We start from the raw sequence: 144,179 nt of genomic DNA, 5'->3' as shown, positions 1-144,179 counted from the left end.
AAACAACCAGAGAAAATTTAGTTGTTTTAGAAGTTACTATATTAAAATTCTTAGAAAAATCAGGCAAGAGATATTAATTTTTAGTTATATTCTTCACTCATGTATTAAATACCTTGCATGATGCAGTGCTATCAGCTAAGGTTAATATTGATAATGTTTTGTGGAAAAATTAAGGTCCTCTACAGGACATTCTTTCACTTCCTCCACCCTTATACCTTTACTCAGATTGCATGTAGGAAGGTAGGTATAAATGATTCCCCAAATTCCTATAATAATTTTCCATGGCAATGAAAAATTAATTTTAAAGCTTATAAAACAAAATACTTTAACACTATAAAGCACCCCATCTTTTTAAGTAGTCAATATTTATTTCAAAATATCAATGATAAATAATAAATAGAATGTCTTTAAGAAGATTGCTTTTTAGTTATCCCAAAAAGAAACCCTATCACTTGGTTCTAATTATTATTAAGAAATAATAGGTTTGAAATACACTGAAATAGAGAACAGGGGGACAGGGACCAGAGGGGAGAGGGGAAGGAATTTAAGGGGAAAATGGGAGGGATTTAGAGGAACAAGTATAAAGAACACAGGGACAATAACTAAGAGGGGTGGATATGGGAGGGAGGTGGGGTGCATGGGGAGGGGTGGGCTGGGATGGGAGAAATAAACAGAAAACTGTACTTGAAAAATAACTAAATAAAAATTTTAAAAAATGAAGAATCTAAAAAACAAAGCAAAACAAAAAAAGAAATAATAGGTTTGAGCTCTGAAAGCAATTTTAGTCCTTTAATTCTCATCATAGAACATGAGAATTAAAATGGATCTTAAATATCTTTTAATCAAACTCCTTCACTTTCACCTGTGAAAAGTGAATTCCAAATAAATTAATTATGTTATCATTATTTTAAAAGGTATTCATAACAATCTTCTTATCCTGAATTTACCTTATATCTTATTGACTTTCCCTTCAGCCTTTGTTGTCAATATTCATTATTCTTCTATTCTTCAATATTTAAGTTAGCATAATAACCAATAAAACATCACTTATAGCAGATCAAAGAACATTACAATAACCCTAATTAACTTATTATATTTTCAAATCATAGGCTGCAAACTGATTTTGTTCCACAAGTGAGATTTAAATAAAATTTTGAAGTGTAAATAAAAATTCAAATTTGCTAATTGCCTCGAGTTATTCACAGACATAAGTGCAGAGCAGCAGTGACAATGTAACTGTTCCTCTTTGTCACGGTCCTCACCACTTTGTGTCTTCTCCCAGCCAGGGGTTCACTCACAAAGCTGGCCTGCTTTTGGAGGGGTGTTAGTTTCTGACCTAAAAGTATTTGTTTTAATAGTCAGGAACACAATTGTGGTCTCCAGAAAAAAAAGTCTTTATCTGTCTGTTTGCAATTTATATTAATAATGATAGAGTGTTCTGCAATACCTACAGTCAAGTTTAGAATTGTTTGTTTTTTCTTGTTTTTTAAATAATTGTGAAGTCCTTTACATTGTCTACACATTTAGTGAACATTCCAAATGTTTGCACCTTTCCCCTTTAAAAATAATTTTGGTGAAGTGGGAAATGAATAGTGACTATAACTCTTATTCCTAAATTCAACAAAAATCTGAGTACGACTTTCTCAAAAATGTGAAATTCACACTACTGCAATCAAATAAACCATGTACTCCTTGCAAAGTTCTGTAACAACTTACTGTTCCAAAATTGAGACAGCCTTTTGCTTACTATTACTGCCGCGGAAGGTAGAGGGCCTTGTTCAACTCACCTAAGAAGAGTTCTTGGAGTTACTGGCGTCTCTGCCAGTAACTCCTGCTCTGAATAAAAGGAAGTTTATATTCCCTCTCCAGTTTGAAACAGTTGATTGCTTGTGGGCAAAATTCTTCATGCTTTTATTCTTTAGTCAGTGTAATGACCATACCTACTTCACTATATGAAACAATAATTAATCCCAGAAACACAGAAGCTAAACCAGGGTGTCAACATCAGAACGCCACTTAAGTTGTTTTAAATCGTATTTAAGATGGGATATTGTATAAGAATGTCAGATCTGTTTGGCATCCTTGGAGGAGAAACTGATTTACAACACAACCACAGCCAAACAGGCAACCTAGAAACTGGGCCAGAATAGAGATCACTTTATGTAAGCCTCCTCAAAGACTATCTGCTCATAATTGATCCTTTTGTACTGACATGATGCCAGTACCTTTCTCCTGCATTCCACAGTGGTCAGACTGTTGTTCTGACCAGGTCAAGCATGTAAAGCATTTTCCCACACCTGTGACAGCTCACAGCCAGTAGCGCTATCCACACTGCCCTGTTCTATTAATTCTTGGCACCTGCCAAGAGGTGCAAAGTTTATCTACTTTGTCTCGCAGCCACCCACGCCGTGTTTTGTGTATAAGCTGTCCTTTATAAACTCTGTTAATTAGCAGGCTGGAATGGCCTGCCTTCCTTTGGTTTTTCCCTGTCATCGATTTTCCCGGTCATAGATCTCAAGACTTTCCCTGGGCCTGTGTTTTCTTAAAGGTGTGCATCTTTGTTTTATTCAAAAGAGAAAAAAATCAAGCCTATTTTAGAGAAGGGAGCCTCCTCTGATTTTTGACATGGTTGCACTCTTTATATTTTTAAATCACCTAAAATACTTGCCTTTTCTCATAATTCATCTTCCGGATTGCTTACATATGTATTAAAGACCACATGAAAACAGCAAATATATCACATTTATTTATTTTAACTTAGTTGTATACTTAATCTAACAAAATAGTAATCTTCAGTCTATGGTTTTTTTTTTGTATAACCAAATAATCTCTTGTATTTCTTTCAGGTTTTAAATTCGATATGATTTCCCCCCTTCTTTATCCATAAAAATGTGTTTTAGGACAAAATATAAACAGCTGCAGAAGGCATATATATATACCAAATATATTATGGAATATAAGAAGGAAAATTAAGAAATTTTATACCCTGTTTTATAGAAGCTTTACAGTCTATCTTCTTTAATTGCTACATGTTTATTCATTTTTTATTTGTCTTTCTTATTAGTGTGTGATATACATAATAACAGCTAGGGAATTCTCCCAGACACTGGAACAAATGCGGACTACTCTGTCGTTCTTCTCGCTGAGCACACTACTTCGGTCAACGCTCCTCCCTCACTGACTGCAGATTGCAGAGCTAGAATAATTACCTTTAGCTGACATGTTTGCATGTCTCCAATAAGAAACTGGTTCAGTCATTTTTCATGGAGCATACGGAGATCATTTTTATAAATATTCATACTCTGAATTTAGGTCAGGCACTAATGCTTCATTTAACCAGCTATGGCAAATGTAAGAGTAGCACGCATAAACCTCACTTACATATAATAAATTCCACATGAGAAAACAGAAAATACATAAGTAATTAGCAATATATGTATGATAGTGTGTTTAATGTCATATTTTTGTCTCAGAGAAATAGATGTTTGAAGTGGAGTGTATACATTACCAATATAACAAAGTGCTTTACTCTATTTATGTCAATCATGTGTTCACTTTATAAAGCACTAGTGCTACACCTGATTTTTAAGAACTTTGTTATATATTTTTTAAATTTTAAAAAATTTCTTCATGAGCTATTTGTTTATGACTCTTGAAAAATAGTATATAATATATATCTAGGTTTTTATTTTTATTTTTATTTTGACATTTTATATGTATCATAGTCAAATTAGTGATTTGGGCAACCAAAAAAGAACTTGGACAGTTATTGATGGCATTGTGCATTTTTTGTTATTAGAGTATAACTCTTATTTTAAAGCAAATTTTCAGAAGTAATGGGGTGCTGCTGGTCATAATGGACATGTGAATAAATAGCTAGTGTAAGTTTGTATTATAAAAATGTGAAGTAATATATAACTTATTTTTGGTAATCTATACTATTATAATTAATTTTATAAATTTTTGTACTCACAGACAAGGTGGATGGGATTTTTTCTTTTTTATGTGAAATAAGAGTATTTAACCTAGTTTGAGAGAATTAAGTAATGAAATAAGGAATTTACTCATTGAAGAAAAAATGATGCTACATTGTATAAATTTAGTAGAAAGTGTATTTCACATTTTTCTACTCAGAAAATCAAAAGGATATACAGAATTTAGGATAGCTTTAATATTTTACTTAAATTCATAATAAGTAATATAATTTAATGGAATAAATTTATGTTTTGGAATTTCAAAGCAGGATAAAAATTTCCTTAAAATGTATACATCAAACCTTGATTTAGAAAATATTTTATGCAAAAATATATGTTCTATTTGTTTGCATATTGTGTTTTGTACTTTCTTGCTTGATTATCACCATCATGTAATCATTATATTTATTATTAGTAGTAATAATAACAATAAAATTAGTAGTAATTATGATAGTGTGATTTTTTAAAAAATTGTGCCCCTGAGTAAGAATATCATATTATATTCTAAAAACTATTTTTTTTATTCACTATTGTTTATGGAGCTCATTCTTTTATTTTTTCAATGAACATTTATTGAGCACCTACAGTGAAGGGAAGAGGTACAATTTTAAAATGTGGGTAACAAACATCTATGCACTCAGGGAGCTGACATTCCAGTTTAGGAAATGGACACTACATAAGGTATGTGAAAAATAATATGTGTTATTTAGAAATTTGGTTCAATTTTTTGTCTCTGTTTTGTACATTACTATATAGACAATGACATTGAAATGCTACAGCACAAAAATTAAGACACTCTTGATCTAATCTGCCATTAATTATTGAAAGTTAGTATAAATATACTTGCATAAGATACATTGACAAAATAAAATTTGAGTTAAAATCAAAATCAAATACCTAGTTTAACATTACACAAAAGTATATATCTTTGTCAGTACTCAATAGGTAATATTTTTACCGTGAATCAAATGTTGTTCATGGTGTGATACTTTGTAAATTTAACATCACTGGATATTGTTAAGTCAATCTAGCATCTTCATATTATTACAAGTATAAATACAAAATTGCACTTGGTTTTCAGATATGTCAATATCTACCTAAATATGTCCCTTATCTATTTGTCTCTATCATCTGCTGATATCTATCAATATCTATCTATATCTGTATCTCTCTCTCTATCTATTTATCTATCTATTATTTCTCTTTGTTCTTATCCTCATCCTATTTAAGGGCTAAGTGTTCTGAGAATATTATTATTCCTCAGTACTAATTTCTGATTTAAGCATTTCAAAAACAGTGAAAACTAAAAGAAATATTCATCAATAATTTGCACTTGATAATGCTGCTTAATAGACCAGGATGTTTGCTGTCCACATCTTGTCTGAGTCAAAACAAACATCTAAATTATAGTTTTGTAACATCTGCTTCCTCTAGAGGGCTATTTGTGTGGACTTTGACAGATGTGAGAACTGCAAAGAATGACTGTAACAAATGAGACAACTAATAGTGCTGTCTTAAAAAATTCAGCCCATCTAAGCTTACTGAGATAAGCTCCAGACTGAGACTGAGATGACATGCACCTGTTCCTCCAAACTATTGTTCTGGAAAGAGGTAATGACTTTTTAATTATTATTTTCCATCATGTGAAATGTGAAAAAAATGGAAACACCACAGGATATTGTAATACCACAATAGCGTTTTGCTGAAGGTATCTCGATTTGTGCAAAATCATGGTGAAGTTTATTGTCTGGTGAATGTATATTGCAAGAATGAAAGTGGAAGCAACAGATTCGGTTTGTTATCTACTTATGTACACATGATTGCTTACAAATGGCAGAACCAATTCTATAAACTAAGATTCTATAATCACACACTAGAATATAACTGGCAGTCTTGATGCAACTTTAACGCCTCAGGGATTGAAAACCTGTGGAAGTTTTCTGTAAAGAGGACAATCAAATATACTGGAGAATTGAAAGGGCAGCAGTCTTTATGGGGAATTCATGAGGCCAATATTAAAATAAATATTTTATTAAAGATAAATAAATTTGTAAAATTATATTTTGGGTAAAGAAAAGTGTAGTCTATCATGTGTTCTGGGGGGTTTAAATCTATGCTGAACAATAACCTCTGAGGCTGAAGCTCCTTCTCAAAGAAAGGTTTTGTTGAGCCATGCGCTAGCCAGAAAAAAGACCCAGTCCTAAGTCTAGTCTAAACCAAGGACTAGATCAAGAAGACAGCTCTTTTGCAGTTGATGGGGCTCTTTTATAAAATAAATTGGAGAAGGTATACATTTTTGAAAAAAGTTATGTTAACTTTAGATACGGGGCAGTGAAAAGGTCTAGGGGGCCAGTCCATAAAGAAGAAATGTTTGCTGCTCTTGGATCAGTTATGGACAACAGTATGGAAAGTTGACGTGTAAAGCAAGATACATGGTGTTTGGTGGACAGCAGTTCTCTTCTGGTAAGAACAGAAACAGCTCCCCGGAAGTTGATGCAAAATCTCAACATGTTTTATAGTGTGATCAGTCTTTTGTTGGTTTCTGTCAGTAGCTCTATTTACTGAGTCCTGTTAATTAAGTCTGTCTCTGCTTCCCACCCTCTGACCTGCGGTAAACTAATTTAGGACATCTCAGAATTTTTTATGGACGTGCCTTTATGAGTGCCTCACTAATTAAAATGTGGTGAGACTGAAGTTGCATGATTCCTCAGGCTAGGTTTAAAAAGGCATGTAGCCCCTGCTGTTTTCTCTTGGAACACATCTCTGGGACCCTCCACCTGTCAGGGGGCAAGACACCCTGTGGAGTAAAATGCCCTAAGAGTTTCAGCTATTTCCAACTGTTTGAGCTTTGCTAATCCAGGCATCACTCATTTGAGTAAGGAATTTTCTACACGTCTCCAGTCCCAGACACTGTCTGACTGAGAAACTATGACCAATGACAGATTAGTTGAGCCCAGTCAATCCTCAGAACTGTGATAGATGGTAGAAGGGATTTTTTATGTATGTAAGAATGGGGTTGATTTGTTGCTCATCAATCAATATTTAGAACATCCACATTAAGGTTTATGCAGTAGCACATTTATGGTGTTTAAATAAAGAGAAACCTAGTCCATCTCATAATTTATAAAAGATATTTTAATCTGGAAATTTGTAGGATGCTTTATTTAAATGTCAAATGCAAAGTCAATTGCATCAAACAGCTGGTGCACAAACCATTGCAAATGATATGCTTATTCACAAATTCGTCTGTGTTATTGCTTTTGAATGAGAACATCTTGAATCTAGCCCTTTTGGTTAAGTACATATTTCAAGACTTCTTTTTCCCCTGATTTTTCTCAGCTTCGGTTTGAGCTATCTGGGTTGAACAGTGGATCAAATGAGATTGTGTGTTGGGATCTATATTATGGAATTCTCAAAGATAGAAAAAGGATCTTAATAACTGATATCGTTCTGATAATGGAGAAAGTAAAAAGCATTGCTAAGAGTCACAATAGAGTCAGAAGGCTATAGGGGAAGTGGGGTCTACACACTTCGTAGGTCTCAGTTCTCAGGGCTGCTATTAAGTTGCTGAATGTGTTGCTAAACTCATCTCAAGGTTGAACCCTAAACAACCTAACAACAGCTGCATAAACATATACACGGACTTCCTTCCTTGTATTTTTCACCTCCCTCATTTGCATATTAGTATTGATCAACCCCTGTTAACTTTCTTTTGCATGAAAGAATTACGCTTTGTGGTTTTAGCCTTTATAAACCCTGCCTTTCTTTGTTCCTTCCTGACCACACCTGACCAATTTGTTACCTGACTCTGTGTTTAGAGTATTACAACTCTTTTTGTTCAAATAAATGCCTTCTGTTCTTTAGTAAAAAGCCTGCAACTCTTTAGTTAACAGTTCCGAGAAACCATATCTATTTGACTCTCTTCATTCCTTCACTTGTGTTTTACCCAGGTTGCCTATGGTGGTCATCTGTTGTTTATGATTGAAGTCTTTAAAGGGAATTGGTCAGTTTGGGTCAGAACGGTTCAGGTAACCATACTGTGAGTGTAATGAGGAGCTGAGTCCTGGGCAGGTAGTCACATATAGTGGGGGAGGCTAGCGGTGCTGCAAAGTATTTTACAGTGCACAGGATGTTATTCAGCCCCGAATGTCAACAGAACTGCTCTTAAAACATCTCTCATCTATAGTACAGAAAAAGCAAATCAATGGTTGCTCAGGAATAGAACAGGTTTATAAAGAGAAAAAACGTAGGGGATGATTTATGTGCTCATTATGTGGATTCTGTTGATGGGTCTATTGATGTCTAAATTGATCTGAGTGTTTTTACTGTGTACACATCATTGTATGTTAGCTGCCTCTTAACTAAGATGTTAAAAAAGTTAATATATAAATTGGAATTGGTGTAGCAAAAGCACTAAATAATGAAAAGGAATTTAGAAAGATAGAAGTAGAGGAACAATATATGTTAGAGACCATCAGAACTGATCAGAAAATAAGACGCAACTATAGGAGATGAACTTATATAAAGATCGTAGAAGCAGAGTGACCACATATGAAACCTGACAAGCTCAGGAGAGATCTGCATGGCAGCCTTACAAACGAAGAGGCCTCAACAACTACATAGGATGGTCTAAAATTAAAACTTTGTGATTAAAAGCAGTTCATGGCAGGCAGTCATGTTGTTCACTGGTATTTTTCCTTAACAACGGTCAGTCTTAACCTTAGCTGAGTCTGCCTGTTGTCTTTTTGCATCTAAAATAATGTACCTGATAAACATGCTTTTACAATAACAAAGTAATTTCCCTCAAAACAGGGGTATTTCAGACCCCTCAAAACAGAGGCATCACACCAGAGGAGAGACCACAAATCCCCTTACTGTTGTTATTGTGTTAATTATGTACTTTAACTATCCTGTACACACCTGTGTAAAAGTATGTGTCTATCATTTTACTTTTTATTCAATCCCAGAGGTCTCACCCTGCTTTTCTTTCTCCCACCTCCCTAATCTATCACCAATAGATTTTATGCCTTATATCTCCTCTTTTGACTGTAATGTATAAAATGAGATGCAAAACTGCCATTATTTGGAGCATTTTCTCAACTCATTGAGGTTTTGCTTCCTAACAATTGCCATCAGTTTGGCTCAAATGAGCCCACAAAAATTATCTACAGGTTTGGATGTTTCATACATTGAAAAGATTTAGGTAAGTTGAAAGTGAATGAACAGAAAAAAAAACATTTCCCATAGAAACAGTGGACACCATATATAATAGTTAATTAAATATGACCATAAATATAAAAAGTAAAATTAAAACCACAAGATATAGTTACAATGGGGAGATAGACATACATTCTAAAACCAAGCCCAGAATGCAATGCATATACAATTTAAATAGATATATTAGAGTTCATCAAATTAAATATTTCATGAAAATAAAATTAAAATGTGTCCCATCTTTTGCCATGAAGAAAATTAATCAGAATATCAGTCTGGGAGAACAAATTACAAAACATTTATCTGACAAAAAATTTGTATTCTGAATATATAAAATATGCCAACAACATAATACTCAGACAATAAACAACACTATAAAAGGATGGGCAAAAACCGATGAAAATGGAAGGATGGTATAACCAAGAACACAAAGCATATGAAAATCCACCCATTAAAAGGAGCAGAGAATTGTGATTCTAATACATTGCTGTGGAAGAAAAAATAGTGTAGTCACTATAGAAAATGTCTGTTAGTTTTTCATTAAATTTACAATACACGGACCAGATTACTCAAAAATTCCACAATTACAAACTTATTCAAGAGAAAGTAAAGCATGTATTCAAAATAATTACATACAAATAGTCTCAAATGTATTTACTAGAGCCAAAACTTAGAAATGGCTCAAATTTGTATTCATAAGAGACTGAATTTCTTATTTAAAAACGTGCCAACAACCTATCAAAGGAACATTACTCAGAAATAAAAGAATATAAAATTACATGGATGAATTTTTAAAATATGGTGCTGAGTAAAAGAGACACATAAAGAGTGCACATTTTATAATCACACTTATTAAACTGTCTATAACAGGTAGAACTAATCTATGTAACTAAAGAAAAAGACTGAAGAATTTCGCTTTTGTGGGTAGATGTAAAGATTGATTAGGATAGTGTATAATAATGTATATTGAAACCTATATATCTAATTGATCAATGTCACCCCAATAAACTTAATTAAAAATAAGACTGACCAGGAAAGTCATAAGAAAACTTTGTGTGGTGGCAATAATTCAATAGCTTAATAAGAATCTGGGCTCCATGAATGTATGCAATTTTAAAGACACACTGAATACATTGAAGAATAATGTGTGAATTTTGCCTAAAAAAAATCTATAAATACTGAACTCTACATGAAAATATGTAACTCTACTTAATAGTCCTTCATATCCAGTTCATCATAATCTTGACATGTTTAGAAGTGTACTAATATCTACAAGTGTGAAATACATAAATATATAAAATATTTTGTGGGTTAGAAAAAAAGATTCATATAGATAGGTATAATTATGGATAAACATAGATATTCAATGAAGTAACTATAAGCATAATCACTATGAGAATCTTAAGTGAAAATATGGGTTTTTTTCTGTGTAATTCTTTGGACTTTCCTGTTTATAAAATTTTTCTTAAAAACTGTTTGAAAAAAATCAATAAAGAAGACTTTGTATTTACTGATGAAAATGTTCAACAAGATTTTCTACACATTATAATAAACTTCTCTTATTTTTGAAGATATTATAACTCTTGTAGTCACTACATACCTTAACTTTTTAAATATTTTTCTTATTTTCTCTCCTTAATTATAATTTCATTGTTAACTACTTATTAGGAACATGCTTGTCTCATTCACAGGGCCATTTTGAGTGTTCAGTAAAACTAACTAATTTATGATCTATTGTTATCTTGCATTTACTGTTTTTAAATGCAACTTTTAAAACAACTACCCAAAATTTCCTGAATAAATTTATGCATATTATCTTGCTTGGCACAATAAAACTATGAGATAAAAATATTAGCCTCAATTTAGATATGAAATATAAAATATATGTAATATGTATGTAATGTTTATATATGTGTGTATAAAATGTGTATTTTGAGTTCATTATGCATTTTATATATAATATAATATATTAAGCTGTATAGTGAACCATATGCACTTCTACTTGATATGTTTAGATGTGTGTGCATGTGTGTGCATGTATACAGTTGCCCAGCTATTCAGATCAGATCTGAGCTTCAAACTCAGTTATTAAATTACACCTATTAAATAAGATACTATAATGAAATATAAGTATTACTCTTACCAAAAGTAAAAATAAACAATTGCTGTGTGAAGTACAGCAGAAGTAATATCCAAGAAAATATAAGATATGGAAGAGCATTGAGAGACCAATGAAACAGAAATCTAGGGTAGTTTTGGAGGTCAAGTTGTGCCAAATAAGCAAGCAGAATGTAAAGGAAAAAATGCAATTTTTATAAGTGAGGACAAGATTGTAAATGTGTTTCCCTTGGAGTGGAGGATAATGCAGTTTAAGTCATAATCAAGCAATTTAAAATATTGAAGAAGATCACCTTTAACTGTCTCACTGGAAAGACTTTCCTGGGAGATGATTTAATAGATCGCCATCGTCTATGCTTGGTTATATCATTGTAGCTCAAGACTCCCGAACAGGGAGGGAGCTGCTTGAAAGTTCGTGATATAAAAAACAGAAAACCCAGCTGGTGGACTAGCAGATGTGTACACGCCACTATCATCGCGTTATTGGAGAGTGAACCAGTGGTGGTGGCTCAGAGTGAGAGACCGCACCTCTTCCTGTCTGAGACTCCTTCTGAGGGGTCCCAGGCAAAGGAAGCAGGTGTCCTATGAATGACCCTGAACTGTATTACCTCAGTGCGCACATGCAGAGAGAAAGGTCAAGAAGCAGTCAGAGGACCAGAAGTTGCACCCAAAAGGAAATAAAGAGAGAGTTACAGTCCATTCCCCAAACAGTACATTCCCTCTGGCCGGGGGTGCCCTGGCCAGGCCTCATCATGGGTGGTTAGGGGGTCCATGTCTTCAGCTTCCCCACAACCACTCGGTTTTTAAAAATAATTATTGAAGAGTTTTTCCAGTTAATGAATAAAATAAAGTTAGCATATGGTCACTTTTATTATTAATTAAATACATATTGGTCAATGTTCACTAAATGTACCCACCACATTACTATGTCTAATTTATTCAATTACTATAAATGAGGTGTTGCCCAATCTTTTCATTTTTACTTTTTTAAAATTTGATTTATCTGTAACCTAATTTCCTTATGACTAAAATAAGAATATGTTTCTAACTAGTATGGCCTGCAATTTTAGAAAGAAGAATCCTTAGCAGATTTCCTGGCACATACTATGTTATTTTCATCAACATCTGCAGCATTAGTGTCATATTACAATTTGCATTTGTTGCTCTCTCTTGACGCTTCCTGAAATCAGGGATTGTAGATAATTTAACTGTGTACCCTTAGTACTTAAAATAATCTCCTTAATAGTGGTAGGTAGGTGGTTTACAAAATAACAGCCAATAAGAATTATTTCATACTCGACAGTAACAGATCTTATAAAAGAAGTTATTTGATTTTCCTATATAAATATCAAGTTGACCACATCACACATATTTTTAGAAGGCAATTTGTAGCTTTTTTTGGAATTCCAACACCTGAAATATAGTTTATGAACCTATGTTACTACACCCACATCTTGTTTAGTTTCCATGGAGACTGTCATGTTATTAAATGACTGTTACATTAGGAACTCTTAAGCATTTGATGAGATTCTCAAAAAAAAGCCAGGTTCAAGAAAATAAAATGTAAGACATATATCCTAAAAAATTGTTTAGCTTCAAACCACGAGGCATTATATTTCCTAAAATATATTTCCAATTAGCAAATAATGAATCTTTCACTATTTTTTAGTTACAACATGTATTATAGACTTTAAAACTAAATGCTTAAAATAAGTACCTACTTTTCCTTGATAGAGAAATAAAAATAGTTCATTTTCTTTTCATTTTAATGTGCATCAAAAACATCTATTATAAACATCAGTCAATGTTATTAAATTTGTTTCATATAGCATTAAAATGCTGTATGACAAAATTCACAGAAATAATGTGATGAAATGCCCCTCGTGTATTATTTTATATTATATAAATCAAAATATTATTCTAATTTTTGAAAATATTGACATTTATGCCTATGTAGTATGTGTACCTTTTTTTGCTCAGTAAGCTATATTAAAAAAGTTATCATTTATTTTCATATGGACTTCTTATGACACCCCACAGTTTCTAAATTATTACAAAAGTTAATATGATTACTTTGTGTGTTTTTAATTTAGAGAGATAAAAATGAATCACAAACAGACTTAGAATGTAAACAGTGAGAAGAATAAAGACCAAGGGCAAAATCTTGGTGAAAGTGATAAGTGACTGAGGGTTACCTGTGGGCAAGCGTTAAGTAAGGGTGTCAGTGAACACATTGAGAATAATAGGTTTGATTCTCAGAACTTTTAGTTACTGGTCTTGTCATGGAGAGAGACCTGAGTCAGGAGTTCCCCCACCGCCTCCTCAGTTCTTGTCCTGCTTGCAAGAGACAAACTCAAACAAGAAATAACACATGCAGTGGAAATCAGGTAGCAAGTTTATTTATGAAACACATATGAGCACAAAGCTGCAAGCAGGTACCTGGTTAGTCTAAATGCCCCAGATATAGAGGAAATAAAATTATTAGTAAGTTTGCTCTATACACTTGAGCCAAGGCTACAAGTTGGTACTTAGCTAATCTAAGTATGCCAGCTATTGGGGTTCAGGGGTTATATACCTTAACTTCTAAAGGTACTTCTCCTTCTCCCCTTCTAGACCCTTGGATTAATACAAAGGCTTTCTTTTTGGCCAGTAAAGGCTTTCTGTTTAATTAATGAGGTTGTTACAAAGGCTCCCCTTCCCAGCACAGAAACTCAAGGTATTCCCATCTTTCTGTGCTATTCCTGCTTGTGATATTGAGGACACCGGGTAATCCTAGTGAGATTGTTATAGAAGCTTACAGAAGCTCCCCTTTCTCAGCATAGTCTCGAGGACTCCCCTTCTCCTACACTCTTTTCCTTGTGACGCTTGGGATCCCCTTGTCAAACTGGGCTCAGGACTGCTGAGTTAATTGGTAAGACATTTCCCTTTTGCTTCTAGCCTTCTGTATTAAGTTCTTTGTCAGACTGTAGTGTGAGGGCTCTGTTTATTTTCCCTCCAGTTGTTCATTCTTAGCTGCTACTTAACATTTCTCCACTCCAGTAATAGGAACCCAAATCTTTGGGGATTTGGGGCGATGACAGTTTTGACCGCTTCTTGCTGAAAGGGGACATCATGGTTTGGTTTCTTATACTTGTTGGCTTTTGGCCAGAGGAAGGGTTCATAAGTGATGTTCTTCTAAGGGTCCATGATGAGGGGTCTAAGGTTGTAGGCTGTTTTCCTTTAAGTGGGGATGGGCTGGAATTCCTGACATGGAATTGCTGTATCCTAGAGGCAACAACATTTGACAAGAAGGTTAAAGAGGCATGGTCTAGAGATGAGTAGAATTACAGCTCTCAGGGGACTAAGAAATTGTAAAAACCAGGTAATGGGGGGGGAACACAGATATTATAGCATCCCAGACTAAACTGGCAATAGGGTTTCCTTTTCCAAAATTATGAAGCTGGTAGCTTTGTCATAGATCTTTTTGATATCCTTCTCTTCTTGGCTCGAAGAATTGATGAAAGTGCAACAGGTTTTGTTTATGCATACCTCTCCTTCTGTTGCCAATAAATACTTAAAAGCTAATCTGTTATCTAGCACAACATTAGCAAGAGGATTTAGGGACTGTTGTAAGTCTTTGAGGAACACAACCAGTAATTTTTTTCTAGAGTAGCTATGATGTCTGTTAAATTGCTAAGGTTAACCTCATGGTAGGCAAATCTTTCCTGTGGAGCTGCTAGACCAACAGCTATCCCTATACCGACTACAATGAAACCAATTGCCCTTTTATTCTGAGGGTGAATGACATTGTTAATGGTGACAGAAATCTCTCTGGGGCTAAGGGAACCTAAAGTGCCTTGGTCTTGAAATTGAGTGTTGTCCATACTCAAGTAGGCTAGAGTAGACAAAGGATGGTGGAATTTAGTATAAGATTTACCATTATAAGGCAGGCTATTTGGGGTGTGTCTATAGAGAAAGAGGTATCTATGAGGAGTGCATGCATGTCTAGAATGTGTTTTCAAAAACAAGGCTCACAGGGTTGAACCCCAATAAGGGTCTCCCTTACAGTCAGTGGGAGGGGTCCCCCTTTCAGGAGGGGGTCCCTTGGCTCTGTGCAGGCTCTATGTGCTGTGGGAACTCGGTAGACAAGCTTATAGTTAACATTAGTTTCTCCTTGCCAATAGCTGCTGGTATTCTAGGGACTGTTTTGAGGAATTAATTTCCCAAATACATGATTGCCCTTGGAACTTGGTGGCTACCAGTGAGCTAGACTAGAGGTGCGAGAAATATCACTAGAAAATTATTGGATGTATTAGGGATGGGGAGAATTGTCTAGTGTTGACTTATCAACACATTCATTTCACAGGTGGCAACACAAGGCCGGAGGGCCAGATCCAGTCCTCTGACTTCTTTTATCCAGCCCAGCACCTGGTTTCTACCCAGCGGCAGGCCTGAGCTCCTTGCCCCTAGTTAAGGAGTAGTTACATTTGTACAATGCTAAAATTACATTCGGTCCTTTGAAGACAACCATGAGGCCTCATATAAGAGGCAACCGTATAAATGAGGCCTCATATATGAGACAACCATATAAATGCATTTATATTACTTGAAAAGTGTTTAATTAATGAAAAATATGAATATGAACATTAGGTCAATTTATATGTAAATTTTAACACATTTTTATTGTTGTTCAAGTACAGTTTTCTACCTTCCCCCACCACCACCATCCCAACCCTTCCAATTTTTTTTTCTATATCAGAGACAGATTAAGAATTAAAAAATACTAGTTAAGGATTTTAAGGATTAAGCCCATTAAGGATTAAAAAATACTAGTTACATTTCCTTAATGTAGATTTATTGTCAAATAGCAAAAACCACATTTGTTCTGTTTCCTTTGCAGTTGGGGATCACATGTGATTAGATCTCAGCAATGGGATGTTGGCAAAAGTGATGTGTCATTCATTAGGTATTATAAATAGTTAAAATGTGGGTACACTTCTCCCCTGTATTTTCCTCTTTCATAGCAACCTTAGAAGCCACATGTCAAAAAGGTGGAGCTACAGAATGGAAAGTGTTTTGTTTCAGAAAAGTGGAAGCTTGCTCACTATACAGCACATGTAAGTCATACATACTTTCAGTGTGTCCTGCCAGTAACTATCTAGGTGTTTTTTTTTTCATGCTGATACCATAACTAATACTAGAATTAGTACCAGTGATTCAGTACTGCCCTATAAGAACTGAAAAAAATTGATACTAGTTTAGCAGTTGGATTGAGAGCAGCAGGGTCACATATTCAAAGCTGGAAAACTAGATAATTATGTCATAATGTGGAAAAAATCATTGATATTTGATTCTGGGTGTAACTGCTACCACAAACACACTGAGTTTATACTGCTAGGGGGAAGGATTTGTATAAGAATTTTCATTGTAGTTTTGCTAACTACTAGCTATATTTAACAGTGCATTAGAAAAATAAGGGAGGTATACATACGTTTTTATTAAACACTTATATTTTGGTGACCTAGCACAGTATTACTTGGTCTAAGATGGTCAGTATAAAATCAGTTCTAAAAAGGAGGAACTTGGGGGGAGGAAATGGGAGGGAGGTGGGGAGCACAGGGCAGGGGGGCTGGGATGGGAGAAATAGACAAAAAACTGTACTTGAAAAATAACTAAATAAAAAAAGATTCTGTATGAATAAAAATTACATCTTTAAAAAAAAGGAGGAACTCATTTGACAAAACACCTAAAGGTTGGGTTGTCCCAGGAAGTTAGTGTCATGGAACCATGTTGGAGGTTGAACAATCAAATCACACTTTAAAGAATAGTCAAATAAGTGCTAAAACTGTCTCCTGTGTCACTGTTATGTCAGCTAATGTGACCATTGATCTTAGCCTAAGTTGACTGATGAACTTTTTTTTATGCCTTGGTGGCCACAAGACAGCGAGTATTAAGTTAGGAGAGAGGTACTGAGCTAAGTAAGGAAAAAAAGGTGTCAGTCCTGAATGTTATGATAGAAAAGAGATTTTATTTTTTACTGATATAAGTAACTGAATAGAAGAAAACTGACCAAAAGACTATTGAATTTTTGAAGTAATTTTACTAACACAGAAATTATGGATGTTTTATAATATGAGCCTTTAAAAATTTCTATAGCCCTCCAAACATATAGCAATAGGAAGAGGTCCCTAAATACTTAATATACCTCAGCACCTGCTTAAGATTGTCATGCAGAATGAGAGATAAAGAAGAGCCTCTTGAATAGTGGAATCAAGATCCAAAAAAAGTGAACAAGAGAATTCCTCCCTGACAGCATAACCAGTTCAGTGACCCAGTATTTACTCTCTAGTTGAAATACAGAGTGAGGCCATGGATAATTCACTAGTCTGAAGAATCACAATAAGGTAGCGAAGAAGTGGGCTTTCCAAGAATGAAAATTTATAAGAACATCTCGCTCATACCTTTCTGGGATATTTTCTCACCATAAATACGAGGCAGCCTGTGGTCCAAAAGGAGCAGAAGACATTCAAAAACAGCTTAGTTTCTGTTTTAGATTTTGCTGACAGAAACAAAATAATGAAGAGGAAATATAAATTAAAAATTTATCAATTTGTGTGAGACATAAAGGTGACTCAGTAAAACACAGAGATTAGTGTATGTCATCACCTCAAATAATTGTATCATTTCATCAGATTAAAAGAAGTTCTCAAATGTCACTCTTTGAAGGAGGCTATGATTCCTAAAGTGGAATTTGTAGAGACAGAAAGCAAACCTCATAGGTATCTCATAAGGGGATGCCCTAAAAATCTCCCAACCACTGTATGTCGTTCTCTGAGACCTAGAATATATGTCTGTCTGTCTGTCTGTATATATATATAGATATATAGATATAGATGATATAGATGATATAGATATAGATATAGATATGGATATGGATATAGATATAGATATAGATATAGATATAGATATAGATATAGATATAGATATAGATATAGATAGATCCTGGTGGGCTCAAAATATACATATTCTCTTGATTTCCATCCATTCCAACTCTTCCAAACAACACAAAGCTTCAGCAGGAATGTGTGTTTAGATTGTATCATGTGCTACACTCCAGAAATTATGTTTTCATCACATAATGGTATACACTCTGAGAATTCTTTCATTTTAAATGTGTTTAATATGAGGTTGATTTCGTGAAATTCAAATTTGACTGAAACTTCAAATAGTGGCATATAAGGGACGTACTGTTGGATTAATTAAAATTTAGAAGACACTGAAGAGAGAACCCCACTCCCTGGGTGCTTCTGCCGGAGACCCAGGTTCTCTCCCACTCCCTTCTTGTTAAAACTGAGTAATGTGCTGAGTGGGGTGGCCCGGGATCATGGTAAAGGGCAGAAAACTGTACTTGAACAACAAGTAAAGTAAAAGTTTTTAAAACCTGAGTAATGTGTACAAGAAAACATTTTGGACTTTAATATTTGGGGTAATTTTAGAAGACTTTGTGTTGGGTCTTAAATTCAAATTTTTGCCTTTAATAAGAAATAGAAGTTTATATTTCAAATTGATTCATGTTTATACATCAGTGTTTTGTTATCTGAGATATTTAATACTTTATTTTCTGTCATAATATAACAATCTTTTGTTAGTTATATTAGACAGGGTACTTGGAAATGAGTTAGATAATATGCTAAAAATTGAATGTTCAACCAAAAGTATAGTGTGATTTTGGAGTTATTTTCATTGGAAGGTATAGGGAAGAATAGATATAAGTTAAGAAGTTAAATAAATAAATAAATAAATAAGACATATATTTGAGAAAAATAATGTGTAATTGTTTCGATACAAAAGGCAAGTTTCAGAGGTTATGTGTCTTTGGATATCTTTTTATAAAGGCATGTACAACAATGTTTGATATTACTTAATAGTACAATATGTATAGTAAAAGCAGAAAAATTGGAGTTTAAATTACATATATACACAACTCAAATACTGCTTACATCTGAAAACAAGGCAATTGGATGAAATGAGGAAGATATGTGAATTCAAGGGAGACTTCAACTCTGTATGCGAAGGTTACCTTTTCCTTTAGTCTATTGTGTATTTTAAAGTCCATGGACAGCGGAGTTTCAGGTATATATTGTAGGTAACTTATTTGTCAGCTTGGGCATTTGAAATGTCTTTGATTTTAAATTTAGCTATGTATGTCTAAATATTATTTTATATTGATTTTTGGGACATCATGGCAAAATCAGATTTCAAGAAAAATCTGCAAATGAAGCATTTGTACCTTAGAATATGTCCTTCCCTTATGTATCTGAACAATTTTCTTTTCCTCTTCTTTTCATCTTTTAATCAGGGACACATTACTGCAGTATTGTTTCTGCTTCTTATTCTCTTACTTTTATCTCATTATTTTTATTTTTGTTCTTTTTCATTTGGGTTTCATTTTTAGCTTTTTCTTCAGAGTAGACTTAACTTTCTGATATGTTAATTTTATTGTTAATGCTTAAAGAAAGGTTTACATTCTTTTATTTGTTTTAGTGTCCTCATCAACTTTCCTTTTATCATCTGGGTTTTATTCCCTCTGCCTCAAAAGCATAGTTTCCTTTAAATAAAAAACTGGTGCTTCATAAGTTTTCTTAACTTATTTTACTGTACTTGTATAACTACCATACCATTTGTTTCATTTTGTTCATGCTTGGGAAGTGCTACAGTTTCTGTCATGTACCCTAAAATTAATATGTTCAGTTCCTAACTTATGTACCTTAGAATGTGATCTTCCTTGGAAACAGGGTCTGTGAAGATGATCAGATTAAGCTAAAGTCATTAGGGTGGGTCTTATTCCAGTATGACTGTATGTCCTTATGAAAAGGGGAAATGTAGCTACACAGATACACACACAGGGTGGAAGCTCTGTGAAGATACACAGCCATGAGCCAAGGAACTACCAGCAGCTTGAGAAAGGTCTAGAAAAAATCTTTTTCTAGCATTGACCCGCTGACAATGGAATTTTGGACGTCTAGCCTCCAAAATGGTGAGACAATAAATATTTCAGATTGTGGTACGTACTTTGTTGTGGCAGGTCTACCAAAAATTTTCAGACTTTGTTTTTCTAGGAATGTACTTTATTCTGATTGAGTGTATAAAGTTTTGTTTCTCTTTGTTTGTTTTTATCTTTGAGTTATACAGTGAGGACTGGGAATTTTATATTGAAAGTAAAGGAGCCACAGTGGGCATCTGGTCTTGATTGAGGTGGTCCATGCACTTAAAAAAAAAGATAGTTAAACACCTGGACTCTGCTCTCTACCCAGAGATTTTGGTGACTGTTCAATTCCAAACGAGGCACCATTTACTTGGAAGTGTGTCCACACTCTACTTCTATTGAGGGACAGCCTCTGAGAATTGGAAAAGTTTCTTCCGGTTATAGTTGATCCCTGATACTTTATTTCTGTCACATAGAAAGTCAGTCTCCCTGTTCATTTAATCTATGTACTCCCTGAAAAAAATCCCATGATCTGATAGGAACAAATTAAGGATCTGTACTTGCTTTCTTTTCTCTATATATAATTTAAAAGATTACTGGGAATTTTGAAAATCTCATTTCCTTATTAGTTAGGTGCTTGCAAAACAGATATCTGAATAGGTGCTATCTTTGTGCTAAACTCGAGGATCTTACCTTTTTTGTTGCTGTTCTTGATTGATATTGTCTTATATTTTTCTGTTGTTGTTGTTGTTGTACTTTTTTCAAGTGGGGGAAGTGGGGATAAAAAATACAAGTATCTAAGGGCAAAACAAAAATCTGAAGAAATTTTATTTACCACCCTGACTCAGTGATATGTCTTTATTTAAACTTTTTCAGGCTTGAGTGAGGTCCATTTAAATAAATTGACCTTACATTAACATTACACATTTATTGATTTGGCAGCCCCTTGTGAAAAGGGAGACAACCAGGTCTATGAGCAGTAACAAGAGTCACTTTTTTCTCTCTATTTTTTCATTCTTTCTTTAGAGCTAGGATGCAAGGTTCATTACAAACTGCATTTAGTCTGGCTTCTAATTACTGTCTGTGCCTGCTTCTTGTCTATATTTAGAGGATATTGCTAGCTGTATTATGTTCTGAACAAGTTATCCTCACTCCACCCTTGTTCTCCCAACACACACACACACACACACACAATAGCACCATGTGCAGTATGGAAACTGGGACCTAAAACACAAAGAACTTGCTGCCAAAAAGCTCATAACCCACGAAAACGGACGAACAAATTATAGAATATGATGCACTCTAACAAAAATAAGAAAAATGAACATATTAATGAAGCAGACAAGGTAGGCCCTGGCTTTCTACTGAGGATGTTAAAGCATGTTCTGGACTGTTCAGAGAAAGATATTAAAATGCTGAATGTCAAACGAGACTTCATTGGAACATTATTCCAACCATGTTTAAAAAATCACTATCAAAAATTCCAAATCATTGAGCACAATTTTGGGATAAAATAAGTAGAACAGTAGTTGTCTATAGAACTATTGTATTTTTTCCATTTTATTATTGTTAAAGTATTTCTTTGCACTTTGAGGTTGAGTGAAATTGCTTAAGGAAGCAATAGCTTCTGTGTCAATTTGGTGTCATCAGCACCTAATTGAGTCTAGAAATATATTTTCTTATAATATGCTAATTATAATGAAATTGCAGTATAAGTAAAGCATTTTAATATCTTATTAAGATAGATAACAACTTAAACTATGCATACTTATTTTAACTTTTACATTTTAGAGAGAGACAAGATTTCTGAGTATCATTGCACATATTACATTAAAGAAAAACATCATTGAGCTTTGTATTTTGTCTCTTTTATTTTCATTATTTTACCTGAAAAGTAGATAATTATGCCCAGTATATCTGTAAAGGAAGAACAAAACCCCTGAAATTATAGTAATATAGTGAATGGTTATTGATTGCTTATAAAGTGCTCGGAATTTTTCTAAGTGATTTACAGGTGATTATCTCACTAATTCCTATGAACCTCAGTTCACGGTCTTAGGTAAAATAAGTGTATAATCCTATTTTATAGATTAAAAGACTTGGGCACTGAAAAATAAGATAATATGCTTAAAGTCACATATGCGCATAAGTTCTTAAAAAGCCCATTGGACTAAAAAAACTATGTTCTCAATAAAGACATTACACACACTCAATATGGGATTGAGGTAATTATGCTAAAAGCTCTTATTACAATTTCATACATTAATATTTTTTAAAGATGGTCCAACCCAAAACATAAAATATAAAAACTTAAATATGTATTTAAAAGTATAGTACTTCTAGAAATGGAGAATTACTGTTTCAGAAAATTGATTTCAGTATCTAAATATGTGTCCTCCTAAAAAACAGACCATATCTTCAGCATTTTTCTTTCAAACTTGTGAAGACTGTAGAACTTAAGGACGACATTAACTTATAAACTTAACTGACAAAATGCTTTCTCTCAAAACAATACTTTGACAAATAGAGGTATTTTAATTATTCATTTTAATACAAATACAGAGTTTTGTTTGCTTGTTTGTTTTTTAATCTTCAGATAAATGTGAGCTTTACTCTTGTTTGGAAAATGTTGCCACACTGCAATACTGTGGAAAGATCAACATGTTAGCACTTAAAATTAAGGTGGAAAATACTTTAATAAAAATATGAGATAATGTAGAGAAGGCAACCATTATATATACATTAATAATAGAGGGGTAGTTTAACAACAAAGGAAAAAAATAAAGAGGATTAGACTCTATATTTGTTAATCTGAAGCTTCTAAAATATTCCTTAAAGCAAAAGCTCTAATATTTCAAATAGCTGTTCTAGTAATACTGTAATTTTATTATTAATATATATCAATTGGTAATTTACTAATTAGACTAACACCATTAATAGTCCCTATTGCTCAGATGTACATTTTACTCTTTGAGAACATTTAATTTTAAAATAACTTAAAAATATTACAATGGTAATACAACTTTAAAAAATTCATTGTATCAAAACACAATGTCAGTAACACAGACACATCTGGGAGTAGCTCCTGAGAAGTGTAAGGATTTTTCATTTTCAACAACTATCTTGCCTTTACTCACCTACAGGTTTATATACTGATGTAATATATTTTTTCTCTAAGATTATGCCTATAATGAAGAACACCATATGTGTAATTCAGCAAAATTCAAGAATGAGCTGTGGTCTATTTTAAACTTAAATAACAATTTAGTTTCCATAAGGTAGAGGTCAGATCTTTTTGTAAATATTTTTATATACTGCCTGCAGTCTATTAATTTACATCCTTAGCAAATTGTAATCAAAGATGTATAGTCACAGAAAAAATACAAAATATATGTACTTATATTTTGTACATTTCAATTTCTATTTGGGGTCACAAAATTTTAATATAGTTAATATATGTTAAATATTTGTGACATCATTGGAAATTATAAGTAAAAAATCCAAAGTTTTAAATCTGAAAGAGGCAAATATAGGATAGTTTTCATTTTTTTCTTCTTAAGTATCTTAAATTTTAGTCTAAATTTTCTCAATTGTTTTTCTTATTTCCCTATTCAGCTCAATATAAGGGGGTTTCATCACTTTAAATGTTTCTACTAAAATCACATGTTAATTGTACTAACTGGGACTGAAAAACAAAATGCATACATCATACCTCCTTATACAAATTGAAAAATAATAGGTGATTTTAATGACACAGTAAAGAAGCTGGACACAATTCATACCTGCAGACTATAGTACCTGAAAGGCCCACTTTTTCAAATTAAACACAAAAGGGATATTTAGAAAAAGGGATCTAAATGCGATAAAGTAAGTTTCATGGAAGTTCATAAAAACCCACCATTCTAAATATCTGAATTCTATGTATCTAAAGATTCAAAGATTACAATAATTACAAGATGTCCAAACTTAAATGAGAATGGTAGGCTCACGTATATTATAAATTCCTAATACATAGTAAAATCATACCTATAGAAAAGTTTTTCCTTACCTATTTATAGAAGAAGCACATTCTTAATATATATGGAAGAATTGATTATTTTAGATTACATAAAAAGGAGGTAGTTCTATATATTTCGTCAAGCTCAAAGAGAGTACTAAATATATTTTCATGTATATACATAGTATTTATGTTGTTTATATATTTAAAAATTGTGTCTATGATTATCCCGTATTTGTGAAAATAAATGTAAAGCAATATTGTCTTTATTGTTATTATAAAATACATTTTTCAGTCCTACCATTTCATCTACTTTATGGTCTGGTAAAATTCACCATTTTCTCAGGCAATAAAAGAACGGGCACTAGCATAGCATTAGATATGAAACAAAGCAAATGTTTTAGGTAAATAACTGTAGTGTTATAACTATAATTATAAAAGTACAGGTGCCCAAGTCTTAGTGATCTCAACTTCGGTCAAAAGTGTTTGTCGCAGTGCTATTTAGGTAGATTTTTATGAAACTTGTAAGTTTAAAGCTACTAGTGCTTGTGAGGAAACCAAGAAAGAGAGCAGAGGAACATGTGAAGGACACAGAAGAGAAGCAGACAGATTGCTAGTGAAAATAGATGACGGAATACTTTGATCGTGGTTTGGGACAGCCGGGGATTAGGATACACAGTGTTGCTACTTGAAAATGAAATATGGTCGGACTCCCCTGTGGTAGTACGTTCCATGAAATATCACTCTGACATTAACTCTCTTTGATTTATAAGTATTGAAAAGGTCTCTGTCTTGTGTAAGTATAATAACGTACTCCATTGCCAATATGCATGGAAATTAAGATGATTTTACATAATGATTATAAGCAAAAAAGTTTTGCTTGTTTTTAACCTACAATATCACCTACTATATGTATGCATTGAATATATGTTATCTTAAAATGATCTGTAATTTATGCAAGTTGCGTTTTTCAGCTAAAAAGAATATTCTAGCAACATTAACCATTCCTATTAGTCATATGAAATAATTACAGGCTATAAAAATGTACACTCTAAGGAGACAGACTCCTACTTTTCAACAGACATTTTATGTGGTCCAGTGTAAAATTCTTTATGGCTCTGGCCATTAACCCCTCTGACATTTTGTTTGTTTACATGGCCTACAACTGTGGAGATAACATGCATACTCAATATACTTCAGAACACAGAGTATTTGAATACTAAATATTATATTGTTATAGGAATTATTGATTATCATACAGAATGTCATATAAGTATAATTTTATTTTACTGTCTTATTTTAAATCTTACAGTACAACATAATAAATAGTTATTAATTTTCCAAATATTTTGACTAAATTATGTTAGCTATATGAGTCACTTTGTTACTCCTTTCTGCAGGTCATAGATTAAAGTGAGAACTCCTACTTTTGAATTGGGAAGCCTAAATGCATTGGGTATGTTTGGATCCCAGGGTTTCAGGATCCAAGTGGCTGCACTTAATTGCTAAAGGCAAGGTGGGCATGGTTTCCTTAATGGATGACATAGTCAAATCAGTAATCCAAATATTCTGACTTGCAGTGACCTGTGGTATTGGCTAGTTGATCATGATGTCACAAATGAGATAGTCTACTAAGTTTTTATGTAATTCATATAAGCATAAGTGAAAGGTTTTTAGGTCAAGTGAACAGAACTCCAACTAGAATCATAAGAAAAGTCAGTGGCTTCTCATTTAATTTTCAATATTGAGTTAATTCACAGATCCAGAACCTTTTGAATTCTTATAGGAAGATGAATTCTTATAAGAAGGACCCTGCTACTCTGTTAATCTTGCCTCCAGCCTTCCCCAAAAGGAACTGTGGACTTTCACAGAATGTGCTTTGGGGAAAAAATTATAAAACTTTCAGAACTACTAGACTCTGGTCCTGACTGACACTGATTACAGAGATCTCTAAACATCACTGTGGTCCAACCATTAGAATAGGGGCTTATGGAGGCCAGGTAGTCATTAGTTTTAACACAGATGGAATCATGTTGTGTCATTATTTGCACAGCTCTGGAGTGTATAATTGGAAGAGACCGTGCCAATTTTTCTAGCTGGGATGGTTGACCTTTACTGGTAAGAGGAAATTGTACTCCTACTATAAAACAAATAGATGAATATGTTTGGGATAAAGGAGAAGAGTTGGGCTCTGGCTGGTGTGGCTCAGTAGAATGAGTGTCAGAGTGTGAATCAAAGAATCTCTGATCCTCAGTAAGGGCACAGGCTTGGGTTGCGGGCCAGGTCCCTAGTAGGGGGGGATCGAAAGCCAACCACACATTAGTGTTTCTCTCCTCTTTCTACCTTCCTTCCCCTCTCTAAAAATAAAAAAATAAAAAGTTTTAAGAAGGTATTTAAAAAATTAAAGTTTTGGGGCATCTCTTAATATTACCATATCCTAGGATTAAAGTTAATGGAGAACTACAATGACCCAATTAAGTCAGGAAAATTAATAATCTAGATCTATTAGAAATAAAAGTTTGAATCACACCACCAGGTAAGTGCTATGACCATTTGGTATTTCTAAATTTTTTGAGACTCCCATACTGTTAATAGTAGCTGCACCTTTTTATATTTCTACCAACTGTACACAAGTATTCTGATTTCTCTTCTTTCTCATCAGCACTTATCTTTTCTTTTTAAATAGCCATCCTAACAGGTATGAAGTCCCATTTTATTGTGTTTTTGATATGCACTTTCCTGATGATTAGGATGTTGAGCACATTTTCATATACCCATTGGCCATTGGTATTTCCTCTTTGAGTAAATGTCTATTCAAGCCCTTTGCTCATATATGTGTTTGCTTTTTAATTTTTTAATATGTTAGTTATCGAATACTTTAAAGATTTTGGATATTAGTTACTATTAGATGTATGGTTTGCCTTTTTTTCTCATGCTATAGGCTGCTCTTTTATTTTGTTCATTGTTTCCTTTGCTCTGAAGAAAGTTTTTACTTTGATGTAGTCCTGCCGGTTTAATTTTGCTTTGGCTGCTTGTTCCTTTGGTATCATGTCCAATAAACCATTGCCAAAACAAATGTTAAGAATCTTTTGTCCTATATTTTTCTAATAGTTTTAAGATTAAGGTCTCTTGTCATTAAATTTATTGGGGTGACATTGCTTAATAAATTATATAGGTATAATATATCATCTGTATATTGCATTGTGTGTCCACCACCCAAAGTCAAATCTTCCATCTCCATATATTTGACCCGCTTTACCCTTTACTATTTCCTACCTCCATTTCCTCTAATAACCACCATATTGTCATCTATGTCCATGAATTTTTATCTTTTTGTTCATTTTTTGCTTTCAGTTGTATTGCCCACATGAGTGAAATTATGTGGTTCTTAGCTTTTCTGTCTAATTCATTTTCTTTAGCATGACATTCTCAATTTTTATCCATGTTGTTGCAAATGGCAGTATTTCATTTTTTATGGCTGAACAGTATTCCATTGTATATGCATACCACATCTTCTTTATCCACTCATCTATTGAAGGACACATCTGTTCTTTCCATGTCTTGGCCACTGTGACAAATGCTGCAATGATCATAAGAGTGCATATATCCTTGTGAATGAATGTTTTCAAATTTTTCAGGTTAGATATTGGTACTCAGGAGATGATTTCCTGGGTCCTATGGTAATTTTATTCTTAAATTTTTGAGGAGCTTCCATTCTGTTTTCCATAGTGGCTGTACCAGTTTATGCATTTAAGTCTTTAATTGATTTTGTGTTAATTTTTGTGGATGGCGTAAGAGAAAAAATAATTATTTTCCATGCAATTTCTAGTTTTGTCACCATTAATTTAAAAGACAGTCCTTTCCCCTGTATATTCTTAGCGCCCTCACCGAAGACCAGTTGACTATGTCTGTGTGAGTTTGTTACAGGCTCTTTATTCTCTTCCTTTTGCCAGCTCTTATTCCATACGGTCTAGCATTTCCATCTGGCTTTATATCCATAAGAATTAAAATCAGGATCTTGGAGAGATATCTGCACTCCCATGTTTATTGCAACATCGTTCATAATAGCTAAGATATGGAATCAACCTAAGTGTCCATTGATAGATGACTACTAAATAAAATATGGTATATATGGATTTATTTATGTGGTATATACAGTGGAATACTATTCAACCTTTAAAAAATAGGATATCTGGTCACATACAATAACATGTATGAACTTGGAGGACATTTTGTAAAGTGAAATAAGCCAGTAACATAAGGAAAAAACTATCCCATTTATATGAAGCATCCAAATTAGTCAAAGTCTTAGGAGCAGAGAACATAATGGTGCTGCCAGTGCCCAGGGAAAGGATGATGGGGAGTTGTTCAATGAGAAAAATATTCAGTTGTCTATGATGAATAACTTCCAGAGATATTCTGTACATCGTAACACCTCCTATAGTTAACATTACTATATTATGCATTTAAAAGTTTGTTAAGAGGATGGGTTTAATTTCAACATATTTGCCACAGTAAAAGAAATACAGTAGCAAAAACATTAAAAAAAAATTTGACCATCTAGCTGAGTACAAAGGGAATACAGAATGTGTGAATTGGAGTGGAAGAAGGTAATTTTAAACACCAGCTACAGAGAGTGGCTAGTCACAGAAACAAAGCCAGTAATTGTTATTAGCATTTTTCCCATTTTGTGTGAGTGCTATTTTTCATGTGTTAAGTCATTATTGTTTTCTTCCCTTTCTTATTTTCTTATCATATATAACACACATTTACTTTACATCATAGTATTTAAGGTACAGGGCATCAAGGAGAAGCAAAAACATCATCTAAGCATCAACATCATCTAAGGAGTTGGCATCTTCTTCTGAGGAAGAGATTAATGAGTTTAAAGTAGTGAGCAAGATAGTTGCATCATGCTAGGCAGAAGTATGGCTTTGTTATTGTTTTCATTTGGAGATTGAGTATGGTTTGAGGGAAAGTGTGTGGATGTTAAATTGATAACGGTTGGCATTTGATGGTTAATTTTATGTGTCAACTTGGCTAAGATATGGTGTACAGTTGTTGAAACACCAGCTTCGATGACATTGTGGAGGTATGTTTTTGGTGAGATTAATATTTAAAATAGTAAAATTTGAATAAAATAGATTGTCCTCTACAATGCATATGGACTTCATTTAATCAGTTGAAGGCAAAATAATCAGTTAAAGAGCAAAGACTTAGATTCCCTGAAGAGAATTTCTTCTCAGAACTACAACATAGAACTCATGCTTCAGCTTCCAATGTGCTTCCTTATGCACATCATTGGGACTCAAGCTCCCAACACAGACTCGTCGGAATTTCCTGCCTGCTGGTCTGCTCTCCAGATTTCAAACTTGCCTGCCCCCACAATCATCATTTGAGCTAATTTCTAAAAATAAGTCAATCTCTCTCCAACTCCCTCTCTGATACATATACACACACTATATATGTAAAGTACAAAGAATTATCTATGGATACAAGCATAAAGGGATATAAAAAAGAATTTTTTAAATATAAAGCAAATGGTTGCATGTCAGTATGGATTACATTGAGGAAGTATCTTCAAAGAAGATGGCAATGTTCTTTTTCATTAAGTTTGTGGTGCATAAATGTCACTTTTTGTGATATTGAATGAAAATAATGCCACCATGCTCACAGTCCATAGGTCTGTATTAGAAACATTATTCTGCCTGACTAAAGTTAAACTGGGAATTTTAGTCCTCCATGAGTCCAAGAGGAAAGAAAGGCATAGATTTTTTGTTCTGTATAAGATTTTATATTTGTAAGAGTGACACATTTGACACTTAAACCTATAGTTCCAAATTAGAATCATTAACATATTTAATAGGACATATAATAGGATGGTAATGATATATGCTAGTACTTTAATTATAAATTTTCAGCAACTTTGACAGAAACTAGATTTTCACTCACTCTTGTTTTTTTTTTTTTTAAGATTTTATTTATTGATCTTTAAGGGGAAGGGAAGGAGAAAGGGAGAGAAACATCAATGTATGGTTGCCTCTCGTGCGTCCCCTGCTGGGAACTGGCCTGCAACCCAGGTATGCACCCTGACTGGAAATCAAACTGCAATTCTCTGGTTCGCAGGCCCATGCTCAATCCACTGAGCTACGCTAGCTAGGGCTTCATTCACTGTTTTTATATCATCTTCAAAATTCAAATGAGACCACTGGTATGACTTCAGTTAAACAATTTGACAATTGAGCACAATTGCATCTTTGGTTTACCTCACACCCAATCAAATAAGTTTGAGTGTCTACTAAACACAAAGTCCTTTTTTTTACTGTTGGAGGATATGGCACTGAGTGAATCAAAAACTTTGGGGATTGCATTGTAGTAGAAGGAGATAACTAACAAACATTAAATAAACCATTGGAAGTATTGCTGGTAGATATAGGATTCTTCCATGGAGTTTCAGGACTCACACATAGGTCTTGAGGCATAGTGACAAGAGTAAGTGAAGTGAAAACAAAGGACTGTCCTAGGTGCCCAGTGCCTCATGCACAACCAGGTGGCTCAACTTCATCTCTCTTTGGAAGAAGCCCAGTCTCTGAAGCCACATACTCACACCTCTGCCCAGAACGGCCAAGACCTAGAGACCCATAATTCCACTGTCTCACTTCCCCATCTGCACACCTGCCACCAAGACTTGATGGTGCCAGGACTGTGAATGGTCTGTGCTTTGGACCAAGCTTCTGCCCACACAGCAGCCAGGACTTCATGCTACTATGAAAAGAATACATGCAAATGAACAAACCTCAGGCCTTTGCTAAACTTAGATTATGTTTCTTTGGGATTAGGAAGGGTTAAGCTTTCTTCAAACTAATCAATCTTCTAACTAATTCTTTGTGGGTTTGTGCTGAGCCCTCCCTCCAAACAATCCCTCTCTCAGATCTTCCAGGATTCGGTCCCCTTATCCTATTTGATTCTTTTCTCAAGCTAGACTTCCTCCCTTGTATGCTGTTATTTTGGCTCCTGCTGCAGCATGCCTCAACAGAGGACTTTCCCTTTACTGTTTTCTCCCCACCTCCCTCAGTAATCCCAGCTAACAGGCTCCGTGTTCCCCAAGGGAGAATGAGATGAGAAAACCTGTCCTTCTGCCCACTTGCCTGCTTGAGGATTAGTGTCTGTTTGGGGATTTGCGTCTGTATGGAGAAGAATGCAGCTATCCACGGAGAAGTCTGTGAAGCCACCTCTTGCTTCCTAGTCAGACTTAATGTCTGATGCATCCCCCTACTTAATGAGGCTTCATATGTGATTCCCTTTGCTGCCTACCTTTGTTAAAAACTAATTGCCTACTGTAAAAGAAGGAGATAAGTAATAAATAACTGATAAAACTATTACACAGTTAACTATTTTATTATTTTTTGCCTCAGGATATTTTGTTTTAGATAATATATGAAAGGAGTTTAAATAAAAGGGGCAGGTGTTATAGCAGTTGCAAGAAAGAGTAGATGGCTATCCCCTTACCTTTTGGTCTATTCCTTCCTTAGTCTTTAAGATGTTCACATTACTCTTACTGCCTTCTCTCGTCACTTGTATAAACCAGCTGTCATACATCACCCTGTGCTAGTCACTCAGATTCAAAGTGATTTCTATCAAGAGCTGTAGGTATTGTCAGTGTGTCAGGAAGGCCACTGCCTTGTGCTTTGCAACTCTGCAGTGTCTGTTTGATTGACACTTTTAAAATTCTCTCAGCTTTCCTTCCTGTTGTTTGTTTCATATCAACTAGAAAGGAAGGTGCAGTTCCTATCTATTAGCTTGACAAAATCACAGCCTCTGGGAGAAATTCCGATTCCATAAATCATGTGTTAATAAATAAAAAAATAAAGCTGACTGAATAGAAACTGCAAATTCACTTGCCAAGAGGATTTCTAGTCTAGAAATTAACAAGTTTAGTTCTCTAATCTCCAATTTATATATTAAAATCTCATAATAAGAACATATAAAAATTAAAACCTATTGCCCTGGCTAGTGTGGCTCAGTGGATTGTGCTGACCTGAAAATCAAAGGGTCGCTGGTTAGATTCCCATTCAGGGCACATGCCTGGGTTGTGGACTAGGTCTCCAGTTGAGAGCTCATGAGAGGCAACCACACATCGATGTTTCTCTCCCCCTCTTTCTCTCTCCTATTCCCTCTCTCTAAAAATAAATAAATAAAATCTTCCAAAAATTAAAACATATTGATTTTTCTCAGTGTACAATAATAATATTTCTTTCAAAGAAAGAAGTTTCATTAAATAAGTGAAAAATTAATAATTAATTATAGTTTCCAAAATCTGTGATCTCAAATGAAACACAAACCAAGTATATTTGACATTTTTAAAATTTTTATTCATTATAGTATTATGGAAACTACTAACTGTTTCAAAGATTATCATTATTCTTTTAAATGTCTCACTATAAATTAAACAAGCTAATGTCAATTGTTACTTTAAGACTTAAGAAGTCTGTCCAACTAAGAAAATGGGAATCACCTACTTACTATTATTCTAAATAAAGGTGAGAAAGATGTAAACATAAGTAATTATAATAAACTATACATGTTCAAAATGAAAACCTATTATGAAATTTTAAGTAATAAATAATAGATAATATGAAAATATTTTCATAGTATAATTTGTCAGAGCTTTTTATTTTTCAGACAGGCTTTCTAGGTTAAAAATTATACTGAATAATTGTGAGTATATCTTAACTAATTACAGGAGATGACTTGGTTTTGAAATATTGCTTCAATTCTATTGCTTGAGAAGTAGACGTGTTAGTCACTGACACACAAACACTGTATCAAAATGGAAGTTAGATCATAGTTCAGCAATGGGTAAGCTATTGGTCAAAGAACAAAAAAGTAAGCCTATTGGGAATGAGAGTATTTAAAATGAATGCAAACATTTCACGTTCCTTAATATAATTCTAATTTTATTTTTATTGATTGTTAAATTATATCATACAAGATACTATCATATAAAGTATGATATTATGTTAGATAATATCATATGATATATTAAATTATTTCAAATAAAATAACATACTATATTATCATATTTTTCATGATAGATAATTATGTTTAGCTAATATAGTATAATTGAATCTGATTCTAAGGAATCAGTTTTCTCATCAGGAATGGTATATATATTTTTTTCTCATCAGAAAGGAGACATATATAATCATCTCAAAGATGGTAAAATGGGTAAAAATTAAACATAGAAAAACAGAGCGAACAGAAATGATACATGAAAAATTGTATTGCATTGACCTCAACCTGAGGTTAGTAAAGCTACTGAGCGAAAAAGCCTGTAGGATACTCACCTGGGCCCTGGTAAGCTTCCCAACAGACATCTCCCCTTTCTAAACCATGTTACAAATGGACCAGCCCTTGTGGTTATTATGTGATTATAAGATGTGCTGCAGCAATAACCATCAGGAAACTCTGAAGAAAAAAGAGTTTATTACTTGCAGGCCTTGGAGCATACCAAGCAAGCCAGAGAGGAACACTACAGGTGAGGGGGATTCGAGGGGGAGAGAGGGAGCATTCTACTCTGAGATCAAGGTCGGGGGTTCCTCTATTGTGGTCAAGTCTGGGTGTCTTGGGTTTCCTAGGTTCACTCTTTATAGTGAATTTAAAACATGTGACTGATCATTGAAAGTCAAGAAGAGAAAAAACGAACAGCTTACAAGTCAGTTACTGAAACCCACCAAAGGAGCGTTGGTTTGGGAAGCTGTCCTGGCTATTCAGTCCTGTGGCTGGCTGTCCATGTGTTCATTGGAGAAGGCACTCTTTGAAATGGATGCCTCTTTGTCGTGGGTCCCTTGGCAATCAAAGCTTAACTTGCCTTACAAAAGCGGGAAAAAACTATCAGGGTTTACAATACAACTATAATGAGGCTGCTTTTGGTTGGTTAATATTTTCAGCAAACAACTGTAATTGAACAGCAATAAAGTAATTTAAAAAATTAAGAACAAAAATATTTTCAAAAATCCTAAAATACCCATGAATTACAACAACAAACACTATTATTATCTCACTGGCCTGCATGCTAACTGGTGAAACTCTACCCTAGAGGTTATACTACATTCATATCTGTTCTACAGACCTGTTTTCTGGTGTACATTGAAGAACTGTCTTCTCTATGACACCTTTTCTCAAGGTAGAGAGAATCTTCCTACAGAAATGCCATTCAGCTCAGCTCTAGGTAGCCACCTGCTACTCAATTTCCTTCCCCTACCTTTGAAACTTCTGGGAATGAGTTTCATGGGCTGCCCCAGCACCACAGAAAGGAAAAAAGAAGAAACTCGCTGGAATCCAGGTGAAAAGCTCTTGTCCTTAAGTGTATCTCCAGTTCCCCCTAATGGCAAATCTTATTATCACGCCACTGACAAGATGATGAAGGAACATGCTTATTTATCTACTTAATGTGCATCTACTTATTTTTCAATATTAATTTCCATCTTTACCTATTTACACCTGCACATATTCTAAATAATCACAGGGAATTCTACTGGACAACACTGGTATAAATAGACAAATATGAATATGTGTGTATGCACACCATCCAAAAGTTTCTCTGGCTTTGTCCCCTGAGGGGACCTGGGAGCTGTGACAACCTGAGAGCAATGGACATCCATTGCTGAATATAGATACTGGTTTTCAAATATCAGTTTCAATGTAACCTAAGTTTTCTGTTCATTTGAAAACTGAGCTAGAGAAAGATGTTTCCCAGAATATCCTTTATGCAAGAAATCAAGACAATTCTCAAAGAAAGATGAGGGCATAACAAAGACACAAAAGCCAATTATGAGAGACTTGTGCTGGAAAAATCAGAACACTTTCATTCTGAAAATAAATAATGATACTAATGGATTATAACACATCACAAATAATAAGACTCGTAAAGTCTATCAATACTAAACTTTTGATGACAATCATGATATATTACATGACTTCAAACTTACTTGTTAATAATAAAGGGTAAAAGAACAATTTTACGATGGAGAAGACTGGCATACATACCTTAATCAAACAATCAAAGTTAACATCCCTAGTAATGTGACTAATAAAAAATACATGCCAACTAATTAGATGCAATGAATAAAAATATCCTCATCTCTGTGATTTCCCTGCCAAATATGCCTAACCTGAAAGTAGTCATAAAAAAATAGCAAACCAAATAGAAAGACTTTCTAAAAGTAGATTGCATATAGTCTTCAACATTTTATGACTTTAAGGTCATATAATTTAAATAAAGGTAGAGAATTTTTTTTAGATTGAAGACCAAATAGAAATGATAAATAAAAGCAACATTTGATTCTAGTCAGGGGTATTCTTCTTTAAAAGGCATCATTACAAAAGTTGACAACATATGAGTTGTGTCTGAGTATTAGATGAATGTAATATGTAATAATTTATTGATTTTTGTACACTTACAGTTATGTAGAGAAATAACCTTATTTGTAGGAAATACATTCTAAAATATTTGGGGATGGCAGCATATCATGTTGACATTTCAGATATATATAAGCAATTTATTATATTTTTGTGGTTTAAATGTTTGGTATAAGTATATATTATGCTACCACAGTTTTTGTCTGTCAGAAATGCTCATGAACATCTGTTGTGAGATAATCTTTCTGAATAAGATCATGACAGCACCAACAGATGCAGCCTTCCCAAGTCAGCAAAAGACTTCCGAATGCATAGTTTGCCAATTTACCCTACTCTTAGAAAGGATACAATTTTTAATAAATCAGGACAAAATTTACATTAATAGTTTGAAGATATATTTAATAAAGGAAACATTTGTTTCTGTTAATGAACCATCTGTTCTCTTGACTAAGTATCTTGATGTTTATCATCAAAAGAACCATCTACTCCTTATTAACCAGGACTTTTTTTATAATAAAATTCATTTCAAAAATTTTTATAAATTAATGAAAAATCACTAAATGTTTGGAATACACTTTTTTTATAAACAACTATGCAATAAACTGGTTTGAATCAATAAACATTTCATTGTACTAATCTGATTACACAGTTTAAAATTTGAGTCATTTTTTTAACTTCATAAAAGGTGTTAAAATAACCTCTCCCAGGTTATTCCCAAGCTTGTACTGTAGAGGCATGAAGAACAATTCCTGTGGTAGAAATGGAGACTATGCATGGCTCCAAAAGTATAGGGATGTTCCTTGTTGTCTATGAGACCACGCTGCCTTGGGGTTACTCCTACCTAATTAACTGGACTCCATGGGGCACCAGTGCAGATCCATTTCTGGGAGATGCATGACTCCTCTGAAGAATAACATGAGGACTCCCGCTTCCGTGCTGCAACTTTTGTAGAAATGTGCTGTAGTCTGAGAAGCTTCTGAGCCAACCCTTCCATGTCCTTCTTATCTTTCACAGATGTCGGACTAGAATCATGGCCCAAAAACTCTCCTCACCTTTTTCCTCACTGGTGTTTTACTAATAACTCTCTCACATGTACATCCTAACTTAACTTCTGCTTCTTTGGAGACCCAAACTCACTCAGTTTTTCATAATTCTACTGAGGACGAGAGAGCAACAGAGGTGAGAAGCGAGTGGATGAATTGAAGGCTTCATACACTATTGTGGAGAGAGTAAAGATAGAGGGAAAATAATGTATTTGAAATGTATTTGAGGCTAAAGTCAACTTGTAATGCTAATTATTTTAGTGGTCACATATTTAAATAAACTTATTTTGAAGTAGCTATAGATTTACAGAAAAGCTGAGAAGAGATTATTGAAGTAGTTTAGATACCCCCACCTGGTTATTTCTGTTAGTCTTGGCTTACCTACTCTAATCATCTCATTATATATACAAAATGCAATCTTTTTGAAATTGGGATATAACTATTTTATTTCCTTAGGATCTCTCAATTATATCCCTTACTGCAATATTTAAAAATTAACATTGTTTAAGAATCTATGTAGCATGACCATTCACTATTTTTTTCTAATTTCAATCATATTTACAGTTCTTATTCTATACTTATACTAACCATCCTTCCATTCTTCAATCATGATTTATCATTTTGATATTCCAGAGTTGTATTAGGCAGGATTCTCCAGAGAAACAGAATCAATAGATTACACACACACACACACACACACACACACACACACACAGGAGGTTTATTATAAAAACTGGACCACATGGTTATGGAGCTTGAGATGTCCCTTAGTCTGCCATATTCAAGCTGCAGAATCAAAAAGACTGTGGTACAATTCAGTGTACTCCCTGGAAACAGGAGCTTCAACATCTAAAGGCAGAGAAGAATTGACAACCTAGCTTAACCAAAAAGAGAGAGAGCAAATGTCCCCTTTCTTTTTGTTGCATGAGGACCTTCAACAGATTGGATGATATAAACTCTCACTAGGAAAAGCAGATCTCTTTATTTAATCCACTTGAGTCAAATGCTAACCTCTTTCAGAACACCCTCATCGATATTCCCAGAAATAATATTTTAACAGCTATCTGGCTGTTGAACCCAGTCAGGTTGACACAATTAACCATCACAAATATCTTGTTTTAAGTTTTTTCTTTGTATCATCTTTTAAAAAAAATATTTATTTTAACTGTTGTTCGAGTATAGTTTTCTGTCTTTTACTCCCATCCCAGCCCACCCCCGCAGTACTCCCCACCTCTCTCTCATTTCTACCCCCCTTAGTTGTTGGCCACGTGTCCTTTATATTTGTTCCTGTAAGCCCTTCTCCTTTTCCCCTGAAATTCCCTCCCCTCTCTCCTCTGGTCACTGTCCGCTTGTTCTTTATTTCAGTGTCTTTGGTTATATTTTGCTTGCTCTTTTGTTTTGTGGTTCAGGTTCTTGTTAAAGGTGAGATCATATGATATTTGTCTTTCACCTCCTGGTTTATTTCACTCAGCGTAATGCTTTCCAGTTCCATCCATGCTGTTGCAAAGGGTAGGAGCTCCTTCTTTCTCTCTGTCGCATAGAATTCCATCGTATAAATGTACCATAGTTTTTTGATCCATTCATTTACTGATCGACATCTAAGTTGCTTCCAGCTCTTGGCTATTGTAAATTGTGCTGCCACAAACATTGTGGTGCATAGGTTCTTTTGGACTGGTGTTTCTGCCTGGACATTCCCTGCATTGTCCTCCCTCAGTTTTGCTCCCTGCTTCATTCAGTTAATTTCCATTGTAATCTCAAGTGGCAAATACACACTACATATTCAAGGAATACCTTTTGTTGTTGTTGTTGTTGAGGAAAGAGAAAGAGAAAGAGACAAAGGAGGGTAGAGAGAGGGAGAGAAACATCTATGTAAGTAAGAGAGAAACATTGATCAGCTGCCTGTTGCATGAACCCTCAACCTAGTCATGTGCCCTGACTGGGAATCAAACTGACAATCTTTTGCTTTGTGGGGCAACACCCAACCAACTCACATACACTGGTCAGTGTCAGGGGAGTGTTACCTGTTCTACCAATTTTATCCTAATATCGTATATTCTTTCAGTTTTCTAATAGTCCCATTAAATGTCTGTATCCAACACTAAACCCTAAGACAGTGATAACATGCTTATTTTGCTTCATTTACACAATGGCTAGTACATAGTGGATATTTGTTTAAAGATGTAGAAGTTAGGAAAAAAGGAGAAAAGAAAGATGAAAAAGAAGAAAAGAAAAAATATTTCAAGAAAAATATATGTACACATAACTGTATTAATGTCACATCCCTTTTTTTCCAATTAAGTATAAGGGATAACAAAATCTTGACTCTTGTTTTGATTTCAGGAACAGTTCTTTTACCATATATAGTACTTCAAAAATGTACAGTATATTTGGGTCAGAAACTTGGATATAATATGTTCTTTTCCAGGGTGCTCAATAAAAGTAATTAAGTTTCTGAGAACTCAACCATATTTCTTCATAAAAATGGAGTAATAAATTTATTTGACTCCAAGGACTAATCATTTTCCAAAGTGTCTCCAGACTCCTATATCAACATAATCTGTGAAAAAGCTCATTGAAAATGTAGAAATATTTAGCAATCATATCAACTTTTAAAGTTAAATAGTTAAGTGTGTATGGATATAATAACACTTCAAAATATCAATGAGTTAAACATAGTTTGTAAGAAGTAATAATATAGTTTACATTATTTAAATATAATAATTTAACATGTTTATATTGAGTTTCCTTATGTTCTTATTTTGGTTGCCTTTGCGTTTCAGAAATGTGTGCATATCCACAGTCAAGTGGCCTGTTTATAACTGTCGAAACAGCTCTTTGTCTTCCCACTTCTCACCTATCTACCTGACTCATGTCAAGAACTGCATCATAACACATCATTTCAGAGAACTTAATGGTAGATTATATTTACTAGGAAGCCCAGGAATACCAAATTGTTCTTATTATATTACTAAACTATGAGCTATGCCAGTAGTTTTCACATTTCTTTCTCTCAGGAATTTATTATGCTTTTAAAAGTTGTGGGGCCTGAACCAGTGGTCAGGTGGCTCAGTTGCTTGGGTGCTGTTCCACAGACTGAAAGGTGGCCAGTTCAACTCCCAGCTGGGGTACACACCAGGGTTGCAGGGTCAGTCCCCAGTTGGGGCACGTGTGGGAGGATAGAGATTGGTGTTTCTCGCTCATATCCACGTTTCACTCTCTATCTTTCTCCCTCCCTTCCCCTTGCTCACAAATAAATAAATAAAATCTTAAAAAATAATTATTGGTCTTTCAGTGAAGCTTCCTGAGTAAAATCTGGGATAATATTGTAATGCATAGTAAAAAAAGAATCTGAGTCAAACAAAATAATTGATTTATAAATATGTTATGTTTATATTATATACTGAAGACTCACCGGTATTGATCACTGGAAATGTGAGTGATTGAACGAGGATCCCTGGGTCTGGGATCAAGGCTTTTGTTGTTATTTGATTGTCATATTTTTGTTTTGTTTGAGGTTTCCAGATGAGTCTGCTTCACAATTATGGTTGAGAATCACTGCTTTTTTAATGAGATAACATACATTACTTATTATAATGTCTCATTCTAATTCAATTTATATTTTTGAATCGCAAGTAAAAAAGTTAATCTAGTTATGGTTTATTCATCAACATGTTTATTGTTCTATTATAATAAGTGAAATTAAAGCTAACAAAAAATGTTTAAAGATAGAAAACCATGCAAATTATATGAAATACTTTCCATAAATTCATCACTGAGTCATATCTGCTATTGCTATTTTGTAATAGTCCTTTTCAGAATATGTATTTGCATATTTTCTTTGCATGCATGTATATCAGTTAATTAGGCCAGAATAATGTCTTTGGGAGTTCAAAATTTAAAAGATACACAATATTCCATAATAAAAATTGACCCTATTTATTTTATTTATAATATTGCTATTATTTTGAAAAGTCATGCTATGAAATGTATTGTGTATGAGTTCATCTGAATGTATGACTATTTCATGAAACTAGAACCCTCAAAGTATTCAGGTGTAAATTGAATATTTTATAGCTATAACAAAAAATGAAATAAGCATTTTTCATAATCTATGGATAGTTAATTCACAGCATGATGCATTCTGTTGTCCAAGTCACTCCTTTTTGTAAGCCTTAAATTGCATTCCAATTTTCAAAAAAACTCTATTCTATATTTTACATGTGTCTTCAGCAATTCATAATTGTTATATTTATAACAACTACTTATATTTATATAAATTTGTATTTCTATTTTTGCAATAAATAATTATTGATTTCAGTTATTAATAAAATCATATGAACTTATTGATTGATTACTATTTGGCAGATTTTCTTATAAGTGCTTTTCTATGTGTTCTTTCCCCCACATTTAATCTTCTTATATATGTTACCAGGTAATACCTAACATTCCAGTTTTCACAAACTAGGAAACTGCGAGGCACAGAGAGATTAGGTAATGTTCCAGAACTAGAAAAAAGCAAAAATTTAGGCACAGAGTGTGTGGGTAATTTTCATGAGATCCTGAAACTAGAAAATAACTGAGAAATTTAATTTAACCAGGGAACATTGACCACAAAGGCCGTGTTTTTTTATTAACTTTATGCTCCATAGTAAGTCTCCCAACTGCAGTAGAAGCCCTCTGTTGCTACACACAAACTCTTCCAGGGAAATTAGTTTTTAAGTACTCAAGTTCTGTATATGGTGTTTCTTAGAACTCATCACCTCAGAGTCAGTGGTTCACAATAGTCCATTTTCCATTTTGCCAAAATAAGTGCATTAATTTCCTATGGATGCTATAACAAACTACCACAAATGTCAAGTCTTTTAAAAGATTGTTTCCTTTTAGTTCTGGAGGTCAGAAATCTGAAATGCATTGGAAGGGATGCATATATTCTTTGAAGATTTAGGGAAGATTTTGTTCCATGGCTTTTTCCAGCTGGCAGAGGATGTTCTCATTCCTTGGCTCATGACCCCTTTCTGTCCTCAGTTTTTGGTTGTATCTCCCAACCTCTGCTTCCATCATCACATCTTTCTCCCTCTTCACCTCCTTCTTCCAACATTTAAGAGCTATAGTGTACTAACTGGATAATTTAGGATAATCTTCCTAATGTACAATTCTTAATTTAATCACAGTTGCCAATCTCTTTTGTCTGGCCATAAAATAATATATTTACTGGTTCTGGAGATTAGAACTTGGGCATCTTTAGGAAGTTCTTACTGGGGTCACCATAGCACGACACACTTCTCTTTACCCACATACTCTTCCTCCTCCATTTCAAGTCTTAAAGATGTGCATATTTTGACATAAAAACTTATGGTGTACCAAGTGAAGAAAATAATTAAAAGTTAGTTTTGCTGAGTCTTGTTATAATAACCAATTAAGAGCCATAAACTCATAAATTTTTTGTCATTATATCATTTAAAAGTGCTTATCTAAAGAGTGAGACTTAGCATTAACATCAGAGTACGGCACTGTGGTACTGAAATGAGTGCTCTGATTTCAGAAAAACAGAGCAACTACCTGATGTCTTTCTTTTAAACCTAGTACTTGGAATGTTTTGTGGGACTAACCGAGTCTTCAAGACACACCGAATAAAGCCCATGTATAATGTGTACACACAAATCACTTTTAATTCTTTATTCTCAATGAAATAAATCAGTTAAAGCTTATTCAACAAATTTCACCATGAAATATTTGTTTTATATATTAATTATCTTATTGCTACTATATCTTTAATTATTTTTATTTTTCAATTACAGTTTACATTCAATATTATTTTGTATTGGTTTCAGATGTACAGCGGAGTGTTGAGAAAGTTGAGTATTTTGCAGATGTAAAGCACTGCTTCAAGCATCCCTGCTCCTTTTCAAGTACCCACTTGTGCTCATACATAGTTATTGTGATATAATTGACTCTATTTCCTATGCTGCAATTGACATCTCTGTGGCTGTTCTGCAACTACCAATTTGTACTGCTTCAACCCTTTACCTTTTCCACCCAGCGCCCAGTCCTCCTCTGCTTTGACAGCTATCAGTCTGTTCTCTATATCTATGTAGCCTTCATATTTTGTTTATTTTGTTAGATTCCATATATGAGTAAAACCATATGACACTTGTATTTTTCTGCCTAACTTAATTCCCTGAGCATAATACTCTCTATGACAATCCATGCTGTCACAAAAGGTAAGATTTCCTTCTTTGTTATAGCCTAATAGTACTCCATTGTGTATCTCTGTACCACAGCCCTTCTATCCTCTCATCTACTGTGGCCACTTGAGTTGCTTCCATGTCTTGGCTATTGTGAATAATGCTGTAATTAACATAGGATTTCCACTAAATTTTACAAAATAATTTATATATCTCATTAGCAAGTATTAAGCTTATTTTAATGTATAAGAAATATCCAGAGAGTAAACTCAAATGGGTCAGCTAGATGCATAATTTTAAAAAATTATAGTGGCAATGAAAGCAAAGATTTTGAAGACCATACCAACTGTATACTGAGGTTAAATATTTTAAGTTACAATATACTCATCACTTTATAGTTTTATTTTAAATTGTATTAGTTTTTCATTTTTCTTTTGATAAACTTACAATTTAAATATAATTTACATATTAGTTTGTAAATTAATATCATTAATTATAATTTAAATAATGAACATAACTATTTGCATTTTAAGTATCTATTCTACCATTTTGTCTTTGAGTTTTGGCTTAAATAGATTTATTGTGTTTGCTGATATATACATTTTCCTCATGTGATTTCTTCCCTTCTTCATTTTATTTACCAGATTATCTTGCTATTATTTTTTCATTTGATTAAACATTTTATCTATACTATAACATAACATATGTGTATACATTTAGTAAAAAATATTGAATGATTGTTTTATCTTGAGTAGTTTGTACTCCTAAATTTAAATTAAATAAGGTACATGTCAGGGCCTTCTATCAGCAAAATCTTCATGGCTCACCAGAGATCTCAGGAAGCTATCCAAATGTATTGCCTCATAAAAATTAGAAAAAAGCGTATTGCTATATGTTGTTAATTTTTTCACATAGTGAACAAACCCAGTGAATGTAAATATATATATTTACACATACACAATACTACGTATATGGGATCTAAAAGAGAACCAAAAATCAGTTTTCAATTTTTTTCATTCTAAAGCTAAAAGGAATTGTTAGCATTAGATTTAACACTATGGAGTCTTGCTTTCTTGTAGAAGTAGGCCTAGTAATTCCTCATTATCTTATTAGTTCTTCAACACTTACTTTTTTTTAGACATGGCTATTTTAGTGGTCCTCAGCCAGAAGGTTGTTTTAAATTATTGAGCCCACCATTGATACTCAATTTATATTTTTCACCACACTTGATTCAATTCAATAGGGACATCCAGCCATAAAGGTTTTACTTTTACCACCTTTAGAACACTAATAAGTACTCTTTTTTGTCCTTGAATAGAAATATTTAATAAGAAGCAGATATAATATCCAGTCAAAGAGGTTGTGAGCAAGGGCTTCTGTCCATGTTATGCTTTACTTTGCCAGTGAAGTTTATCTTCTGGAAGAAAACACATACAAACAGTTTATTAATCCCAATTTGTATTTAAATTTACTTTGTGGTTTAATTAATTATTACTCTGTGGTTTTGTAACAGTGTTTACTATCTTTTTATGCTTTTGTCATAATTTATAGAAGAGATCCCAGAATGTATGGTTGAATATTTGATATAGAAATAATCACTCAACCTCTGTGGCATAGCCAGTATGTGCTAAGCAATATTCTTTGTGCCCTAGAGAGTTGCCCACCTGACCCCGACTCCCCTAGAATTGTGAAACAAGTCATTTCCTTTTATCACTTTCTTTTTTCACTAGATGGCTAAAAAAATACACAGACTTTATTTAGAGAACAAAGATCTACGAGAGAAGTTCCCTACTCTTATTACACAATGTAAGATTGTAGTACATACAGGAGGAGGATAAAGTTTTTTAGCAGAAAAAGAGAATTCATGATGGGTGTCTCAATTCACCGTCCATACTAGAAGCAATGTGCCATAGTTATGGAGAGCTTGCTTTGCTGTCAAAGTGGTAACCCTCTATTTAAGCTTGTTCTAGTTTTAAAATCTATTGACAATGATACAATATCTGTTACCTAATAATAAATTAAAAACATTCCTAATCTGTCCCTGTAATATTGAGTAATCCCTCATATGGGTCAGATTGAATTCATCAAATGCATTATTTTTACTTCTAAATCATACTCCTGAAAGAATAATCATACCTTCACCCTACAAGGCAATCTAGAGAAACTATGAGATCTAACTTCATCAGAGACTGGCTCTGCACCTGTATCCCCTGTCTCAGAAAAGGGTTTGGTCATTGACACAGTCCTCTGACGTAGAAACTGAGAAATTATTCAAGGCAACTCCCAGCTTTTACCATTCATTGGATTCCATTTAAGCACCATAGCTTGTCAATTTCACCTCGCAAATATTTCTCAAATAAATCGTATCCTCCTCTCCAACTTCATTCTTTTCACCTCTTCCAGCCTCTCTGATTTGACTTTACACTTAAAAGTTCTTCCAACTTTCTCCATCTCACCTTCCTCCCTTTTACCAAAATGATCCCTCTAATACCATTCCTTTTTTGGGTTTAATGCTTTGTAATCAACTGCATACAAATCCCTTTGTCCTGCTGAACTTTGAACAGATCAGTGCAGCAACTCCATCTCACTCAATGCAATATCCCCCAAATCTTGTACATTGTTTAGCAGGTTGTGAGCATTCACCATCACCTTCTTAATGAATTCTACAGAATGCTATCTGGCATAAAGAGGCAGGTTGTATGCACAAATAAGAAATAGAACTTTTTAGACCTCTACCAATGAAAGAGATGGAAGTTAAGTTGCTTAGTGAAGAATGAGGTCAATGAAATGGAACTTTTTGCATAAGAAGGGCAATCACACATGAAATTACTTATTTTTCTAAGGGAATCTTATTAATTTTTAAAAGATTATAAGATTAATGATGTGCCTTGAAAATACTCCAATTGTTCAAATATTTAAAAGCAAAATGTTTTTATTGCTACCCCAATTATACTCTATGGAGTGACATACTATTAAAAACTCATGGCTTCCAGAAATTTTCTATGCATTTGTAAATGTAAGGTTTCTGAGTTTGTGTATGGTGTAAACCCTGAGGGGGTTGGGGAACAACAACTACTAAGAAAGGCAAGAAGGGCTCCTGGTGGCTAACTGGGCTCAAATAAAAAAGAACAGAGTCTAGCAGCCATTTCTGCGTAGGGCCCTGTCATGCAAACTGCACTTCTTGGAAAAGCTTTTGTGCTAAACTGCCTACTTTTATCCTAAACTTCCTGCACTGTGTTTCTGCCACCTAACCCAGCTCTTATGGAGGAGTTCCTTGGAGTACTATTTCAAACAGAAGGACTGGGACTTTCTCCATCTAATCAGAGCTATGCACCTTCCACCAATAAGAGTGGCTCTATTCTGACCAATCAAATAATACTGTTTGAACCAATCAAATTGATAGGATTTAGAGTTTCCATTGGCATGAGGACAACCTAATCAGGAACAGAGGTGGAGACTTCTATCCATGTAAGCTAGCTTTCCCCTGGCTGGGAGAATGCACATTCCCTTTCCACCAAGAAAAAAGCTGTGTCTCCCTGGCTTTAGGACTTTCCCCAAGCAGAGTAAAGCAGACCAGTCAGGAAAGTAACAGGCTGATGGCCAAAGCAGACCAACACATTGCAAAGCAGGCTGGCACACTGTAGAGCAGAGCTGCCTAGCAGGAGAGAAGCCTAGCCCCAGGGCTGCCTGGACCTAGGGCTGACTCACTGCCCAGCCCTGCTGTTTTCACAGCTGTGCTGTATCACAATTGAGCTTTTTGCACTGGACAAAATCTCCATCTTTACCCCAAATTGGGGATTCCCCTTTAGCACCGAATTGGCACAATGACCATGGGTTGACAATGCATATATGTATTTGAAATTCAGAATAAGAAAAGTGAATGAGTGGCCTAGAATCTGAAGCAGACTGCCTCTGCAGTAATAATACAGTACTAGTTCTTGCCCTAGCTGGTGTGGCTTGGTGGAGGAGCACTGGAACCAGATAAGATTACCAGTTTGTATTACCAGTTAGGACACACGCCTGGGTTTTAGGCCAAGTCCCTAGTAGGGGGTACATGAGAGGCAATCACACATTGATGTTTCTCTCCCCTTTTCCTTCCCTTCCCTATCTAAACATAAATACATGAAATATTAAAAAAAATAAAGTACTAGTTCCCTTTAGATATTTGATCTTTCTTGAATTACATCTTAGTAGCCTCACCTATAAAGTGGGTTTAATAATTTTTCCTATATACAATCATTGTGAAGATTAAATGCAAGGCACTTAGACTATGACATGATTATGATATAAATATTATTGATGGAAAAGTTTCCATTCTTATTATATTTTTTAATTTTTTTAAAGATTTTATTTTTTATTTTTAGAGAGAAGGGAAGGGAGGGAGAAAAAGAAGGAGTGAAACATCAACATATGGTTGCCTCTCAAACACCCCCTACTGGGTACCTGGCCCACAACCCAGGCATATGCTCTGACTAGGGCAACCCTAGAATCAAACTGGCAACAGTTTGAGGCCCATGCCCAATCCACTGAGCTAACCAGCCAGAGCTCTTATTACATTTTGTGTTTGTTTTTTTTTTCTTCTTTTAGTCTAGATTCTCTAAAAAGGCCTGATGATTCATGCTTTTAGTTTCTGTTCTCTCCATTTTACATGATCAGCCTGTCATTAATTAATTTTCTTTGCAAAGTCATATTACTACAGTTTCCATTGCTACAGGGCTAAGTCTCCAAAGTAGCAGGTGCGCTCAGTTGCTCGTGTTTCTCACAGATGTATCACAACAGAATCTTGCTTCCCGGACCAGGATGTCCCTGTTAACAGAAGGATATAGTACATCTTGGGATCTGCTGTGTGCCCATCTTATAAACTGGAAGTGCACTGTAATTGCCCCACATGGTGAAACCTTGGCCAATGGAAGATGAGTAGTATTAGATTAGGAATATTAGTTCCCTAATTTCTATTAAAATATAGTTATAAATAGTATCACATGACTACAGTCCCAGATATGTAGTAATAGATCACCTTGTCCACAGGCCAGCTTTATAATGCATCTTCCATTGGCTCTTAGTCCTCCTTTACTTCACTTTCTTGGTTCCTTGAACCCTTGTAAAGATTATATTCATATATTTGTGAAACTACTGTGTTTTCTATTCTATGAATTATGTAATTTTCAATTTTCTACCATGTCTTTTTTCTTATTAATAGATAGCACCGTTTCAAACATTACAGATATTAATGTTTTTTGAATTTTTATATAGAAAATATTTTGTGCCAGGATACTACCTATATTTTATTTGCATATATGGAGTCCCTTGTCTTTCTATTTTTATAGTGTACTATATGTTAAACTTTTTATCGTAAGTTTGGATTTCATAGGAATAGTTTTAAGTTATAGTACATGTTGCTGTTTTGTTTAACTTGAACAATTAATATGAATTTTATTCATTAATATGAATAAAATAGTGAATTATAGTAATCATCTTTTCTTACTGAAATAAAACCGACTTTGTCAAGGTATATGATTCTTTCAACCCATACTTATATGTTCTTTTCTTCTTGTTTATAATGATTGCATTGATGTTGACTTAAGGTAGTAAATTAATTTTAGTTAAATGAGGCATCCATAAACACTGGAAAGTTTCATTCTTTCTTGAGGCTTTCCAACAGTGTAAGTCATATAAGAATTGCCTGCTTACAGAATGACTATACTAAATAATGACATTTGCTGCATCATTTTTTCAAAGGTCACTTAGCTTTCTAAAATATACCCCTTATTTACTTCATGTTTATTGGTTTTTATCCTGAATAATGCATATTTTAAAAGCCACATAATGAGAAACAGGGGTCAAAATTTGTTTGTTTTTATATTGTCCCTCTGTTCTATCACTTAAAATATACTAATGAATTTAGGTATATCAGTTTGGTAGGTTGTTGCTTCGTTTTGCTTTTTGAAGTAGAGTCTGATACATTAAATCATTTATTCAACTATACTTAATTTTATCATTTATTCAATTATACTTAATTTTATCAAGGATATATATATATATACACATTAACAATATACATATTAAAGAATAGCATCCATTGTTGGGTGCCCTTTTGTTTCTTGTTTCTCAGAGCTAGCTTCTTTTAACTGTTCATGTTTATATTTTCTTCTTGCAGTTACCTAAGTAAGCCTACATAATATACCACCTACTTGCTAACGAAGATCGAGGTTTAGTTCCCTTCACATTTTCTTGCCTGTTAGCAGCATTTCTGTTTATTATAATGTTAATTTTAACACATTTTTCTTAGTTTTTTAAAGATTTTTTAAAATATATTTTTAGAGAGAGGGAAAGGGAGGGAGAAAGAGAAGGAGAGAAACATCAATGTGTGGTTGCCTCTCACATGTCCCCACTGGGGACCTGGCCCACAGCCTGGACATGTGCCCTGACTAGGAATCAAACTGGCAACCCTTTGGTTAGCAGCCTGCTCAATCCACTGAGCTAGACCAACCAGGGTTATTATAATGTTAAATTTCAAAGGAAATATTTGGTAGCTTTTAATAAAACTTTAATTATAACTTTATATTTCTGTGTCACATTTTATAGACTTTAGCCATGAACTCCACCCTACTTTTAGTATAATGAAAATGTCATGTATTTACCTTCTTCCACATTTTCCCTCTCAGTTTGCACTTTTTAGTTTCTGCTGATCATTGTTTCATATACTATGTAATTAACATTGATTTTCTGATTTTAAACTAATGCTTTCCTGATTTTTAAAAGTTTGGTAGCTAAAATTTGAAAATGATTTATTTTATGAATAAGTCATATTTTATATTGTAATGAAATGATAATGCATACTGTTATGAATAACACATTTTGTTATGGCTATGTAAATATTTCCCTATGTTTCATTACCTCCTCTGTTTGGCTTGTTTCATGCAAAAATACAATTGTTTCTTATAGTCATCTGTTATTTCAAATGTTTATATGTATCAGTTTGCTTCAGATCTTAGCACTTTATAGAAGTGGACAATTGCATGTCTTTCAAAATTTCCTGGTACTACAATAAAAATTGTATCCCTCCAAAATTCATGTGCTAAATCCATAACCTCCAATGTGAAGGTCTTTGAAAATGGGATTTTTGGAAGATAATTAGGTATCGTGTATATAGAGCTTTTGTGATTGGAACCAGTGCCTTTATAACAGACACCAGAGAGCCTGGTTTCTGTCTGTCTTTGACACGTGACAACACAGCAAGAAGGTGGCTGTCTGCAAGCCGGGAAGAAAGCTCTCAGCACAATGAGACCATGTAGGTAGGCCTCCTGATCTTGGACTTCCCAGCTTCTGGAAGTATGAGAAATATTTTTTTGTTCTTGAAGTTTTCCAGTCTAGGATATTTTTGTAAGGCATATTGAGCAGACTAAGACACTTGGCTATTCTAAATACTTAATATTTTCTTTAATAGAATTTTTTATATAATCTGTCTTTATCTATTTTTGTCTCTTCATTTTCCTGGATATTACTCTTTTGCCTAATGTAGTCTAAAAAATGGGCAGGCAATACCCTGGAACTCTTTTGGTGCCAATATTCACTGGATACCGTGTAGTCCATTATATATAATTTCATCAAGCTAATGTTAATGCTTATATATCACTCTAAGAAATAGTGATAGGAGGTTTTATTTCTGAATATATGAATATCTGAAAATGCAATAATTATCCACTGATATATTTTATTAATAATTTTCTGGTGAAAATATACTTTATTGATTTCATATTTTTCTCAGAACTTTTTGGCCAATTTCTTTTTTTCTCTTTTGTGTTCTGTGCTGCTGAATAGAGATAGGTTCCAACCTTATTTATTTGTAAATTAAGTATTTTTTACAAACTGGAAGAGATTTAACGGGTATTTATCAAGTACTGGATATGTCAGGCAAGCCTGTGCTCAGATGGTAAAATGGTGAATATAGCTGTCAATATGCACGTCCGTTAGAGTTTATATTATGAAATTGTTGGGGGGAGACATCAATAAACAAATACTAACTTCAAATATTTGTCATAATTGTGTTATAGAAGAAAAACTTCAACAGGAATTGTCAGTGTCAATGAAATAAGGGTTTTTTGGCCTTTTTCCCCCTATTAGTCCTTACCCATTGCAAATTTAACTTGGTATATACAAGAAGCCAGAACTTGGAGGGGAAGTAGGAGAATGAAGGGAATACAAGAGAAGTTGACTATCCACGTCTTTCTTTCCACCCTCTTCCCCAATGACAGGACTTCTGGCTTGAAGCAACCCCAAGTCAGGAGAGGAAGAAATTTTAACTGCAGCTCAGAGCTATAATTATTGAAATGGACCAGATATTTCAAGTACTGAAGTGAAAAAATTCTAAGAACTAAATTGGGTGAAATTTCCTTTACTGGAAAATTACTAGAAAAGACATGAGAACTTTCATAGATTTCAACAAAAGATAGATATTACTACATCAAAGAACAAATTGTTTTCTTTTTAGTTTCTATATATGCCACCTATTAAATACAACATAACAGATGAAAGGCAGTATGGAGGATTTGATTTTAAAACTTGTGACTGTTAAGGTAAAAATAAGGATAAGAACTACAGAAAGTCATTTGATGGAAAACCTTAAAAATGGTAAAAATAAGTATAAATGTTGAAAGAGTACAGTGAGTTAGAACAACATTTTAGCAAGTAGCATTATTAGATTATTCAGGACGTTTCCCAATAATCAACGGACTTTTTCCAGGGTGGTGCCAGTCTCCATGTTTTAATCCTGTTGGCCTAGGTCGGTGGTTATCTGTTATATAGTAATAAGTGTTTCAAATAGGGGCACCAGCAGTCAAAGCTACTTTTGTATCTGATACATTGAACAGAGCAAAGAAATCAGTGTAGTGTTGTTATGCTTGTATATATGAGTTCAAAAAATAATGGTACTACTGGGGATTTCTCTACTTGCATTTATAATTTATATCAAATCCAGGAAGCTCAGAGAGTTCCAAAGAAGTTGGACCCAAGAAGGAACACACCAAGGCACATCATCATTATATTAGCCAAGATTAAAATGAAGGAGAGAATCCTAGAAGCAGCAAGAGATAAGGGGACAGTCACTTACAAAGGAGTCCCCATCAGACTGTCAGCAGATTTCTCAAAAGAGAGCTTACAGGCAAGAAGGGGCTGGAAAGAAGTATTCTAAGTCATGAAATCCATAGACCTACATCCAAGATTGATCTATCCAGCAAAGTTTCCATTTAGTATAGAAGGACAGATAAAGTGCTTCTCAGATAATATCAAGTTCAAGGAGTTCATCATCACCAAGCCCTTGTTATATGAAATGTTAAAGGGACTTACCCAAGAAAAAGAAGATAAAAAAGATGAACAGTGAAAGGACAGCAAACTCATGGTTATTAACAACCACACCTAAAACAAAAGCAAACTAAGAGAGGACAGTTAAATCAGGAGCAAAACCATAGAAATGAGGATCACATGGAGGGTTAGCAATAGGGGAGTGGAAGAAGGAGAAGGGGGGAGAAGGTACAGAAAATAAGTAGCATAGACAGTAGGTAGAAAATAGATAGGGGGGAGGGCAAGAATAGTATGGGAAATATAGAATCTAAAGAACTTGAGACATGTGGTCATAAACTAAAGGGGGGAAATGGTGGGGGAGGGGGTGTGCAGGGTGGAGGGGAATGAAGGGTGGAATAGAACAACTGTAATGGCATAATTAATAAAATATATTTAAAATAAAAAAGATTGTGTTCTCAATGAAGGAAGATGGGCTAAAGTAGGTGCACAGTTAATCAAATGAGTTAGATATCAACCATAAAGGCCACATTGGCTAGTATTCACATCGAGTCCTTTTCTTGGCTGAATTTTACACTTATTGAGAGCTGGCTTTTGGTGACTAAAGTTGTACCCCTCTCCCTTTCTCTACCCATTCTGTAATACATTTGAAGTGCATGGAATAGTACCGATCATATAGCATTTGATCAAATATAAAAAAAATAGATTTGTCTCAAATATATTTAAAGTACCAGGGATTGAGCAGAACAGCAAAGAGGTAACTTCCACTCCTGGCTTTCATACATGTTTTACTGGTTAAAAACTGCATAGAGAAACACTAAATGCCTCCAATCACAATACTTTCCTAGTTTTTGTCATTTTCTTTTTAATTTTTAACTTTTTAAAATGTCTTCTTTATGCTCTGAACCTGACATGTTTTCCCTTGCTCTTGTTTACCATGTTTTATCTATTATCAGTTTTCTCACACCCATCTAGTATAAAATGCATTTGATTATGTACTTTTAGTCTGTGGTGGAAAGCAAATGAGTATCCACATATGTTAACTTTGGGCAGCAAATCTTAATAAATAATCCCTGCACTAGGACAAAGAGGAGATAATCCATCTTTATGAAATGAACCACATTCCTTTTCAAGAAATAAATAAAAACTTTGTATTGATCTGTGTGTTTTGAACATATAGAGAGGACAAGGAATTTTAAGTACTTGAGTGCAAAAATATTAGGTGAATATTGCCTGTCACTTAAATTCTCAAACCCACAATTTCTAATGCACAAAGTAAAGTAGTACTGCTGCTCCTATCTTAGTAAGTTAAAGTACCCTTGAATAAAAATAATACCTGTGGAAAACTGGTAAATTTTTAGTGTTATGTTAATTAAAAACAATAATACTAATGATAATAAACTTAATAGAATTAAATTATTTTGTCCAGACTTCCCACTCACAATAAAAAGGTATTTTTTTTTGTTATTAACAAAAGGAGTTAGTACATACAAAATTAAACATAAAGCATAGGAATAAGCAGTCAATACATAATAGCTATGTTGGTTATCCTTATTTGTATTATATTTGTCCATAACTTGATTTCTTTGTAATTATTTAACAAAACTCATCTCCAATTATGGTTTCTTTGATGTAAACTTTTCATACAGATATTTTGGAAAATATGGGCAGGAAGAGGTTTCTGAAAGGCAGGAGCAATACATAATAAGCATCTATCATAAGAAACCTAGATGCCTAGAATAGATGTTATTGTCATTTCCCATCTATTTGTGGTTTCTGTTATATCAATGAAACATAGAGAGATAGAAATAAAATGAAATTGTGTAAATAAATGTGAAGAGGTTGTTAAACACAAGAATCTAACTAGTATTTAGAATGACAATATTCACAAATACTCATAATTAAATATTCACATACCAAACAATTCCCCAAAGCTTAAGGCACTTACATATGTGCCAAGGTATCTAAGAATATTCAAAAATACATTAGGAAAGTAATTTTATTTTTATTTTCCATAAGCATTGTGCATGAAATACCTACATTTTCTAAAGATGAAATAATCTTCAATTCTGAATTTTAATGCACAGTTTTCTAGCATTTTAAGTTAATCACTGAAAAACATTAATACAATATAATGAAAACCTCAATGATTAAAAAAATTAAATTCTCACCTATAAGTTTAACCTAATCAACAAAACAAACAAGCAAGGGAAATACTGCCAGAGACACTGAAATAAAGAGTAAACTGACAATAACCAGTGGGGAGAGGATAACAGGGGAAAGATGGGGAAGGGTCATCAAGGAACACGTATAAAGGGCCCACGGACCAAGCCAAAGGGGGGTAGGAATGAAGGCGGGTGTGGGTGAGGTGGGGGAATGTGGTGGCAGGCAGATGAAAGCAACTGTACCTGAACACTAAAGAAATAAATAAATAATAAAAATACAAACAAGTTTAAAAAGCACATTAATGTAAACTAATTAATTACCTAAATAAACTTTCCCAATATTTATGGTGTTTTTGAAATATAGCCTTCTCATAAAATAGATCTTTAGATATTGGGAGTATGTGACTAGTAGTTTTCAATTTTCTTGTCACAGTTCATGGACAGACAACCATGTGCTCTCCTACCAGCAATGTATGAGAATGTCAATAGATTAATATTCTCACTGATACTTTATTGTTGACAGCTTTTAAAACTGTCACCATTGTGACACGTTATATATGTGTGTGTATGTATATGTATATATATATATGTGTGTGTATATGTATATATATTGCATCTTTTAATTTGCATCCCCTTAATGACTAATGTTGAACACTGTTAAATGTCTTTACCTACCATTTTTTGGTCTATTCTTGAGCAGTTTTATAGGAAGAATTGAAGTCAGATAGTGCACATCCTTAAACTTTGTACTTTTTAAACTTGTTTTGGTAATAATTATCCTATATATTAGAGAGAGCAGTGGCGGACTTTGGCCCTAAATAAGTGAGAACTATTATTTAGCCTAGCATTTTGGAGTTGCATTCTACAGTTATCTTTAGCAAAGCAGAAATTGTTTATTTGCTACTGACAAAAAAGAATATGAGGCATAAAATATAAATTCAACTGTCAATCTATTTTTACCTGATTTTGGCATTTCTATTCTATAGTCACTTAATCTGTAGCATCAGTTAGATTTTTAGAAATGAGATTTTTCTGATCTTTGTTTTGACTTCCATTTACAGGACAAACTATTTGTTTTTCTCCAGAACACCTTATATGCATTGCCTACATGCATTTCTTTAGGGATTTGTGTTTCATTCTATAGATGTTCATTTTATTCTGGTAATAAATTTTCATTTTTCTAAAACACATTTTTAGTACATTTTATATTTATTATGAATAATATTCCAGATAGAACATGTCCTGAAATACCATAGATATTATATCCTACTCTTAGCTTATTCAAACTGTATCTAGTAGCTTAATTTATTCTTTTCCATAGCTGAATCACTTTCCATCCATTGCAAGAGAAGAGAAAAAGAAAACGAAAACAAAAATCACCGGGTAGAAAAACAACAGTGACAAGAGAGCTTCTATTTCCTTTCCTGTGAATTTTTAATATAATGACAATCTTCATATAATGAAGATTATATGGTATAATCTTCATTATATGAAGATTGTCATTATATTAAATTTATATGAAATAATATTTGAGAACTTACACTGTAATTTTTTCTCATGAAGCAAGTTATAGTTAGTATGGCCAGTAATTAAACTATCTTGTGGAAGGATAATGAACTTCCATGTGATTTGTTATTGGGAACACGTGATTATTGGTAAAAAGTGATGTTGAATGCTAAAGAAGGGTGATATTTGTTCTCAACAGATGTTATCAAGCAAAAAGAAAATTTATTCCAGCCAACTTTGAGACCAAATTTTCTCAGGCTTTGTATAGAATTACTTAGATTTAATCACAATAAATATCAATGTTGAACCATGAGACATTTGAAATGAGAAAGACCCATTTGTATTCTATTTCCAAATATACTTTTTGAGCCTTAATGATTACATTGAGAAGAAAAATGACTAATGCTATCTTTCTTGTGAGAACGTTGTGAAAACTGTGTTTTCTGAATTTAGTACCTGAAATTAATTTGTTGTTCAGAAATTGTTTCCCTCTCTTTTCCCTTGTTTCAATTTGTTTGCAACATCCATTTCTGTGTTCAATTATAATCAGACTCTATTGCTTTCCCTGTGGCTTATGATCATTTAAAACTGAATGAATTACTCAGGTTTTTTTGGTTATAAGAAATAGGTACTCAGATGGACTTAAGAAAAAAAATCTGTACATCAAAGGATGCATGGTAATTTAAAAGGCTATATACCGCAGCACCACAGCCAAACACTTGATTTATTTCATCTTGAATCATTGTTTGCTCCAGTCTGGATTTCTCCACATGTTTAACACCTGAAATTCAAAACTCATACTACATGTAAAGTTAGCAACATAACAAAAAAACACCATGATTTTATTGCTTAATGGCATGGGAAAATCCCCATTTATTTGTTTATGGGCAAGAGATTTCAACAATTTCTCTAAAAAATCCAAGTCAGGTGTATGAGTTCTGCCCTCTCCTTGTCACATGGTCTGAGATTGGGAAAGGATGGTTTGCACAGTCAAAACTTGGATGCAGTTAACAAAAGGAAGAGCAATGGAAGCTGATAGCAAATATAACACATGTCTTGTACACTGCATTTATGATCATCTTCATTAGGCACATTTAAGTTCAGTAACATATTTTTAGGTTTTTCTGACAACTTAAAGACTATTTTTTCCAAACCTACTTGCTCTGAAGACATTTTGATCATAGCCCAAGTGCATGAAGATTGAATATTTCTGGCTCAAATATGTAAAAATTGTCATGGTGAAAGAAAAATATAAATATGTGTATAAATATATATAAGCATATATATATTTGCATATCCATATATAAAATATTTTTTCTTCCCACTTTCTAAATTCTTCTAGCTGGGTTACTAATCAAATTAACAAAACCAGATTAAAAGGACAATATCAAGGTTTAATACATGTACATATGGAATTCATATAAGTATGAAAGTTTCAAAGACAGTGGGGTAAAATTGGGCATATATCATATTTTGGACAAAGGAAAAAAGAAAGCACGTGGTCTGAGATTTCAAAAGTTAATATGCATGATTTATCAATAATTGTGGATGAGCTGGATATACATGGAAGGCAAATTCTTGCTCCAATAAGACACAGGATGATCTAGTTACCAGGAAAGTGGGAAGATCAAAGGTAATTTCTGACTTTTTTTCTTAATAATGATCTTAAAATCAATATTTCAAAAAGCAGGTTAAGATTTTGGTTCCCTTCACCATCTTCCCTCCCTTTAACTCCTTCTGTAATAAATACTGTCGTTCTCTAGTCTAGATGCTTTATGGCTCTTTTATACATTACAGTTAAGTCTTTGATCCTTTTCAGCTTGCCTTTTCAATACTTTGTTTATTTTTCCCTGAAGGAGCTCTCATTCTAATTCATAAGTATATTCACTTATCACCAATTTTTTTTGGAAACCACTTTTCATCATATACTTTTATTACATGTTTGCTGGAGAAGGCAGTAAAATAATTTATAATAATTTTAAGATCAAAATTATTTAATGATACATATGGATACATTAAGAATATGAGAGTGTACTAGTGTTCCAAGGTATATGCTCTGAAATTCTATTATTTGTTATTAATGATGATAGATCTTAATATATCAGTCAGAGCTCAGCAGGAAATAGAGAAGCAACACAGGTGTTCAGAGAAAATAATTTAATATAGTAAAATCAATACCAAATCATCAAAAGATTTCGATGAGCAGAAATCAGGTTTGGGAGAATACACTGGATTTTCATTTCCAAATAACATCCCTCGTTTTGTGATCTAGAAATAAGAACAGAGCTGCTGCCCTTATGCCCTTTTTCATCTGCATAGTTTCTGTTTGCTCCTGAAGCTGATAAATGGACAGTGGAATGCGAGGTCAGCCAGCTGCAAAGAACCATGTTTACCAACATTGTTATTTAGTGCTACTGTACTAAGTAACACAAGAACTTTTTATTAGGAGAACTTAAGGAACATCTACTTCTTAGTAGCAGGGTTGTCTAGAATATGCAATATTTACTGTATAAGTCCATGAGATATGGGAGAGAAGAGTTGGAGCACAGAAAGGATGCAAAGTACCACTTGAAGATTCTAACACAGATTAGGTTAGAAAGTTATTGTGAATAGTAGCAAGACATATAGGTTAAGATGGATGCCACTATTGCTCTGGTTGGTGTAACTCAGTGGACTGAGCATGGGCTGCAAACCAAAGTCCCTCCAGTTCAATTCCCAGTCAGGGCACATGTCTGTGTTGTGAGCCAGATCCCCAGTAGGGGGCACATAAGAGGCAACCACACATTGATGTTTCTCTCCCTCTCTTTCTCTTTCTCTTCCCCTCTCTCCAAAAATGAATAAATTTAAAAAAAAAGATGAGTGCCAATATTGTGAGCTCAATTGAATAGAAAGTATTGCCAATGGAGTGATATGACATACTATATATTCTGAAATAATACAGAATATATAATTGCTACCATTGAAGATTAATGTTAAATTGGTGTCCAGAGATAAACTGAGTTTCAACAGGAGTACCCATTATTTCAAACAGTGTGTGATATTTTCTGTCTATAAGTATAAGCACATGCATTTTCCATCAGGTAATTAATTTAAAAATAAAAAAATAAAGTGTTTTTTCCAGAATTGCAGAGCATCAGCATTGGACAAGTAATTTTGTTTTAATGTTCAGCCTTTGCCACTTAATAATTCTGGGGCTTGGAAAATTTACTCACTCTTTTTAAACAACTTCTTACCAAGAAAGTGAATGCAAAGCAGTTAGTCTAGTATGTAACAAATGACAAGTGATTGTTTATTGCTAACAGTAAATGTTATTCATGCATAAATCTAAGAGAATTGAGCAGGTACCAGAGAACTGGATAAATAAGGAAATGGTACAGATATAGGCACTTTACTCTGAGCTTATAGTATGAGGAGATTGACAGGAAATAAATTTAAATCAGTTACATGTGTCAGGTATTATGAAACATGAAATACTGAGCAGTGGCAGCTGGCTTGGTGATAATGAGTCAGAAAAAGCTTTCTTCAAAACCTTATGTCCAAGCTGAAAACATAAAGTAGATGGGGCTTATCTAGAAGAAGCAGTGGTCAGAGGGAGGGTGGGGGTTCAAGCAGAAGGTGTACAGTGTATGTTGGAAGGTATATATTATATAAAAATAAAAAAATAAGATTAAAAATAGAACATACAATGTCAGATGGGAAATGCAAAGATAGATAAGTAAATTGGCTCATTATAAGTTATGAAAGAAAGTTTGTACTTTGTTGTAAAGATATTGGACAGCTATAGGAGGATGTCATGCACATAGTGCCCACTTGGATGCAAAAAGGATCAAGGAAAGGCTGGCACATGATTGCCCATCAGGATTCCACCAGTAGTCTGAGTGGGAGGTGCCAATGCACAGGACTAGAGTATGGCCATTGCAAATTAAGGAATGCATATACTTGGTGAACAGACACAAGATTCTTATTTGAACGTGGAAGATGAGAAAGAGTCAAGGAATCAAGTGAGACATTTCTGTCTGGATTGAGAACACAGAGAAGCAGCATCAACATTTCACTGCATATTAGTGTCTCAACCAACAGATATGCACAACAGAAAAATGGTTTAACATCTTTGGGCAGCTGTTAGTATATCAAAACATTAGGTAATGGGACAAAATGGTAAATATGGTCTTATGTTTTTCCAAATTTCTATTATTGTTTAATTCAACAAATGTATGTATTTATCAACCATTATATTCGGACATTGATAAATACATTCAGATGCAGATGAATACATCATGATTCTTAATTTTTAAAAGCTGCCATGAGTTGTAACTCTTACAATTAAATACAAGAATTAGAATACTACAGAAAGGGAACATGAGAAACAATTTACTCCAGTGAGAAATTTCCTGAAGTTTTCTGAAAAATGGAACAAAAAATATTCTGATGGGGAGCAGAATTTGCCACTCCAAAATATTCCTCTTTAGGGAATGCAGATTATTTTAGGCTCATTAATTTTAAGAACCAGGAGACTTAGGAGATCTGAACACCAAGCAGAAATTACCCTTTGTAAGATTACATTTATATCTTTAACAGAAATCTTCATTTGTAAGGGTGTTTCTGTCCCTGAGTCAGGCTTTTGATCGTTACTAATACAAAAGGCATGGATTTAAATATGTATAACAATTATTTCTTTCTTTCATACAGTTCTTGTTCTACTTTTATTTTTATGAAAACACAATTCATAATAAATTTATCCATTTGAAATACACAATTCAGTGTTTTTTTGGCATATTTGGACCAAAACTATCAAAACTATCACCAGTCCTTGAAGCACTTTGGCTTGGGGGTACATCCCTTCCATTGACATGCCAACAACAATCAAAGGCTCAACTACAAAAGGAAGGTGTACACAGCCCACACATGGTGGGGGTGGAAGGACACATACCTGGTATGCCCACCTTGGGTGATTGGGAAAGCTGTGTCATTGGACCCTACAGAACAGCTACTATAAGAGGCCACTCTACCAACTCTAGAAGATGTAGCAGCTCTACCTAATTTATAGAAACAAACATTGGGAAGTTTTCAAAATGAGGAGACAAAAACATGTCCTAAAATGTAAGAACAAGACAATACTCAAGAAAACAAACAAACAAACAAAATGGAGACGGGCAATCTATTAGATACAGAGTTCAAAACACTGGTTATAAGGATGCACAGTGAACTTAGTGAAAATTTCAATAGCATAAAAGAGGACATGGAAACTGTAAGGATCAGTGAGAAATGAAGGGATATACTAACTGAAATGAAAAATAATTCGCGGGGACTCAACGGTATAGTAGATGAAGCCAAGAATCAAAATAGTGATGTGAAATACAAGGAATGGAACAAACAAGGAAAACACCTAATCAGAGCAGCAAAAAAAATCCTCCAAACAAAGATAGTGTTAGGAGTCTCAGGGAAAACTTCAAAGGTGCCAACATTTTCATCATGGGGGTGCCAGAAGGAAAGAGAGGGCAAGAAATTAAAAACCTATTTGAAAAAATAATCACAGAGAACTTTCCTAACCTAGTGAAGGAAGTATACATAAACATCCAGAAATTGCAGAAAGTGCCAACCAAGGTTATCCTAAAGATGCCCACACCAAGGCATATCATAATGAAAATACAAAAGGTTAAAGACAAAAAGATAATCTTAAAAGCAGCAAGCAAAAAGCAGTTGTCTACAAAGAAGCTCCCACGAGACTCTCAGCTGACTTCTCAACAGAAATTTTATAGGCCAGGGGAATTGGCAAGAAATTTTCAAAGTGATGAAAAAAACAGGGGCCTACAACCAAGATTACTCTACTAAGCATAGCTATCATTTAGAATGGAAGGACAGATAAAGAGCTTTCCAGTCAACAAAAAGCTGAATGAGTTCACCACCACCCAACTACTATTACATGAAATTTCATGGGGTCTTCTTTAAAAACAATAAGAAAAAAAGAAAAGATAAAAAACAAGAACTATAAAATGGCAATAAATACATATCTATCAACAATTAAATCTATAAAACAAGATAAATAATCAAGCAAAACAGGAATAGACTCATAGGCACAGAGAGCATATTGATGATTGCCAGATGAGAGGAGTTGGGGGGATCCATAAAAAAAGTGAAGGGCTTAAGAAGCACAAGTTGGTTGTTACAGAACAGTCACAGGGATGTAAAAGACAGCATGAGGAATAGGGAGTATAGTCAATAATATTCTAATAATATGTATGATGTCAGATGGATACAAGATTTATTGGCATGATCACTTTGTAAGTTATATAGTGGCTGATCACTGGGGTCTGCACCTAAAACTAATATAGTATTGTATACCAACTGTAACTGAAAAATTAAAAAATGATTTAAATAAAAACAGCATCAAAATGACAACAAAAAATTTACCAGCTATGTTTACTGGCAATTTTTAAAAATTAATTTTCCTTCAGGGAACTCATTTACTTCTGAAAGAACAGATGTTACTCAATTAATGAACACTGTCCCTTCAAAGAGAATGAATGATGTTTATAAGCCTTAAGAACTAGCTTAGGTGAATACATTTATGTCACTGAATCATTATTTGGAAAAAAGTTGTAAATATATTTTAATATTTTGAGGCATAACTTTAGGAAACACAAATTTTGATAACCAATGCTTTAATCACATAAAATAAAGGTGGGTAATTTAAGTATAAATTGTATATGTATATTTCTTTTCAATATATATTTTTATCCTTATTAAGTAGTTTTACACCCTCACCTGCTCATGACCAAAAACATAGTCATTTTTTAGTATCAAGAATATAAATAAGTGCATTAATTTATTTATGCAATTTGCAAGTATTTACTGCACTCCTTATTTAATAAAGATCATTTTTGTTCATTTCATTTAGAGAACAGAAGCAATTTAATGTACTGTCTTTCAAATGTATAACTTCCCTGACATTATTGCCATCTTTGTTGCAATGAAGGAAATTCCTGGCCTTATCTTCATGTATTCATTCATTCAAAAAATATTAAATTATGTCAGGTTTGTTAATACTGTAAATATAAAGTGCAACTATGACTTTATGAAACAGATATTCTTAGTGTTAGACAATAATAAAACAGAAATGAATAAATATTGTATTAGTGTGTTAGTCAGAATAGGGCAGTGTGTGTTAGCTCTAACAACCAAGCCCCAAATGCTAGTGGCTTAAGGCAACAACAGTTTGTTTCTAGCCATAGCTTCTAATAGGATTCTCTTCTTAACTAAATTTTAGTTAACCTCCTCAAGCTCTCTAGGCTTTGGCCTTGTTGTTGCATGTGCAGATGCAGATGAAGTTATTAGATATCCACCAAACCCTAATACTGCCTATGATCCATTTCTTGTTGAGAGAAAAAAGCTGGGAATCCCAAACTTAGGCAAAGCTTGAATTTACTAAATTGAGGGGTGCAAGGGAAATCAACAAAATAAACCCCTCCACCAGGCAAGATGAAACCTTCATGCAGTGTTTACTTACAATAGACTATATTGTTTGTCTCTACCAATAATTAGAATGGAAACTATTATGTGTAATTTTTAATAGAAGTATCTTATATAACAGTGTTTTAGAATCTAAAAATCATAGCCTGCACATTGTGATTATTGGAGATATCACACACTTTAGTCAGCTAGGCAAACCGAAATCAGAACTCCAGTCATGTTAGTTTGCTGATTATATAACTGAGATTAATGGCTAAATACAAAAGAAAAGATTCTTTAACTGGCCATTTTATTCATTATAATTTTATATCCCTTTACGCACACTCAACTTCAATGAGTTTGTTTTGCTAAGCCTGAGATCACTTTTGCCATATTTCTACTTATTCAAACTCTCCCTTTTTTAAGGGTCCATTAATATTCCTCTGCATCTTTATTTTATTTTATTATATCTTTCTCTTATTACCCTGACTAGATATGCTCTCTCAGAATACAATTGAGTTATTACTAATAATAATTATCATGTTGAACTCTCCTATGAAAATTTTCACATTTTATCCTGCTTGTTATAATATAGAATTCATCCCCTGAAAATGGTTTAGAAAAAAAAGAGAATGGATATGTTTGTGCATAGGTATGTAAATGTAAACACTAATATATAGACATATATAATATTGCTTTCAACATAATATATGTCCAATAAGCTCTTGATAAACCAAATTTATGTATTTTCTTTTTTATTTTGTATAAATTCTTAAGAAAAATGATATTGGCTCAATGATACTCACATAAGGCCAAGTTTTGTTAATAGGAATTAGTAGTTAATTGTAAGATTTACCACATTAGTTAATCGTAAGATAATTAATAAGTATGAATATATTTACAAGTATACGTAGAGTGTAGGTTACCAGTATATATTTTTTAATAAAAATATAAGCCAATGAATAAATAAATGTATTATAGAGTATATCATCTGCTCTTATTTACTTGCTGACACAATTAAGCAAGAATTACAGTTTTTAAGTGAAACCTAGTAATGTAAACAGTTGCATAAACAACTGCTGGCATCCTCAAACTCAGTGTCTTCAGTGCACACTGGGCATCAAGTGTAATAATTAAGCCTCAATTCTATGTAGCTGTATATTGTAAAGCAAGATGCACCAATAGAAACATACACTAAGACAAATGAACTAACATGCTGAGTCTTAGAAATTCAAATCAAGTCAAAATTAAATGTCTAAATCAATTAAGCAGCACTGCATAGACAAAGACACAACAAATTTTAAAGAGGCCAAGTAATTTGCACTTCTTATGTGCATGTTCTATAACTCTTCTGTCCAAATAAAATTAAATTAAATAGGATATTGACTTAATATTTGAAGTTAGTCCTATTGGTTAACAATGTACTATTTTAAAATATTCTCTAAGTGTTATAACTTGGGAACCCCTCAAGGTAGCACAAAATCACCTAAAGGCCTTAAAGATAGCATGTCCATTTTCTTTTTTATATACAATAAATTTCTCAAATGCTATGAATGAATGTTGTATTTTATAAAGATTTTATCATTTATCTTTAGAGGGGAAGGGAAGGAGAGAAGGAGAGAAATATCAATGTATGGTTGCCTCTAGTGGGTACCCTGCTGGGAACTGGCCTGCAACCCAGGCATGTGCCCTGACTGGGAATCAAACTGCGATCCTGTGGTTCGCAGGCCCACGCTTAATCCACTGAGCTACACCAGCCAGGGCTGAATGTTGTATTTTTTATTGTTCAAGTACAGTTGTATGCATTTACCCCTACCACTCCCCCAACCCCAACCATCACCACCTCCCTCCCCTTCTTCCACCAGCCCTTGGTTTTGTCCATGTGTCCTTTATACATGTTCCTGAAAACCCTTCCCCTCTTCCCCCCATTATCCCTTCCCACCTCCCCTTTGTTTACTGTCAGACTGTTCTTAATTTCAATGTCTCTGGTTATATTTTGCTTGCTTGTTTGTTTTGTTGATTAGGTTCCACTTAAAGGTGAGATCATATGGTATTTGTCCCTCTCTTCCTGGCTTATTTCACTTAGCATAATGCTCTCCATTTCTACCTATGCTGTCATAAGGGGTAGGAGCTCCTTCTTTCTTTCTGCTCCATAGTATTCCATTGTGTAAATGTGCCCCATTTTTTGGATTCATTCATTTCCTGATGGACACTTAGGTTGCTTCCAGCATTTGGCTATGGTAAAGTGGGCTGCTATGAACTTTGGGGTGCATAGGTTCTTTTCAATTGGTGTTTCAGGGTGTTCTTAAAATATAATCCCAACAGTGGAATTACAGAGTCAAAAGGCAGTTCCATTTTTAGTTTTCTGAGGAAAATTCCATACTGTTTTTCACAGTGGCTGCACCTGTTTGCAGTCCCACCAACAGTGCACAGGGTTTCCTTTCCTCCATGTCCTCTCCAATACTTGTTTGTTGATTTATGATGGTCATTCTCACTGGTGTAAGATGGTATCTCATTGTAATTTTAATCTACATCTCTTGGATAGCTAGTGATGCTGAGCATCTTTTCATAGGTCTCTGGGCCCTCTGTATGTCCTCCTTGGACATTCATCTGAATGTTGTATTGAAGTTTTGAATTCTTAATTCTACATTTTCACAAAGAAATATGGCAGGTTATTTCTATAATTATGGGAAGTGTTTTTTTTCTTGTTTTATAGAATGTTTATTTTGCTATGAGTTTATTTAATGTTCAATCTTGTGATGTTGAGTTTTTTAATAATTATTATACTCAAAGACCAGTCAATATATGCCAAATTCAAATTATTTTAATAATCACTACACTCTAAGCAAATGCAGTATCCTAACCCTCCCATTTCCGTGACACAACAAAATTCATGATGGATTTTGTGTTATTTGAAAAGCAGTGTTGAATTTTTTGTTCTTTATCTACCATAAAAATTTACTTTATTTACAAATTTTTGACACTAGAAATAAGAATATAAATGTGGAATAATCATGTGGAAGTAACTTTTATTAATGTTTTTAGAGTCATTAAAAGTTAAATTGGGAAATGTTTAGAGAAATTATTTACTATTCTCACTCTATATATGAAGCAAATATTGTAAACCCTCAGGGATTATGAGAGATGCTTTTAGTAATTTAGTAAACAGTCTACCAGAACAGACAAGTAAATCCAGCAATAAATAGGAAAGTGGAATTAAGTGCCACAAATCCCTTAAAACCCCTGAGAAATGTCACTGTAGGCTACACAGTCAACAAAAATAATGTATTCAACTGTCTGCTCAAGTAGAGACGTGCTTCAGCTGGAAAGTTTAAATTTCATGCATACTAGGAAAGAAAAGCAGTTCTGCGGCATCAAGTTTTTAAAGTCCGACTAGGTTTAGAAATAAACATATTTATTGTGATTTCAATATAACATTAATATGTCATTAAAATCAGTGCCTATGTATGCATGTCTTTGGTCTTAATGTATAAAGGAGAGAAAGAAATGGATTATCATAAAATCTAGATATTATATATTTTTGGAAGGAGGGCGAAGACAGGGATAAAGAAGCCACTGAGAGGTAGTAACCTTGTGGGTACTAACAGAGGTCGTTCCTGATATGGATGAGGGTTGCATGAAAGAATTTATTATTTATTGAGAGCACTACTTTCACTTTGCAGCATTTTTTGTATGTGTATTGTATTTTACAATAAAAAATGTTTTAAAATGTTAAGTTATGTAAGGAAAACCAGTGATTTATAAGCAAATAAACTTACCTACATAAGCTTTTTTATTCTATATGTTTCAAAACTTCAAGCTTTTTGAAGTTCATAAATTTTAATAGTAATGCAACATAAGAACCACGTAAAGGGAGAACACTTTTCCTTACCCCTCCATCCTCCTATCCCCTGCCACTCCAGAAATCACTAATGATATCATTATCTTCTATCTCCTGTGGAAATTACACACCTGTTTTAGATATACCATTATCATCTCAATATTGAATAATAGAGTTTTCTAAAACCCTATGAAATGTTATTAAATATGATTAAAATCTTGGTCAGTAATAAAACTTCCAAAGGAGGGTGGGTAGAGAAAGCCTAGTAACTGGGGCACTGAAAATATCCATCTTCAGAAAGACTGAATAGTTCTAGAGAAGAAAGAAAACTTCTATAGTTCATTCAGTGTCAAAAGAAATTAATTTAACATGTAGAGTACTCAATATTCTCAAATTTATGAAAGTTCCTAGAAACAAAAATAGAGTTATTATTGGATTTCATAACAAGGATGCCATCAGTGTCTTCAGTGGTAATTTCTAGCAGAGCAAAGTCAGCACCCGGAATGCGTAAAACTGCTTCTCTCCAGTTTTCCGTGTGCTGCACCATCTTGGCCACTATGGCCGTGTGCTTTTTTGAGAGCACAGAGATAGTGGAGGTCACGGGTTAACTGATACTACCCGGGTGAGTCATCACATCCGTTTTGCTATTTAGTGTTTCTTCTGTGGACTCCATTTACTGGTTAAAGATAAGTTGTCATAGAAGATTGTTTTACACTTTGTATCACCTCCAGTGGAAGGACCATTTATCTCTTCCCTCGGCTTCCTCATCCTCAATCTCCCAGTCTTTACCCTTTAAGACCTCAGACCAGCTTAGCCATTTGCCACGACCCATGACCCTTCACATACCTTTAATTCGGATCATTTCCCTCTCCACAGAACCTAGAGGACCAGGAGAATGTTTAAGGCTCTGGTAACAGAAGATTTCCTTTTACAACTGCCTTCTGTGGCAGACCCTGAGCAAAGCTGCATTTTGTCCACAGATCACGCTCATCTCTCTGCCTACATCCCCAGGCAACACGTGAATAAACTAAACTTGGGATATGTCCTCTTCTGTCAGCAGTTCAGGATAAACCCTCCCCGAGACCAGAGGTGTAAGCTGAGTTTGAAGCACGAGTGCAGTAGCTGTAGGTGACATGGGGTTCTGTGCCAATTTCTTGTGCGTTTCACTTACGTGAGACAGGGATTCAGATGCACATGCTTTACTGAGAGATCATTTGTAAGGAAATAATGTAAGGGATTGCAGAGTAGTAGAGAAGCGTGGAGAAGAATAAATAATTAGCAAGAAAATTATCCCAAATCATCTAGTCATGGCTAGAAAAATTGAACTTGGTGGCCATGGATATGCTGTAAGCCATCTTTGTACAGAATTAAAATTCTCTTATGAAGAGATGGACACCAACTTAGGAAAATCCCATAGAGGGATCACAGCTGTGATCTTTTAACTTCCAAAAATATTAACATCTGGGAAATGGGTGCACAGGCCTGGTTAAGTGAATCTGAGCAGGATAGTGACATCAGCCATAATGGCCCCTGTACACACTTACAGCATTAGTGTTTACAAACCCAGTGCAAATTTCTAGCTCACGTATCTTCTCTGGGGTTATCAGTCATGTATTTAGGGCCTACTTGACACCTTTACAGATACATCAATGGCACCTCAAACCCACTGTTCCCAATTGTGCTCTTAATCTCTCTTGATACATGGTTTGCATTGTTCTTCTTGTTAGTACAAGACACCTATATGTATTTAATTAAAAATATAAAACTTGAAGCCGTCTTTAATATCTCCATCTCCTATAACATCTATATTCATCCATTTTTTGTAACAGATGCTGCTACTGTCTTGTCCTGGCTCTTGTTCTTGTTTATGCTCCTGGCTCCCTATCGCAAGTGCCTGTGATACTTTGCCCAAGGTCTTTCTCTAGCACAGTCCGATACTAACACGTGGGGAAGGCTGAAAGTGTGAGAAAGTGATGGAATAATTTAGAAGCAATCTTCTGATAATGATGGCTGGGTTTTGGAAGCTTAAATCCCAAGCATCCTTTACCATGGCATATGAAAACATTGAGGAATTCACACTGCCCCCTGAAGAACTCAGTGGGAATGGACTCCAGGTGCCCACTGGGCCACATTTTTTAATAAGACACTCAAACCAGCTTCTATTCCTTTCTCATCTTGCATCCTACCTTCCTAAATAGTGCTTCCTTAAATCACATTCAAAAGAGTTATTGCACTTAAGTCCTTGTCTAAGTTCTACTTCAGAGAAAACTACACTAATAAATGCACAAGTCTTACCAGTTTATACCTTGGTGTTTTAAAAATCTTCATTCTTATTTATATGCTGATAACATAAATCCTATCATTCCTCAGCTTTGACTAGCATTGCAATAGTTTCCGAACTTTTTTCTAAAATCCATTTTGCATCTTTAAGCCATTCTAAGTACAGAAAACCCTAGTATTTTCAAAATGCAAACCTGACAGTATATTAAAACTACTTAATGGATTATATGGATTTAGGATTAAAAGCCAACATATTTTACATAGTGTACAGTTTATGGTATATTTCACTCAGCATCCATTCTCACCCAATTCCAAGCATCCTCCTGAATTGCAGTGAGAGAATCTATATATTTCATTTCCTATGTTAATTAGCAGTGTGGGCTTAAGATAGGAATTATATTGTCTTACGGAGATGTGCTTCCATGAAACAGAAACAGAATTTTAAGTTGAAATGATTTATTACAGCTGGATACTGTAATGTTGGCAAATTTTGAGAGACTTTAGTGTTTATGATGACCAGGGTAGCACTTCATGTCTCGACACATGTTTAATTGAAACAGCAGTAGTAATATCCGAGACAGCAACGACCTTCTGATCTTCCGGAGTTTTGTGAAGATGGCCTGCGTACTAATACGGCATCATGTCTAACAATATTTCTCCCCTGAGTCCAAGACCGTTTAAAGGTCCTAATTTCCTATGTTAACTCTATGTTTAGAATATCTGGAATTATTTCTCTTCTAAGCATCAAAACTTAATTATACAAATAACAGCATCTAGCTGATTGGCATATACTTTCCCGGCTCCAGAATCCACAGAAATCATTATTTTTTGCATTTCAGTCATCTGGGTTTTTATTATTATACTGTTGTATTAGAGTGGCACGCTCTTCTAGCTGCAGGGTCGTTTTTTTACTTCCCAATACTTCTCGACAGCATTTTATAGAGATAATCATTTCTACAGGGAAGCCTCTTTGAGAAGAGGTTTCTTCTTTGAAATAGGGCCTCTTTGAGGTCCTATTTCATTAAATTATTTGTCTAATCATCTCCTAAATTCATCTCTTTCATAGAAATGTACACTTTGAATTTGCATGTTCAGTGTGATTATTTGAATATTATATAATTCATCTAACCAAGGAATAAGTTTCTGAAGCCAAGACGGACTCTGTTTAGTCCCACTCTCCTAATCCCAAAAACATTGTCTGCCCTGAGGTAGAAATTTGATACTTTTGTTAGAATGCTGTAGAGATCATTGGAAACAAAGAGGAGATACTTAATTAAATGATGTTTTTGTTGAAGATGTTGTTGATGGGACTCAGACCTCACCCTGGCAACTCGACTTTATGTGAAAGGAACTCTGCCCTGCTATGACAAGAAATAAAAAGGAAAAACACATGTTGATATCTGTTGATGGTGCGTAAGAAATTAAGAGGTCCATATTTTCTCTCCGAAGCAAAGTATAAAAAAGTCTGCTGACAATGACTGGAGTTGTAATTGGGAGATAATTCAAACAGAGGAGAACCTATTGAAAACTTTTACTTTGTGGTAGGAAAGCATGTTGACTATGAAAATGAAAGAACTGGAGACAGTTTGGAAGATGCATTTAGAATCAGGATGAAATATCCAGTCTGTACTGATGGATTCATTATATCATCATTTCAGTGAATGTAAACCATTGAATTGATCCACATTCTAGGTACTTTATCATGTCAATGCTAGAATAATAAGGCAGTAAATAGCAATGCTGAGAGTGTTGACAGAAACCTGGGTGCTCTTCTGAAATAAATTAAAAATTCACTAAAATGGAAATACTTATGGAGTAATAAACATAGGCAGCAGAAGAACAGAGATCTGGAGATAAATGAATATATGGTGAGGCATAAAAATTTTGGACTGAATATTCTGCAGTTGCTGAAACTGGTGTAAAAAGAGTTATTTATTTACTTAATTCTAACTCTGATCATTCAGGTCCTGGACACATGGCTACCGCTACTTAATTGTGGAGGTAATTGTATTCCATCTAAAGTACATAAGACTGGAACAAATGAAAGGGATATTTCTTCATAAAAATGTAAGAGGTTCTATTACCAGATTAAAGAAAATTAGTTGTTGAGTGGACAAAAACTACATATGTCTACACATATAAGTGGTAATCTCTTTAATTGTAACAAATACTGTTTTAACTCCATTCTACCTATCAATTTTCAGGGTCACAGTATTGGCTCTGTCACTCACAGACTCAAAGAACAGAAGGGTAATGTAAAGGCAGCAATAAAAATAATCAAGTTAGGTAATTGGTTTTGGGAAAACATGAAAAAAGACAAGGATTCAATTTGTTCAATATATACTCACTGATCACCTCTTACGTTCCATAAACTGTTTTGTCATTGAAATGTATTAGTAAATTAATACATTTCATATTAAAATTTTCTAATCCTCTAGAACTTAAATTTTAATATTAAGTTATGGAGCCAAGTTCAAGCTCTTACTACATGCCACATGACACCAGTACATCAAATGAGAAGGTGCTTGGGCAAAGAAAGCGACTTTATATGAAAAGCCAGGAAGCCAAGAAGATGGCAGACAAGCATCCTGAAGAGCCATCTTAAGAAAACACAGAATTCATGTTTCTTTTATATCAAGGGAAGGGGTCGATGGAAGAGCAAGAGGTGATGAAGGACCACAGACATCTGAGGGTTAGCAGGGGTTCGAAAAAGATCATGAAACTTGTTTGTTCATAGTCTTTTGATTCTAGTTGATGTAATTCTGGGCAGAAAGCTGAAGAATACAGGCTTCCCTTATCTCCTCGGGAGAGGCAGTTTCTGGTAAAAGGCTGTTTTAGTAAAACTAAGCTACAAGCAGAATTCCTCTAATGCTACATGCAAGAATAAGCTGAAGCTATTAACCTAAAGGCCATGGAACAAATCAGGCCGGAACAAGATAGAGTCAAAGAAGCCAAGCATTGCACTCTATTACTGTTGCATAAGACAGTTAATAAACACAATAAATAAGTACCGTATTTTTTTCATGTATAATGCACATCCACGTTTTTGGCCCAAACTTTCAGGAAAAAAATCTTTCATTTTAATTTTTAATTCAATCATTTATTTATTTAATTATTTTTATTTAGATACTTGATTTTTGTATTATAAAGGACTTTTAGCATTTATTTTTAAACATATTATGGTACAAGAAATTTTATCTAACAAATAACTACAAAACACAAGAACAGATACAAAATACAAGAAGATTTACATATCAGTAATGAATTATACTACCCATGTATAATGTGTAAGCTTATTTTTTCCTCAATAATTTAGGAAAAAAGTGTGCATTATACTCATCAAAATACTGGTAAAAAATTACATAGTTGGTTAGTAGGTAATAATTGCAATAAATTTATTTAAATGAAGAGAACACAATATCAAGATTTTGAGGTTTAGAGTACAACATGTGTAAAGTTGAGTGGGAACATTGTAATTGTTGTTCAGAGTGTGCTTTACTGAGAAAGAGACTACTACTAATGCAAGGACAAAGAGAAGCCGGCTATATGAATACCTGGGAAAGAACCCATCCGGTTAGAGAAAATAGCTAGTGAAAAAGCCTTGAGTGGGAGTGAGTTATGTTATGGAGAAATACTAAAGTTAAGAAAATTAATATTTCAAGAAATATGAATAACGACAAAGTGGTCAAATGATTATGTGAGTGATGAGATAAGAGATACAAACACAATATCAGGTCACTTAGAGACTCATTTACTCTGAAAAGAGGAGCCTGTAAAGGATTTTGAACTAAGAGTTAACTTGATCTGAGCTATGTTTTCAAATAGGACACTATTTGATGTCTTGATAATAAATCATCGACAATATCACAGGTGATCTGGAATACTGTGGCAATGGTTAGCTTTTGGTTTAAAAACCATGTAGTCCAAACAGTCCCTGTTTGAATGGCTGTTTGAAGGGGGAACTGCAGAGGAAGCCCCTGCACTCATTAAAGGGCAGTAACCAGACACACTGATTTTCTGCAGCAAAGCCCCTCTCTCCACAGGTGAAGGAGTCAGTTCTTAACAATGTCAGTGGGAAGATACTTGCCCCAAGCAATAAATAATCCATTTCTAAAGTGTGTTCTTCTTGGAAAGAGAGTCAGCATTTTCTTCTGATAAGATGTGTGGAGTTCCCACAATGTGGGGGAGGTCAAAAGTAGCTCTATTCATCAAAATCTCTTATCTCCCGAAGCTAATCAACCTGCTTCACAGAGAGAGGGTCCAGGCATGGTAGATGACCTTGCATTTTACCCTATGCTCTCTGCTGCATGTGGAACCCACCAGTGTTCTTTCAGACATAATGGCATAGTAAAACCCGCATGAGTCTATAATTTCATGTTGTAAAGAAACACAAGGATTTTGAGGCTTATATTTTGATACTTTAGCTTCAAATTCTAAATAATAAGAGAGCAATAGAAACAAAGTAATTTAAAAAGGAGAATCTTCTCTAGAGGATGAAAAGCATTAAAAACAAAGGAAGTGAAAGCAAATAAAGAGAAATTTAAAAATAAAGCTTCTTCCATTTCTATAATATATTAAGCAGTCTATGATAGTATGTTACATTATTATTTTCAGTTGTTTTCCTGAGCATATTTACAAACTTAAAAATCTGTTGTTATAATTCTGAGCCCTGATTTTTCCCATAGTTAATTGGTTTTATATACTTTATGTGTTGCTATATTATCTTCACAAAACATATTTAATATTTGTATAGTTGTATAACATTTAATTACAGAAGTATAAGATAGATATTCTTTTATCATTATTGGAAATATGAAACTGTAAAATTAAGATTCTATGGCATTTTATTTATGGATAGGTTACAAATATTTTGTTATTGTAAGTATAGTCAACTCAAACCTTTTCTATTTTCTGATATTAATGTTTGATTCTCAACATTAAAAGAATAATATCAGTTGGGTACAGAATTTCTAAGTGATGTTTCTCTTTTCTTATGAATATTCATTAATGATGTGCTGTAAGTAATAAATACAGTTGGCTGTCTTAAAAAACATGAATTTGTCTTGGATCAGTTCAGATGTGAGAAGTGAAATCTATTGACCACCTAACCATTGTTTCATCTGCAAGGAGTGCATTCTTTATTTCTTATTTTTAGAAGCAAATTTATAAAATATACAATTAGGAAAGCTGTGCAGAAGATTGGGTTGGACTCTGGAAAATTGGAAAAGATAAAAATGTGCTAACATAGATGAGTATTCATTTATTTTCTGAAAAAACCATGAGAGTCTACTGGTTAATATTAGTTGCATACATTAATTCCAAATGTACGTTGATATGTTTAGGTATCAATATAAACATGGACTTTGATTTTTTTTTAAATAAAAGTTTAGTAAATTTTTTTAATGTTTTCTTAAGAAAAAGACCAACTTTTAATAATATTAAGAGAGAGATTTATCATAATTTGGCCAACAAACTAGATGTGGAATAGGAATCAAGGGGATAATAATATAATAATTATGAATATTTCTACATTATTTTATGCTGACTATACATTCAATATCTATAATTAAAATTTTAATTTTCAAATTCCATAAAGCAATTTGGTTAAGTTTAATCTTATCTCTGTTTTTTATTAACATTTAGGTCACTTGAAATTATAAAACTCACTTCATTTATTACCTTTTCACTACTTTTAAACTTATATCATGAGAGGGAAAATATGATAATCTCTTTGTTAAAAGAGTTTTCTAAAATATATAAATTTTGAAATTTTTTTAAAAGATTTTATTAATTTATCTTTAGAGGGGAAGGGAAGGAGAGAGGGAGAGAAACATCAATGTATGGTTGCCTTTCATGAGTCCCCTGCTGGGAACTGGCCTGCAGGGAACTGGCCTACAACCCCAGTATGTGCCCTGACTGGGAATTGAACCGTGATTGTCTGGTTCCCAGGCCCATGCTCAATCCACTGAGCTACACCAGCCAGCGCTTGAAATCTCTTAAAAAATGTGTTTAGTCATATAATGTTATTTATTGGGCAACATAAACATATACAATGATTCAATATGTAATTCACCAAATCTCTAAACCCAGATAGGTGCCCTGGTTTATCTTCAGACACACACGTGTGCACACCAATGACACATAGTTCTTCCAACAAAACTGTACGGTTTAAAAGGGTGGGAAAATGAAAGTCACAATCATGATAAAATGTACAGTTCTATAGAAATATACATTGTAGGAGAGGGATGACAATAAGTGATTAATTCAGCTTTAGTGTTGTGCAGATAATTACAGCATAAAAAATAAAAGACAAGAATTTCTTGGATAAAGAATAGAACTATTTTAAGGTAAATTAGGGGCAGGAAAATAATTCTTAGAAATCAGAACAGGGTAAGAATTTGGTGTGATATTTTACAATATACCTTTATGTCCTTTGGGATTACATGTGATAGGGTTTTTAATATGTTGCAGCTCTTCAACTTGCAGTTGAAAATATTAGGAATAGGTTTTGGTTAACTTAAAGAGAAATAAATTAACTAGGATGACATTAGCTATCTCAGATTCAAGGAAAGGTCGGGGAATCATTTTCACAGAGAAAGCCAGAAAAATGGCAGTGTGTACCCCAAGAAAATAGCTAGTCTGATATACTAGTTATATCAGATAATGTCAAAAATACTTGGGCACTGCATGCTGCCATCGCTGCCACCATTTGCTACACTTTTCATAATTTCTTTAAGAGTCACACTATGGGCAGTAGCACTTGCTTAAAAAATTGCGAGATGCAAAAATCTAAAACTTGAAGAAAGAAATTTCTGAGCCCCATTAGGTTCTCAGAGTGATCAGGGTGACCAACACAAACAAAACATCTGCTATGGGGAGAAAGAGTAAGTTGTTTTTTTTAGATAATACACTGATATAATATTGGTTAGTGTGGAGAGCAGGGTCAGTAAAATAATGTTGGTCTGGTCAAGATAGCATAAAGTTTACAAAATAAAAGGGCATCACTCATGAACACCAAGAGGCTGACAGTCAGCCATGACACTTTGGTTCAAGAAGGAAACTACCTTAAGTCATGCCAGGAATCCTGTCAAATGCCTGCGAAGGTGGCACACACAAGATATCAACAGAGATGTCTATGCAGAGAAGGCATACCTGCTATTACAACGCTGGGGGCTCTTGGCCCTGAGCCCAGCTCGCTCAGTTACCAGAAATGTGGGTACAGTTGAAATGGACGTCAGAGCCACCACGGAAAACAGCAACTCTCCCGCCATGAGACAGTGCTCCACCACTACTCGGGGCCACGTGCCTCCAGAGTCTGCGCCCCACTGAGCTCAGCCCCACTGGGCTCCAGAACTTTCAAGGCACCTGAGGCACTGCTCCAGTCAGACCAAAACACGTGCTCACTGAAGCTGCCTCCCAGACCCTGGACAGAGATTTTGGGACTGAATTCACTAATCCTCGACTGACTGTTGAGTGATGACACTGTGCTATGTTATAGAGAATAGGATATTAATGTAATGATGTTCTATCTTGTGTGAATGTGCATTTAATAAAAGCTGAGTTTGAGCACCAGCTCTTGCAACTCTCACCTCGTTCTGTGCCGCCGCTGGGTATAGATCAGCCATTCCACCTACTTCCAGGAGCCAGAGGCCATACTTAGATTGCTTCTGACAATTAGCAGGATTTACACCATACAGAAACTTCTGACTTTTGCTTGTAGGCAATAAAAATCCATAACGGTATCTTAAGCAGAATAATTGATCTTGTGAGAATTGCATCTAAAAAATACTGTAGTATCAATATGCATGGTGCCATTGCAGGTTTGTGAGCCTCTAGGCAGGGAATTCAAATGACTTACAATATTCTTGAAAACAAATAAGTGTCTTATATGGCAAAATGATGGTGGGGTTGAGGAGAATATAAAACAAAGAATTGATGTAATAATTATTTTGGAAGTATCATTGGGAGAGTTTAGTAACTTACTAGAACGACAGATAATCGAGAGAAATGAGCCAAAGATGTAGGTTTCTGAATTGGCTAACTGGGTTTGGGGTACTAATGAAAGGTAATTAATTCAGTTTTGGACCTACCATATTTGAAATAAAATGAATATTAAAGAATTGCAAATTATTAGGCTAGAGTTGTAGGCAGAGTTTTGAGTCATCATGAACTTATGCATCAGGGCTTCATATAGAAAGATAAACTGGTTAAAAAAAGAAAAGAAAAACCCAAGGTGGGTATTTTGGTGGAAGCCAAGAAAATAGACCTATGAGAATTAGTGGGAAGGTAGCTTGCTTATATGCCTTTGAAATAAAAAAAAAGAGAAGTGAAAAAAATTGCTAAAGTTTTACATAATATATAGTCACTGATACACCGGACACAGAAGTTTAGAAGTTTCTTCAGTGGCAGGGAGAAATCATATTAGAACAATTAAGAAATAAATTTGAAGTCACAAAAGTGAAAACACCTTGTTCAAAGATATTTGCCACATTGGGGAACTATAAGCAGTATCCTTTCTCTAAAAGGGGGTGCATAGTGAGGAAAGGATCATTTAAAATGTAATTTTATAAAGTGACACATTATGATATATAAAATTAATACACCAATTCAGTCCAATGTTGTTTACCTATTTTATTATTTTAATTATTTCTTCTCGTTGTTTGAATGCAGTTGTCTCCACTCCCCCACCACCACTTTCCCCTGACCCAGCCACCCCCACCTCCCACCCCCAACCCTACACTCCTTTGGTTTTGTCCATGGGTCCTTTATACATATTCCTTGATGTAAATAGTGCATAATTCAAATAGCAGTGATTTACTTATTTCATTAAATAGGCTAATTTAGTGCTGCTTGAATTATGCACTACTTAACAACTCCTATATTCATTGCTTGCTCAATTAGAATAATTTAATGTTAGTGATGATTAAAATGTTCAATACCTATGTTTGGCCATACTGAATATATAATAATGGCTTACAGTAATATATGTATAGAATAGTCCTGAATTTGAGGCAAATGTCTGTATATAAGCATGCTACAAAATAAAGGTATCAATCTGAAAGGTAATCAACTGAAATTGAATAAGGTTTAAAATTTCACTTTACCAGATGCCAAGAGCATAAGATTATTTTTGTAATCATCATCAGCACTGAATATTAATTTATTTTGTTGAAACTGTACTTATACACAAAAAGTAAAAAAAAAAAGAAAAAGCTAAGAAAGGGTATTATATTTAACCTTTGTAAATCACATTAAGAAACAAAATTTTTACCATTATTTCACTTTTCATTAGCTTAATCTGAAAACCTAATCATCAAATAAATAAGGACATCAGTAATGGAAATTATACTATTAGTAATTTAGTTGCAGGGCTTTGAGTGAGTTGAAATGTTTATGTAATAGTATGTCTTATACTAACCCAGAGCTCTCCACCAAAGTGTGGCAAATGGGTATACAGTTTAGCAGTTACTGATGTGCCAAGGTAATGATGAACTCAGCAATTAGGATGCCAGGCAACTAGACTGACTGCTGTGGGCCTCAAATAGCCACATTTAACCCAGTGTTCCATGAGGCAAAAAACTTTGTGAATCACTGCTTTGTTTAATAAAGACTTAGTTAAATACGAGTCAGTGTTGTTTCTTTCCCCCTGAAGGAGTTGAAAAAAAAGGTGAAATATCAGCTATTTAAATGCATTCTCTTTTCCATGAACTGTACATGATCATAGTAGCAAGTGCACACAGATAATAAAGGAAGAATATAAAAAAGTATTTATTATCCCACAGTTTAAGCATATCTACTATGTTAATATATGTTAAGGCATTTCACTCAAGGCGTGATTGTGCATATGTGTTTCTGTGTTGTGTTTGTGTTTGATAAGCTTGGGTTTATTTTTTGAATGAAAGTGTGATTATTGGGGAGGAAAACAATAAAAAGCTTAGAAATGGAATTCTGACACACATGGAGTTTATATTATAATATTAAGTATAATGAATTTAATTTGGAATACTGAGGGTAAAAATGTTGTATTACAGTAAGAAAGGGTTTTATGAAAATGCCCATTGAATGCTGACTGTATATCAAAAGATTTTTCTTGCTAGGAGCAGCAAGAACTGGGTACATAGAGGAAAATCACTTAGTTTAATAGTAGTATTTAAGTGATAGAATTTAAGTCAAGAATAAATTATTTACTCTATTCATTTTCGATGATGTCAGAAATATAATTTATGTTGTTCTAGAACCATATAGCCTGAGGGAAAGTTTTAAGCTATTGTATTTAGTAGGAATTGTTTTGATCATTTATTTTTATTCTAGTTTTTAGTTTTCTATGGGTTTGCTTGGGAAGATCCAATGAACATTTTGCATCTGGTTTAGTATCTCGGTTTTTTTAATGTTTTATTGTTGTTCAAGTACAGTTGTCTCCATTTTCCCACCACCATTTTCCCCACCTCATCTCTCCCCACCTCCCACCCTCAATCCTTCCCCCTTTGGCTTCATCCATGGGTTCTTTATACAGGTTTTTTGATGACCCTTCCCCCTTTTTTTCCTTTTATCTCCCTCCCTCCTCCCCTTTGTTACCATCAGTTTGTCCTTTATTTCAATGTTTCTGGTTATATTTTGTCTGCTTGTTTGATTTGTTGATTAGGCTCCACTTATAGGTGAGATCATATGGTATTTGTTTTTCATTGCCTGGCTTATTTCACTTAGCATAATGCTCTCCAGTTCCATCCATGTTGTTCCAAAGGGTAGGAGCTCCTTCATTCTTTCTGCTGCATAGTATTCCATTGTATAAATGTACCATAGTCTTGTTTTGATAATTTAATGTTAATCACAGAATGTATTTATATCCAATAAAAGAGATAATTTTTAATTTCTCACATGGATATTTTAGTTCAATGCCCTTATTATACACACAAATTTTAAATGTTGATTGTGTGGATATATATAACTGCTAGTGTTTTTTTATAATAGAAGAGGAAGACTTTTTTCCATTTAAGTTCCTATATTCTGGACATTATATGAATACTTCAGATTTTTCTGTAATCTAGAAAAACTTTTGTAGTTGGTATTTGAAGAAATTTTTAAATTTAATATCATTCATAGTTTCTTAATTTTAATAAATCTGATGGTCATTTGAATATTTTTAAATATTTTATTTATTTTTAGTGAGAGGGGAACGGAGGGGGAAAGAGAGGGAGCAAAACATTAATCGATTACCCCTTGCACACCCCCAACCAAGGACCCAGCCTACAACTCAGGCATGTGCCCTGACTGGGAATAGAACTGGTGACCCCTCAATGCTTCTGGTTGCAGGCTGGTGCTCAAGTCACTGAGCCACATCGGCCAAGTTGCCATTTGAATATTTATAAAATGGAAAAAATAGTTATTTAATTTTTTAAAAGGGAAAACTAGGCATATGTATTTTATAAATTAATAATAGATAAAATTTTCTGTCATAAGGACCTCTGATTTCACAGTAATTCAGGTCACAGTATTCAAATAGATAATGCTTTCCTTGTTTGTAAGTCAGTGTGTAGTCACACAGAATTAGGTTGGTTGAATTCTTCAGTTTGCAGCATGCTATTCTCATCTGTCAGTGTAAGATTTCTCTTTTGTTATATTTTATTATTTAAATCCTTTTATTTCTTTTTTTAAAGATTCTTTTTCTTTACATTTTTTTAAAGATTTTATTTATTTATTTTTAGAGAAAAGGAATGGAGAGAGAAAGAGAGGGAGAGAAACATCAATGTGTGGTTGCCTCTCATGTAGCCCCACTGGGGCCCACAACCCAGACATGTGCCCTGACTGGGAATCTAACCAGCAACCTCTTAGTTCACAGACAGCATTCAATCCACTGAGCTATACCAGCCAGGGCTAAAGATTCTTTTTAAAATATATTATATATTTATTTTTTTAGAAAGAGAGGAAAAGAGGGAGAGAAACATCAATGTGTGGTTCCCTCTCATATGCCTCCAACTGAGGACCTGGCCCACATTTTGTGCATGTGCCCTGACTGGGGATCAAACAGGTGACCCTTTACTTCTCAGCCTGGTGCTCAGTTCACTGAGTCATGCCAGCCATGGCTAAATCATTTTATTTCTTATCTATGATATTACCAATCTACAAATAAGGCAAGTGTTGTGTTATATATTTTGTGACCTACACATATCTAATTTGGAATCACTAAACTCATCACTCAAAAGGCAAAGTGGCTAAATGACATTGCATGACTTGCTTTAACAGAAATAAATATGGTCCATATAACAGACTAATAAAACAAGGATAGCATCTTATAATGTGTATTCAGTTTTGTGCTTTAAACAAAAACATAATTTTGAAAAAATGACACTGATATTTAAATATAAAATATTATATGAAGTATTCCTTGTTTTCATTTTTATGCTTTTAATTCCATACCTAAACATATCTCAGTACATACAGATATATTCCAAGTTAAAAGTTAAATTAAAGATTGTTTAAAAACTGTAATTTCTTTAAGTCAATTTGTACATAAAATTAAAGAACTACAATATTACAATAAAAATATTACACACACACAGACTTATTTCAAGGAATTGGTTTATATGCTCACCTGATTGTTGGGACTAGAAAATCTAAAACTGTAGGACAGGTCAGCAGACTGGAGACTTTAGTAAGGGTTGATGATGTAGTCTTGAGGCTGAATTTCTTCTTCCACAGGAAAGCCTCACTTTTGGTCTTATGACCTTTCAACTGATTTTATGTGGCCCACTCAGATTATCAAAGATATCTTCTTAAAGTCATCTGATTGTACATGTTAACCACACTCTCACAGAAACCTAGATTACTATTCAATTGAGTGACTGGGTACCATAGCCTAACTTGACACTTGAACCTAACCATCACAGATAATAAAAACTTATTATATACAAATTATGTATGCAAATGTTAGTTTTTGATGGATTCTTAGACTACTTCTTAGAACAATTTATTTCTGAAATAAACAAAACTACAATTAGTACGATATAAATTGATTGTTTTATTCTTTTTACAAGTTCATTACTTCAATTGTAGACTGTTAGTGCTAACTTTTATTGAAATGTATTTAATTATGGAAAGACATAATTAAAGACATTTCCCTGAAAAGCTCTTTTGCATTTTGTAGAAATTTATGTATTTTCTAAAAGTTAACCTAATTAAGATAAAAAAAATAATTTGACTAAGTCCCTGAAAGTTTACAGCATCTTAGATAGTGGTATGAAAAACTTTGGTGAGCTGCATTAGATTATATGTAACATTGATTTCATTTAAACAACTCTAGTAACTCATTCATATTTCATAATTATGGTTCTAAATATAGTAATTCACATATAGTTGTGCTGTTTTCAAGCTTGGTACTTACTATACAATGATATAAAGAAACTTAAAACATGAAGAAGATCTGTTAATGATGATAAAATTGTATCAGTGATAAAGAAACACCTGGATATCTTCTTATTAATGGGACAATAGTGAAACATGTAAGGAACTACTAAAGAAGAGATTAAAAAGACATTTGATGGACACATGTCACCTTAATGTATTCATTATATACAATACATGTTTTTATAGTCTCACTTTCTGAAGCTATAAATCCTATGCAAATCTCCTAATATGATTAAGTTATAGGAATCTGATATCAGTGTAGAATCCCCAATATCTATCCTGATTATCTGAAAAACACTGCTTCTATGGGGAAAGGAATTTAGATTTTGTGTTGAGCTGGAAACACTATGTCATATGTTGTGATTATGTGGAGTCATTTAGGTAATTGGATATATTAATTAGGAGCTAAAAAAGAAGTCTAGAGCATAGATAAAATTTGGAAATGACCACAATATAGATGATATTTAAACTGTGTGGATAAATTAATGATTTAAACAGAAAGTTCATCTAGAGAAATAAGGTATATCTACTAAGTTATTGCAGAGAGTAAGATATAGATGTTTAGGTGTTGCTAATAATAATTCTTCCTAAATAGGAGTAAAACAAATGTTTCATAGAATCACTATAATAGAAGTAATAATAACTCTATTAAATATGATTTTTAAATAAATCCAATCCACTTAGTAGTGTATGTTTTTTTAAGAAACCTACAATTGATTACATGAAGAAAATGAATATTTGAGTTGAAACATTATTATGATTTCATTAGATAAGTAAGATGAGATGAAAAGAAATATATTGATATTAAGGCTGTAAAGAAGTGGTTAAAAATGACGTCAGGGAACTTCTGTTGAGCAAAACAAGAGGAGTGAAAATAGTTGTGCAGGTCTGTAGGTTGGAATAGTAATGTGGTTGAAAAATTTGTCCAATGAAGTATTTGAATAAAAAATGGGGGAAGAGAAGTACAGTCTGAATAGTCAGATGCTTCAGAAGACTGAAAGTGACATGTCTTTCATATAAGGTGTATCCGTGGAATTGCAAAAAGGGCAAGACAGGCAGTTGAGGGTTTTGTGTTGGGATAGGAAGAAAGATGCAAATGGCCTATACTTCTGCTACCAAATAATTAAGGAGCACACATGGAAATTAATATTTCACAATGTTCTTCTCAGATGTGTTGATCTATAGCCTTTTAGTAACCAAAGTGAGAAACCTCAAAATCATCATTAAGTCCTCTCTTTCTTTGACACCCACCCAATCTTCAGCAAATTTTTTGGGAACTACCTACAAAAAAATCTGGACTCTGAACATTTATTACTATTTCTCTCTTGCCACTCTGGGCAAAATTACCATCATCTGTCAACTGAATTGCTATTGCTTACTAATTAGATTCCCCTCTTCAACCAACACGCCTCTGTCCTTAATTCTCTCCAAATCAAACATAGTTATACATTTTTAATCCATATTATATATCTTTATGTTCAAAACCTCCCAATGATCCTTATGGCACTCTATTTAAAGACTAAATTAATTAGCCCTGGCTGGTGTAGCTCAGTGGATTGAGTGCGGGCTGCAAACCAAAGGGCTGCCAGTTTGATTCCCAGTCAGGGCACATGCCTGAGTTGTGGGAGGCAGGTCCCCAGTGGGGGCCATGTGAGAGGCAACCACACATTGGTGTTTCTCTCTTTCTCCCTCCCTTTCCCTCTCAAAATAAAATAAATATAATCTTAAAAAAAGACTAAAGTAATTACATATGGCTATTACCTTCCTTCCTCATCTTCAGTTGTTCTCTGCCAAAGCACCACTCCAACCAAACTGACTTCTGGCTAATCTCCATCCTCACTAGGACATGTACACTGTGGTTAATCTCTCTGCCTGGTGCACTCTACTCCATAAGTTGACAATGTCCATTCTCTCATGTCATTCTAGTATTGATTCAGATATCATTTTCACAATTGCAACTCTGTCCACTCTGTTTAAAATTGGGACATGGCTCTAATATTCTTATTTTTATTCTCTTATTTCTGTCTTCAGATCACTTATTTATAATAAATTATTTTAATTAATTACTTCCATTTGCTTCTTATTTTTCTACACTCAAATCTAAATTAAATAAGGGCAATGTTTATTTATTCATTACATTTTTAATGTTTCCTTTGCTACTTTGTCATCTGGATCTAAGATGCTAGTGTAAAACTAGTTCTTTGAATATTTTTTATATGAATGAATGGGTGAATTTATTGAGACATTTCAAATTTATGTAATTTCAGGTCCTTTCTAGGAAGGAACAGTGGCCATACCATAATTCATTAAGAGGAAAGATGTTTGTAAAAACTGGATTTTGTTCTGCTGTTGTTAATATGATATAGATCAGTAATTTTTAACCAGTGTGCTGCCAGAATTTTTAAAACAATAAATACCTGACTATTTATTCAGGGACATTGACCTCTTTTCCTTTAGATGGTCAACTAAAAAATAATGACAACACAACAATACTTGTCTGGTGTGAATGAGTCAGAATTATATTTATTTTTATTAGAGTGGGAAAAAATTTAATATACTCTTCTGGGGTGCCACAGACCTTTAGCAGTTAGTCACGTGTGCCATAGATGAAAAGGTGGGAAATCTCCGCAGCAGAAGGACCTGACCACTTGCATTACACTGGCTTTCAATTTTTACCTTACGCTTCAACCAAGAAAAATTTTTTAAGCTGCATTGTATAAAATATTGTGCTAAAATACTTGCAAAATATACACATATCAATACATTAAGTTTTGGTAGAACTCTTAAGTAAATCTAATAATAAATAATGCCCACTTTATCAATTATGATCTGCATGTTTTAAAACATTATGAAATTACCCAAGTCAAAAAGCTTAAGCCAATTTCATCCTGACAAATAAACTTTTTTCAATTAATATTTTCACTAAACATTGTGTTTTAGAAAAAAACCCAAATGATATGAATGAATGCACAGCTTATGGTCTGGATTCACTTGGCATTTCTCTTGGAAGCCACATCTTATTTTCATCACCAAGACCTCCCACAGGGGACTCTTCTCGCGTTGGATCCACGCCTAGTTCATCTATCTGGAAGCCAACTAATTGCTGGGACAACAGATGGGGCTATTCAGTCGATGTGTCTACCTGCCAAATAAAGCTAAAGATGTCTCAAACTGAAATAAAGTCTCCCCCAAATCAGTGCTTGATTAAATTGGACATAATGTATAGAATTTCATTCTTATAGGAAATTAGAAAGAGGAAATTATTTAGGTTTGAACAAAATTCTGCAAAATCCTTCTGTAGGAATAATGAGTAATCCAAGTACTGAAAATAAATGAATCTAATACCAATTAGTAATACCAGTGATAATTTTGTAACTGTTAAGCTTGCCGGAATTTTTTAATGTAACTTACAATATAAATAGAACAGCTAATGTGAATATTACAGTCATCCTGATAAAATGTTTGTCTAAATGATGATGTTTTCCCCATCAGGAACATTTGTAGCACCTTATAAAAGATTTAGAATATTTCTCTAGCAAAATGCTACACTCTTTCCAACTTGTTTATGTAATCTTCTGTGAATCAAGAGGTCTGTGATGCTTATCCAATTGTCCTTAAATCCCAGTCAGGAATTGTTCATACACATTAGAGACCAAAAATTCATAAATTCTAAAGTTTCTCTTTGGTGTTTTCAGAGCATTAAGTTTATGTTTTTATCAATGAATTGATTATGAAAAACAGATGAAAACAATCTGATTTTTCCAAGAAATTAAATAGGTTAAGCAGATTGGAAGAAGAAGAGTTAATGAAAAAAACAAAACAAAACATGTTGAGAGATTACAAGAATTAAAAAAAAAAACAGATAGAACTGGAGGAAACATAGAAAAACAGCAAAGTCAGTGATCAGAGATGCACCAACCCAGATCCTAGACTCAATGTTTCTATCTAGAACAAGAGTTGGCACATGAAGGTTATCTAGAATTGAACAGGAAAAATATGTATTCTCAGGGTGAAAACCTGCAGTGTAATTTTTATCCATAGGGTGTCAGATAGGAAGCTCCTATTAAAAACAGCTGTCATGCCCTGGCTCTGTGGATGAATTTGGGCCTTCAAACCAAAGGGTCGCCAGTTTGAGTCCAATGGCCGGGTTGAGGGCCAAGTCCCTCGTAGGGGGTGAACAAGAGGCAACCACACACTGATGTTTCTCTCCCCCTCTTTCTCCTTCCCTTACCCTCTCCCTAAAAAAATAATAAATAAATAAGAAGCAGCTGTCATATAATCCATAAATCTTAATCATGTCTGTACCCTGAGCTGTTGCTCAGTCCTCATTCCTATTAGCGTTCAAGAAAGAAAACATCACTCTGAATATACCAGAGATAAACTCTTTAACCCATGGTATTGGTGCTTACGAAATTGGTAGAAGGACTAAAGGAGTAGAAGTCAGGAAGACATCACCTTACTATAGCTGCAAACCAGATTTCAGAAAGCTTGGACTGTGCCTTAAAAACTGGCTCTTCAAACCAAGTTGCCAGTGACTGACCAATGGAATACAGCAGAGTCCAGCAGCAATAGACACTCAGATCTCTACTAAATGTTATGTCAGCAGTTATTGAAAAAATGTTAAGCCTCTGTTACACTACCACCTACTCAATATTATCTGTTTGTGTCTCATTGGTGGAATCTTATATGCATCAAAATATTTGTTGAAAGGGTACTCTATACATGTAGTCTTAAACTTTCTAATCCGTGAGAAGAAACTGATTCTCAGTCAAGATCTACACTATATCTTAATCTTCTCACACCTGGTCCTTGACTTCATGAACTAGACTTCCTCAATGAGCCAAGCTCTCCAGTTACCAGGGCCTATGGATTCTCAGAATCCACATGCTTTACCCTTAGGATTCTTACCCTTGCTAGTAAAACAGTGTTTCATAATTTTCTATCCTGTGCTGCATATATTTGGAGTTTGTGTAATGTGCACTCTACAATCATAGCAATGTCACAGAACCTGGAAAATATAGCCTGGTACTTGCTTATCATCCTCTCCTTAGCTCAACATTTTGTCTTTAGATTCTTTTTCCTTTATATGCCACGCAAAGATGGGGTCATGTATACCCCTGGCTATGGCCTGCTTCAGGGTACTTTCTAAAAGTACAGTATCTCATATATATGCCTCTTCTGCATATGAGTATCACACTTTAGGAAACGCTGGCTTAATTTTACATTTTTGAAAACCAGTAGTCATTTTAATCAAGTGTGACCATATTTCCTTTGTTATTTCACAGTAGGTATGGTTCCTAGGGATGTTAAATACAATGGATAATATGATGCATAGTTTGCAGTGAGGATTTAGTACATATCTGTTAAATAAATAAAGAGTACAGTGAATATATTTTTAATTTTCATATACTTTTATTATTTTTAAAATTTTTTATCTATTTATTTTTAGAGAGAGGAAGGGAAGGAGAAAGAGAGAGAGAGAAATGTCATTGTGCAGTTGCCTCTCACCTCCCTACTTCTGGGGACCTGGCCCGAATCCCAGGCATGTGCCCTGACTGGGAATTGAACCAGTGACCCTTTGTTTTGCAGGCCGGCATTCAATTCACTGAAGTACTCTAGCCAGTACTAAAACACTATTTTTAGTATTTTTTAATTAAATAAGTCATTTTCTAGTACTTAATCTTTTCTAGATTTATATTAACATATAATATTCTTAAGATTTGCTGAAGAGAATAAATTGAAGGAATGTGTACTTTTCTGTCATTTTCAACAGAGACCCCAACAGACCATTTTTGCTATGCATTAATGACTAGGCTAATGTAGACATTTGAATTTGCAACCTCACTGAAGACAAGTATCACTTGTTGACATCTCAGTCACAAGAACTTAGAAGAAACCAATATGCTTTTCTCTCCACCCAGCAGAACATATAGAAGTTCCTAATATTTAGAGAAATATTTTTAACTTATTTATTTTTAGACAGAGGGAAAGGGAGAGTGGGAGAGAAACCTCAATGTATGGTTGCCTCTCACATGCCCCCCACTGGGGACCTGGCCTGCAACCCAGGTATGTGCCCTGGCTGAGAATCTAACCAGTGACCCTTTGGTTCACAGGCCAGTGCTCAATCCATTGAGCCACACCAGCCAGAGTGAGAAAGATTTCTGTGAATACAAATACAAATGTATTTTCTTTTAAATTGCTGTTATTTCTATAATTATTTCCCATTTTAGTTCCCACATCCCTCTGATTATTTTTCAAAAATATCAGCACACATCTGTACATCATCCCCTATAGTAAAGTGTGGGATTGCACCTCATTGACTAACCAGCTAACTTCAATAACGTTAAGGAAATAAAGATATGTTTAACATCCAAACTTTTAAAAATAAAGTTAAAAAAATTTTAATTGTTGTTCAAGTTCAGTTGTTTCTATTTTCCCTCCACTATTTTCCCCCACCCCACCCCCACCATCAATCCTAGCCCCCCTTTGGTTTTGTCCATGGGTCTTTTATACATGGGCCTTGATGACCATTCCCCTTCTTTTCTCCTTATCCCCCTCCTCTGTGGTCACTGATGGTTTGTCCTTTATTTCAGTATCTCTGGTTATATTTGCATGCTTGTTTGTTTTGTTAATTAGATTCCACTTATAGGTGAGATCATATGGTATTTGTTTTTTGAAAACTATAAGAGCTAACTGGTTAAGTCAACATCACCATATTAGAAAGAGCAGCCGTGCAAAGTACTTTGCAAGATCGGACTTATCATTAAATACTGAAGAGGTAAAATAAAATGTGCATATTATTTTAGGATAGATTGATACCTAGATAAATATTTTAATACTCTTTCGAAAGGGTTTCTAGTTCCATTGCTCTACATCTAAAACATTTTATTATGTCTTCTCTAAAATTAAATTTCATTTTCTATATCCTAAAGCATAGTTAGTATACTTTATGGGTAGAAACTGTATATAAAATCTAGAAATTGTTAGAAGCCAGAGACACATATATAAGACATAAACTCAGCATTACTCTCTTCCCCTGAGGAATCTTACATGGTTTCCTAATTGTATTTGCTGACAGTTTCCTTCCTTTTTACAAGGAAGAGAGGAGTGTCAAATTTTGTTTGTAGAAATACAAGGTGTTAAGTATTTACATTTATGAGAAACAAAGAATTTGCAAAGTGTGGGGAAGATATTGAAAGTAAGAACAGGATGGGGGGAGGGAGAGAGACACAGAGACAAAAAGGATAGGGAGGCAAATCAGGGGAACAGAAGAAGATGGCAATTCCGGAATGTTCACATTCTGGAAACCAAACACACACGCACACACACACGCACACACACAGAACAAACACACGAACACTGCTGAATTTAATCAAGTAAGGCTAATGTTTCAAAAATGTGCATGCATCAGTTGCTGGCCCTAACAACAGGACATCTATCTAACGGTAATGACCTTGTAATGAGAAAAGTACATATGCAGGTGCAGTAAACCATAATTAGAGTAAGTAGCAATTAGTCTCACCTAGTCTAATTTGATCTATCTTTGGAGGAAATACAAGAGTGGGTAAAAGTATTCTTACAAATATGAGTACATGAAACATGGAGTTTATTCTTCTATCATTATTTGTTAATTATTGCATGATTTTCTATACAAACAACCGTAAACCTATGTTTGCCCACTCTACAAGTGGAGTTAGTCAAAGATTTGTGCTGGAGCCCATGTGGCAAACACAAGGCCCGGGGGCTGAATCTAGCCCCCCACCTTGTTCTTCTCTCCCAGCATCTTGTTTCTACCCACCGAGCCCCTTGCCCCTGGTTAACCAGTACTTACATTTACACGGTCCTAAAATTACATTCAGCCCTTTGAAGGCAACCAAAAGGCTGATGTGGGCCCCGGTGAAAATGAGTTTGACACCCGAGGAATATCTCTTTTTCAGCTGTGTCAAATCTGTAACTTAAATCTGTTCATTTTAATTTTAAATAGTATCATTCTTGACAAATTATTATCTCAATTTAGGTTTTGTTTGTCATTTTCACACATGCCTGATCATTTTTAACCCAATGATCCTTAATTCCTTAAATTATCAACTATAACAATTTATGATGCATGATATAAGTATTTGAAGTCCTTGCAAGTCTGATATTATTGTATGGATGTTTTGTCTACTCATTAAAAAATTTATGATATGTTTTGTGATGCCTGATACTTAATTGTATCTTCAGTAGGATTTGTCACTATTTATCATCTAATTTAGGATATTTTCTTCCAGGAAAGGTTTGCTTTTGCCTTTACTCTATATCCCAGACAGTTAAAATGAAGGGATAATTTAATATGTTGTTTGTTGCTTTATAAATTACTATGTAAAGAGTGTGAACTCAGGCCTCAAATTTACCTGAGGCCAGCCACTTCACAGGGGAGGTGTTTTTCTCCATTTTATGCAGATTTAATTCAATCCAACCAAATTTCTTTACCGCCTACTGCAATGAATAATACCTTTAGTGTTGTTTGTTCCAGCTCCCTTAGCATACTGCTTAATTCATGAATTTCATTTCGGGTATGGTCATTTCAACCAATGCACTATTTGCATAAACTGCTTGTAGCTCCCTCTGTAGCTATTTCGTTAAAAGCTTTAAATAGTATAGAACTAGCATTTCTCTCTAAATATTCTTACTTGCTTCTTTCTTGAGAAAATTCTCTCTGAAAATTTTCTTTCCAATCTTGTAAGTTTAGTCATGAATTTACGTATTACTGAAAGATATATTGAACCTGAATCTTTATGTATGGTTGCAAAAGAATTTCAGCTTATTTATTCCACCAAATAGCAGCAATTTTAATCATCAATGTACATTTTATTCAAGTTCCATAGGAGAGATGGAAACAATTTACATCATGAATTTCTTATCTTCTAAGAGGTTCCCTCTTATCTGCCACGTAGTTCCTTTTTCTGATACCGCCTCTGCTTGGAACTCTATCTTGCTAGCTCTGATTCCTGGTCTGACTGGTGTTCCCAAAGATCTGACTGGTGTTCCCAAAGACTTTTTGATTTCACCATTTTCTTGAGCACAGAAATTGTCTTTCTCAGGTTGTGTCTCAAGTTCATATGACCCTGTCAAACCGATGATAGAAGTAAGACAGGGAGGGGTCTTATAATGACAGTGAGGGTTCAGAAATGGCAAAAATTGAGGGTAACAAATGTATCAAATAAACAAACAAAAAACTTGAAGTGAAATTTAAATATTTCATTGCACATTATAAATTTATAGCTACTTAGTTTCTAAATTTTCTAATTTTTAATAATTTGAAACATTTCTAGAAGTAACTTTTCATATTTTAGAACAAGCCTCTTCGGATATTTCTAAGAATTACATTAAACACAAATTACCTTGCTTAAAATTAATTGTCTTAGGCCTGGCTGGTGTAGCTCACTGATTTAATCATGGGCCTGCAAGCCAAAAGATTGTGGTTTGATTCCCAGTCAGGGCACATACCTGGTTTGCAGGCCGGTTCCCAGCAGGAGCCAGTTCCCAGCAGAGGGCGCACGAGAAGCAACCACACACTGATACTTCTCTCCATCTCTCCTTTCCTTCCCCCCTTCTCTTCTGAAGATAAAGAAATAAAATTAAAAAATAAATAAAATTATAAAAAATATTGTCTTAGCAAAACATATTTACGTTTTTCATTAATACCTTTTTAATAGTAATATTTATGAGTTTTTCTATTCATCCTTTGGCAAATTATTATTTTTAAGTGTTGCCTTTTTTAATGGTTTCTCTCACTACCTAGTACATGCCAAAAGCATGGACCTGTTTTTATTTCTGAAGGTTAAAGCTTACTCCACTCGTACATTTTTTCATTGTTTTCTTTTAGACTTTCTTGCTTATTGGCAAATATTTTGTGCCTGTAAACTACTTGTAAACTTAGTCTCAGTCTAAATGTAATCTCATTTGTTATGAATTCTCTGACTACCCTGTCAATCTTATCAGAGTAGAATAATATCTGGCACATATTAGGTATTAAATCAATATGCTTAATAAATTAAAGAAACAGAACATGCTTTTCCAAACTTCTATGACACCTTCAAATCGGATCCTTATACAACTTCTCCAAAAAGATATTTAAAAATATTATCACCTGAATAGGTTGGCAGGTAGCATATGACCCTGATAAATTTTTAAAACCAGGGAGAATACCATTTTCTAGTGACTACCTACTGTTGATAATAAATTCTTACATAGATTTCATTTTTACTGTCAAACCTGGAAGATTAACTGCCATTAAGAACTAGAGAGAATGAAAGTTATCAAATGAGGAGAGCTACTACTTGCTTTATAGCCTTTTGCACTGTACAGATGGTATAAAAATCTGAATAAGGCACCATCCAAGAACAGAGTTAAAAGTCAAGAGTGTCATTGACTGATTTCTGAAGACCATTCTACATCAATTCAAAGAATTAGAGTAAGTTCAAGTTGTCTCCCTAAAGCTAACAGGTTATTTGGATATTGTTAATTATAGTTCATTAAAAACAATTGTTCTAATTCTCTCTCTCTCTTTGGCCTTGATAATTTCATAGCCACTGATACTATAAAACTAACTAATCTGATATTTTGTGTTCTGTATACACATATAAAAACAACAATATAAAAACTACTGTCTCTTTGTTTTCTCATGGAGAACATTGTAAGTGCAACCATTGATTTCAAGATTCATTTTTGGGTACAGAAGAAGAAAATACATTTGAGCCTCACTCTCTAAGATTCTATCTCCACATGAAGGAATTTACAAAACTGCCACATTAGCATTATGATTTTACATATTTTATTTAAGGAGAGTTTGGAGGTAAAAATTCAATTTATTTATTTTTTATTAATTTATATGAGTTCCAAAATGTGAAAGTTCTTCAGTACTCTAGTATCAGTGAATGTGAGTCACTGGGTACAGATTACTTTGTTTTTCAGGTGCAATTTTCTGTTTTTATATTATTTAGGAAAAAACAAAGATGATATAGAGATGCATCTAGAATGTTGCTATGTAATTGATAACTACAAACAGCAAAACTCACATATAGAAGTCTTAGACTTTTTTTCTTTTTTTCTTCATTTTCTTTTTTTGTTCCCATTCTTTCTCATGAATTTGAGCAGACACTGAAGCAAGAACTGATGGCGGTGCAGAGAAATGTCTGACCATTGACACCTGTGTTTCAGAGGCACCCATTTCAAACATGGTGAAGAAAAATGCCATGAATTTTTAAAGATCTTTCCTTTTTCTCACCAGGCAGGTAAAGAAAGCGAAGACTTCATAGAATACAGTTAGAAAGCCCTTTAGTGGAAACAAGACTATGAAATATGTACAAGGTTCTTAAGACAGTCAGCAAGAAGAAAACCTTTCTAGAAGAATATTTTGGAAAGGGTTTAAAGAGTTCTAGAGCAGGGGTGTTCAAGAGGAGAGAACTTATCCTCAGCAAGACATTTGATAATGTCTAGAGGCATGCTTGCTTGCCAAAAAATTCTAACTGTTACTGTTAGACCCAGAGGTGGGGGGTATGAATGATATACTATTACTGAATGGACCCACCCTTGTGCTCCAGGGTCCCCCCACCGTACTAGGTTCACCTTGCCCACTGCCACAGAAAGACGTCTCTCAAGGCCAGAGATTGGTGAAAAAGAAAGGGGTTATTTATTTAAAAAGTTATACAGACTTAGAATAATAACATAATGTCTTCACTAAAAACACTAAAGTCCTTTGGAATACCCACAAATGCATAGTCCTTCCCTCTCCCCTTTGCCCAGTCTGGGGTACGCGTCTCAGGAAAAAAGGAGAAGCCCAAGGTTCAGGCAGCCCCTCTGTTCCAGCACCATCAGCTGTGTTGCTGCAGTGTTCTCCAGTTAATCCAAAACCATGTGGCACCTTCTTATAGCCAACCAGCAACAGTCCTTTCACCCCTTTTCTTCCAGGCAAAATCTCTCTGTCTTCCTAAGCTGCATGGCAAAAAGGTTGCACCCTAAAGCTGCATGATCCCAACTTTCACCAAAGCCGAGTGGTCCCAAAAAGCCCTGCATGGCTCTTGTGTCTGGGTTTAAATCCCAGCACCAATCTTCCTCTGCAGCCCCATTTCTGACTCCTCCCACAGTCAGTGACACTTGCCAGCATTCCCGTATTCTTCCAGATTTATTGGGCTGCCATAGTAAGTCTGGGCAGGTTTGGCCCAATGGTGTGGAGCCAAATATCTGCAAGCTTTTATGCAGGGGCTGTACCTAGAGGGAGTTGCCTCCCAGTTACATCATGGGTTGAAGTCACTCCCATCCCCCTGGCTCAAACCATGGCCACAGCTGTTTAACATGTTAATAAAACCAGTTAAAGGTTACAGATATGTTAAATGACCATGACAGAGGTTAGCTGCAAAACTGTTGCTATTCAAAACAACTCTCAGTGGCCCTGCTCTAAACTCCATATCCCCTAGCTCAGACTTGTAGGGGTGACGACATCCTATATACACATGTTTTTCTAATATTTCCTGGACACCCTGAGTTCTGGACCCCATTACAAATTTCCATTTGGGCCCCTCCTTGGCTGCACCCTGTTACATTATCTAGTGTGTAGAAGCAAGGGGTACTTCTAAATAGCCTGCAATGCACAGTACAGCCTGCCACAGCAAGGAAGGAGTCAGTGCAAAAATGACAATAGTATGAAGGTTCAGAAACCCCACTCTAGACATTCTAAATTAATTCGGATGCCACAAATATTAAAATTTGTATAAGAATGCCACCACTGTGGAAACATTTTTGCATTTTCTACTTGGGAATTTCAAGAAAAGTAAATTTTTAGAATGTTAAGGAACAATTTAAGGCTTAATAAAATAAAATTGCACTCTCTTGATGTTTTCAATATTTTATAGTTAAACTACTAAGTGTGCACATTTTTTCATTATTATAAAACACATTCAATTTAAACTTAGATAATAGAAATATTAAATATAAAGACAGTTTCTTGCTTATCTCATTAAGTGTTTCTGATTCTCTGCTGGTTACTCCTTTTTATCTTGTTTCTGCGGCTCCTGGGTTTGATCTGTGGAAGATTCCTCATTGTTTGATGTCCTCAACAACTGTATCTAACATTGTTTGCTTGCTTCCTTGTTTGCCAAATGACTTCCTCAGACTGATTTCTGCTGATTCCCAATTAAGAAAAAGTGTTGCTGAGTTCAGGGACTGCACAAAGGCTATTATAGAATAGGGTTTTTGTTTTCTTTGATAATAGGATTTCCTCAATAAATTAGTAAGTTTCTCATCTATCTGTTTTTCTATCACTTCCATAGTAAAATAACCACATTGACAGATCTCTTCTGGACATAGATCTTTAGGCCTACTGACTCTTTTTTGTTTGATGCCTTTCCTCTCTGACCCAACCATTTATCCCTCATTTGAACTGTAGCAACCTGAGGCCATTGCAATGATTGGTGAGGATGTAAAAACATTAATCTCTAATAAAAATTGTATCATTGCACCAGTTCTTCTCACGTCAGGCCAAGAATACCTAATGGAAGTCTACCTACCTTATTTGGGATGAGAAGGCCCAGAGTCAGCCTGTCATTTGAGAATTAGCTCACTGGATATACTGTCATTCTGGTCAAGTGGAATATTCACAGGGATATGGATGTTATTTCAGTTTGGTGTGCTGACCTGTAACCCCAGCAGGAGAGGCTCTAGCTGGGGCCTAGAAATTCTTTTCAACAGCATTCAGGAAATTTGATTTTTTAAATTGAAACCAAATTGCCTAGAAAATTACCACAATCTTAGAGTTGCATAATGGCCATCTTGAAAAATGCATTTTCATTGGAAGAGTGACTGATTTTATTTCCTGTGATACTGGTAGATATTTAAAAAATAATTTATTTCATTTTATTTCAAATGCATGCAAACAGTTTTGTATTCAGTGTAAAGCAGAATGATAGTATGGCAACATAGCTTAAATGGTGTAATGTAAAAGTATAAATTTTTGAAAGATATTACCAGAGAAGTGTTTGGCTAAGTATCCTGCAAAGAGTTTGAATACCCTTTGACTTTTGGAAGTGCTGTGTGTTGTGTATTGGATGTTTTTATTTATTTCCTAGAGCACTGAAAGCTAACCAACTGTATACCTAGCATTGCTTTTGCATGTGGACTTTGTTTATCCCTTAAAACAACCTGGAGACCAAACCAGCACAAAATAACATTGTTTTATGACATCATTGTGGATTATACTAATTCATTTTAAAGATCCATGTGATGAAGTGAGATAATAGAAGCACAGTTTTTTACAGTGGGTAACACAATGGAGAGGATAGCATGGTCTTTTAACATATGCAGGTGTTTCAAATCTTTATCACTAAAAAAATTGAAGTTTTGTAAATTTATTTTCCTCCTAAGTTCAGGTCAATTACAATTCTAGAGAATTTTGTCAGAGTCAAATGCATGAATCCCTCAGTAAATAGGTAAAAATACATGTTGAGATGTAAATATTACAAATTGTAAACAGGAGCCAATCCTTCAAACTAAACAAAAACAAAATTTAATTTATACTTGTCTGTTATGCTTTAGTGAACAGATCTGTTTCAGATCATCTTAGTCTTTTGTTTTTAGATAAAATGGAAAGTGAAAACTAATTTAATTTTATTAGGTAGTAATACATTTAAAAATCATTGCAATTAAATATTTAATGTATTATATTAAAAATATTTTGATGATCAATTTCTTCAGAAAATGTTTATATTTTTAGGTTACTTAACTTCAGCATAAATTCATTGTATTTCTAATTATTTATCTAGTATTGCAGGAAATGAGTATATATATACTGAAATCACATACTCAAAATGCAATTATTTTAACATAACAAGTGATAGAAGTAAAAAAAAAAAGGAGAGAGAGGCCACGTGATTCAAACACAAGATAAAAATATAAAGTTATAGAAAAAATAAAAGCAAAAGTTTATTTGGACTGGCTTATTCCATGCACTTGGCAAAAATAAAGCAGTAAAACATAAATTAAGTGATTTCCACATAATAATGGGATTTTTATTTCTTTTTAATGCTTTATGTTCATTAAAAACTGACATTCTTTGGATAAGAAGATACCTAAAACATGGCTGCTCTACTCAAATGTGGATGAGGAGGTGTGAAGAAATTCTACAAACACACTCCAATTAGTGTAATAAAACATAACCTGTTTAAAACAGATTGTATGGTGGCAGATGTTTCTAAGTAGCTATACTGGGCTACAGTAATTATTTGGAAAGATAAAATTTATTTTCAAGCTTTTTTAAAAATTTAAATCAAAAGTTATGCATAAAATGAAATCAGTGGGAAGCATCCTGGCTTCTTCATGTCCTAGCCAATCAATGACTTGGCTTATAATCACCTTTACACAATTCTGTGTTTTTTGTGCATGCTGGTTCCCTGATTAAAATATCTTTTCTCTTTTTTTCCTTCCTGACCTTTTACACTTCCTTCAAGTCTTATTAAGATCACCTGCTCCACAAAATCCTCCAATTGTTCTGTGAGACATAAAGTTGCCATCAGACCTTTATAACTTTTCTGACTAAACTGTAAGCTGAGTTCTGTTCCATCTTCCTAGAAACCAGGGGTTACCACTGCTTCTTACAGGAAACGGCATATATTCATTTTCTAATTGAAATCCAATTGTGTGTTTAACATGTGAGAAAATACCATAAATTACTTTCAATTATTGCTTTATTTTTTTATAAATTGTTTAAATCTTTATATACTGTATGAGACAATGATACATTTTATGGAGAAAAATAAATATAAGTGAAAGAAATAGAGAATTATGAGAGCCCAAGGTGCTATTTTAGAGAGTATTGTCAGTAGAGATTTGACTGACAAAGCGATATTTGAATAAAATAAACTTGAAGACCCTTTCAGCTATCCCAGGAGTGAACATCCAGGAGAGAGAACAATAAGTACAAAAGCCATAGGCAAATGCATGATTTGCATAGTCAAAGAAGGGCAAGGAGGCCAATATGGGTGGGCAGACCTTAGAGATGGGTTGAGGAAATGAAGAAGAATAGGTGATAAGGTCAGAGAAAACACAGAGGACTCAATTGTGTGTGATCTTATCAGTCATAATGAGGACTTTTCTCATGGTAAAGACAGTGAACTTCTAAAAGTCTTGAGGAATAATGTGAATCTGATTTACATTCAGATGAAGAGATGGCTACTCTACTAAAGGTAAAATTGGAAGGGGAAGGACAGAGGGGTAAAGTCAGTTAGGAGACTACTGAATGATCTTGACAAGAGCTGGTTGTGGCTTATGTAAGAGTACAAGAGGCAGAGTAGTAGGAAATAGATAGATTATTGATGCATTTAAAGGTAGTAACAATAGGAATTAGGTTCTGTATTAATTTATAGGGCCACCATAATAAAGTACCAAAAATGAGTGGTTTAAACAAAATAAATTTATCTTTAATAGAGGTGGAGGCTCAAAGTCTAAAATTAAAGTGTTAGCAGGGTTGGTTCCTTCAGGGGGCTATCTGGGAAAGATGTGCTTTAAGCCTCTTACCTTGGCTTGCATTTGGGCATTCTCTCCTTAAGTCTACTCCCATTGTTGGAGGAAATTGATAGCTATTTTAAGACACAGCACATTGACTAGAGAGTGATTTGTTTTTCTTTTGGGGTCTCTGGACTGCTTATTGTTTACATGCCAGAGATAAGGCTCTGCTCCTTCTGCTTCTGTAAACTGCCTCCTGCTTTTGTGACAGAAGTAATGGTCCAAAAGATGGGCCCTCCCTTGCTCTATAAAAATAACTGCTCCCCCGCTGCCCAGCACCCAGAATTTGGAGACTGACTCCTCTGGGTCCTGGAGCGTAAAAGTAACTCCCACTCCGTACATCCGAAAGTGGTTGACTTGTTTTCTGTAAAAACATTGCCTTCACATTATGTTCCTGTGTCTGTCCCCAACTTGTTTCCTTTTTATTAGGATAACAACTGGAATAAAACTTCCCTTTTGATATCATTTTAACTTGACTACTTCTGCAATGACCCTATCTCCAGATAAGCTTTTATTCTGAGATATTGTGCGTAAAGACTAACATAAGAATTTGGGTGGAAGACAACTCAGCACACAACAGGGTCCATGAGAAAATGAAAACTTTAACTAAGGATTTTGATATAAGCAACCCAAGGAATAGAGTTAGTGCTTATCTTAAAAATTCTTACTGTCCCTTTTCTGAATCCTCCTCTCAAAGAGTCAAAGAGCCTGCATCCTGATGCCGTATCTAAGACTCCATCAACCTGGTTAACATTGTTTACCCTACCCTGAAAATCCCCAGAGACTCCATCCCTGTCACTCAATTTATGTGCCCATCCCAGTGGCTTTTGCATATGAATGGCCTTTGTTTCACAATTTATTAAATCCTCTCAAACAAACAATAGCTGATCTCAGTGAGCCCCCAGTCCCTACTTCTTGCTAAGTGTCCACAGGCCTCCCATTACCAGCAACCCACCTATATTCACAGCTTGGCTTCATCTGGGAATCTCCATCCAAGCCCAGCACAAGTAGTAGTCCTCTGCAGATTGCTTATCCCTAAGGCAGGGTGGCCACAGGCAAACCACAGGTGGGGCTGACCTTTGTCTGCATAATCTGGGCAACCCCGGAGCCTACACACCCAATGGACAGCTACAGAACACGTCAGAGCACTACCACCATGTCCCTGCGTAGCTGAACCTCCACGGAGGATGGAGGTTGGTGGTCAGTGGTCACAGACAGTCCTTGAAGCCGACTGGCCTGGGCAAATCACCCCCATTAATCTGTCAACAGCAATCAAGTCTTAAATACACAAGGATGGTATACTCAGCCCACACAAAGAACACAGTCAAGTACCCATCATGGGTGATTGGGGAGGCTGTGCCACTGGGCACTTTCTACAGGACACCTACTATATTAGGGCACACTACCAAGAAAGGAAGTCATAGCGGTTCTACCTAATACATAGAAACAAAAACAAGGAGGCTGCCAAAATGAAAACACAAAGATATGTGGCCCAGGTGAAAGAACAGATCGAAACTCCAGAAAAATAAGTAAACTCCATGGAGATAAGCAATCTATTAGATGCAGAGTTCAAAGCACTGCTTATAAGGTTGCTCAAGGAACTTAATAAGAACCTCAACAGCATATAAAAGAACCAGTCAGAAATAAAGAATACACTAACTAAAATAAAGAACAGTTTACAGGGAAACAATAGTAGAATAGATGAAGCCAAGAATCAAATAAATGATTTGGAACATAAGGAAGCAACAAAACAAAACAAAAACAATTGCAACGACAAGAAGAAAAAAATCAAAAAAACAAGATAGTGTAAACAGCCTCCAGGACAACTTTACGTTATCCAACATTCACCTGCTAGGGGTGCCAGAAGGAGAAGCAAAAGAGCAAGAAATCGGAACTCATTATTTGAAAAAAATAATGAAAGAAAACTTCCCAAATCTGGTGCAGAAAATAGACATGTATATCCAGGAAGCACAGGGAGTCCCAGACAGGGTGGATTGCAAAGATGCTCACTCCAAGACACATCACAATTAAAAGGCTAAAAGTTAAAGATAAAGAGAGAACATGAAAAGCAGGAAGAGAAAAGCACTTAGTTACCTACAGAGAAACTCCCATACAACTGTCAGCTGATTTCTCAAAAGAAACTTTGCAAGCTAGAAGGATTGGCAAGACATTTTCAGAGTCATGAAAAGCAGGGACCTACAGTCAAAATTGCTTTACCCGGCAAAGATACCATTTTGAATCAAAGGGCAGATAAAGAGCTTCCCAGACAAGAAAAAAATAAGGGAGATCATCGTCAACAAAATATTATTATATGAAATGTTAAAAGGATTTATTTAAGAACAAGATGATCAAATCTATGAACAATAAAATGGCAATAAATGCATATCTATCAACAACTGAACCTAAAAGACAAATTAAGTAAACAAGATGAACAGAGAGAGAATCATGGATACAGGGAGCATTTTGATGGTTACCAGATGGAAGGTGAGTATGGGGGAATGGGTGAAGAGGTGAGGATATTAAGAAGTACAAATGGGTAGTTACAGAATAGCCATGGGGCTGTAAAGTACAGTATAGGAAATGGAGCATCCAAAGAACTTATGCATGACCCATAGACATGAAGAATGGTGTGGGGATTGCGTGAGAGACTGGGGGATGCTGGGTGGAGGGGGGCAAGTTGGATAAAATTGGGACAACTCTAATAGCATAATCAATAAAGCATAATTTAAAAGAAAAGAAACATAAAAATATTCTTTACATTATCTATTTACTCAATATTCAACAAATACTTAACAAGTGATTTGTTATATAAACACTATTCTAAGTACAGATAACAAGATACCCATCCAGCCCACATAAGTCAACATTTTAATGTCACATTCTTTGGGTATACAATTTCCCTCTTTTAAAGGATCTGCATTTCCCTCAGTGCTCCAGGTAAAATACTTCCCAAGTGCTCAAAGAGAACTAAGAATTAAAAAATCAGCATTTTAATTCATATACTGGTCAGTTTGGGCAGGTCTCTTACCTCTTTGAGTCTCCATTCTCCCCTCTGTAGAATGAGAGAGATAAATACACCTCACAAGATAGTAGCCTGGATTAAATAAAATATTATATGAGTGAGCAATATTCAAAAATGTAAAGATGTGGAACTGTGATGATGGAAAATGTCAGGGAACTCTATTCCAATGCTGTTTATCAGCTAAATGACATGAGCAAATTGTCAGTTTGAGAGTGACCTATGTCTGTTGCCTTCTGAATAAAATGTTTAATAGGGGAAACCAGAAGGTATCTTCTCATCTTTGAGTTTGAGTTGCTAATAATTAGATGGTAGGAAGGGACAAAGCAAAACATATTTTTCATCCTTAGGGCTTGGTAAAGAGACAGCCTAAATTTTAATTATTATAGACGAAATTACTTGTAAATATAGGAGAGGGGTTGGTCTCTTTAACATCTACATCTACCGTGCAGCTCAGGGCCTGCCAGAAATCAAGTATGCAAATATATTTGAAAATGTATCATTTAGGTTATTGGTAGGATAATAAGATATGGAAATTGGGGGCAAACTGGATACCACATTTGCTCTCCTTGGTAGACCATCCTAGGGCGATTAGAGGATGAAAGAACAGGCTGTGCTAGGGACGGGCAGGAGGCTTTGTGAGATGCAGGGGGTAGTATGGTACCTCCCACATTTATGCAGCAAATACTGAGTGATGACACTGCATCCCACTAGGTTTGGAAGGTGAGTAATATGTGATTCCAGTCCTTAATTAGCTCCTCTTCTAGTGTCAAGCACAAATACAGTAATAATAAGTAGCATTTACTAATCCCTCGATATGTGCCAGGCTTTTCTAAGTAATTTATGGGTGACTTCTTCTGACTCTGAAAATGACTGTATATGAAATGGAAGCATGTACTAAGAGCTTAGGGAATGTGCCACAATCACACAGGTAGTAAGTGTGGAGTTGAGATTTGAACGTGGAGAATCTAACTCTAAAGCCTGCGCTTTTAACCACCACACTTTTATTTAGATGCAGTTCTAATGGGGTGTGTGAATAAAGTCTCATAAAGGCACACATAAATTTTAAAGGAGAGCTCACTGAGGTGAGGATCTTAAGATAGTATTTTGAAGACTAAACAGGAATTTTCCAGATGAAGAGGTATAGTGTTTCAAATTAAAGATGTTGAATTTAGCCAAAATTTTAATAGTGTTTCCTTCCTTGAGTCTGTTAAAGTAAATGAGATACTCAAAAGCTTTTTTTCTTTGCTAATTTGAGGCACAGCGGGTGGTATAAACCCAGAAAGACTTACACAACAGCAGAAACAAATTGAAAAAAGTGGGAAAACTCTAATGATAAGTGGGAACTGTGTTAGCAGACCTAAGAAACTGAATATTTTGGCAAGGAAATGTGAGGAACACCTGATTTTTTTTTCACACAAGCCTCCTAAAGTTCAGGATTTGATGCACTGGTAGACTCCCAATGGCCACACATACATTTAGCTATAGTGTGGTTGCTTTTCCCACTCCTTGAATGAGGGTGAGCTTTGGGTGTTGCTTTTACTCAAAGTGTGGTAAGAGTGGCCTTATTTAAGACCTGAGCCTGGGCACAGAAGAACTATGTACCTTGTGCTTGTGCCCTCCTGAAATGCTCTGATGACAAGTGAACCAAGCCTGTGCTAGAGAATGAAAGACCACATGGAAGGTGTTCCAGCTGAGGAACAAAGACAAGGAACGTCTGCCAGTAACACATGAATCAGAAGTGAATCGTTCCAATGAAGCTATGCCTAAATTATTGAGCTCAGAAGCATGAGCAAATAAATGCTTGCCATTTTAAGTCACTACAAGTTAAGTAATTCAATTAGGTTTAACCAGAAGTAGTGATGAGGCAAAAGGCATAAACAGGAAGATTCTGCGAAAGTTATGTAATAAACAATCAGAAGCGCGGATCTAAGTCCCTTCGCCCAGCTGGACAGTAGTCTGGGGTTTTATTCTCCAGAGTGGCTCAGAGGAACTTTGAGTCAGGGACACAAGGCACAATCAGCGACACAGGGATCATACCACAACGTGGTGAATAAGCAAAGGTGATATCTTCAACTGGAGCAATTTTATGCATTTATCTCTCAAACTCCCACAGCCAGGACTTTACCCTTTAACAAGAGCACTAGAGGAACATTTACTGGAGAATGTGACCAAAGCAAGAAATAGATCCTAAAAACAGCACCGTTATGATATGTAAGTATAACTATCGTTCAATAAATAATAATCCCCATATCACTGGCATTCTAGGCACCTATCACAAACCCTGGCCTCTATGAGAGGAGCACACTTCTCCATTCCACAGATGGTGTTGTTATCAAGTGACTTCATTGTCACTGAGATATTTTTGTTGTTTGCAATGCAGCAGTAACTGACCAATACAAAGTGTCTTGTGAGGGTTGGGCCCAGCTGAATCACTTATTTTGAAGTTTTCTAAGATAAAATGACCTTCCTGAAATTTATAATAATACTGTATATGTTTGTAGGCTGGATAGTTAAGATTCAAATCTTTTAACAATTTACACAAAGTTGGTGTATGAGGTCTCAATTCTCAAATACACACATAGACAGAGATATACAGGCATACAGTCACATGGGCAAACAGACATATGTGCATACATGTGTGCACAGACATTGAAGTAAAATTTTAAATATAATGGTCTATACTTAAATGAACATAAAATTGTCAAATTATTAGCTTAGGCGAGAATGTTATATTCAGGCACTTGGAGACCACGGCTTCCCAGAATCTCAGTTTTCTGGAAATGCTAGGTGCACAGATGGTCTTATAACTTGGCTGCACAGTAAGATGATGTGTTCAGAAGATGGGCTGGCATAGCGTGTGAGAACAGAATGCAAGATAAAGGGAAATGTCTGGCCTGCTTACTCATGATCAAGTTCTCTGGGGAAAGTAAGTGCACAGAATTATAGGCTCCCATTGCTGTCTGTGGCATATTTTTCTGTCCAGTTGCTCGATCTGGGTAAACCAGCCAAATTTCTAAATGGTAAATGAATGACTTAAGTTTTATTTTCACCTGACAGGAAACTGCTTACTAGGACATCTTGCACTGAGATTTCAGCTGAAAAATACAATGTTTGCTTTATGACTTTGCTGACAACTCTTAAAGCTAAACTTCTATGTCACATACTTTTGTCAGTATCACTTAATACAAAATTACAATTAAGGCTGAATTAAAAAATTTCCGAAGACTCTTTTGGGGTACCACTTTGTTCCATTTATTTTTAAATTCAGCATGTGCACCGTTATTACAATTTCAGGACAGGAATTTTAATATCTGTAAGTTTAAAGATATATAGGTTGTGGTATCCCCATGGTTTGAAATAAAAATGTCTTTGTTTCCTTTTCAAATTCCTTGGTTTTACCTATAGAAGCTACTACCAGGAGGCACATTATATTTAAAAAAGCTATTTTTTCCAGACACAGTGCCTGTGACAGAGAAGGTTTAATTTGTAATGTCAAGATTATTGAATAAAATGCAATACAGCTCTAAGTGTCCATTGATAATTCTTACTTTTAAGACTGATGACATTTATTTACATTATTTAATAATATATAACCATACATATTATAAACTCAGGCATCAAAAATGATGATGAAATTTTAGCTGCTGACTTTGAGTGCCTTAGATTTACCTTATTTTTCTGATATATTCTTATATATGCAGTTTGCCTTAGATGTCTTCGTCTTTCAGAAAGGAATAAAGTTAAATATGGACAAGTTATACAGATAGGCCGGCGTCTATTATTAGCATAAATGGTTTCCAGTGGTTCACCAAGCATCATCAGAAGAGAAAACTAGAAAGAGTTATAGGGCTATGCTAGATTGTTGGTTATCAGGGCAGCATTAACACACATACTACCCTGGAAATTAGTAAGAATCCTAGGAACTTCATTATCCAGGGTGTCTTGTTATGAGGAAACTAGGTTACACTAACCACCAATAATCAGCATTTGCACAATTAATGAAAGATGTAGGAAAATAAGTCATTACACTGTCTGTTGGCAGGCAGACCTGTGGATATAGGGAAGACAAGAGTTCTGTGATGGCTTCTGGGCTAGCTCTAGTATCTTACCCATTTTGGAGTGGAAAGCAGCTACAATTTCTGCTCTTCAGATTGAAAAAAAAAAACCAGTAAAAGATCTAGCTGAATATGACTATGATAGTCCTTCTAAAGGTTGAGCACCTCTTTAATCCTCAGGATTTAACTGTTTTCTTATTGAAATACTCAGTGGTTTTACAGGTCTGCCTGAACCCAGAATGGTGGAGAGCCCAAAGCTCTATACATAAATAAAGACTCTGAATTACCTGAAGTGTCTTGTGTATCTCTGTAGAAGGTTGCGTGGAGAAAAATGAGGAAAAAACAAAACTGTTTTTTATTTAAACACAGTGCTGATTAGGCACACTCCTATGATGACCATGGGGAAGTTGGCTGGAGCAATGAGGAATTCCCCCCATCTGCTGGGATAAAGGCAGGGGCAGTTTCTTGCACTGAGCCACCAAAAAGCCCCTCCCCACCCCTGCAATACCAGATTAGGGGTGACAAAAGGGGAAAGTAGGTACATACATACAGCATGGAAGTCAAAGTGGTGGCAGAAGGTGGTGCTGTACTCCAGAGGCCTGTCAGTTTAGCCTGAGGAATAAAGGGATTGAAGGGGAGGTGGACCCAGCTGAAGTACATGAAAGTTTTGGAAGTTGATAGGTCATTTTGAAAAAGAACCTGGTCCATCCCACTCCCAAGCTAATATAAACCCAGGGGGACATAGAAGGCTCTCTCTCTCTGGCTTGTAGTTTGCTCGCTTGGGGCCTGCTTTGGCATGTGCATTTGCCTGTTCTCTCCATGGGCCGTGTAGTCTAGCAGTCACGTAGCCCATGACCTCTAGGAGAGAGTTTCTCTCTCTCTCTTTTGCCTACCTAGTGATGTGCTAGCCAGTGTCTGAGAATGCTCTCTCTTTCAGTATTTCATGACCTTATGGCCTTGGCCGCTGAATGGCCCACGGCCACACAGCTCACATGCAGCCTCCGGGGAGGGAGTCTGAAATGAACATCGGCCAGGAACAAGCTAAGCCACCTAGATGGGGACTAATGACTGCTTAGCAGCTCAAAAGCCATACTTTAAAATGGGGCAGGATCTCTGGACACTGGCTTTCATCTTAGTCTTGCTAAGGGAATGAGCTTTGAGACAAGTGTCTGCCATTCTCCCAGATTATGCTGCATCTGAAAACACTTCTCCCTTTTACACTAGCCTCTACCTCACTAGTTTGGACATGTGGCAACAGGCAGTCAAACCTCCCCTCCTTTTTTTGTTTGGCAACACTGCCCCATCACTTAAAATAAATGCTTTTAGCCAAGACCTCTCCTCTGTCTGCTTCATACTAGTTAGCAGCTTCCATCTTTTTTTTATTGAACTGTCCATAAACTTGGCTATTTCCCCTGTTTTCTAGTTTATCTAACTCTAAATTATTTTTTATATGATACCAGAGATGTCTTTGTCCTGAAATAAACAAGCAAGCAGATAAATATATTATTAATCTACCATCCAGTATCTTCCAGCTAAAGTTCTAAATTCCTTATTATAGAACTAAAGGTGCTTAATGGTCTGGCTTCTCTTTATTTCAAACTAAATTTTTCCACACCAGCTTTCTTGATTTTTGTAATCTGAAATTACATGTTGTTTTTGTTGTTCAATGAAATAAACTATCAATATACTTAATCCTAATCATTCTCTCTATTTCTGTTTAGTTTTTACTACACATCTTCCTCTGTGCTATTCTTCACACTTGACATAATTACAGGATCATCTGTGCTCACATGGATTTGTCTTATGTTTACTTATCTGGCCAGTATTTTTAAAAGTGTCAAATAATGAATACAGAACAGGAAAGTAGAAAATTCTCAGAGCTTGGAGGAAATGAAGAAGACATAACAGTTTAATACAATATGACATCCTGGCAATAAGATATCCTGAATTGGATTCTAGAGAACAAGAAACATAGTTGTGGATATTTGATTCAACAGTGAATCAAATCAAATCTTTATTTAATTGTATTGTAACTATATTGTCTTACATTTGGTTATTATACCATGCTTATGTACAATGTTGACCTTAGGGAAAGCTGAATGAGGCATGCACAGAAATTCTCTGTACTATCTTAACAACTCTCCTTTAAGTTTAAAGTCATTTAAAAAGTTTTTTTTCTTTCATTTTTTTAGAAAAAAAGTAGAATAGTTAACTAAAGCAAACCTGGTTCTTTGTAAAGGGAAAAACACGTGTTGACATAGCCAATGAAAGAAAAACAAAGTACATTATATGTAGACACAAACATATGCATGATTACAAATGTACAAAGGATCAATTTAAAAATAGACAACACTGTTACATACAATTTATTTTGATTAATTTGTTAATTAATTAACATTAAAAGAATTAAAAAGAAAAAGAAAATGGTTAGTAACAGGACAGAGATCAAATACCTCCAAGCAATATTTTAGAGTTTTGATTCCACTCTATTTAATAAATAATATTATATGTTTAGCTTTCTCATTCTTATGGGAATATTAACATAGGACATATTTGTCATAACATAATTATGACATATTTTTATTTCATTTGGTGAAACTTCTTTTAATAATACTCCCCTCCTTCTTTTTCTCCTCTCCACCCATCTCCTCTCTCTCCCTTACTTGTTTTACTGATCTTCTTCCTCTTCCTTCATTTCTCTTCCTCCAGTCCCTTCTTTTCTCTCTCCAGTCTCTCTTTCCCTGAATTTCTTCCTTCTCTTCCTTTTCATACCATCTGCTCATCTTCTTTTACTTACTCCTTTTTTTCAGTTTTCACTTTCTCCTTTTAGTTCTCTCTTATTTTGTCTTTATCTCTTTTCCTTCCCTCTCTTCTTCTTCAACTTCTCTTTTGCCTGCTTTGTCTTTTGTTTTAGCTTAATATGAATGCGATAGAATCAGATAAGAAATATCTGTGTCTCATTAACAGGTTGGTAGCATTTTAAGACTAGTGTGCATTTCTTAATGTCATTATTTATTACTATAAGTCAAAAGCTGATCCAGTGGGAGAATTATTTGATTTGATAAGTTTTGAACACAAATGAAAAAAGCTTATATACATACAGAGCACAAAAATTATAATCTGTTTTCTTTCCTCAAACTGAAGTAAAAATGTTGAACACTCCTGAGGGTAATTTTTATATTTACTTTTAATTTTTTATTTATTGTAACAACACTATTGTTTTATACAATATATTGTATACAATATATAATCTCAATATATCACACTAATGAAAACCATTAAAAATCTAAAATGTTTTGTCATAAAAATTAAATAAAGGCTTAACATAAAAATTGTTTCTTACTCTGAAGAGCCAACTATTATTTTAGGCTGTTACTTAATCACTTTATGTGAAAATTAAGCTAGTTTCCTTTTGCAAGTCAATTAGAACCTACTTTCCATCATTATTTCACCCAGGTTATTTACTGAGTAACAGAGACCTTCAGAGAAAGTGACTCCTGCTTGATTGAAGAGCATAGCTTGAGGAAGAGAATATTGTTGGAAAAGAGTGACCCCTAGAGGTATTAAATGTCTCAATAAAGACATGAAATTGGTTGATTTTCTCTGCATGTGAATCATTTAGAAAACAACAATTTTCTCACTTGAATAGCAAGTAGAAAAGCAGTTTTAACATATATCTTAGTAGAGTAAAATTTCCTTTTTTTGTTGGTGTATACATGTGTGTGTATTTTATATCTTTGAACATAGTTAAGATTAATAAGAGACCAAAAGAAGACCACATTTCTTTTTTTTTATATTTTATTTATTTATATTTAGAGGGGGGGGGGGAGAAAAAGATGTTGCACGGATCAAGGAGACAAAAAGAAGTTTATGTTCACAATAATTAATGCTGAACCTATAAAATCCCCAATTGTAAAAAAAAGTTGGAGGGAAATTTAATTTAGCTTGCAGGCATTAATCATCCCTTAAGGAATACAGAAATGTTTAAAATTGACTAAATTTAAATGTCAATTAAATCACAGTACTTTCATATATTTTTAAATGCTATTGTGACACAATGTCGGTCACGTCTGTACAATTTAATAATATTTTATTTTATTGTAGAATAGTATAAAAGAAAACAGATTGCTTACTGACCTTAAAACCAGCTCTCAATTTTTAAATTTTGGCTTGTTGGGATAGAAAGATTCTCAATGGCATTTCTAAACATTTTGTGACAGTTTTGTCTGGGATTAGCTTTTCTAATTCAAAGATATTTATATAGCAAACAGCCTTAGAAAATAAGAAAAATGTCTCATTCCAAGTCCAAGGTACAGGTTGATTTGCTAATAAGGATAATAAAGATAACGTCCTACTGAGGGACAGAGGCTGGACAAATCCATTCACAGATCTTTTATAAAACATGGTTTCCCTAAACTTGGTGCTCAGTTGTGCACTTGTCTATAACATAAACTGGAGACTTCATCAAACACTCACATCTTTAATGGCAGTATTTTAAGTCTCAGTTATGACACACCATTTTATGTATGAACATGATAATTCAACAGTGGTTAGAATCAATGAGTACCATCATTATTTAAAAATTTATAAAATAATTATGGATGGACCAAGGTTTAAAATTTATCTAAGGGTATAAGCAATTAAATATGTACCAGTAGAATGCTAGTTCACAAACAAAAGTCAATTTGACCTGCTAAAGGCAAAAAAACGACAGCATCAGAAAAAGAATTTAGATGTTACTTGATTAAATACATTAAAGTCTTTTAAATCAATATTTATTTATAGAAGTTCTCATGAAAATAACAAAGAACATTAAATAGAATATTTTCTCAATGTTAAGTATTTAATTTTTTGTTCCTTTGTTTTGACATCATGGTCAAATAACCCTAGGTAACGGGATGGTCTACTTGCAGAATTGCCCAAGAACATTTTGATTAGGGCCCTTTTTTTTTTCATCCTTAACACAGCATGGCAGAATGCTGACACTGTCATATCATTCTCTAGATCTTTGTGACCCAGCAAATTTCACTTCTTGGAATTTTTCCAAAGAAACCCAACACACTAATTTGAAAGAATATATCCCCCCCGTGGTAATTGCAGTCTTCTTCACAATAGCTAAAATTTGGAAGCAGCACAAATGCCCATCAGTCGATGATTAGATAAAAACTGTAGTGTATTTACATAATAAAATACTACTCAGCCATATAAAATAAGGAAATATTACCCTTTGAGACAGCATGGATGTACCAGAGAAGCATTATGCTAAGTGAAATAAGCCCGTCAGAGAAAAACCAGTAGTATGTGATTTCACTCATACTCGGAATCTAAGGAACAAAATAAACTAACCAGCAATGTAGAGATAGACTCATAGAGAGCAGGCTGACAGCTTTTTGGGTGGGAGGAGGATGTGGGGTGGGGAGGGAGATATTGAGGTGAGAGAAAAACTCATGGACATAAGCATGTGGTGGTTGCACAGGGGAGAGGGTAGCGGAGGTGCAGGAACATACGGGGGTATACATGGTGGTGGAAGGAGACTTGATGTGGGGTGGAGAACACTGAATACATTGTACAGATGATGTGCTATGGAATTGTGCATTTGAAACCTATATAATGTTGTCACCCAGTGTCACCCCATCAAGTTCAATAAGAAGTTAAAAAAAGTATGTTCTTTTATGGTTTTGTATTTTATTATTGTGTTATATATTTTATTGCAATATGATCTGTCCAAAGAAGCATCATTTATGTTATTTGGATCTTATATTTTTATAATACATATTTAAATTCCATAATTAAATAAACTTGTGTTTGTCTATCATTTACTGTGGTGTTTAAATTAAGAATGTATATTCCCTCCACTTGTTGCAATCAGGGAACTGATTGCAAAAAAGACAAAGTAGGTATTATAGAGTGGTCAGGTGCCTATTGGAAAAGTCTCTGTCTCTGTCCCTCTCGTGTGTATATGCATGCATGTATAGATAATACTGAAATTAAATATACAGGGAGGTATGCAAAAATATGTATTATATCCATGCAAATGGCATTCTTATTCCAGGTTAACAGTATGGAATACATGGTTCAATAAAAGTCTGCTCCATCTTGTTAGATGGACTGGAAATATGGACAAGAAAGAGATTATGTTGCACTTTAGACGCCTGCTAGAATGACAGGGCTTTGTGTTCTAGGAGATAAAAATTTATTCTTTCATTTTAAGTGAGGAGATGACATGCTAGTTTTTGTACTTTAAAAAGATGAATAAAGTTGAAGCAACACTGGAATAAGGGAAACCACCTTAGAAAGCATCTGGTTTGTCCTAGGTGAGAGGTAGTAGGCAGTAAGAGGTTAAGATAAAAATGAATAGTAGCTGCCATGTCTGTTTAACTGCAAATGAGGAAAAACAAAAATGCATTTTAATTGATTCACTAAAAAACAAGTTTTAGTTATAGTAGTACAAAAGTTTTATATTTATAAGGTTGTAAATTCGTAACACTTTGATACACATTTTTAGGACTTCCATTCCATAATGATTTAAAACTCTGACTTTGTGACTGGTGTACGATAATATTTAAAAAGTATATTGTTTTTCATTGAACAAGTAAGTTTCAAAACTACTACTTGAACTTCATGTGTAAAATGTATTTTTAAATTGCATAATTTAGGGAATTAATATTAGAATGCCATATCTGACAGGAAACACAAGAATATGATGAAATTCATTTATTTTCCCTCAAAAAAGGCAGAAAACACTTGCCCTTCCATTAATGCAAATACTGATAAAGGCAAATCATATTAACAGGGTTAGTAACTTGGATTGTCTGAAACCAACAGATGCCGAATGAACGGAGCAATTTTCCATGTGATGATTAAAAATTCAGTAAAGTAATGTGCCTGTCACATTTAATGGAAGGCAACATTCATGATAAGTAGATTCATATGCACATTTGTAATATTTTCCTTTCAGTAAAGAAGTACGAGAATCGCAGCTCTTAGTATTGAAGTAAATATGATTCAATGAAAGTTTTCACTTAGGCTTGTAAATTAGTGTCCTGATCCACATTATGATTTACATAGGCTTTTGGAAAGTGTATGGAACTTAAATAGCAAAATATAATAAAAATGTTGAAAAATATCCAATTTAATTATTCAAAATTTTGGAATAGCTAACTTCATTTTGGTTTTTCAGTATAATTTTATCTGATATGAAGAGTTCTGGAAATTACACTTTAATAGAAACATTAAACAAAGCTGGGAATTATTTTGATGAAAATTCAGAATATGGTCATATAAAAAATTGAAGAATCTCATTATACTTTGATAATGTAGAAATATTGAAGTTATGTTTAAGTATAGAAAGATTTGTAGGTTGGTTAAGATATTGTACTTTTCCCCTATCAACTTAAAGAGCCACTAGTAACTGATGGGATATTTCAGGGTGACTTCAGTTAAAAATAAGCAAAATAAGATTGAAGTTTTATTGATATCTAAGTATGTAGGTATCATTACTAGGAAAGTAAATGTTCTATTGCTGAAAGAGTTCAAGCACACAGTAATTGGAATTATTAAAAAAAGGAAAAAATTGATCTTCTACTATCACTCCTTTTGTATAAGTAGATTCTGATGTGCAATGCCGTGAGAACATGGATTTGGAGATTTAATTACCCCAGGATGACCCAGCCATGGAAGATACAGGGTATTATCTTTTATCAGGTGAAAGGCTGAGTACTAATAACTTTCTTGACTAGCAGGGATAATTATTTGACTTTGGATTCCTAGAGCTTAATTTATATTTGTGCTGGCACTACTGAGAACAGTCCAGATTTCATATAAATATGCTTGAAAGAAAGGTTAATAAAAATACTTCTCATAACCAAAGATTAACAATAAATTGTTAATCAAAGATTAACAATGAATCAAGTAATAATTTTGGAATTTAACCTCAAATAATATGAGCATTATTAAAATGTAAGAATGAAAAGTTTGGGCATGTTTGTTTTTAGAGGACTGCTGATTATTTGTGAATGAGACAAAAATTGGAAGCATGGGATGAGGCAGGTACAAAACCCTTCCAATATATTTTACTTACTTTAATTTATGCTACTTATTCTCATCAGGGATATTTACTTTTAACTGTACTCATTAATGTTTTCTGGATTTTCTTGAATTTAAGTCATTTTAATTTAGAAAAAAACAAAACAATACACACACATATTTTTGCTTTAGTTTGAAATACCACAATTAAAATAAACTTCTTTGGTAACAGCATTCAATGTGTCTGTCATGATCATGTTTTTAATAGATGAATAATATAAAGTGATCATAGTGTCACTGTATCCTTTTTTCAAAAAATTCTGATTTATATTATATAAAAGGAAGTAAAATATATAATTAGACCAATAATTTTTAGTCAAGAATTATTACCTTTAGAAAAATGAAAACAATGTTAAGAGAAAATATTCTTTGATGTTGGATAGTATCATAAGTGGCAGGAAGGTCACCAATAAATATTTATGTTTTAGTTATTTGAATATAATTATTATAATCCAAAGTTTGGCTTTAGCTTTACAAACTTAGAAATTTGATTTTGTTACAACACAAAATAGGCTCACATTAATAGTCTTCACAGAAACAAATTACATATATATATATGTATATATATATATATATATAATCAAACATTCATGTAGTATTTAAACAGCCAAAATATGGGTGTGACTTATACATTTCTCAGTTAAATCCTATTTATTCTGTCCAGGCTTCAACTTTTAAAATCTTATGTTTAGATGCACCATTATATCTTTAAAAAATGTGTTTTGCTTACCTTTAAGTGGAACTTAATCAACATAGCAAGCAAGCAAGCAAAATATAACCAGAGACATTGAAATTAGGAACAAACTGACAGTAACCGGGGGGGAGGTAGCAGGGGATAATGGGAGAAAAGGGGGAAGGGATTTCAGCAACAACTATAAAGGACACATGAACAAAACTAGGGCAGAGTGGGATCAGGGTGGAGATGGCCGGGGTGTGGGGGAGTGGTGGGAGGAAAAGGCAGACAACTCTACTGGAACAACAATTAAAATATGTACATATAAAAACAAAAAAATGTGTTTTGCTAATATTGTGATTATTTTTTTCCTTTTAGAAGAAGTCAAAGACAAAATTATATAACAAACTAAGGGCCAAGAAACTTCTGACCAATAGCACTCAGAGTCCACTAGTTAGTTGCACAATCTCTCATATGAGAGGCAAGGATGGTGGTCAGCATGGGGCCCTGAGCCTACCAAGTCACCAGTGCTTTACATACTTCCCATCTTCATCTGTTTAGGAAATTCTACTATAAAATGCCTTGCCTAAAGAATGAGAGAGGTGAAGTTTTCAATATAATAGATACCTGAATAAGGCGTTGTATTTGATATAACGTTTTAAAGGGGAAGTTAAGATTTCCAATACACTGAGGTAAGTGCCTTAATAAATGAGAAATAGAGGGATACATAAAACTATGAAAAGAAGAATGCAAAAGGGAATAAGATAATGCAAATATTGTGCAGTACAACACTAACGTGCAAAGCATATTGATGTATGAAGCTTGGAAAATGTTTGGGAGCTTGGAACTTTGAAGACAATTATTTTGAATTTATAGTTTGGACTTTAATAGTGATAGTGTCAAAACAAAACTTTAAACCATTCTTTCTGCCTGGTGAGTATGAAAAAATTACCAGTTCTTCAATAAATTTATGACAGTGCAGGGTTCCTGATGTATCTTCCTATTTAATGTTTCCTTGGATGCCGTGTTATTTTGAAAACTCTCCACTGAAGGCCCATAAATTGATAAAGAATGTCAAACAGTTTTCTGAACAAACATTTTAAAAAAGAAAATTTCTGTTTTGGGTGTAGTCACTTACTTTTTAAAACTTATATTATTATTCTGCTTAAATAGGTAAATTATCTTAATTCTCCAGAGTATCTATTGATTTCAAATAATAATTTAATTTCCATTCATGTTTGTTTCTGAGAAGTACTTTTATCACATCATTCTTTATTGTTATTCTATTACAGTTGTCCAAATGTCCTCTCTTTGCCCTCCTCTGCCCATCCCACCGCTCTGCTCCCACAGTCAGTTCCCACACTGTTATTCTTGTCTATGGATCTTCACACTTGTTCTTTGCCCAGTCCCTTCCCCTTCTTTCCACCATTATCCCCTTTCCTCGCCCTTCTGGTCGACTTCAGTCTGTTCCATGTTTCCATGCCTGTGGTTCTATTTTGTTCATTAGTTTATTTTGATCATTCTATTCCTCTTACAGGTGCAATCTTTCACTGAATAGATTAGTTCACTTAGCATAGTATTAGTTTATTACTGGTTATCAACAACTGAAATCATTCTAATTCAATGTATTTTATGAATAAATAAAAGAGTAAAGACATTTTAAAATGAACTTTTATTGAATATCTGTGAACTAAAAAGAGAAATGTTAATTTGTTGGATATATATGCATTTTGGTTTTCATCATCTGATCAACTTACCTTAAAATCTTTTAATGCAAATGAAATGTATTTAAAGCAGAAAGCAAAATTGAAAAACCATTTTTTATTGACTTAACTTTATCTTGTCATGATACAAAACTTTCTTCAAGACTTTTGGGAAGATTTTTGCCAAAGTTCTAAAAACAGGAGTTGAATTTCCAAAAGCAATGTGCATTTTAAAAGCTCCTTGACCTACAACAACTATTCATAATACATGGTAGCAGATGCTATGTTATCAACAGCATTGCTAGGAATTATTTCTTCTATTTTACTATGTTATTATCTTCTGAATAGGAGATAAGTAACACTACTCAAGGGTATATTGTGAATTCTTTTTGTTACATATTTATTTGAAAGTAACATTAACATGGATATATTTAGGACATGAGATCTTAACTGACATGTATAGGCTAGGAAAAGTCAAACTTAACTTACAAAAAGTAATATTTCATTAAATATGAATGATAAAGTTGATATAAGATTATTTTATAAACAGTGTCAATAACAAGATAAAATTTCCTCACAAGATTACCTATTTCATTCCTGATGTACTTACTACATTTATATCTGTTAGATGAAAAGAAAATTAAAGCCTAAAAGGAATGTACAATGGAGGAAAATGCAAGGAAATGGCGATTTCTCCTGTAATGACATGTTTGTATTTCCTTAATTGCTTTATTTAATTCTGAACTATTAAACATTCATTCATTGGAAATTTTTAGGTCTAACTATTTTGCCATTTTACTTCTCTTCTACCTCATGCTTGGTGGACTATTGTCAGAGGATGGGTGAAAGCTTGGTGGTGTAGACTAGAACACGTACCTCGGAGCCAGGATCTGTGGGTCCACATCCAGTCCCATGATGGTGGTTGTACATCACTGGACATATTAATCACTTGGTGACTCAGTTTGTCACCTGTAAAGTGGTATAACAGTATTACACTTTTCATAAGACTCTTTTAGGAATTGTATGTGACCATCTCACAGTAAGTAAATCTTTATGTCAAAACGTTGTATGTTTAAATCATTGTCATCATAACCACTATCATCACCACGATGCTGATTTTATGACTTCTGCAATAAAGTAAAAAGTACCTGACTTAACAACACATTTGAGATTTATTTTGAGCAATGGAACTATTATTAGAATATGTGAATATAATAGAAATTAGACTATTTTCTTGAAGCTTTTGAGTTAAATTTTACTCCCATAAAAATCATTCATTTAAAATATACAGATTGATGAAGTTTTTAAAGTGAAAAATTCATAGAGTCTTAAAACTACCACCATAATCAAGTTTTGTGACATCTCATTATCCCAAAAAGTTCCCTCAGACCACTTTGCCACACTTGTCTTTAGCCTGCTTGACTACTGATCTGTGAAGGTAGACTTTCATATACATGTAAATGCTATCATACTGTGTATAGACTTTGCTGTCTTGATTCTATTTCCTAGCACTGTTTTGAGATTAATTTGTATTTTTGTGTTTAGTATACTTCATTAACTGTTACTCCTGAGAAATTTCCAGTTGTATAGATATATTTTTGTTCATTTGTCTCCTGATGGGCAATGAGCTATCCTGATGTAGAGCTATTCTTTGCCAAAAAGGCTTTGTAGGAAAATTGTTCTTCCTGGTCTTGGGTGGATATTAGAAGTAGAATTATTTGATCATGTAATAGTGTATGTTTGATTATGTGAAAATGGCCAACCTGTTTTTTTTTTAAAGATTTTATTTATCCTTAGAGGGGAAGGGAAGGAGAGAGGGAGAGAAACATCAGTGTATGGTTGCCTCTCGTGCATCCCCTGCTGGGAACTGGCCTGCAGGGAACCGGCCTGCAACCCCGGTATGTGCCCTGACTGGGAATTGAACCGCGATTGTCTGGTTCGCAGGCCCATGCTCAATCCACTGAGCTACACCAGCCAGGATGGCCAACCTGTTTTCCACTTTGTCTCTAATAATTTACATTTCCCCAGCAACAAATGAGTATTCAATGACTAAAAATCCTTTGAAATAACAACTTTCTAACTGAATCCTGATGAATGCATAATGATACATTAGTGTGAATACAACTGTAATTTTCTATCGACCAATTATGGAACTTTTCAAGTGCTTGTTTTCTTTTACCTATCATCTTTATTCACATATGTGCTCAAGTATTTTGTCCATTTTAATTTTTCGTGCTCTTTATTCTGTTGTTCTATATTTGGACCAACAATAAACAAAACATAATTTTATTTCATTTTTAAAATATGTTCTAAGAGACACTAGGTGAATAACATAATAGCAACTGTTAACAATACTGGAACAGCAATTTCAGCTTGAGCTTGTCGATATATTGGCTTTAAGGGAGAAATATAATTCTCATTTCAATCAAAACCCATTGTCCATTAGGCAAAGCTCTCAGGATTGTAGATACTGAATTCCAACCGGGCAGTATGCCATATCAATTGTCTAGTATTTCTGGAATATGCCTATGCTTTACTCTGGTGTGTTTCCAGGAAAATGAAAACCAGCCCACACTGCTTCTTGGTTTATCTTGCATGAAAAACATAACTTCGGGCAGAACTGGCTGAAATTTCTTGCAAGAAGTAATTTTTCTTTCTATGGGGAAATTTACTTGTATTAGAAATTAATCTCCAGATTCTCTCCAAAATTTCAATTCTAATTTATTACATTAATCAACAATCATCCCCAAAACTGCTGAGGAATCTTAGAAAAACACCAGAGATCAATCTCAGAGTGGTGCTAGCAGGGAAAACTAATTTGTGGGCTGAGTGTAGAATGTGAACTGGGAATTGGGATGGCTTTGCAACGTGTCCACCTGGCTAAGCTAAACTACATTTCCCAGAATTCCCTTCACTGTATGTTTCCTGTAGAGATAGCAACCATAACAATCCTTGGGAGAGTTGAAAGGCAGAAAGGAAGCAGCTCCTGCTTTGCAGCTCACACACTGACTGGATCTGCTGACTCACTTAGTAAAGCAGCAGCTGGGCCTGAAATTGTTCCTTAGCTGCTTCTTATATTTTCTGACCATTTCTGTATATTTAGCCCTGTGACAAAGACTTCAGATTCTACAAGTTATCCTTATCACCAAGGACAAGTGCAATGAGAGACCACAGAGATTTTAGTATGTTTTTTGTGGGGCGCCGATACTTCAGATTCTACCATAGTCGGGACCCTTCTTTCCTGACTGCCTGCCTATGCTGGCCATTTCCAGTTCTGGCAGAGACAAGGAAGCAGCAGCCTTACAGAAACAACTTCTTTAAATTACACAACTGAATGAGTCCCCTGAAGCACACACATATGCTCACATATACACCTTCAAACACACAAAAACATATATTACCTTTTCTACTTCCTTGGTTTAACCTTGACTTATAGATGAAATACAGCAAAAAGGTACAAATAACTTTTTTTTAAAAGAAGGGGAGTAGACATAATATCTGGGAACTACAATAAATAGGAAGTTACTGAGCCTGCTTCTATGTTTCTGTTTCCAGAAGAGATAGAAAATTGGTGAAGCATAAGAAAAGAATGTAATTTCAGAAGCAAAGATTTGATGAGGTAAAAAGAGATGATATCAATAGAACAATTGGAAAGCCAGGCTTAAATGGGGTTGTGGGACAATCATCAATACTAACTCATCCATGGTAAAAAAAAAAAAAAGAAAGGCAGGGAATAAGTGCAGATTCAGATACGTTATAGCATCTACTACTACCAATAGGTGGTTACAGATCTATTACCTCACAGAATTACCTGTTTCCCCTGTAGAGAGAATATTTAATATTTATAATACAGTATTATTAATTACAGTCACGATGCTGTTCATTAGATCTCCAGAACATATTCAACATATAAGTAAATATGTATAATCTTTAATCACATCTGCCCATTTTTCCCAGCCCCTACCAACTACTGTTATACTGTCTGCTTCTACAAGTTCAGCTTATTTTAGAATCCACATATGAGTAAGACAATACTGCACCTGTGTCTCTCAACATGGCATATTTTAGTTAGTGTAATGACCTCTGGATCTATGCATGTTGTCGCATATGACAGGATTTCCTTCTTTCTCATCGCAGAATAGTATCCCATTACATATAGGCTAGACTTTTTCCAGACAGAACTTATATATTTATATATTTAGGTCTACCTGGAAAAAAGTCTAGCCATTGTTAATATAATGAGATTGGCTTGCATGACATCTATGTAACCTGGCAGCCATACATGAACAATGATGACTTCACTGTAGTAGTCAGTGGGGATGGCAGACATCACTGAGTGAGCACATGCACTGTTCACATTCAAAATACTAAAGTAGAGCAAGGAATCCGCATCAGATTTTGCATTAAGCGTGAATTTTCCTCCATGGAAACTCTTTGGCTGATTCAGAAGGCTGCAACTACGGGCAACTGGTGATTGGCAGCTTCATCGTGACAACACACCTGCTCATACATCACGTTTTGTGCAGAATTTTTTGGCAAAACATCAAATCACCTCAGTGATTCAGCCCTGCTACAGCCCAGGCTGTAACTTCTACATTTGGCATCCTGTAACTTCTAGATTTTCCCAAAACTAAAATCGACTTTGAAAAGAAAGATTTCAGAGTATTGATGAGATTAAGGAAAATATCATGGGGTAGCTGAAGGCAATTGGGAGAACTGTGTGAAGTCCCAAGATGCCTCATTTGAAGGTGACTGAAGCATCATTGTCCTGCATGCAGTGTTTCTTGTATCTTGTGTCTTCTAAAATAAACGTCTCTATTTTTCATAGTACTTGGCAGGATACTTTCTGGATAGGACTTGTATATCTCATATTCTTGTTGTGTATTGTTTTTCAAGTATAGTTGTCTCCGTTTTCCCTCCTCCACTCCCCATCCTTGCCCCACTCATGTCAGCCTTCCACCCTCAATCCAACCCCCTTTAGCTTTGTCCATGTGTCCTTTATACATGTTGTTAGATGACCTTCCCTCTATTTCCTCCACTATCCCTCTCCCCTCTGGTTACCATCTGTTACTTCAATGTCTCTGTTTATATTTTGTTTGCTTATTTGTTTTGTTCATCAGGATTCACTTGTAGGCAAAATCATATGATATTTGTCTTTCACCAGCTGGCTTATTTCACTTAGCATAATGCTCTCTGGATCCACTCATGCTGTTGCAAAGGGTAGGAGCTCCTTCTTTCTTTCTTCTGCATAGTATTCTGTTGTGTAAATGCACCATAGTTTTTCTATCCATTGATTTACAGATGGGCATTTTGGGTGCTTCCAACACTATCCTTAAAAATGGGCATCCATTGTCTCCAGCCATGCCCTCATCCTCCTGTCTTCTGGATCTGCCTTCTGGGCGGTTGGTGAGGTTTGTGACTGATGCTTAGAGCCAAGGAGTCTGAAGGTGTGCACTTGCATGTGCATGGCCTTGCTCAAACCTGGCCCATTGTGTGACGTACTGGCACAGCCCCTCCCTGTGATAGGTTCTCCTCCTCCAAGTAGTTGCACATTGCCTTGCATCTGTACTCATCCCTTTTCAACTTCAGAGCAAGCCTAGGCTAGGTCTGTCAGAAATGGCCCTTGACAACCAAGGTTGTTAACGTGTGCTTTGTCATTTTCTGTGAAGAGTGGGAAATGCAGATTTCAGAAAGCGAGCCCTTTCCATTTTAAAATGTTAGAGGGATCTAAGACAAACAGATTACCCAGGACAGCCATGATTCGGCATTGATGGCTGACCCCATCTGTCCTCATCCATGTTCTCCACCTGGAATACCAGTGCATATTTGGCTAGTGATCTTCCAGACACATGCCGCTGTTCACTGTTTCTCCACCCAGAGATCTAAGATATTAGCAGTGTCCCCAGGTCCCTGTCTTCAACAAGTTGCAAGCCTCCAAGTGGAAATTTCTATGAAGGTTCTGTGTGGATGATCTTCTTCCACTGTTTAGAGGGGATATCGTACTGAGAGCTTTTGACTTCAGGACTTCCATAATAAGAGAGTTTGGGGGTTGGGGTTTGTTCTTGAGAAGGTTGTTTTTGTTTCCTTTTGTTTTTATTTTGGCTTTTCCTCTCTTTGCTATCTCAAGCAGATCAGATATTTGAAAGGACAGGCAATGGCTAAAAGTGTAATGTGCAGCTTGTTTATATATTATTTGGGGGAAGATTTGACCTTGGGTGGGGAATAGACTCATGGGTTCCCAGGCCATGGGGAATCATGGTGGCAGCTAACTTCTCACTCTTTTCCTCTGTTTCAGTATCTATTGTTTCTTCTTTTAAATATATGATTGTTTCTTCTTTTAAATATGTGATTGTACTAACTTTTTCCATATAAAAGAATTCTCTTTATTTAAATAAAATAGTAAAAAAGTAGGGAAATATATACTTACCATTAGTTTTTGTTGCTTTAAATCTTCTCTGACGCCTTTTCATAAAATGATTTCAAATTATATTAACTTTTATGTCAACTTGTTTTTCCGTTGAAAATACTATGCGTTGTGAGCTAGCTTACGTTCTTTGAAAAAGAAAGAAGTCTCATCAGGTTTATAACATCGAATAGCTGGTTAATAGTGCTCATCTGATAAGATCTCACTTTTTATCTTTTTTAATCCCTTGGATGTATAATTTCTTTATTTTTATGGTGGTTTTAATAGAGTTTCAAAGAGGAGAATAAACTTACAAGCTTTTGCTCAAATCATCAGTAGGAGCCATCCAGGGACTTTAATATTTAATTAAGGAATGGATTTCATGTTGTGTGTTCTTATGCTAAAGATGAAGTATAAAATCTCACATTGGAATTATTTTGTGATCATTTGTTCTACATGAATCAAAGCAATATGTTAAAGAACAGAGTCACATTAAATTAATATTTTAATTTATAATATTATTTTTGTCAGTCTTGAAAATAACTAGTCTACCTTCACTCTATGCTTACAGAAAGAATTATTACATTAATCAAATTTACAACGATATATGCCTAAGAGGAAATATGGACCATTAACATACATATTAAAATAGGGTTGAATTTTAAATATGTTCCTGCCATTTTTGATAGCTAAGATAAAAGACATTTTAGGCACCATTAGTCTTATTATTGACTTTTTGATATTAACTACAGTCTAATATTAAAATTGTCAACCAATGTAGCCAAACAAATAAAAAATGTTTTTAAAGATATTTAGATATGACTGGAACATAAACAAATGTCCAAAGCTAACCAAAATGCTTTTCTTAGCACACAAAATATTTCTTGTATGATCATAGCCAATGTCCTATGATGATTTATTATACATTTTTGACTTTTCAAAGAACTTCCTGCAGGCCTGGCTTTTGGGTTAATTCCTCATGCTTGTACATTTTCTAATACTTTTTTCTAATATCAAAATATATGTGTTCCATGACATATTGTTTTATTGACCCATATTTTGTAAAGTGATTTTCACATTATCTAAAAATAATAAATGCATTTTTATTTCACTTTTCCAGGGTTACACATGCTATTCATAATTCAAATAAGCTCCTTAGGGAAAACTTCCCTATCTCTCCCAGTACCAGGGTACTCGTGTTTTTCAAGTCCTTTCTTATACCCACTTAAGTTCATGAGCAATAATAAATGCTTACTGTTTTAAGTTACTGAGTTTTAGGGTGTTTTGTTATGCAAAGGTAGTTAATTAATAGAGAATCTTATTCAGTAAATGTATGTAGAATATCTAAACAATCAATCAATTTTATTTCAGTTGATTTAGAGAAGTTTTACCAGAGTATTATTAGAAAGTATCTGTATTACTCTAACATAACAATGACATGAAGGAACTTAAAAAATGTCAAGATAGCCTATTAATATAAGCTTTAAATATATTCTTTGTGTAAAACAAATACAAAATATATTCAACGTTTAATACAGATTATAAAATATGCAAATATAATAAGTTAACTTTAATTAATAAAATGAATGATATGTATACTCATGTGTGTGTAGATAACTTACTTACCTGAAAAGCTAATAAAATATTTTCTACTATGTATAATTGTTTATAAAGGAAAGGTGAATATCTTATCACAACTCATAAAAAGGTTGTTATAATTAGTTAAATATATGTATGTCAATTAAGAAACAGAAGGCAATTTAATGGTAAAATAATTAGAGAAAAATTTACTTAAAAATGTATAATTTGTAAGAAGTTGAAAGGAGAACACCAAGGATAGTTAGGTAACCTCAAACCTTGGTAGCAGCTAGGCAGTCTCCATTGTCAAGCCTTGTTGCACAGAGAAAGGGCGAAGTTATCAGTATCCGGATGTAGGGAGGAAGTTATGTACAGTACAGTGCTGTGGTGTGGTGATCTGCTCTCAAGCAACAGTGTCAACCTCAGATCCTCAAAGAGAGAAAACAAGAGGGTTAAATACAATGACCTCACACTCCTTTAATCACAAAAGGTTACATACTGAAAACTGATCATCAAGCCATTACCTTAGGAACGGGTACAAGTAACTCACAGAGATCAGTTTCCCAAGGCTAGACTACTTTGGGGACTGACAGAGAGTAGATCTGGTGAAGCAAACACAGGTGCAAGCAAAAACCAAATATTTCCGTTGGTGGTAACTTTGCGAATCATCATGAAAGGAAAGATGATATATTGAGATTTTACTTATCAACCCTTCATCAGTCAAAATGCCATTAATATCAAGTGTTCAATAAAATATTTATCACCAATAAAAAAAGAAAGACAATTCCTATAAGAAAATTATGAGGAGTAGGATCCTCTTTAATCAGCTATATAACTCAAATCAATTACTTTGGTTATAAAATACTAACTTGTGATCATTCATATCCAGTGCTTAGGTTTAAAATGAGTTTTTAATATTGAAGCTTAATATTCCTCCAATGATAAGCACAAATTTCATTAAACGTAAGCCATCAATAATTTCAAGTGCATGATACTTTCATATTTAATTTAATCCAAATGGATAATAAATTTACCAGATAAAATGCTTGATTTGATTATATCACCTATTCTCAGTTTTTATTTTTTTATAAAAGCTTATATGTATTAAAGACCCTGAAAATGCCAGAAAGTAGATTTTATTTTAATACTAATTTTTTAAAGTTTAATATGAGAATCTTGTCTCTTTTTATTTTAAAAAAATTTGGATACATTCTATTGTTGTGACTTCAAGTTTACTGATAGTTCATCTTGAAATGTCTAATTAGCTGTTAAAATTAACCATTTATTTTTTATTTAAGATATCTTGTATTTCATTTTTGTAGAAGTTACATAGGGTCTTATTTATATTTTTATATCTCTTGTCATGATCATGTGTTCTCTATTTGTTAAATTCTAGGAGTGTAGTTATTGCAGCTGTTTTAATATCCTTGTCTGATAATTCTATGATCCTTTTCATGTAAGTTGGTTTCTATTGATTAAATTTTCTCCTGATTGTAAGTTACATTTTTATGACTTCTTTTTTTCTTCACATTTGGAAATTTTTTAAGTAAGAGCCCAAACATTTTGAACTTTATTGTTTTTAGGAGATAAGAATTTTATTTTGCTTTTACATTTTTACTTTCTTTTTAAATTAAATTTATTGAGGTTGATATATATGGTTATTATAGGTTTATATATAGGTTAATAAAATTACATAGGTTTCAAATGTATAATTCTATAATATATCATCTTTATATTGCATTGTGTTGAAATAATGATGGTTATTATTGTTCTGAGAAGACACGCTTAGAATTATTTAGAATCAATGTAATCTCTTGAAGCTTACTTTTAAACATGGTTATAACATGCCCAGAGCTAGTGCATGTTTGGCCCCACTTCTGTTTCTTAAGATTTTATTTATCTTATTTTAAGGAAGAGGGGAGGAAGAGAAACATCAATGTGTAGTTGCCTCTTGTGTGTCCCACTACTAGGGACCCAGCACACAACACAGACCTGTGCCCTGACTGGGAATCAAACCAGCAACCCTTTGGTTCACAGGCCATACTTAATTCACGAAGCCACACCAAGCCAGGGCTGGTCCCACTTCTGAGGCAATACCATTCTCGGACTCTGTGATGCTCAACTATTTCATGGTCTTTCTACTCTTTAGTCATTGAGCCATGACAGAGCTTCCTGTTGGTTTCTGTTCTTTCAGGGAATATCATTTTGTGTTGATTATTATCAGGTAAGTGAAAAACATTGTTTTACATGTTTTATACAATGTTTTTATTTTCATGTGGTATGGGTTATATATAGTTCTATTACTCCATTCTGCCTACAACAAGAGTTCTGGTAAGATTTTTATTTTATTTATTTATTTTTTATTATACAACTGCACTTGTCTCCACTTTCCCCCCATTACTCTTCACCACCCTACCCACCCCTACCTCAAACATTCAATCTCCCCCCTCAGGTTGTCGTTGTCTATGAATCCTTTATACATGTTCTCTGATGATCCTTTCCCTTCTTTGCCACGTTATCCCCCTCCCCTATCCCCTCTGGTTACTGTCAGTTTGTTCTTTATTTCCATATCTCTTTCTATTTTGCTCTCTTGTTTTGTCGATTAGGTTCCACTTATAGGTGAGATCATATGGTATTTGTCTTTCACCACCTGCCTTATTGTAGCATAATGCTTTCTAGTTCCATCCATGTTGTCACAAAGGGCAGGAGCCCCTTCTTCCTTTCTGCTGCATAGTGTTTCATCCTGCAAATGTACCATAGTTTTTTGATCCACTCATTTACGGATGGACACATAGGCTTCTTCCAGTACTTGGCTTCTGTGAACATTGGGGTGCATAGGTTCTTTTGGATTGGTATTTCAGGATTCTTAGGGTATACTCACAGCAGTGGAACTGCCTGATAAAAAGGCAGTTCCATTTTTAGTTTTTTTGAGGAAATTCCATATTGTTTTCCACAGTGGCTTCACCAGTCTGCATTCCTACCAACAGTGCATTCCTACCAACAGTGCATTAGGGTTCCCTTTTCTCCAAACCATCATCAGCACTTGTTGTTTGTTGATTTCCTTATGATGTTCGTTCTGACTGGTGTGAAGCGATATCTCATTGTGGTTTTAATTTGTATCACTCTAATAGCTAGTGACACTGAGCATCCTTTCATATGTCTCTGGGCCCTCTGTATGTCCTCCTTGTAGAAGTGCCTGTTCAGGTCTTTGCCCATTTTTTTTAATTGGGTTGTTTGTCTTCCTGGTGTGGAGTTCTGGGAGTTCTTTATATGTTTTGGAGATTAACTCCTTACCTGAATTATCCTTGGCAAATATGTTTTTCCATATGGTTGGATCCCTTTTGAACTTATCAAAATTTATAAGGGTCTTCAATCAAACAAAAATGAAAGTGAGTGAACAATAAATATAATTTGTGTAAAAAATAAGACATGATTTAACTTAATAAGAATACAAAAAACATCAGAAATATTCTAAATAATATTTTTAAATTTAGTTTTCTTCAAGACACCTCCCAATATGTAAAATAAGAGTGATGGAGAATCTTCGCTGATTGTACGCAGCATATTGAATTTAATTAGCCACAGAAGTTGGTATGATTTCTATTAAATATTAAGAGGAACTATTAAGGAACTAGTGAAAATCCAGCATAATAGAGAAATTACCTGGTTGATACATATTTGAAAATAGAGTTTTGTCAATATTAAATAACTGAGAGAATGTGAAAAGGTAAGGACATAATTTTATTTTTTATTTTATTTAATTATTTTTCAAGTACAGTTTTCTGTCTATTTCTCCCAGTCCCAGCCCACCCCGCCCCTTGCTCCCCACCTCCCTCCCATTTCCACCCCCCTTAGTTCTCTTCCCTGTGTCCTTCCTATTTGTTCCTCTAAATCCCTCCCCTTTCTCCCCTTAAATTCCCTCCCCTCTCCCCTCTGGTGCTGCCCCCCTGCTTTCTATTTCACTGTCTTTGTTTATGGTACATATACACAATGGAATTCTATGCAGCAGAGAGAAAGAAAGAGCTACTACCCTTTGCAACAGCATAGATAGAACTGGAAAACATTATGCTGAGTGAAATAAGCCAAGTGTTGAAAGACAAATACCATATGATCTCACCTTTAACAGGAAGCTAAACAACAAAACAAACAAGCAAGCAAAATAATTTTAAAATTTACTTTGGAAAAGTATTTCCTTGAGAAATATCATACCAGTATAGAAAAATATATATTTTCTGAAAAAAGATGTATACTCTAATAAAATTATACAACCCTGGAGTTCATGAAGTTTTTTAAAATACATTTTTAAAATATTCATATTTACTTATTTATTTTTAGAGAGGGGACGGGAGTGAGAAAGAGAGAGAGAGAAATATCAATATGTGGCTGTTTCTCACACACCTCCACTGAGGACCTGGCCCACAACCCAGGCATGTGCCCTGACTGGGAATCAAATCGGCCACTCTTTGTTTTACAGTCTGGAGCTCAATCCGCTGTGCCACACCAACTAGGGCTGAAGTTATTTTTTTAAAAGCTCTTTGGGATAGCACTGAGTCCAGAGTGGCCTAATGAAATAAAAATATTTAATTTTTTTTCATCTTTAGTCACTAATTGTTAAACTTTCTTTTCAGACTCAGCTTTAGTCTCATCTTTCACAAGTTGTTTTCCTCTCTTCTTTAACATTAATATTAGGATTTTCAGGATTCTTCACTCTCGTATTATGTATGCAGCATGTAAAATTCAATATGCATATATTTGTTTCAGTTGCTATCTATATACCATTAAAAAGGCTTAAAAGTTCTTAACGCCTAACATTTTTTTCAATGGTAAGAATTGAATACATGACTCAGGCATTGTTCTGAGTTTCAAGAAGGTATTTAAAATATTACATTTTTTGAATCAAATCTCACCCTCAGATCTCTTGATCTGGAATATTATTGTACAGTGAAAGCTTCATTCTCCCAGTTATGCATGTTTAAGCCTCTAAGACATTCTAGTTTCCTTTTCTCTCACTTTCCTTATCTAACTAATCATTGAGTTGTATGCATTTTTAAATAATGTGGAATCTATCTCTTTTTCTACTTCTACCAATCAATTACTTTAATAAAATCCCTCCACATTACTGCAATAGTCTTTTAATTAGTATCAATCTCCAGACTTCTTTTGCTCAGATAAACTTAAGTACTTCTAATGTGTAACATTTATAAATATGCAAACATTTAATTATTTTAAAAATGTATTCATGGAACACCCAAATCCCTTCCTTAAACAGAAAAATAATTCACTCTCTCAGGTTCTTCCTTTGTCCTAGTTATTTCCCTAAATGTTTATCAGTAATGCAGAACTACTTATAGTTACTTAAGTGGGCTATTTTCTCTTTCCATGGCTTTTTACATATTAGTATACTAACAATTCACTCTTCATTCATTCTTCCATGAATTTTTATGAAAATATTAGCTACCATATATCTGCATAAACACTGCAAAACCTTTCTTACTTCTTTCTATCCCAATAAAACCCCTAATAATCTTCAAAATTTAGCTAAATGTTTAACTCTTCCAGGAAAAATTTCTTCTACTACTTTCACATACCAATTTGTTTATTTATACCTCATACAACCTGGAAAAATCTTTGCCAAAGTACTTGTCCTCATGGTTTGTGATTTTTATTTTGTTTGTTTTTTAAGTTTTATTTATTTATTTTTAGAGAAGGGAAGGGAGGGAGAAAATGAGGGAACATGAATGTGTGGTTGCCTCTTGAGCATCCCCTCCTGGGGACCTGGTCCATAACCCAGGCGCCTGCCCTGGACTGAGAATCAAATTAGCATCCCTTTGGTTAGCAGAATGGCACTCAACCCACTGAGCCACACCAGCCAGGGCTTATATGTTTATTATTTAGTTTGAAATTATGAAAACTAAATCCAATTCTAACTCTCGAGCTAGTTATATAATGAGCTTAAGACAAACATCATTAGCAAAAACCAATAACATAAAGAGTGCTTTTCTAAAGAAAAATTTGTATACTGATTAATTTTGTATAATCATATTGCGTTCTTTAAATTATTTCTTGTGTGTTTTTATTTCTTTTTTTATCTTATACTAAAATGCTTTATTATATTAAAAAATTACTCAAGTGGTTAAAGTACTTGTGGTTTATTTTCACATTACTACCTTGAAAATGTAGAGTTTTTTTTAAATATTAAATTTTATTTAGTTACTTTTCAATCTTGTGTGTTTTTTAAAATAAATCATTACACAATACTTGCATACCTAATCCTATCACCAGTGTAACTCCCTGATTGGAGATAGGCATTGGTAATTTGTCCTAAATTAACTAAGACCTCTGTCATCCCTCACATGGTTTTATACCAATATAGAAAACATTTAATTATTTTTTTGGCACATCAATGCGATGATCATGACTTTGGTTATAGAATTTTCTTATAATTTATTTTTTTAGCCATTATAATAATATTAATTTAGTTTTAGTTTAAGCATCTAAAATACTTAATTATGTCACTTTTGAAAATGTCACTTATGTAAATATTATAGTTTAATAGTTCTGTAGTGTAGAAGAATATAGAAGAAAACTCTCTGTCTGGGGTTGTGTTGTTATCTATGTTATATTCTAAAGGGATCTTTTCCTAGCTAATAACTATAAAATCACATTTTAGGAGCAGCACATGCCAAAATAATATTCTTTCAAAGTATCCCTCTATGGCCACAAAATTCAGAGAAATAATATATTTTAAAACTTGGCTCATAATGGCAGCTCTCTACAAAAAGCCAATTATTCTGGAATATTCTGGTACTAAAATGAATCACAAATGTTCCTCATTCACTGGAGTCTCATGAAGCACTTTTAAGACAAAAATGCAGTTTTGTTGAAATAACAAATGGATTAAATGGCCCCCCTGAATCCCATTTAACAAATATTGTGTTTGCCATCCTGCTTGTGATGCTGTTTTGCTCTACAAAGCTTTTCTTAAAATCTGCCAAGTGGTTGGAATCAGCCATGGTTGTTTTTATTAAACTAGAAATATGGAATCATGGCTATGAGATAAATTCAGACCAAAAATTGATTAGCAGATGACAACACTTAAGAAAAACTATCTGAAACTATCAAATAAAACAACATAATTTAATTCTTTTTTGTTTGGTTCTATTTTGATCTTTTCTACCCCTTCAGTTCTGGGTTGCACTGTTCATGCTAATTGCTATGTTGTTTATTATAGTTAGGCCATATTTCTTTATAGATGCTTTACAAATAATGTTATCTTGTTTTTCATAATCATCTATTAATAGGCACTTCTCTTTAACAAAATCATACTTTTAATGTTAGCATTTTAAATATGCATTTAAAAGTAAATATTTTCCTAATTTTGATCCTTCTGGGGTTTTTTCTTTGTAATTTTTCTTAAACTCCTCATTTTGTAACAGACTTTTTAAAGAAAGTATGTGAGGCAAGGAGGTAAATTGGTATGGGTGAAGATCTCCCCATTGTTCAGATGCCTAATACATATGATTTCAAAAATCACTTACAGTAAGTAAGTGATTAAAGTAAGTAAGTGATTACAGTAAGTAAGTAAGTGACTAAATCAGTCAGTAAGATTGCTATTAGGCTCCTACTCTGTATAAAGAAGATGAGATTTAAAATCTTGACAATTTATACCATGGTAGAAGAAGGATTGAGGCTTCAAAACTGACTCTGGTTATCTTGCGGATCTCAATAAATGCACCTTGAAATATGTAGACTCCAGCCAAAATGGAGGCACAGGTAGATGCACTTCACCTTCTCAGGCAACCAATGTAAGGAAACAGCAAATTTAAAAATAAAAAACAACCAAAACTGCTCGAAAATAGAACTGTATTGAAGTCTGACAACCAAGGAGTTATAGAAGAAACATTCATCAAACTGGTAAGAGGGACAGAGACAGGCAGTGGGGCCAGAGAAGGTGCGTGGCAAGGCAGCTGCTGTGGACCAGGAGAAATAACTGGGGAGAGAGACAGACCATGCAACCCAGGTTTCCAGGGCAGGGAAATAAAGCCACAGGACCTCTGGCTATAATAATCTATGGGAGCTGTGGTGGTGGGATAAACTGCCAGTCTATGGAAAGTGGGGTGAGAGTTGTGAAAATGGCATTGTTCCTTCTCCGACCCCTCCTCCATATACAGCACCACAAGGCAGGTAAATGGGGTCTCCTGTCCTTGTAAAAAACTAAGGCAGCAACCCTTACAATGTAATAGGTGTGAGAGACAAAGACATATGGCCTAAATGAAACACAGATCAACATGCCAAAAAAGAAACTAAACAACAAGGAAATAGCCAACCTATCATTTGCAGAGTTTAAAACACTGGTAATCAGGATGGTCACAGATATGATTGAAAATGGACACAAAATAAGAAGTGAAGGGTATACAAAACAAAATAAAGAAAAATATACAGGGAACCAATAATAAAGGGAAGTAGGTAGGAACTAAAATTACAATTTGGAACAAAAAAAAGAAGTAATAATTCAACCAGAACATAAAGACGAAATAAGAAATCAAAAGAGTGAGGAGAGGTTTAGGAATCTCTGGGACACCTTTAAACATTCCAATATCTGATTCATAGGAGTGCCAGATGGAGAAAAGGAAGAACAAGAAATTGATAACTTATTTGGAAAAATAATGAAGGAAAACTTCCCCAATTTGGTGAAGGAAATAGACATACAAGTCCAGGAAGCTCAGAGAGTCCCAAACAAGTTGGACCCGAAGAAGAACACACCAAGGCACATCATAATTAAATTGCCAAAGATTAAAGATAAGAAGATAATCTTAAAGGCAGCAAGAGAAAAGCAGAAAGTTAGCTACAAAGGAGTTCCCCCAAAACTAGCAGCTGATTTCTCAAAAGAAACCTTATAGGCAAGAAAAGTCTTGAAAGAAGTACTCAAAGTCATGAAAGGCAAGGACCTACATCCAAGATTACTCTATCCAGTGAAACTATTATTTATAATGAAATGGCAGATGAAGTGCTTCCCAGATAAGGTCAAGTTAAAGGAGTTCATCATCACCATCCCTTATTATTTGAAATGTTAAAGGGACTTTTCTAAGAAAAAGAAGATCAAACTCTGAGTAAAATGACAACAAATTCACAACTATCAACAGCTGAACCTAAAAACAAACAAACAAAGAAAAAGCCTAAACAAACAACTAGAACAATAACAGAATCACAGAAATGGAGATCACATGGAGGGTTATCAGTGGGAAGGGGAGGGGAAGAATGGGGTAAAAGGTACAGGGAATAAGAAGCATAATTATAGGTGCAAAGTAGATAGGGGGAGGTTAAGAATAGTACAGGAAGTGGATAAACCATAGAACTTATATGTATGACCCATGGATATGAACTAAGGGGCAGGGCATCCTGGGGAGAATGGAGATACTGGGTGGCGAGGGGAAAAGGTAGAAAAAAGAATAGGACAACTGTAATAACATATACTTTAAAAACTTGCAATGGTTACTTAAATGTAAGTAATTTTCAAGCCTCCTTTTTAAAACTAGGAAGTAAAAAAATTATAGTCCCTTGGCTGAATTTGATATTCAAAAATTTTATAACTGAAAGGCTCACTAAAATGTTAATTGCCTATTTTTAAAATAAGAAAATTTCTCTTTCTTTCTGGGCTCTGGCTTATCTTCAAAGAGTAAAATAGGGCTACACAGGCTGCAGTTGAAGCGTGCCCTGTGATGACATATGGGGTCCCTAATATGTCTCATTTCAGCATCCACTTGTGCAATTTACTTATTTTCTTTCCTGTTTCTCAGTAAGCCTTCAAGTTTTCTACCCTTGTATAAACATCCATTGCTTTCTGTGGAAATTGTTTGCCTCACTTCCACCAGATGGTGGGTTATGTTTATTTCCCTGACTGGCATTAGAGGGAGAAATTGCATAGAGTTAGTGACCCTTACATTTAAATATAAATCAGGATGACCCAGTCTAGCAGCGGGTTGGCTTCATCTTTATATTCAAGGATGAAGTGTTTAACTTTTGAAGTCAGATCATTCTAATTTTGTTTGTTCCGTGGTCATAATCTCAAATGCTTTGTTACAGCCAGAGAAAGAATGAATAGAATTTAAAAATGAAAAAGAATAAAACAGAAATAGAGAGAGACATAAAATAGCATTCAAGGATTTTTTCATATCTATAGTCATCTGAAAGACCACATTCTCTGTTTTTTTGAAGTTTCATGGTTTGGCCAATGAAACCCCCATATAGTTTAATTTTACTTGAATTAAATGTTATTGTCCTTTGCAAACAAAAATTGCTTTCAAGTACAGACAAAAACAAGGGGGAAGGGAAGTAGTGCCAAAGGTCCACAATCGAGGACTGATTCACATATGATAAATAGTGCATGAGGAGGGCAAAGGGGAAAACCTTTGGACAATTGTAATAGAATAGCAATAAGAAAAGAAAGGGGGTGATAGCTGTGGCATTATAGTTCAGTGAATGACATGATAAATGATAAATGAGTGTTACAAGTTCTTCCAGAATGGGCTCCTATTTCACAAGGGTTTGTATCAGCCCCAAATAAATACATGCCAGTTTTTCACTATGTCTTCAAAGTTAGCATCTCTTTACAAACCAATGTGTTACCAGTGGCCTTGAAGTGCCACTGTGTTGTCCCTGATTAGTGTATTTGCTGCAGCTGTGAAAAATGTCAAGTCAAAAGGCCAGGCAGGATCTAGACAGCGCCTCAGCAGAAGAAATGGTAAAACGCCCATATCTGAACACATGAGAACTGACGTCACACTGTCTTCCAAGTCCCAGAAGCTATGTTTCTGAACCTCTGTCATCAGACTCATTTCACCACATACAAGAGTCATCTCCGTGCCCCTTATTCCAAACTACTCACCTAAAAGAACTAACACCATGCATGTTCATTGAAATTAACAAGTCAGAGGCCAGAGATATTTACATTACCTCCTTTTCTGCAACAAAAGGCATTTCTGCCAACTTGAAAAAAACTAATACAACGAAAATATAAAAACAAAACAAACCAAAAAATGCTCATTATATTACCACAAAAAGATTGATTCCCACAAGTATTTTCATTTTAACACTACGTATTACTATTTTGGTTTTCAGTTATAATCCATTTTTAAAAAGCTGAATCTGTTATTTATTCTGTTCTAGTGCCAGTTTTTACAACCTTAACAATCAAAATATTATGAACATTTTTTCAATCTCATTCTTTAAAATATCAAAAATATAGAATTCTTCATATTGATCCTGTTATATTCTACATTTAAACATTATATATCTTAATAGATTAAAAACTTTAAAATGTTTATGATAGGATCACATGTAAACATATTATACCAGATTATTTTTATCAGTCACATAACACATATTCAAGATTATATTGAAGGGCTGATATAATTACAAATTATAAATGTACTGTGGAGTAAGGTTTTGGGGAACAAATTTATGTTGTTTAGTTAATTTTCTTTCCAATTAAAATTTTATATAAATTTATGTTTCTATTAGTAATACATGTAATAGGTCTCTCAAGATCAAATGATAGTAATAATTCTTAGTAATATTAAGAAATACAATTCATGCTATTAATCCTAGCTTCTTTGTTATTTAAAATACTTAACTTACTTTTCTTCTTGAGAGTACTTCTGTCAGACTGAGTCCATTTGTCTAAATTAAATTTAATTCACTTGTAATATTCTTACCTCTAAAAATTCCTCTTAATATATGTACTCAGATTTCTCTTCCATGGGGAAATTACAGATCCAATCTTATAAATTTAAACTTGTAATTGGTATCAAGCTGCCCAGTGATATTCGAGATAGTCCATTTGAGAAATTTAAAATTTAATTTATAACCATTAATGTTTCAGAAATATTGTGTCAGTGAAAAAAGTAAAAAACTGGTAAAATATAAAATAAGATTTATTTCTTCATTCTTCATATGAACACAGAGTGAGCAACATAAATTTCTAAAATATTTTACATTCATTTTGTTCTTCTGGTGACATGGTACAACATCTTGTGAGGTGGAAAGCTGGGTTAAGTTTACTATTGAAACAGTGAACCTCTTCAACTTGATGGTTTAATTTACCACAGGTCATTAAATAATTTCTAAATGATCAATGATTTATTGAATCACTGTAATAGTTATATCAAGATCTGTATTTGAAAATAAAATTGGCTTTTAAAAATTTATTTCCAAATGCTAAATGGGATACATTTACATGCTATCCCAACTCTGGAAACCTCATAAAACTCACATTGTAACAAAACCTTAAAAGGTTCACTCTTAAACAGTTCTCTATAAATCATTTATTACACCATGAAAGGCTAATAACTTCTGTAGCAGAGAGAGTTGTATGTTACTCAATATAAAAGAAAGACATCCCAAGGAAATAAAAGTTCTTCCATTTAAAAAATAACAGCTAAAGTTTATGAACTCCTGTATCTTTGAGCTGTTTGAAGCTCTTCATCTGGATTATTAAATCATTTAACTTACAGCTCAATGAATTACTTACTATTCCTTTTTTAAGATTCTATTTTATTTATGTATTTATGTATTTATGTATTTATTTATTTATTTATAGAGAGAGGGGAAAGGAGGGAGAAAGAGAGGGAGAGAAGCATCAAGCTGTGGTTGTCTCTGGTGCATCCCCTGTTGGGGACCTGGCTGGAAAGCCAGGCATGTGTCCTGACTGGGACTCAAGCAAGTGACCCATTGGTTCTCAGGCATGTGCTCAAGTCACTGAGCTACACAAGCCAAGGTTGAATTAGTTACTATTCTTATCTTCATTTCACAGGTGATAAAACAGATTAGCAGCATTAGAATTTCTCAACTAGTAATAGCATGACTATAACATACACCTGGAAGTCTCATTCCAGAATCTGTACTTTAATCTGTAAAGATAATGCTGTACTGCTTTTCAATATCTTTTTAAATCATTGAAAACAAATATTCTCAAAAGTAAATAGAAATAATGTAATAAATGCCAACCCCAAACCAAAATTTCTGTAATCCTCCACTCTGATGCACAAACTCAACAAAAAAGAAAAAAAAAAGAGAGAAATGAAAGCATGTGGTTAGGGAACAAGGCAGCAGTAAAAAGAAGACAACAAAGCTAATTTAGACACAATGAGCCTAAAATATTTCTCTCAGACACAGATCTGTACTCTGGCAAGGCGCACGCCCACAGTTACTCATGCTGTGCTAGGGTTCATGATAAACGGACTGCTGCAAAACAGATTTACTCAAGCCCATTATATTAGTTTCCTGGCACTGCCACAATAAAGCACCACAAACTGGGTAGCTTAATATGACAGAAATTCATTTACTCACAGTTCTGGAGGCTAGAAAATCGAGATCAAGGTTTTAACAGAGCCAGGCTCCTTCTGAGGGTTGTATGGGAGATGACTCCCTATCTTCTGGTGGTTGCATGCAATCTTTGACATCCCTCATCCTGCACACACACCATTCCAATCTCTGCTTCCCTGGACACGTGACAGTCTTCTTATATATCTATATCTTCAAATGTATTTCTCATTAGGATACCAGCCATCAGATTTAGGTGCTCACTTTAATCCACCATGACTTTAAGATACCCTGTTCCAAGTAAGATCACATTCACAGGTACCGGAAGTGAATATTCCAGTATATGTTTTTTTAACTTACTTTATTGTTGTTCATGTACAGTTGTCTGCATTTACTCACCACAACTCCCCCCCACTCCAGCCATCCTCACCTCCCTCCCCTGATTCAAGCGCCCTGTCTTGGTTGTGTCCATGTGTCTTTTATAGTTGTTCCTAAAATCCTTTCCCCTTCCCTCCATTATCCCTTCCCACCTCCCCTCTAGTTACTAATCAACAAACAAGCAAGCAAAATATTACCTGAGACATTGAGATGAAAAACAATTTGGCAGTAATCAGCATATGTTTTTAAGAGACACAAATCAACCCATAAATCTTACCTCTTCTTACAATGCCTGGTAAATAGAGGGGAAATTATGAGTTTTGTATTAACAAGGAGTATATGAAGAGGTGCAACTGAAACTACTGAGTATGTATAAGACTTATACCCATAATAAATATAAACAGATATTATGCCATAATCTATCATTCAGAGAGTATGATTTAATTTAACTATAATGACCTGGGAAACAGTCATTAATTATATTTAAGATAATTCAATATTAATTGTATATAAACTAATGGAACTTGTTGCTGAGTAGCTGGGTTGAGATAGAGAACAATAACTCAACTTGGATTTGACTACAAACTCTTGATGAACAATCTAAAATAACAAGTCTTAGAATATCATTACATTCTTCTAGTAACTGCATTCAGATGCTAAACAAAGAATTCTTTCCTCATGCATGTACTCTTCACATATCTTCTCTTGCCCTAAATTAGCTAATGATTTTCCCTCATAAATTTTCATTGTACACTCCAGAACTGTCTGGTAATCCTTGGATGTTCATTCATATGGATGAGTAAAACACTTAAAAGTTGGTCATGAATCCGAAGCTCACAGATGGTACATGGCATGTATTAAGTTTGCTGTGATTTGGCATAGTCCAGACATTACACTGGGGGACTACTTACTATAAAGATTTATAGGTCTTTACTTTGAGATGCTCAAGAAAGAAGCTTCCAATTAGCCCCAAGGAGTGTGGGGAAGCAGAAGTCACCAGCAATTCAGGTAACACTCACAGTACCTGGTGGAACTGGAGAAATCCCTTTTGGGAATACTCACTGTTACACACTTCTTTAGTTTTCACTATGATATCTTCACCTACAGAAAGGCAGACAGTGCCTGAACCTAAGTACTCTCCCATGCATTCTTTGCAGACAATAAGTCTGTCTTTTCCTGAGATCATGAAATTTAGTGAACTCTCTGTATATGGAAGTGGATTTAGGTTTAAGCTTATTTTTTATAATGACTTGCAATAAATCTCCACCCATACTGCCATGTCAAGAAGGTTTACATTAGTTTTGTAACTCTCTGCTGTATATTGAGTGATTTCTTGATTTCTGGATGTGCAGACCACAACCTTTCAGTTAACCCCTGGCTGCTACTTTGTACTTCTATCCACCTGTCAGGAATCTTTCTTTATGATACTTTTTTCTTTCTTTTTTTCTTTTTTTTTGAACATTCATCCTTTTTCTCCCTATTATAGTATTTACATTTTCCTCAGAAAGGACTATGAGTAAATATAAATATCCACTCAGATATTATAACTGATTTTTGTGGCTAATAAAAAGCAAAAGTAATATAAGATTACTAGCGATACAAATTCAGTTGATATGAACTCTGAAACTCCCAATGAGGTAAGAAGATAGACTAAGATTTTGAAAGGCAATAATGTAAGAAATTATTTCCTTATCTTAGATATGAGGATGCTGACCCGGGACCCTTGCAACGTCCAATATGCTTTAATTTTATGGCACTTAATTTTTGAAAATGTTGACTTTGGAGCAATGAGAGGTGAATATCACTCAATTATCTAACAGTTTGATATGGCACTGTTAGGGGACATTTGGTCTTGTGATAAATTGACATTCAGTACATAAACAATGTAAAATATAAATATAAATTACAATTATTTAGGGCACTGCATATGTTCTATAAGTAAAATAAAATTGGTATAGAAACCAGTAAAATAATTTATTTATTTCAAATAAAAATAAATTGTGATGTAGTGATATGCTGAGCCAAGTTTTATTATTATATTGTATGCATTATTGCAAATTAATGTGTAGACTTAGAAATGTTCTAAGTTATCTCACATAATTTATAATATTAGCAGCATGCTGCATATAATTTAATAAAAATGATTTAATCTAGCATACTCTAAAACATATGGTAGATTACTTTTAGAATTGCTAGTAAACTGCTTACAGAAATACTCAAATTCACTCATGGTGTATAAGATAAGTTTATTACATTTAAAAGGCAAAGCTTTATGCTTCAGTCCTTTTTGGTATGGACCTCTCACACTTGATAAAAATTTGTTGACTTTTTAAATATATCATTCAAAGTGGGAGATTACAGTTTCTAGATAATTGAAAAAATCAAGCCATAGCCTTTAGAGTCCCAGTTAAATGGTATTCTTCATGAGTAAAACCATGAATGAGTCTTCATGTAAATAATAAAATTATTTTTGCTTTGAAATTAAGATATTTAATTTTGATATCTGCTGTCCATGCAGAATCACCCAGGCACAGTGACTGACTTAAACATGAGAGCAGCTGAACTTCTGGCGCAGAGACTGCATCCTGGTCCCATTCTGTGTGAGAATTCTGCCCCATCTGGACAAGCGCAAACTGCACTTACTATCCTCCAGCCTTGCACATGTGAGACTGCACTTCGGTTCTGACCTTTCGTGACCCCCAAGTGAAAAGCCCTTCCCTCCAGCAGATAGCAGAGCAATTCCCTCCCCAAGCTGCCTCCTGAGCTACGATAACTTGTAACTAAAATCGGAAGACATGTTGTAATCTTATGAAAAAATATTCTTTTACAGAAATTTGTGCCAGAACTTGGTTCAAGAATGAAATACTCATCATACCCAGAGTAGGCTCCTCAATGAAGTTATAGCATTTCAGATTTCCCTAATCTCCCTTTTTTCAGGATCTGAGTCTAATTTAGTACTATATATATTTTTTTATTTGATTATCCAGACTTTAGATTCCTTCAATTTATTTTGGCTGAGCTATCAAAACAATTCTCAATCTTGTGGATTACAGTTATAACAATATATTTTCCATTCTCAGTGAAAAACCCTAAACATTTAATAATCACTCTAGAAAAATCTTTGCCCAGACTCCCTTAATATGTTCTAAAAAATAAGAGAAAGTGTTCAGTACAAAGGAATTTGATGATAACTTTTAAAATGTTTTCAGTTTTAACTTATTTTTTAAGTGTGTAGTTTGGCTTTTTTAAAAGATTTTATTTCTTTATTGTTAGAGAGAGGGGAAAAGAAGGAGGAAGGCTGGGAGAGAAATATCAAACTGTGGTTGCCTATCACTCACCCCACACTGGGACCCTGGCCCACAACCCAGGCATGTGCCCTGACGGGAAATCAAACCAGGGACCCTTTGGTTTGCAGGCCCATGCTCAATTCACTGAGCTACATTAACCAGGGCTTGATCATAATTTTATAGGACTTTTTTTCTAGTTAAGAAATTTTATATGCAAGACTCTAATTTTGTTCAGAATTTTGGAGCCATAAATATAATTATCAGATCTAATTTTGTGATTGTTATCAATTTAAATATTATCTACTTCTATGTTCTTTCAGATATTCCTTTTTTATGTTATAGGACTCTCTTCATATTTACTTACTATAGGTATGCACTTTAAGTCAACATTTATTTTCCATTTTCTTTCAGTTGAAAGAATCAACAATATAATTGGACAGTTAGTTGTCAAGGGTTTACTAAAGCCTTTTCATGGTTTTCTCAGTGTATGAATAAATACTTAAACTCTTTCATTCAAAGGAGGCACCATCTTTCTTAAAAGATGTGTGGTTTAATGCTTTGTTCATCTACTAAGAAAGTTTTAGACTATCTCATCCTGAAAATCTTGCTGAAAATGGTTACTGTGTCTCCAGAGATAAATTACAAATTTGCTAATCCGCAGTCCATGATCTGCTGTATGATATCTATAAAGCAATAAAAACTTTCTTCCACCAATGACTAAGAGACGATTTAGGTAGTTTGAGAACTGTAAGATACCGAAGAGTAACAGACTATGCTACCTACAAATATACCACTTTGGTTTATTGAATATTTTGCAATTTGAAGGAAGGAAACAAGAAAAGCCCTCTGCCCTTCCCCTATTTGTGTATAAGCAGGACATCCATTTGTAAAGGTGCCCCCCTTCCCTTTCTATAAGGAGTGACAGATATAAACCACCAGAGAGAACTGTAGATCTCTGTCATTCAAAGACAACATCAGAGGGATATTTGTAACAAACCTTACTAACTAGCCTTTGTCTTTTATTAGTTTTCTCCATGTATTTATCTTCCCACGGTTTGCCATTGTTTTGCCACTTGGTATTTTTCCTTTCTTTTTTCCCTTCTTTAAAATTGTGTTGTTCTTTTGCTGAGATGTTATGCAAGCCCAAGTTTTAACCTTCCCTGTGAGTTACTTATTCTTAAGTGCTCCCGCGGATATGTGTAATGCATAGTAAATAATTTTGTTTGCATTTTTGCTTGTTAATCTGTCTTTTGTCAGTCAGATGTGCAAGGCGCCCCACCAAAATACCAAGGAAGGTAGAGAAAAAAATGTTAATTTCCTCTCCTGCAACATAGTTATCACTTGGTACTAACTTCTTTGAAATAGTATTTCCAAAACTGAAACACTGGAATTCCAGAATTTTAATCACAATGTGCCCTTCTTAGTCGCCCTTCCATTTCCCCTAGTTATATATCATGCTGTCTTCCTGATAATCATAAATTCTGTTCTCTGTACATGAAAGATTTTAATATACTTTAGTATTGTCCACTCAAAAACAAAATAACATCAGAGACTAACATATTGCAGTGTTATTTTGGATACAATAGTTATGGTTTGTCTACTGTTTTGGGGGAAATAGCCGTCCACATAGCTAGTAGAAGGTTAAACTTCTGATTTTATTCTGGAAAATGACTTAAACTTATTATTGCCTTCACCTGCCCAACCTTTATTTTTACTGATAATATATAGCTTTTTCTTGCCGACTTGTTACCCTCATATGATATAGAAAGGTATCACCTTCTTACATAATTCTGCACTAATACAGCAGCTCAAATTTTGCCACAATAAAGGACATCCTTGATGAAGCCATGCCTGTTGACTATCAGTTGGCTTTTCATGAGCTAACTTGCCTTAAGCTGATATTTTAAAAGAGACTGATAATCCACACAGCACACATGCTCACTCAACAGTGTTTACTGCCCCCTTTGGCTAGTATAGTGAGGTTGTCATTGTTTGTGAATTTGCATTCCAGTCCATTCTCCTTGGCTGCCAGGTTACACTGATGTCACTTAAACCATTCTTGTTATATTAACAATCAGTGGACTTTTCCAGACATACCTTGTATATTTGATCTTTGTCATCTTTTTCTGACACAAAACTCCTAAAATCCTTGTAATTTCCTGAGCAAAAGGGGTGCTAAGAGAATCTTTTGCTCTAATTTTTGAATTTTGACTTCAGTTCCTGATAAAGCACTTTGAAATTACTTGGGACATCTTAGGAGATATTGGTACTGTTGTTTTAATG

This window comes from Artibeus jamaicensis, unplaced genomic scaffold (assembly GCF_021234435.1).
Source record: "Artibeus jamaicensis isolate MK-2021 breed Jamaican fruit bat unplaced genomic scaffold, CSHL_Jam_final contig_908, whole genome shotgun sequence".
In the NCBI taxonomy this organism is placed as follows: Eukaryota; Metazoa; Chordata; class Mammalia; order Chiroptera; family Phyllostomidae; genus Artibeus; species Artibeus jamaicensis.
Note: the sequence above shows the minus strand (reverse complement) of the source record.